Source organism: Pelobates fuscus, chromosome 12, assembly GCF_036172605.1.
Source record: "Pelobates fuscus isolate aPelFus1 chromosome 12, aPelFus1.pri, whole genome shotgun sequence".
NCBI lineage: Eukaryota > Metazoa > Chordata > Amphibia > Anura > Pelobatidae > Pelobates > Pelobates fuscus.
Genome location: NC_086328.1, coordinates 68544158 through 68688336, shown reverse-complemented (window position 1 = coordinate 68688336; position 144179 = coordinate 68544158). Strand labels below are relative to the sequence as shown.

Genomic DNA, 144179 nt, shown 5'->3' with positions numbered 1-144179 from the left:
TTTTAAGAGCTTGTTCCTGCTTCACCCTCTTGGAGGAAAGGTTCACCCACTGGAACTTGGAGCCTTGTCGTAGGTCCAGGGTGGGTAGGAGATGGCGAGACCCCAACCAAGCTGCGGCGGTTCATGGGGTCTGCGGAGCGCTTGGAGCCCTCTGTAAGCGCTAGGAGCATCCTTCAACGGAGGTAACCATTCAGGGTGCCAGGTGATCCGTTACAGGAAACACCATAACCACTGGGAATACAGAGGGCTCCTATTACAAGTATCACACTCACATTTTCTATAGTCTGTGTAAAAACTGGCTCAGGTAAGTACACTTTGAGTGTAAAATACAGAGTGATCTCCCACGGTATATCACGGAAGCTTTTACCATTCCATTTGACTTTGTGCCATAAAAGTCCACAGGTTTTGCAGAATGCATTTCAACGCAATCTGCATCTTCCTTAGGTGCTGGATACTTGGTACTATGACTATTCCCTTTTTAAATCTCCGAAATTGGCGCCAATACTTTGCCGGTTCCACATACTGTATATTCATGTCACTTCCGGTTCTGTTAACAAAACAGAAATGAAGTGGATTTTTGAATTGGAAACCCTCTCTCCACAAGGTTTAACCCCTTAGTGACCAGGCCGTTTTTCAATTTTCGTATCTGTTTTTACATTTCTGCTGTGTTTGTCTGTAATTTTCCTCTTAATCATTTACTGTACCCACACATATTCTATACCGTTTTTCTCGCCATTAAATGGTCTTTCTAAAGATACCATTATTTTCATTATATCACATAATTTACTATAAAATAGATTATAAAATGTGATGAAAAAAAACAAAACACTTATTCTAACTTTGACTTTCAAAATCTGTTACGCATCTACAACTGCAAAAAAACAACCATGCTAAATAGTTTCTAAATTTTTTCCTGAGTTTACAAATATCCAATGTTAACATGTTATTAGCTTGTTTTTGCAAGTTATAGTGCTAGTAGGACATTGCGGTTTCAAAATATATATTTTTTAAAATATATCAATAGTGACATTGTAACACTGTTATCGGTCATAAATCTCTGAATCACACCTCACATGTACATATTTTTTTTAAAGTAGTCAACCCAGGATATTCAATATCGCGTATGTCCAGTCTTTTTTAGTAGCCATGTAACAAACCCCCCCTGTTATTGCCTGGAAACCCTAACCCAACCACGTACACAGAAACCCCTGTTCAAGCCTTATATTTGCTTCATGGAGCTGAGAAACAAGACCATTTGTTTATTTGCATTCACTAAAAAGGATTGATCGTGTATTAGGCCATAAACATTTGTATACCGAATATTATGCCCAACGACCAACCACCCAGAGCAGGAGTGTGGCATCACTTAACCATCTTGACCTGTAAAAACCACAAACACCTTAACATTTAATGGATTAACAGTGTGTTCGGCGTTCGTCTGTGCGAACACGTGGCAGCGGCCATTTTGTTTAGTCAAATGCACTCAGCAGTGTTTGGTCATCGACCGTGTGTAACTGATTTTGGCTACCTTTTTCCACGAACACCGCTGAACTTCTACCTTCCGTGCATTCGACTAGAATCATACGAACAAGGCGTTAATTCGTGATTTTATTAATTCGAACAATCTGCATCCAATGATGGTAGGCACGAATGGTTCCTTTCATGCATTTTACACTTATTACAAAGGGAAAATAGACCGACCGCAGAGACTGAAAGTCTGAAAGTGTGGAACTGTTTTGAGTATAGAAATGTGTGAGCAGTCGGTCATCCACCTTTTTACTAACTCCCGAACCACTGGCCCAATTCGTGCCATTTTTGAAAATGTTGTTCCCCTGAATGTATTGATCATTAAAATGTAACTTTTGTTAAAATCCTATGCATAGTTTTAAAGTTATGAAAAATGTGTAAAAATATATTTTTTAGCTTGGAGATAATTGAGCTGATATAATGATTAACTCAATTATCTTCTAAGCAGAGGGGAGGAATGTATTGTTATTAATGGGTGTGCTTCTACTGTAACATTGTAACTGATTGGCTGCTGTATTTCCATTGTCCGTGCCCCACAAGGTCCACGTGGGTGGTAACCTTACTGTAAAACCTGCATAAAAGCAGCTGCTTGTGTGGTCAATAAATCAGTTGTACTTCACCCTTCAAAATGTAGCCTTGTCTCGTTATTGAAAGGGAACCTGCTCAGCATAATCACTAGCTCTTTTAAGAGCTCTGCTTCTCTCTCTACTAAGATCCAGCGGATGGTATATCGCAGCTCCACTACAGCACAGCATCTTGCTGGTAGGTCTCCAACGGCAGATATCCCTCTACAACCTGGGTAGCTGTTACAAGCCACTTAGTCACAAACACTGGCCAAAGTTAGCATTCATATTTCTTTGTGTGTTAAAAATGCAAACAAAAATATTATAAATGCTAACTTCAGTGTTTGTGGCTACTAAAAAAGACTGAACATACCCCATTTGCAATACCTTGGGTTGTCTTCTTTTGCAAATGGTATGCCATCATGGGGGTAATTCTCATTCCTGGGCTACCATTCGCTCTCAAAAGAAACATAACCTGGCAAATATTAATGTGAAAAAAAGGAAATTCAAGCCTTATATTTGACCCTGTAACTTTCAAAAACACTATAAAACCTGTACATGGGGGGTCCTGTTCTACTCGGGAGACTTTGCTGAACACAAATATTAGTTGTGTATGTTTCAAAACAGTAAAACGTATCACAACAATGATATCATCAGTGAAAGGGACGTTTTTGTGTAAAAAATGCAAAAAACATTAATTTTACTGACAATATCATCGTTGTGATATGTATAACTGTTTTGAATCACTAATATTTGTGTTCAGCGAAGTCTACCGAGTAAAACAGTACCCCCATGTACAGATTTTAGGGTGTCTTGGAAATTTACACGGTTAAATATAGTGCTAGCAAATTAAATTCTCTAGACTTTCGGCCTGGGTTGTCAGGAAGTTCCCCCAAATTGCAATCAATAACATTAATTATGTAAAAATATTACATAAATATGCATGTATAATTTAAATATATATACATATTTATATATTTGAAGTCTACGTGTATATTTATGAAATTAAATGAGAAAAAAATAAAAAAAGAGAACTGCCAGGAGAGAGTGAGAAATAATAACTGTATCGCTGGTGGAGTGGCAAATATAAACCAATTAGGCTAGGTATTTCTAAAAATAAAACTTAACTTTTAATATAGCGATTAAGAGGTGAAATAAGTCACCACAACAAAAAGAAAAGGAAAACAAAATTAAAACAGAAATAATAATGTACATATGTACAAAACATATGAAAATCTGGTCGTTTTACCCAATTATAGGGATAATCGATACAGAGTAAGGTAGTACAGGCTGTAGCTTTGTGAGTTCAGGATAATAATAAAAAAAAAAAAAACAGACCAGCAGTATAAGGAGAATAGAAAAAATCTAAATCTACACTCCAAACAAAGGGATATGGGGACGTCTCTCTCCCTTTTAGAAAGAAAAAAAGTAGTATTTCATAATGTGCAGTGCTGCAATAGGAATACTAAAATATCAGAAAATGCCTGGTCTTGCTAGAGATAGTGCAACTAAAAAAGTCGAGCAATGTAGTGGAAACAAAAAGCAACATTGTATTAGCCAATAGTGCTGCCAAACAATGAAGCCAATACATGTTTGTATTAATAGGGGTGATAGCAGGGAGAGGTAAAGTAAATACTAATTATGTGCCTTCTAGGGCACCCTGTAACGCAAAATGCTTGTTTCTCCTAAATGGATGTATAGGAAATGCCTCCCACCCCTAGAATCAATATAATGAAAGAAAGCTGGAGATTGTAATGATATAATTTTTTTCACCATTATATGGGGACAGGTATTAGTGAATTTCTGTAAACGCCATTATAAGCCAAACATGAGCTCAGTCGTGATACAGTGGCTATGAAGTGTGCTTGTTAGAACCCCTGACGCACGTTTCGCCAATCTGGTTTATCAGAGGGGAACCAGACAAGTGCTCAGTGTCTGGTTTATAAATGGTAGAAAAGGTTTGTAATTGGTCAGTTTGAATATTGGAGCACCAATGGGGTGTCAGGAAAGATAAAAAAAATGAAAGCCCATTAACCCTTTAAGGTATAACTAGGAAGAAAGAGGTTTGTTTTGTTTTATTAACCCCTGAAGGTATGGAACTATATAGAAGTTGATGCTCAGAAATAAGACTCCCAATTAGCATTGTGACAAGGGGTGTATTTTGTAGCAAGTGAATACTTTAATTAGATTAAGGTCTATATATAAATACACTTAGTAGTATGATGTTCTATATTATATAATATATATATATATCTTATATATACATATATATTTTATTTATTTATTTAATTAACTTTTTTTATTTTAAAACTTAGTTTTATTTGTTTTCCCAAGCAGGGCCCATTAGTTTAGCCCTATTTTGCTGAGGGGCGACTGTCTGGACTGTCAGACAGTTCCCCAGATGGAGAAGAAGACTGATCGGCCGGCGGCCTGGCAGTCAGGGGAGGTATTGCAGGATGCCTCGACATCGAGGCATCGCTGCAATACAGTTAGAGTGGCTGGAAGCGATCACAATCGCTCCCAGAGCTCAAATTTGCCGCGGACATATTAGGTACGTCCAAAGTCGTTAACAAAAATTTTTTGTCGGCTGTACCGGATACGTCCGCAGTCACTAAGGGGTTAAACATTGATTTTGAAATTTATAATTATAGTATTTAAGTTTAATTTTGGAGCGCTGTGATAGTCTGAATTTGATACATCTTAGAGTTGGTATGAATTGTTTCTAATGCTGCTAATACACTCAATGTGTTGTAACCCCTAACACATAAAACAAAACAAAAAAGAAAATATATAAGCAGAAGAGCAGTATAGTGGAATGCACGTTTAGGTGACAAACCCAAAACAAAGTAAATGTTGTAAAAAATTTAAAAATGTTGTAGTAATACTCAATGGTCAATAGATGGCCCCAGGTCGACATCTCACAGGACATATAGAAAGAAATGCATCAATACACATAATAGTGCAGACTGCTTTAGAAAAATAATGCTTTTAACATCATATATTAATGTACCAAGATGAGTTAAGGAAATCAGGTTCCAATTCAATAGTGAAAAAGCTCAGCTGTATTAACAAAGTGCAAACAAATGTATTAATTAGAAACTATGTGGTGGTAAAAGATAAACACACTGTCTCTTACAAGAGAACATAGTGAGTAGGCTCGGCATACACCGTTACTCACTGCAAAGCTTTGTCAAAATATATCAGGTGGTAATGCTGGAGATGCTGTCTCTAGATGGCTGTAGTGTCCGAGATGCAGTGATGCGGTTTCAGTTCAGCACCAACGGCATGAGAGTAATTTCTTCTAGGCTTCTGCAGTCTCCGCCCCCACCAATGACGTCAATGCATTTCTCCGGTCTGCCCCGGCTTACTCAGGACGTGATGCTGTCGCCGCCATTTTCTAGCAGGGTATTTAATGGTCTGGAGTGATGTAATCATTATTGCTGATAGGTGTATCAAGTAGACCTTATTTACTTACTTCCATGCGATTGTGATAGATCTTAGACAGCAATATATTCCTCATTTGAAAGACAAAGTACAACAGTAGGTCAGCGCTAATTTACAGACAATATGTAAGTGGGCAGCAGCCTTGAAGAAGGGAATCCCTCCAACCCTTCAAGGAAACAGAAAATAGTGTAAAAAGAGATAAGGCTGCTGTAACGGACCGTTTTGCTCACCAGAGGTTAAAAACCGTTTAGGCGATAATCCCCTTCCAGATAGACAAGCAGCTACTGCAATCACCTATCTCCCGAACTGTAAACTGCACGAATTCACCAACTCCCGAACAAGAGACACACGAACACTGGAAGCAGCCGAACAGGAAAAGCCCTATGAGCAGCTTACACTCCTGGCAATCAGCATACAATCAAATTCCCCCCCAAGAATGAGACGACACTTCACTTTAAGGGTTAAGCAGAATCTGACTGTACTGGCACATACAGTCTCTTTTATTCCCAATCCACAAACATAGTACAAACATAGTTTTACAGAACAACCAATCAATCCGTACAATACACACAGACACTCCCACACAAAATCCTCCCCTCTGCCTGTGATATGATTACTGAACACAATGGGTAATCTCATTATCACAGGCAGAGGAATACAGTTTTTACACAATATTTGTAATTTATAAAATATACATGCCACAAACATAAAACATACATTTTCAGCATCAGCTTGCTTAAAATATACACATACTCAAAAATCAGGGCAATCTGTTCAGGGGTTAAAAAGTTAAGGGAAAGTCCTATTTGACCAAATGAAGCATGGCTTTTCTGCCCAAAACCAGTTCCACAGAGTCTTCTATCCTCAAGATAATTGGGAAGTAATCCAAGGACAGAGGCAAAACGCCATTAGCCACATGGTAGCAACATATAATAAAATACACAAGGTTACATTTATTACATAAAATACAGACATTCTACCTATCCCCAGATAGCTTACATCTGGCACTCAGATAACATACATACAGTTCAATCGCTATGGAGCCAAAGTCTTTCATACAGTCTTTAAGTATACGGCTGGGCTCCATGGCATAGCTATCTGGGGTAGCATGGCTTTAACAGTCCACAGAAAGGCACAAACCAGCCTTTCTGCAGGGAAGAAGAACAGGGGCCATAGTCTTAAGGGAGCAGGCGAGCAACCAGGCTTCTCCAGTGCACAGTGGCGAGGTTGGTTTCGCCACAGCTGCACCAATAGAGTAAGAAGTAATTATTCAAAATTAAGTCTCACTAGAACAGCAGGGTAAGATGAAAGTGCTTGTAGAGACTTTTCCTCACGGGTGGGTCCGTCCAGATTGTTTAGGATTGTGACGAGACCAATCTCGCCACATTGCATTGAAGGAGCCTGGTCGCCCGCCTGCTGCCTTTGGATTATGGACCGGCAGCTAAAGCGTTAATTTTACTGTGCAGAAGGATTTATTTCTCCCTTTCTGCACAGCCGTTCGGTAGATTCTATCTACCGAACAAACAGCTTCTTTTCAGCCTCCCCAGAGCCGTGGGAAGCCGGCCGGCGCTGTTAATGGGCCACCCAGAAGCTGGAGTGCGCCCTCCATTTACCTCCCTGAAGCCGCAGTTAACCGCGGCTCAACAAGCGTGTGCCGGCAATTGACAACCCAGTAGCTGCGGTTAATCGCAGCTTAATTGATTGTTACTGGGTGGACGCGGTTACACTTAGCCGCCACACAATGGCGGTGTTCTGGAGCTCCCCGGGCAGCCAGCGCTTTTCTGCCCGGCTTTCATGCACCAAACCCGGACACTTTTTTTTTTTTTTTTCCAAATTGAAGTGTTTTTATTTTGTTGACATAATAATATGAGACATATTACATTGCAATGAAAAAGCATGAGATTGCCTACGCAGAGGCTGATTTCGCATGATAAGTGCACAACGATGAACAATAGATATATACATACTTCGCCAGATTATATAAGTCTAAGGCATTTCAAAACGCAAAAGTTACATTACACAATTTTGCCATGTGCAGTGCTATTGACTGTGTAGTGTTTGAGAACCATAATTATGGACCCCGAGAAAATGTTGGTGCGTAAAGTAGTGCAACATGTTGAAGAGGTATACATGGTAGACCTACAAGTCTCATCGTTATGTGGTACATGGAGTCGTGTTGGGGCGCGCAGGCCCCCGTGTTGTAGGTGTTGTTGGCAGTTCGGGGCATAGGTTCGGGCAGGACCTATATGTCCAGCTAATGGTATGCATCGTGTGAGGGCTCTCTCGCCCCTACTTTGCCCCTTTGCCCGTTGTGGGAGACCCTCAAATCTCCAGCATTCAGTGTGTCATGCCTCGTCTTGAGCCTGCAGGTCTTATTGTGCCTGTCTATGTGTCTTTACATATATCCGTGTATTGCAGTACGCTAGCCGTTGTTTGTCAGCTTTCAATTCGGTGCTAGGGTGAGCGAAGGTTCTTGTGTGACTCCGCTTATCAGTCAGTCAAGTGTCCGTCGGTGTAGGGTGGGGTGGGTGGGGGAAAGAAAGAGGGGGGGTTATCCTCCTGGGGGCCTGCTGTCGGGGTTCGGTAGTCAGGCTTGGCTTCCTAATGTGGGCTTCATTGGGGCTGTTAGTCTGTCTTTTCGGATGTCTGGGGTCCCAAGTTCTGTCGGTTTCCCCCTAGTGCGTCCAGGAATTTATCTCCTGACGTCGTCAGGATCCAGTGCGTCCAGGTGTCTAGGTATCGCTGTGCCCTATCCGTGGCCGTCAGGTATAAGTCTTCCGTCACCCTGAGGTCCTCCATTTTCGCAAACCATTCCCTAAGGGTAGGGGGCTCAGTGTCCCTCCAATGTGAAAAGGTCCGTGCTGTGTCTTGTGAGCCAGATGCCCAGATACCTGATTTTAGAGTCTGCCCATTGGAACGAGAAGCTCTGGCGGAGATGTGTTTCCCGCTGGTGGGGTAGGGATATGTTAAGGATATACGATTTGGCAAAGTTGATTTTCATATTTGAAATCTCTCCGTAATCACGGAAGGCTTTAATGATATTTGGGAGGGAGAGTTCAGGTCTAGAAACAAAGAAGAGAAGGTCGTCGGCGTAGGCCGCAACCTTGTGTTGTGTGGTGCCCCTATTTATCCCTGTGATGTCCCGGTTCGTTCTGATTGCTTGTAGGAAAGGCTCTAGTGCTAGGACGAAAAGGATTGGCGACAGGGGGTAGCCCTGCCTGGTGCCGTTTTGTATTGTGAAGTCTTCTGTGGGAATCCTGTTCACTAGTATCTGGGCTGTGGGTTGCCTATACAGTGTCTCAATCCAGCCTTGCATGTATGCTCCTATGCCGAGGTGTGTGAGGGCCTGGAATAGGTAAGTCCACCCAATCCTGTCGAAGGCCTTCTCCGCGTCTGTGGATAGCAGGAGAAGGCCCCCGACTCCCCCCGCCCCCCCGTGGGCTATTGACAGAGCCTGGATCGTGTTGTCCCTGGCATCCCGTCCCATCACGAACCCCACCTGGTCCGGGTGTACCAGGGTGGGCACGTGTGGCTGCAGGCGGGTCGCCAGGATTTTCGCTAAGAGCTTCGTGTCGCTATTTATGAGGGAAATGGGTCTATAGTTGTTACAGTAATCGCTATCCTTCCCTTCTTTTGGGATGAGCGTAACGTGCGCGCGTAGGGACTGCGGGGGCAGGTGGTGTCCCTCCCAGATCGCGTTGAAAGAGGACAGCATTGGCGCATATAGGGTCCCCGCAAAGCATTTGTAGTAGCGTAGTGGGAGGCCATCTGGGCCCGGGCTTTTGCCCAGTTTGGAGGCCTTGACTGCCCTCGCTATTTCCTCTATAGTGATGGGTTCGTCCAAGGTGTCTGCTTTATCTTGTTCCATTTTAGTGTGTGTGTTGGTGTGTAGGAAGTCAGTTATGCGGGTCATGAGGTTGGCTCGAGAGTGTGCGTCTTGCGGGCTCGGTAGGGAGTAGAGATCTTTGTAGTATGAGCGTATGATCCTGTGTATGTCGGTAGGCAGGCGGTGCGTTATTCCTTAATTCTGTCTATATATGTCAGCTGTCTACGCTTGGCCAGCATTCTTGCTAACAGTGTTCCACTTTTGTTACTATGCGCCTCAAAAAATGCTTTTTGTCTGGCAGCTTCTCTATAGTGGCTGGCGTTCAGGAGTGTGGACAGTTCCCTTCTCAACTGGAGTAGCTTAGCCTGGTGTGCGGGGAGGTTGTCCCTTTTGTTACATTCATCAGCTGACTGTATGTCATGTACTAGTGACGTGATCCATGCCTCTCTCTGTCTCTTGAGCAACGACCCCTTGCGCATAAAGTGGCCCCTAATCACGCATTTATGTGCCTCCCAAATGTATGTGGGCGACGTTTGGTCTGGGGTATTAGTCGCAAAGTAATCCTGCAGGATCTCATCCGTCTCTGTCCGGACGTCAGGCAGGGAGAGTAGATAATCATTCAGTCTCCATTTGGTCGCCCTCGGCCTATATAATGGTGAGGAGAGAGTGAGAGATACCGGTGCGTGGTCAGAGATACCATGTCGCCGTGCCCACCTCTGTTGTCTTCACCAGGGCTAGGTGATGGTGTGTCGTGAAGAAGTAGTCAAGTCGTGAATATGTGTTATGCGGCTGGGACAGGAATGTATAGTTCCTCTCGTCTGGGTGGTGTGCTCTCCAGCAATCTATCAGCTGTGAGCGTTTTAGTAGGGCTTTTATGTGGGCTAGGTGTTGCGTCGGGACCCTGGATGACCCGGAGGAAGAATCCCATTTAGGGTCCATTGTCAGGTTCCCGGGGTCAGTAGCCCCCTCCTTTCGGGGGTCGAGGGAGGTCACGAGTCTCGTGACAGCACCTGTGAGTGTGCGGACTGTTGTGGAACCAGTCCTTTTAGTCCTGGGGTACACTTCCCATGTCATCCCCTGTCAGCTCGTTGTGTGCAGTAGTAGCCTGTTTATTCCTCGCTGCCTAAAGCGTGGCCCTAGGCCATGTAGCTTTGTTGCGTGTCGAGTCTCTAGTGATTTAGAGTGTAGTCTGTATGGGTGCGTTCACAATAACCAGTTAACATTTAAACCCTTAAAACGTAATAGATGAAACAAGTAAACTTTGCAAGACCCTGGGGCTTGGCCTCAGCCCGACACCATGTGCCCATTGCCCCGCGGGCCCCCCCCCCCCGTCCGGCAGTCCCCCCCACAGCCAAAATCAACCTTTTGTGCCTGCCATCATCTCTCTCCCCGGAGGCCCGGGCCCCCCCCCCAGGCCAGGCCGGGCGCCCCCCCCCCCCGGCGCACTCTCCTGCACGGGTCGTCACGCGCCAGGGCGGGGGACCCCCCGACCCGGCCCGGCCGGGGGCACAGACCCCGTACATCTCCTTGCTCCTCATTGACTCCTCCCCGCCTCAGTGTCCCGGGTCCGCCCCAAAGTGGCCTCGTGGCCCCCCATAGTCCCTCCGGCCCCCTGCGGAATGGCCTAGGTCAGACCCCTGGATGGCAAAATGGGGCTCCGATGATCCGCCAGTGGTGTCAGTTCAGGGAGCTTAGGGTAGTGAGAGGGTAAGCCAGGCCAGACCAGACTCTCCGTCTTGTGCCCTGTTGGCATCGGGAGTGTCATATAAGTACTGTGGGTAGCATGGGGCCCGGTGTCTGGGTGTTAGTGGGCGGTGGTATCCGGGGTCGGGTGGTTCGCTATAGTGGGATGCGGGAGGGACCCGGACCCCAGCGGGGCTCGGGCGGCGTACCTGGTGAGCTATGCGGAGGCCCCGGACGGGCGCATCGCCTGTTGACGGCCCCTTTGTTGTCTCTGCGGTCTCTGCTGGGGTAGTTGGGCTGTAGGGGCTGGCAGGTAGAAAGCCAGCGGGTCCGGCCATGGCATCTGGATCGGGGAAAGTTGTAGCTCAGCTCTGGCAGGTCCCCTGCTTCCCGCACCAGGAAGGGGCCCGTCGGTGTAAAGATTTGCAAGCCGGTCGGGAAGGTCCAGCGGTAGTGATGCTTGTTGGACTGCAGGATCTTCGTGAGTGGGCGCATGGCCCTGCGGTAGGCCAGTGTCGCTGGGGAGAGGTCTGTTCAGCGGTATTCGATCCATCTCCCTGGCTCGTTGTAGAATTTCCTCCTTCAGTGGGTAGTGAGCTAGGCAACATACAATGTCTCTGGGGGGATCTTCTGGTGTCCCCCTAGGGCGGAGAGCCCTGTGAGCTCGTATGAACTCTATTGTAGAGGCCTCAGATCTTCCGAGGATTTTATTAAAGAGGCCTGTCAGGATCTCTTGTATCGGTTCCGGGTTTGCGGTGCTCTCAGGGACGCCCCGGACTCTGATGTTTTGTCTTCTGCCTCTGTTATCGAGGTCTTCGATATGGTGAGCCATCTGTCTAAGCTGGTTTGCTTGCTTGGCTATGGCGTCTGAGGTCGTCGTTTGTACTGACTGCACGTGGTCAGAGTCTGCCTCCAGTTGCGAGACTCTATGGTTGAGGCCTTGCAGGTCCTCCCTCATGGCGTGCAGTTCCTCCGTGATGGAGCGTTGCAGAGCTTGATTTGCCTCCTTCAAGTCCGCCTTTGTCGGGATGTTGCCGATCATCCGCATCCAGTCCGGAGGCATCGTTGGTGCCCCATGTGGGGCCGGCTCCCCCCCCCCCAGGTAGGTGTCTGGGTGAGGTCCGCGGCCTCGGGGTCGTTAGAGGCCTGTGAGGCTAGGTCCGCTGGTGTGGTGAGGTAGTGCCTTATGGATGGGGCTGGGGACACCCTCGGGGTGTCGGCGGGTTTGGCGGCATGTGTTACCCTGTGGGATTTCCCCATTATTGCACTCGACACGCTGCACAGCGAGGGTTAAAGCAGAGCCTGTGGGGAGCTCACCGTCTATGCTGCCATTTCTCTCGGTGTCCAGGCCACGCCCCCCCAAACCCGGACACTTTTACGTGCAGCCACCGCTGAACCTCCAGCCCCTGGTTCTAATTCGTACGGATTTAACGAATGCATGGAAATTTGGTATTTTATGTTGGAGGAATGTTTTAACCCAGATAGCCATGCCATAGAGCATATTAGTGTAATTAAAGACTTTGGCTCCATGGCAATTAAACTGTATTCGTGTGGTCTGAGTGTCATTCACCTAATAATGTGCACTCAGACCTGAGCTATCTGGGGATATGTTACATGTCTGTGTTTTATGTGCAAAAAGTAACTTTGTGTATTTTAAAGTGATAGTCTGTCTTTGTGTCCCCACGTGTGTAATGGAGTTTTGCCTTTGTCCTGGGAGATAATTGAATTACTTCTCCAGGGCAGATGGGAGGAAGCCATGATGCATTGTGGGGATGTTTTACTTCTGTATGTCCTGAAATGCTACATGTCTGTCTTTTGTTACAGTCTTCCATCTGGTCCCCTAGGGGAGTGTCCACCAGGTGGGAGACCTGCATAAATACAGGGGCAGGTAGCCCTCAATAAACAGACCACTGCTTGACCCTCAACACGGAGCCTTGTCTCGTTCTTGGGGGGATTCACTGTATGCTGATAGGGACTGACTGGGAGCTTTTCCTGTTCGTCTGCTAGCAGCTATTCGTGAGGTTCCAGTTCGGGAGTTTGGAGTGCTACCTTATTCCCTTGTATGCAGTTCGGGAGTTTGGTGCATTCACTTATATCCAATTCGTGAGTTTTGGTGATTTTACAGTAGCTGTGCCTGTCTGTGAAAAGCGGATTATCGCCTAAACGATTTTAACCCCTTGTCTGCTGAAACGGTCCGTTACAATTGGTGGCAAGCGACGGGATCGTTCCTACAGCCAGAAGGACAGCTACAGGAGACACCATTGCTTTGGATTTTACAATTTGAAGGCAACGCATGTCTGAGTACAGCGACCCTGACAGCACCAGGATGGAACCAGCAGTGGAGCATGAGGAGGGTGTCATGGATGACCGAGATGCAGCCTGCAAAAGCATCTGGTACCAGGCACTGGGTATTGTGGAGTACCAGCGGGGCGAGAGACTCCCCAAAGAAGACCAGCGATGCCCTTCCTGGGAGAGCAGCCCCTGGAGGAATGGGTAAAGGAATTGGAGCTCCGGGTATGGCAGGAGATGTGGCTGGAGGATGCCTACCAGGCGCTCTGGTGGTATGGGGCACAGTACCTGCCCTGGACAGCCGAGCATGACAAGCCCGAGGGAGAGGAGTTTGATGGTCCTGGCTTGTTATGGGAGTCTTTTTCAGAGCTCGAATTTGGGAGCCCTACACAAGCCCGTTTCAGTGATCTCTTGGAGTGGATGGAGAGCAGGTATGACTGGGACAACACTCACGAAATTGAGCAAGACCTGGTCCACCTGGTGACCCGGGAGATGGCGCTAGAACAGGGCTACCAGCAGCTGTTCCAATACAGTGAGAAGGCTCAGCAGGAGAACAGCAGGACAGACCCAGAGCCAGACCCATTCAGAGGGGACGAGATGGTAACGTTTTACTGGGAAGAACCACAGGTGGCCGGTGGAGATGGAACCGAGGTCTCTCCACCGGTCCTGCAGGGAATTGGGAGCCCGGTCTCCATTCCCCAGCGGCAGTGTGAAGTGCAGGGAGAGGAGAGCAGTGTCCTCCCTCCCCAGCAGCAGGCTGAGTTACAGGGGGCAGAGGTAGTTGTTCCTGCCCCCCAGCAGCAGAGTGATATGCCGGGAAGGCAGTGTGAAGTGCAGGGAGAGGAGAGCAGCGTCCTCCCCAGCTGCAGGCTGAGTTACAGGGGGCAGAGGTAGTTGTTCCTGCCCCCCAGCAGCAGAGTGAGATGCCGGGAAGGCAGTGTGAAGTCCAGGGAGAGGAGAGCAGTGTCCTCCCTCCCCAGCGGCAGCGGGATTTTTCGGGAATTGGGAGCCCAGTCTCCATTCCCCAGCGGCAGTGTGATGTGCCGGGAATTGGAGGCCAGTCTCCATTCTCCAGCGGCAGTATTATTTGTTGGGAATTTGGAGCCCAGTCTCCATTCCCCAGCGGGAGATACAGCAGGGAATTGGGAGCCCATTCTCCATTCCCCAGCGGCAGAGTATCCAGCAGGGAATAGAGAGCCCAGTCTCCTTTCCCCAACAGCAGGACTCTGTGTTGGGAGGAGAGACAGTTGTTCTCCCTCCGCAGAGACTGGAAGTATGTATGGGAGAGGAGCTTGTTACCACCTCTCCCCAGCTGCAGCTTAATGTACCAGGGGGAGACTGTAAGCCCCACAGCTGTGCAGATGGGACCGTGGTCTCTGCACTTACCCCCCCACGACAGGGCTGTTTAGCCAAAGGGGAGACAGTCGGTCTCCCCCTCCAGCAGCAGAGCTGTGTATCCAAAGGGGAGACAGTCGGTCTCCCCCTCCGGCAGCAGAGCTGTGTATCCAAAGGGGAGACAGTCAGTCTCCAGCAACCAGGCTCCAACCAGACTACTCCGGTGGTAGTACTGGCACCAGGACAGAGTACTGCTGGTCTCTGCCCACTCAGCAACCCACCAAGGCAGCCTACCAGTCCCCCACACAGCTGTGGTGAGGCACCTGGACATGGACAAGTTTCTCCTCTACCCAGGTGTAGTAACCATTTATTGTGGGTGGGCTGTACTGTTTTTTTCTTCTTTGTGGGTGGGCTGCTGGACTAACAAGGGCACTAACCGGCAGGCGGTCAGGTCCCCTGTTAGTCTGTTTGGAAAAGGGGAGAGATGTGACGAGACCAATCTCTCCACATTGCATTGGAGGAGCCTGGTCGCCCGCCTGCTGCCTTTGGATTATGGACCGGCAGCTGAAGGGTTAATTTTACTGTGCAGAAGGATTTATTTCTCCCTTTCTGCACAGCCGTTCGGTAGATTCTATCTACCGAACAAACAGCTTCTTTTCAGCCTCCCCAGAGCCGTGGGAAGCCGTCCAGCGCTGTTAATGGGCCACCCAGAAGCTGGAGTGCGCCCTCCATTTACCTCCCTAGCCACTAGTCACCTCAGACTCACTTGTATCATATGTAATGTAGTTCTGCTATAAATGGCTACACCCAACAAAGCAAGAGGCCTTTACATTGAAGTTGGTGTTTATACAAAGACTTCAGATCATGGTTCCTGTGAGAGAACCTGTAACTTACCTGCATGTCATCCTACCTGAATTGCTACCACCCCTACTTCTTACTAACTTGGATTACTATCAACTCTACTTCTCTGCAATATCCTACCTACATACATCTCTGCTTTAACCTGACTACCTGATTTATACAACCCTGCTTCATACCAACCTGGATAACATACAACCCTGCTTCATACTAACCTGGATAGCATACAACCCTGCTTCATACTAACCTGAATAACATACAACCCTGCTTCATACCAACCTGAATAACATACAACCCTGCTTCATACCAACCTGGATAACATACAACCCTGCTTCATACTAACCTGGATAACATACAACCCTGCTTCATACTAACCTGAATAACATACAACCCTGGTTCATACCAACATGGATAACATACAACCCTGCTTCATACTAACCTGGATAGTATACAACCCTGCTTCATACTAACCTGAATAACATACAACCCTGCTTCATACTAACCTGGATAACATACAACCCTGCTTCATACTAACCTGAATAACATACAACCCTGCTTCATACCAACCTGGATAACATACAACCCTGCTTCATACCAACCTGGATAACATACAACCCTGCTTCATACTAACCTGGATAGTATACAACCCTGCTTCATACCAACCTAAATAACATACATCTCTGCTTTAACCAACCTGCCTGATTTATACAACCCTGCAAAATCATTCTCTGGACATTGCTGAACGCAATTATTAACAAGGTGTTATTTTCTTTCTCTAACTCCTTATAGTTCCTATTACCTGTCTTATTCTTCCTATACTTTTATCCAGCTTTATTATTTGCACACTTGTTTGTTTTCTATTTAGGGCATCTTGCCTTAACGTTTATTTCTCCCTTTCCTTCTCCTTATTTATTCTACACATTACACTGCTGTAATGTCAAAAGCTGCAAATAAAGCCACTTCAGTTAACTCTGGCAATCATCTCCTACCTGACCTGATCAAGAGCATGACAGCCCCTCTAAAGACAATGTTGGGTTTATCTGATATAATATTATTAAGTATATTGTCTTGTTTTAACAGATGCCAATGTTTCTTAATTATTCTTTTCAGGATACCACTTTTATTGTTAAAATTAAAAATAACAGGTAGAGATATATCCTAAACCATCCGGACGGACCCACCCATGAGGAAAATTCTCTACAAGCACTTTAATCTTACCCTGTTCTAGTGAGTCTTTATTTTGAACAATTACTTCTTACTCTATTGGCGCAGCCTTATTTGTTTTTCCACTGAATAATCACAATTCAACTGTGAAGCTAGGGCAGAGAGGACACTTCAACATTTGCATCTCTAGGTTTTCTGTTAATAAAAAGTTTTATTATTTTAATTTTTAAATGCAATAGAAATAGTTATGGCTAGAACATGGAAGAAAACCGATCTAATATCATGGAGAGAGGTCAAAATTCAGATAGATTATCAAGCAGCAATGAAAAAATAATTTTTTATTGCCAACCATAAATTAAATACATTTTTGATATTTGGAAGTTTTGGCTGGATGAGACCCTTGGGATTCAGAGTGAATAATATATTTTGAATAAGAATAATTTTAATATTCAAATTAATGAGGAGTTTGGTTGGGGGGAGGCTGAGTGGGTTATAAACAGGGTGCTATAGGTTGACTGGAGTATGAATTAATGTACTTGTAAATATTTATCATTTTAAATGTTAAGATCAATTTCTTTCTGTGCTTATTTGTATGTGAAATAATATTAATAAACAATTTTAATAATAAAAAAATAATTTAAGTTATTATCAAGACTATTCTGCCTCAAATATGTGGTTGAAAAACTGTTTACATGGCTTGTATAAATGTAGTAGGAACTGTGTTTTATGCCCTTATATTCAAAATCTTTTTCTAATTTTGAGGATTCTGAAATTTTTCCAGGTGAGGGACTTTCGCCATTTCCTTTTTTTCAATCCACCGGGTTAATTTACCTGCTAACTTGTAGTTTCGGCTTGAAATTAGTAGTCAAGATCAGACTCTTTAAGTTAAGGATTGTGGCACATGTAAACTACACATGGTCTGCTATGTTGGAAATTCTAAATTCCACTGGTTCTTTGGCATTAAAACACATTAAACAAGGTATACAGCATATCTACAGTATCTGATAAAAGTATGTATTCAGGCAAATGACATTTTAACTTAGTGTTCCTATTATGTATGCACTACCTGAGGGCGTGTACCTACATATTACAGTATTTGATGCATATTAACTGGACAAAGGTTGAAAATGCCTTTGTAATGTGACACTTTGTTTGAAATACAAGTGTAACAAGTTTATCCTCTAACAAGAATACCACTTTTCACTTCACTACTTTTAAATGTGTGTCAGTATGTAAAGCATTTTGGTATGTATTTATGGGTAACAACCATCCTCCCCTCCTCTTCTTTACTTTTGAATATCAAAAGTTGTCGAAAACAAACTTTTTTTACATGCTGTATTAAAAGAGCCTTAGTCTCAATACGTTTGTATTGTATTGTTTTTAGGTTACACCGGTTGGCACACAGAGAAGCATTAGTCAGGGACATTGGTTATAGGTTGAAATCTTTTGGAGCTGTGTAGAAAAAGGTCTGCAGCTGAGCTGATGACTATAAAGTTACACCCGAGAATTGGGAAAGAATTTACCAACCACATTATTACATTATAGGTTATTCTAAGTCTTAGCATGACCCATTCCCAGAGGGACCCTTGCCTGTAGCATATGTGTAAATTATAGATAAATCAGAGCCATGAAAATAATAAATTATATGTAAACAATTGACATAATTATAATAAGTTTAAAAAATTGCTCAACTGCTAGTTACATGGTTTGTATTCTGAATTAAAATTTCAACGGCATCATTGGGGGCATACAGATCAGGACAGGGTGTGTCCCTGACAGGGGCGGACTGACCAGTCGGGCACTTCGGACATGGTCCGAGGGCCCGGCTGGGAGGGGGGCCCGCCGCCAGAGCCGCCATCAGGGGGCCCGGCGGCAGGGCCGGATTGCCCCACCGCGGCCTCGGCATCTGTGCATGTAAGTGCCACCGGGTGGCCGGTCCGGTGGCACACTGAAGGGGCCGGCCGCGGTACATGCTGGAGCCGCCGGGCCGGGTGGCAGCCTCGCCGGTCCGGGTGGCAGCCTCGCCGGTCCGGCGGCACTCCTGTCAGGCTGTCAGTAACGCTGAGGACGGAAGGAGGGGAGGAGCATGTCTCTCTCACATGCTCCTTTGCGGTTCCCACAATTCCCAGCACAGGATGTGGGAACCGCAAAGGAACATGTGAGAGAGACATGCTCCTCCCCTCCTTCCGTCCTCAGCGTTACTGACAGCCTGACAGGAGTGCCGCCGGACCGGCGAGGCTGCCACCCGGCCCGGCGGCTCCAGCATGTACCCGGCCCCATCAGTCTTCTCTTGGTAAATGGGAGGGGGGAAAATAAAACAGAGAGGGGGGAAAGATAGAGGCAGGGGAAGAAACAGACAGTGGGAAAATAGAGAGACAGGGGGAGGGGGAAGGAAAGAGAAGGGGGGGGGAGAGTGACACAGGGAAAGGAGGGAGAAATAGACAGGGGGGAGAGTGAGACACAGGGGGAGAAAGAAGGGCAATAGAGAGATAGTGGAGGGGGGAGAAAGAGACAGAGGGGAAGAGAGATGTGGGGTAGGATGAGACACAGGGAAAGGGGGGAGAAAGAGACAGAGGGGACGAGAGATGTGGGGTAGAGAGAGAGACACAGGGAAAGGGGGGAGAAAGAGACAGGGGACGAGAGATGTGGGGTAGAGAGAGACACAGGGAAAGGGGGGAGAAAAAGACAGGGGATGAGAGATGTGGGGTAGAGAGAGACACAGGGAAAGGGGGGAGAAAGAGACAGAGGGGAAGAGATATGTGGGGTAGAGAGAGAGACACAGGGAAAAGGGGGAGAAAGAGACAGGGGACGAGAGATGTGGGGTAGAGAGAGACACAGGGAAAGGGGGGAGAAAAAGACAGGGGATGAGAGATGTGGGGTAGAGAGAGACACAGGGAAAGGGGGGAGAAAGAGACAGAGGGGAAGAGATATGTGGGGTAGAGAGAGACACAGGGAAAGGGGGAGAAAGAGACAGGGGACGAGAGATGTGGGGTAGAGAGAGACACAGGGAAAGGGGGGAGAAAGAGACAGGGGATGAGAGATGTGGGGTAGAGAGAGACACAGGGAAAGGGGGGAGAAAGAGACAGAGGGGACGAGAGACACAGGAAGAAAGGAGAGAGACCCACAAGGGGAGGGGGAGAAAGAGGCAGAGGGGGAAGAGAGACTGGGAAGGAGAGGGGAGACATGGACACAGAGGAGCAGTGAGGGGGAGAAAGAAACATACAGAGGGACTGGGGGAGACAAAAAGGCACACAGTAGGGCTGTATATATAATTGGTGGATCGCCCCAGCCGATCTCTCTCCCCGGTCTGCAGGCACCGTGCGGGCAGCTGGCAGGGAGGGAAGAAGAGAGGACCCGGGAGCTTAGCCTGCAGCTTCTCTGGGTCCTTCTCACGCAAGCACAGAGCGTTGCCGCAGTTACCACGGCAACGCTCCGGCTCTCGCAAGAGTGAACTCTAGCCCTGGAGCTACGGGCTAGAGTTCACTCTCAACACTGCGACCACCAGGGATTCCTGGTGGTCGCAGTAGTGAGAGTGAACTCTAGCCCCATACACACACTGCCCCCCCACACACACCATACACATTCACTCACTGCCCCCCCATACACACACACTGTCCCCACACACACCCTACACATTTACACACATTGCCTCACACACACACATACACAGACCCCCATACACAGCCCCCCATACTAACATTGCCACACACACCCTATATGTTCACACACACACACACACACACACACTGAACCTTTCACACACACTGCACCCCTCACACATTGCACCACTGCTCCTATACCCTACTACAGCCCCATATCCCAGCAGACCCCAGGTAAGTTTTCAAACTGTTCTTAAACGGTTTGACTACTTACTCTGGGAGGGGGTCCTGGCCCTCCTGGCACCATAACCACTACACAGAGCAGCAGTGGTTATTGTGCATGGATTATTTCTTTAAATAATCTACAAGTGCCCCCGTAGCCAGCCCACAGGCCAGCCAGCCAGCCCACAAGCCAACCAAGCCGCCAGTTAGCCAGCCCACAGGCCAGCCAGGCCAGCAGCCAGCCACAGGCCAGTAGCCAGCCCACAGACTTACAACAAGCCACAGGCTTACAGCCAGCAAGCCCACAGCCTGCCGGCAGTAGCCAGCAAGCCCACAGCCTGCCGGCAGTAGCCAGCAAGCCCACAGCCTGCCGGCAGTAGCCAGCAAGCCCACAGCCTGCCGGGAAGCCACAGCCTGCCAGCCGCAGCCAGCAAGCCCACAGCCTTCCAGCAACAGTAATTAAGGTAGGAGGAGCCAACTTGGCCTAGGTATCAGCAAGCTATGTTGTGTTGCTATATTGTAAATAGGAACCAGAGTGTTGGAGAGACCCCCCCTCCAGGCCCCCATTAGACTCCATTGTAGTCTCTAATGGGGCTCGAGTAGATTCTTTCTAACACTCTCTAAATAACACTGAGATAGCCTCTGCTAGAAAGACCCCCCCTCCATGGCCCATTAGCCCTCAATTGTAGTCTCTACTGGGGCCTTGAGGGGATTATTGCACTTTTGTTCCTTGTGTCTAAAGATTGTGTAGGGTGTGGCTGGAGGCGGGACAAGGGTGGGGCTTGCTACGGAGCATGGGTGGGGCCTGTAAGGGGGCCCTTGATTTATTTTGCCCGTGGGCCCTGAGGGTTCTCAGTCCGCCCCTGGTCCCTGAGTCCCATTAATGGAACGTTTGCAGGTCCCAATGAAAGGGCATGACAGCCTGGCATTAATGCACGCCAGGCTGACTGACCTTCCCACCTTTACCTATGTTCCTCTTCTAAGATGACCCCAAAGCAACTCTCCTGTAATATGTCTGGTGCATGCCGTGGCCTCAGGGGCCTTATGGGAATTCAGGCCCTGGTTCTCTGCCTGATCACAGTGCTTGCTACACAGTGCAAGCACATTTTTATGATGCTCTCACTTTGCTGCCGGTGGACAGTTCCCTGGTTCCCACAGATGAAAGACACCAGGAAATAAAATTGGGATAAAATCCACAGAGATCCTCTTGATAAATTCTGATGGACCACTATACCAGGTGATAACATTTATCCATATGTCTCCAATCTAAGATAGAAAACAATTGGAATTGAGGGCACACACAGAACATGCATATCCAAGCAGTGGTGCTGCTGTAAAGACCAACACATATACAAAATACAGTTAAAGGAACAGCGCACACACTCAACAAAAATACATCTTTACATTTAACAATGCTACTTAAAATCACCTATGGAGAGCAAAAAACAAGTCGCAAGAGTGCACTGAGGACGGACAACAGCTGAAATAGCCTGCCCTTCGGTGGGTCCCCGCTCAGAACTCAAGCTGGTTTTAGCTCATCTTGTGCTGTTACAGAGAGAACATCTCTGAAGCATATCACCCACCGATACGGACAGTCCAGATCCGAAAAGCAAGTTCCCTCTGCACGAGAGATACAGCAACCCCAGACGATCGTTTCAACCTTGTTAGGCATCATCAGTGAGGCATAGCTAAAACCAGCTTGAGTTCTGAGCGGGGACGCACCGAAGGGCAGGCTATTTCAGTTGCTGTCCGTTCTCAGAATACTCTTGCAACCTGTTTTTTGCTCTCTTAAAATCACCTATGTTAGAAAATAAATATGGGGATTCAGTTCCACCGTATGGCCACATTGTGTTAAGCCCACCACTACATCACAGTACACCAATATCGGTGGGTCCTACACAAATTGTAACATGGGAGATTTACATGCTTACTTGCAGTATAAACTGCTTCAAGAGGTGGTAAATGCAAGAGAAGATTTAAAAAAAAAAAAAAATCACAGATTACTCCCAGAATATGAAGCATGTAAGGGTGCAAGTAATAGTCCATGCTGGCAGCTCCATGACTCTAGCCAACTAGGAGGGAAATTGGAATGATCGTTGTCTGCCATTTGTTGAAACGCTGCGTGCATTCCAACTGCTTCAGATGAGTTCACTGTCATAGCGATGAAAGGGTATTTTAGTAAAAGAATCAATGCCAGGTCATTAAAGTCTTCAAGTGGAGAGGCGTAGAATTAGCTTGTTTTAGGGATGTCCCTGTTTCTGTCCACATGGACCTTCCCATAACAACTTAATTCTACAGGTCTGTGAGTGTTAAATTGGTGAAGCAACAGACCCTGGCTGCCATGATTTTTTAAATTCTTCCATTTTGTTTATGTTTTATTGTTGGAGCAAGACAAGATTGCAGTTCATGATAATTTCTATAGGGGAGGAGAGGGAAGTAGTGTGCCTGCATGATGACAAAGCTACTTCTACCTTTTGTTGTAGGTTATGTTTTGTTGTAGATCATGTTATGTCAACAGTCTGGGACAGTTTTAGTAATTTGTCACTTCAGTATAATATATCACTACTATATTCACTTTAATTGGTAAGAAATTAGTTAGAACTAGTATGAACTAGCTTAAGTAACTAAAGAGCGATTGTTAACCTTACCTCTTTTGTTATTTTATCCTAAGCCCTTTTCATCATAAGCCTGTTTGAGCAGGACTTAGTTGCAACTATTTGTTCGTTTATAGGTGTACAAAACCGCAGAATTTGGAAAGAACTTTATAGAAATATAGACTCATTAGCGTAGTGGTAATGTCACTGCCTTTTCCCTGGGCAATGACATAAACTCAGCCCACCTCAATAATAGGAGAGTAGCATGAACCAAGAGAGTCATGCCGGCTTGGGCGTTGCCTGGATTAACAAGGTCTGTGTCAGATGTTCGGGAACCAGGGCAATCTGACAACAAACCATTCCTGGACATAAAGTGACAACCTAGACATGATCCCTCCTCCAACAGCAAGCACAGTGAGAGTGGCTACATAAAACTATGTGGGAATTCCGAATGAATAAGCCTTGATTTACCATAACAATGTTTGGACATGGTCAAGAGAATTAGATGGACTATACAAAACAGAAATTCCAATCATGTCAGGTCCTTTCTAGCACCTTTACTTTCTCGTGTTTGTTCTTATGTTCACCACTGCAGTCTTCTGTTCTTCTACTTGCTTGACTTTCTGGATCTGAAAGTTCCACAGGTCATTCTCATCTGCCATCTAGACTAAGCAGGTCCAGACCCTATTTTGTGCAGATATTTCAGTACACATTTCCAGAAGGTTGCTGTCCCTGCTAATGCCTTGCACCTCAATGCCATGTTCTGGATCTGGCACTGAGTGCCTGTTTCTCTGCTGCTTGGATTAGTATCGATATTCGGTCTTTCACTTCTGTTTTTTCCAAACACTGTTGGAATTTCATAATGTGGCAATTATACTATCTGCCTATCTTCATGCCTATCTGCCATAAACCTTTTCTACATTACTCTCCCCAAACAGCTATGTCATCTATGTAGAGTAGGCAACTGATGTTGACCCACTCTTGAACCTGTATCTGTATCCACTGAAGGGGAAGGCCTATGCAAAACAGCATTGGGTTAGTACATCACCTTGGTATATGCCACATTTGATATTAACTTGTGTACTTGTTCTTAAAATGGCTTCTAGAGTTGTTTTTCAATTGCCCATTGAGTTCCTGATAAAGGCCATGTATACAGTCAGCATTCCAGTATCAATTTCTAATTGTGTCATAGACTTTCTTGTAATCAATGCAAGTTGTGCACAGATTTGTCTGTGTGGTCTTGTAATTGCACAGGACTGCGTGGTCTACAGGTCAACCTGCAATTGGTGTTCTGAGCCTCAGGTGTTGTTTCCAATCTCATTTTGAGTATTTCTCATGTATTAACTTTGATAGTCAGATGGTGCTGTTCCCTTGTGAGGGTCCCTTATGACCTTATGACCAGTTTGGTTCTGCCTTGTGTTATGTGTTAACCGGTCAGTGTAGGAGCTGTTGCTAATTCCTGGTCAGGACTGGACTGGCAAAAAAATTCAGCCAGGGGATTTTTGAATCACAGTGGCACACTGATAAGCGTGCAGAGTTGGAGAGGGGGTGTTTTGTCATCACCAATGACAAGCACACCCCCTATCAAAGTGAGAGTGAGCATATTGGGTCAATTTGCAGAGCTCTGCTGAACAGCTCTCACATGAGAAAAAGGCCCTGTATTCGTTCTACGCAACACAAGCAAATGTATTAACATGTGTGCTTGTGACTTGTTTCTGACAAAAGTGCCAGGAAAGCATATTGTGCCTGCGTTTGTAGCATGCTTGTGGGATTGTGTGTGTAGAATGTGCAGATTTGGTTTGGTGTTTTGTGTAAATAGTTTGGTCTCACTTGTGTTGTGTCTAATCCCTTCCATAAGCCACCCCCACAAACACACATGCAGACAAACTTATACACATGCAGACACACACATAGACAGACACGCAGACAGACAGAAAACAACACGGGTTTGGCGCTCACTAAGATAACAAAATAGAAGGCAGCAGTAAACCAGCAAGTATTTCCAATCCTTGCTAATGATAACCAAAAAGTGACAAAGAAGAATATGGTAAACCGCACCAAAAGATTAACAATTCTAAAAGTGCCTACAAAAAAATAGTAATATATACATACACTGGAAGAAGTTAAATATTGTGGTGGTATATATAACCCTCAAAAAAATAAGAACAGGAAAAAATAATAGTGCAATAAGTCACATAAATATTAAAACATATGTGTATATAAAAACCCAATAAAAGACTAACTCACACTTTTTAGAGCTGTCCATGTATATCGTCCATGTATATCGCATGGACAGTATAATCTCAGTCTTAGGTTATGTGGATAGTAGCTGTAGTTGGTGTCCAGTTCTCAGCAACCGTATATAGGAAAAAGCAGAATAAAATCCAGAATAAAATCCAGTAGCACAGTATGTAGTAATATGCAAAAAAATAAAAGCAGGTATCCTACTTACAATTTACACATACAGACAGACACACATGAACACACACATACAGAGAAACATAGATACATACACACATACAAAATGTTTTAGTCACCCTCATGTTTCCTATCTTTTAGGTGCAAGAGGGTAACTTTTCTTGGGACCGAGGCTGATGGGAGTCAGAGTTCCCACTCAGACTCCCTCCTCCTCCCTTGCGGCATGGTGATTGCTGGGAGGAAGTGACCAGGCCAGTCACTTCCTCCCAGCTCTGACATCATGTTATTATTATTATGTTATTATTTATATAGCGCCAACAAATTCCACAGCGCTTTACTGTAGCTGGATGAACAAACATGTAGTTGTAACCAGACAAGTTGGGCACACAGAAACAGAGGGGTTTAGGGTCCTGTTCAATGAGCTTACATGCTAGAGGCAGTGGGTATAAAGTGACACAAAAGGTAAGGACAGAATTAGACTAATGACAGTTGCAAGAGAGGAATCAGTCGGGAGCTATTAATAATTTAGTTGATACGCTTTTATGAAGAAGTGGATTTTTAATGATTTTTTGAAGGAATGGAGACTGGGTGAGCATCTAATGGAGGAGGGAAGTGAGTTCCACAGGAACGATGCAGCCCTCGAGAAGTCTTGAAGGCGAGCATCAGAGGTGGGAGTAGTAGTTAAGGGCCTAGACAGGACATACTTGTGTATTAGGGAGGATAGATAGGTGGGAGTAGCATTATGTAGAGATTTGAAAGCAAGAACCAGAAGTTTAAATTGAGCCCTATATCTTACAGGAAGCCAATGTAGGAACTGACAGAAGGGTGAGGCGCGGGAGGTGCGGGCGGACAGGAAGATAAACCCTTGCCGCCGCATTTATTATGGACTGTAACGGCGCAAGTTGGGAGCACTTAAGACCACTAAGAAGCGGATTACAGTAGTCAATGCGAGAAAGGACAGTGGAATGGACCAGCACCTTAGTCGCATCTGGCATTAAGTTGGGTTGGATGCGCGCAATGTTTTTGAGACGGAAGCGACAGAACATGAGGTGTGAAGGAGAGGTTGGAGTCAAAGAGAACACCTAGGCAGCGAGCCTGCATGGTGGAGCTGATGGTAACAGACACAGAAGTAGCAACATTTGAGGGAGGAAAGACCACAATTTCAGTCTTGGTCAAGATGAGTTTAAGAAAGTGGGCAGCCATCCAGTTAGAAATAGCATGGAAGTGGGGGGCGGGGCCGGAGCGCTGACGGAATCAGACGCGCTCTGTCTGAGCTCCCACTTTGGGGCCGGGAAAACGATGCAAACTGGAGGCAAAACCCTCCTAGCCACCCGCACCAAAGATCACACTGATCCCCAAATCCTGGGGTACGAGGGGATACCCTTCAAGATGCTTACAATAACCTGATGAAGGCCCGAGGTGTGCAAGAGCTTGAGCTGGGACGAGACGTCCGCTCTCCCGGGTCTCCGGCTGGTGTCTGGCGTCCCCCCCCCCTGGACCGGGGGGGTCATCCCGGTCTGCACACACACATGCAACTACTGTCACGCCATGCAGGGCCGAAAACTAGCACCCTGCTATGGAACACACTCCGGTGGCATTCCCCAAGATGGCCACCACACGCCAGCCACATGTGCGACCTACTGCAGGAGAAACCATCCAACGCCATCGGATCACCACAGCAACCTGCCCCAGGGATGCGCCGGCGGATTACATTGAGCAGACTAAGGGGATGCTTACCACACATATATCGGAAAGAAACAAAACAAAAAACCTCCACACCTGTGGAGGACGCCATCACTCTCCTGGGGCCTATCTTATCTGCCCGGAGGACGACTACAATTGCTGCACCTGCACCCGGGTCTTTTCTGTGAGGCGCAATGCAACAATTCTTTCCCTGACTGATATGCATCCTTCAGGGCAAGCAGCCTGCCAGCACTGGGTATGGACTAAACAAACCCACGCAGGTCCTCTAACGCACAGTCCAATCTGAATATCAGGACTTTACAAGATTTCAACCAAAGGACTGACCCAGTAGCTATCTGGTACGACTTTATTCCACCTTGCAAGAAGCATTCCCATGTTTTCTGCTGCCCTGGTTAAGCTCCTCTCTGCTTCTCAAAACACACCTCTCATAACACTGATTCCAGCAGGTGTCCTATCAAAAAACCCTACCCCGTGAAAATTCCCTACCCTCGTCACTTCTGGTGATGCGGCCGCACCGGAAGTGACGTTTGGACAGGGGTGTGCGCCACCGCGCAAGCGCACACAAACTAGGTAGGGATTTTTCACGGGGTAGGGGAAATTAACGCAACAGTGCGCATGCGCGGCTCAGTACTCCCGTCGGAGGTACAGCGCGCTTGCGCACTAGTGGCCAGGGAGCACTCCACATACCGCGCATGCGCAGTATAGGGGTAGGGAAATTTGATGGGCATTTGTTCTGTAAAATCTCCCTACCCCTATACTGCACATGCGCGGACTCTGATCGTCGGATTAAAGCCTCTCCCTGCTCCCAACACTCTCAGCCATCCAAGGGGAGGGTGAAGTATGGTGGGGGTTTCTGTGAAGTATATGGGGGGTCTGCGCAGTATAATGGGGGGGTCTGCGCTGTATAATGGGGGGGCTACACTGTATAATGGGGGGTCTGCGCAGTATAATGGGGGGTCTGCGCTGTATAAGGGGGGGCTGCGCTGTATAATGGGGGGGCTGTGCTGTATAATGGGGGGGTCTTTGCTGTATAATGGGGGGCTGCGCTGTATAAGGGGGGGTCTGCGCAGTATAATGGGGGTCTGCGCTGTATAATGGGGGGTCTGCGCAGTATAATGGGGGGTCTGCGCAGTATAATGGTGGGTCTGCGCTTTATAATGGGGGGTCTGCGCAGTATAATGGGGGTCTGCGCAGTATAATGGGGGTGCTGCGCTGTATAATAGGGGGGCTGCACAGTATAATGGGGGGGTCTGCGCAGTATAATGGGTGCTGCGCTGTATAATGGGGGGGTCTGCGCTGTATAATGGGGGGGTCTGCACAGTATAATGGGGGGGTCTGTGCAGTATAATTGGGGGGTCTGCGCAGTAAAATGGGGGTTCTGCGCAGTATATGGGGGGCTGTCTGCGCATTATATGGGGGTCTGCGCAGTATATTGTGGGGGGTCTGCGCTGTATATGGGGGGTCTGCGCAGTATATGGGGGAGCTGTCTGCGCTGTATATGGGGGGTCTGCGCAGTATATTGTGCGGGGTCTGCGCAGTATATGGGGGGGCTGTCTGCGCTGTATATGGAGGGTCTGCGCAGTATATTGTGGGGGGTCTGCGCTGTATATGGGGGGCTGTCTGTGCAGTGTATGGGGGGCTGCCTGTGCAGTATATTGGGGGGGTCTGCGCTGTATATGGGGGGGGTCTGCCCAGTATATTGGGGGGGCCTGTGTGTTAGATGTGGGGGGCAGTGTGTTAGATGGAGGAGCTGTTCGTTACATGTGGGGGGACAGTGCATTATATTTGGGGGCTGTGTGTTAGATGTGTACATCCCTAGTTTCACAGAAAAATATTTATTTCCTAGACATCATATGCCATGGCATGCTTTTTGCAATGAAACCGCAGCCATCTAGTCACTCGCCAGAGAAGGATGAGAAACTGCACCCCAGCGAGAGGGACTGCCCCACATCTGCAACCAAATACGTCGGTCACCGAATTTAGCAATCTCTGTCTCTTTGTCCATTCTGTATGTATGGTACTCCCAATTCTAATATTTAATCCGGTGTCTCTCCCACAATCTTTGTGTCTGTCTGCTGTATGTATGTGGCACGCAAGTCTGCATGCACTGTGTCTGTTATGCCAGTCACTCTAACCAGTTTATTTCTATTTGTGTGTGTCACAGCTCTGACAAGCATTCTCCAATGGGACACGAAGTACATGAAGAGGAATGAAGAAGCCCATGTTTGATGCTCGTCTCCAGGGTGGAGTATTGAATTTATAAGTAATGAAGTGGCATCTGACACATGACAAGCTGCTCCTGTTTGCACAGGAACTTCAACATTGTGTACTGTGATCACGGCATAGTTCAAAGGTAGGTAACCTTGGGCAGTTCAGATGCTGTGAATTACATCTCCCATAATGCTGGCAAAGCATTATGGAAGGTGTAGTCCAAAAAATCTGGAATACCGAATGCGTATGAATGAAAAGTATGCTGTGTGTGAATGGTCAGTAACAAGGGTTGAAGCCTTGACGTGGCGTTACTGCTCACATGTGTATTCATGTGCCAATTCAACCAATGTGAGTCACTGTAATACTTATGAGGTAACCATAAATCCCGTGACTATGGAGAATGAAACGCCTGTATAACCTAAACATTGCTTATACTGTGACCGTATCACCTAAACACTGCTCACACTGTGACCGTGATATGGATTCTTTTAAGCAAACAAATAAGTTTGAATGACTATCTGTTCCTGTCCAAATTAGAGATGATTAAATTGCGTATACGCAGAAGTAAATTCACACTGACACACGGAGTTCAGGTTAAAAGAACTTCGAGAAAATTTAATGGCATCTGGTTAAAAAGCGGGTTCGCAGACCCTTTTAAAGGCATTATTACATCATTGAAGAAGATCAAGATATCAACAAATAAACATCATTAATTGGGTTAGGTGTTAAGTGGCTATGTCAATACCCACCCATCAATATTATTAATTGGCTTAAGTACTAAGTGGCCGGCTAAATGTCCTCCCACCGAGAGGTGGTGTCATCTTGGACACGGGAGTGGACACGATGGCTCAGACGCCATTTTGCTAGCACGAGGCTTTACTCGATGGGAGGGGGGCTTTAGGCGCCATTTTGAGTAGTTAGTGCTGTTAGATTCGAGGTCAGGTTCAAGGCTTTTTAGTGAATGGACATTTCATTAGTACAGTTCTCATGATCTAACTATGGCATACAATGTTTCATACTACAGGAACTTGACAATTCCGGTGTTGCTCATATCCTTCTAGAGAATACATTTTCTTTCCAATATTCTAAATGCTGTTAGGAAAATCTATCATATAAGAAGTTAATGAAGTTAATGGGAAATTTAATAAGGGTTTTAATTATTCTATAACAGTCCCCCCTATGAAATGTTAGGCACTAAAAAGATAAACTTTATTTGTTAATACCAGAAGACGTGTTAGCCCAAAGGCACAGAAACCCCATGACCGCTAGCTAGGTGTTATTGCAAAGTGCAATTCTGTCCCTTCCTGTCCCTAATAGGCTGCAGCTCATCCGTCAATACGGTCAGGAACTTTCTTCACTCCGCTGGTATCCCGCAGTGGCTTGCCCACCACATCTCCGCACGGCAGTCTATCCATAAAGACGGACGCTGTCCCTAAGCTGGTTCCCTACCTAAAACTCTTGCACTTTATCAGTAAAAGGGATAGTTTGCAGCGGTATACAGGGTGAAGTGAGATCTTGGTCATCAACTGTCAGATGTGCAAAAGTTGGTGCCGCTTGGTCTGCAGTCTTCTGTAGGAATTTTCTCAGGCAGGGGAGGACACAACAAATGAGAAGAGCGAGAATAAAAAGAAAAATTAGTAGAGCCATACCAATGTGAATTAAAGCTTTTTGCCACCCTGTCATCCAACCAAACCACCTTTCCCAGGGATCTTTTACCCCAGAATTCCTTTTTAACTCTTCAGAGAGCTTATTTAATTTCTCTATGGCCATAGTGACTTTACCATTAGGACCTGTGTTTTCTGGGATGTAGGTACAACAGGTCATGGTGTTGGGCAGTATTTTACATACGCCCCCCTTCTCAGCTAGAATCATATCTAAGGCCATTCTGTTCTGGAAGGACATCTGGGATGTGGCCTGCAATTGTTCAGCCAAACCCTGGAGGGCATCTCTGGTGTAGTTGACAAAGCGTTGTTGGTTGTAATAAATGTAATTAATCCAATTTAAATTCTTGTTTGCAGTAACTATGGTAAAAAGTGATTCAAACCCCGCAGCAACTTCATCTCTTGCTTTAAATTCATTAAACACCCCCCTAGGCACCCCAATGGCATCAATATAAATGTGGGGGTCAAAACTACCTCTTACTGGGGCTTTGCGCTTAACCTTGGCTGGTGTGTGTATGGACTCATGTATGTCAGGGTGTGTGTCAGAGATAATATGTATGGGCATGATGGCTTTAGCCAGAGTACACTCCCCCCACCATTCCTTGTCCATTCTGGATCTTAACTGTAAATCCCCACACAACCAGTAAATATCCCCTAATGACCTAGTATGGAATTGTAATAGGTACATAGGGACAGTTCTGTAGGTGGCACAATATCCTTCAGAAAAGTTACCCATGAACTTACCAATTCCGTCATAATTGGCATAACAGGTGTAATTTCCCTTATAGATCGTAACACCATCTGGGGGTTTGACATCCTTGATTAGGAGGGGGTATTCTACTGTCCATGCTTTGCAGAGGGACCTATTAAAATTGTAGTGGTAGGCAAAAAGACTTAAGATGCAATTTTCCATTTCTAATGGCAAAGTCAAGGGCACGGTGCCGAGATGAGGCAGGGCGCCACCACACACAAAGCATGCGGTTCTGTTATGTTTATTGGCATTATATTTCATCCATTCCAGCCATAAATTAACATCATTAAAACCTGTTTCAGCGGCCATGGTATCTTCAAAGGTGGGGTTAGCAATGGCCATCATGTCTTTAAAGGACTGGATGTGTGGTTTTAATGGGTTTGGGACCATGTGGGTAGCCCCTCGCCACTCTGGAATGTGGCACATATCTTTTAGGTAGAAGTGCCCCAATTTGTTATAGGAACCTTTCTTCCAATACATTCCCATTACATACTGGTCTGCATCCGTTGGGCTGGGATGCTCTATGTTTAGAATTAATTGTATGGGTGTACCTCCTCCAGGCTTCCTTAAAGTCATTCTTTGGAGGAGGGATCTACCATGGTCATCTACTTTAGATAAGGCACTTTTGGGTTTGTAACCCCAGGCAGGCCCAGCATTCCACCCTGCAGCCCCCCAATGGTTACAGTTATGCCCCCATTGTTTGTCAACTACACAAACATAGGGGTCTTTTACATGAGGTATATCTCTATAAATGGTTTGAATTTGTGACGTACGGAATGGGCAGTCTACAATGTCACAATAGTCAAAAGTATACGTAGCCACACGGGTACATGAGGAATTGTACCAGAAGGTGTACCCACTGGCATCTTTAGTAATGGCTACTTGTTGGGCCTTAATTAGGCTAATTAAGGAGATAATGTACCAGGGGTACATGGTTGTGCGGTGTCTGCTTCCTCTGGGGCAGGAGTCTTCTTGCAATGGGAAGCGTGGATCCAATGTGGCCTTCCAGCCAACTTGACGGAGGTTGAAGTGATCAGGAGAACTTGGAATGGTCCGTCAAATCTTGGTTCCAGGGTGTGTTTCCGCACAAATTTCTTGACCAGGACCCAATCTCCGGGAAGCAGGCTGTGGGTACCCGTATCAAAGTCGGGATCTGGAATTGAAGAGAAAACTTGGGTTGGTATTTTGTTCAAAGCACTTGCAAGTTCAGTTACATAATCTACCAATATATCAGTTTGAAGCTGTAGCTGTTGGGGGTAATAGCAACCTAGTCTGGGTGCAGTCCCAAATAAAATCTCATATGGGGATAGTGAATGCTTCCCTCTAGGTGTGTGTCTGACGCTGAATAAAGCTATTGACAAGCTTTCTGGCCAGGGCATCTTTGTTTCTTGTGACATCTTTAACATTCTAGCTTTTAGGCTACCATTCATGCGTTCCACTTTGCCACTGCTTTGTGGGTGGTAAGGGGTGTGGAAAGCTAGGGTCACCCCCAGAGCGGTCCAAATTTCTTTAGTCACTGTTGCTGTAAAGGCTGGGCCCTGGTCACTCTCAATAACTTCTGGGAGTCCAAATCTACATACAATGTCTACGAGTAGACGCTTTGCTGTTGTCTTGGCAGTGATATTGGCTACTGGATAGGCTTCTGGCCAGCCTGAAAACATATCCACTATCACTAGTGCATATTCATGGGGACCACTCTTTGGCATCTGTATGTGGTCAATCTGAATTCTCTGGAATGGGTACATAGGCTTGGCCAGGTGTTTCAAGGGCACTTTGGATGGTTTCCCTGGGTTGCACTTTGCGCAAATGACACAGGCCTTGCAAAAGTTGTTGACCAGTGTAGTAATTCCAGGTGCTTCATAATACTTCTGTATGAGGGCAGCCATTAGGTCTTTTGACAGATGTGCAGGTCCATGTGCCCATTGGACGACTGCTGGATATAAATTCTTAGGGAGGCAGAATCTAAGATTGTTGTAATATACTCCATCTTCTAGAACTGCTCCTTTCTTCTTCCATTTCTGTATTTCCTCAGGGGCAACTGCAGCTTGCTGTTCCCGTAGGATTCTTAGGTCAGTAGGAAGAGTCTGTAAAGTAAAAATAGGAATTTCTTCGTGTCCGGACGCTCCTTCATCCACTTCCTGCAATTCTCTTGCCGCTTGCTTAGCAGCTTGATCAGCTAAATGGTTGCCCTTTGCTTCGTCTGTATCCAATTTCCCGTGTGCCTTCACTTTCAAAATGGCTACTTCTTCTGGGAGTAAGAGGGCATCCATTAGTTCTTTGATTGCAGAACTGTGTTTGACTGGCGTACCGGCAGTGGTAAGAAATCCTCTTGTTTTCCAAATTAATCCGAAGTCATGAGCCACGCCCAGTGCATATCCTGAATCTGTGTAAATGTTGGCGCGCTTTCCTTCAGAGATTTTGCACGCTGAAGTCAGGGCTTGCAATTCGGCTTCTTGTGCAGACATTGTTGGTGGTAAAGATGATGACTTGATAATTTCATCTGTTGTGGTTACGGCATATCCTGTGTGGTATTTTCCTTCTTCATCAGCATACCTTGAACCGTCCACAAACAGAGTGAGATCAGGATCTACTAGTGGATCCTCATGCACGGTTGGTAGATGTGTTGTCTCCATTTTCATCTGTTCAAAACAGTCATGAGGTGTCTCTGGGTCATAGTCATTTACTATGACCAGATCTTGAAATTCATTTTCCAGGAAGTGGCGTGGCCATGCCTCTAGATGGTCAGTTGCTGGGTATTTGACAACGCCATTTTCCTGTAGCTATGATTCGTTCATGGTGGCCCATAATTTTGCCATGGGCCCAAGATCATTCCATGATTTTGTCTTTAACTTGGTAACAGGGACATGTGGAATGGCAATGTCCCAATGATGATACAAATGTTTGAGTTCTAGAGGTAGATGAATCAAGACCATACGGTTGCCTTCAGAGTCACAGTAGAAGTCTTGTGAAGTAAGTTTCACCTCGACCAGATGATAGAGCTCATCTTCATAGCAGGGTTCAGGAGTGATGTTTGGCTTGTACCACATGGTACAGAAGGCATATCCTGCTCCATCGCAAAGAGGTGCCTGTCCGTCATAAAAGGATAAATTGGGATGCATTTTCTTGATGGTGCCAGCAAGAAGGAAAATATAGGTTTCATCCATGATAAACCCATAGTATATCCCCCCCCTCAGGAAGTGGGAGAATAGTGGACGGATTGAGAACCTGACATCTTTGGAGAGTGATGTTGTCAGGTAACAGGAGATGACATTGAAGACGGAGGAGTCTGGCAGGAGAGACATGCTTGAGTTGGACTTGGTTGATTATGGCAGAAATGTCATGAGGGGCCAAAACAACCAGAGGGTGGCCAAGGACCAGGTCTGCAGTTCTTTCAATTAGTTCCCTGGCTGCAAAAACGGCCCGAAGGCAAGAGGGGGTTCCTCTGGCCACAATATCCAGTTGGCAGGAGAAAAATCCAATAGGCCTTTGTCGGCCTCTAGACTCATGTGCTTGGGTAAGAACTCCTGTAGCATGGCCCTGTCTTTCAGAGACAAATAACTTGAAGGGTTTGGTATAATCTGGTAGGCCAAGGGCAGGAGCAGAAGCAATAGCACGTTTTAGGGTACAGAAGTTGTCATGGGCTTCTATGGTCAAGCAGAATGGGTCTGACTTGAGGGCATCATAGAGTGGTTGCCTGAGCAGAGAAGCTTCTGGGATCCATGCTCGGCAATAAGAAATGAGGCCTAGGAAGGCATGTAGAGACTTTTAGGTCCTTGTGGGTGGAACATCCAGTACTGCTCTAACTCGGTCACGGGTGAGATGTCTAGTACTCTGAGATAGACAATGGCCAAGGAAGATAACAGTAGGTTGACAGAATTGAAGCTTGAGACGTGAAGCTTTACATCCTTGTTCTGCTAAATAGCAAAGGAGATTAATTGAGCATTCTTCTGTTTTGGGTAGGTCATCTCCACAGAGCAGCAAATCATCTACATATTGAAGCAAGACGACCTCAGGATGGTCAGATTGCCATGGATCAAGGATAGAGCACATGGCCTTTGCAAATTGACTTGGTGAATTTTGTGCCCCTTGGGGCATAACAGTCCAGGTGTACTGTTGTTTTTCATGTGCGAAGGCAAACAGGTATTGACAAGTTGGATCCAGAGGTACACTGAAGAAGGCATTGGCTAGATCAATGACTGTGAAGTACTTTGCAGAAGGTGGAACTCCAGAGAGAAGAGTGTGTGGGTTTGGCACAACAGGGGTGTCCAGGACTGTTGCTTCATTCACTGCACGGAGATCCTGGAACATTCTGTACTTCTCTGGTTCTCCTTTTGGTGTCTTTTTCTTCACAGGAAACAACGGGGTGTTGCATGGTGATTCACATTTGACAAGAGCACCCTTCTCCAGGAGTGCTTGGATTTGAATTGAAATAGCAGCAGCTTGTGCTGGTTTTAAGGGATATTGGGATTTTCTTGGTAATTTAGCTCCAGGAATGAGTTTCACCACCACAGGTGGTACTTTCAGGTGACCTATGTCTTCTGGGCCTGTGGACCACAGTTTCTTAGGAACATCTGTTTTTAGTGAGTCAGGGAAATTGTCTTTCAGAGCCTCTGCATCCCCGTGAGGTTGTTCTAAATGGAGCATCAGAGGCAGGGAGCACAAGGCTGAGGTGTCAGAAACAGAGAGTGGGGTAGATAATTCTACTTGTCCATCTGGAGTGAAGATGATAGATGCCTGCAGGCGTGAAAGAACATCAGCGCCTAACAGGTTAATGGGGCATGTGGAAGACACCACAAAGCGAGCAAGCAAGTTAGGGTAGTTGCCAACCCGTAAAGGAGTTGTTAAAGGACTTTGTCTTGGTAGGCCATCCACTCCTACACAAGAGACATCAATTTTTGACAGAAATGATGGGTCTGGCAGGTCTTGTTCTCGTAGAACACTTCGGGCTGCACCTGTGTCAACAAGAAATGTAGTAGGTTGTCCTTCAATGGGTAGAGTCACGGTGGCAAGTGGCCCCCCCTGATCCCCTGAAGACACTGCCATGACAGGGGTTAATGACACAGGCTTTCCAATTTCCTATTCATCTGAGGCTTGGGCAGGTGGTAGAGCTTTTAATGCTTTTGATGCAGGTGTAGACTTAGTCACTTTCTTGGGTTCAGGACATTCACTTCTGAAGTGGCCCCTAACGCCACAATTAAAGCAAACTCCATCTTCGGGCTTGGTGCCTTTTGGTATAGGTCCAGTGCGGGACACCATGAGAGGAGCTGAATTGGGTTTTCTAGGATTCTGTGCAGATTCTAGTCCTCTAGCCACCAGGAGTAATTTATCCAAAGGAACAACTCTATATTCAGGGCGTGCGGCAATGATCCCCTTGCGTATAGAGTCTTTGATGCCAAGGACAAAGGCACCGGACAGCATTTGAGAATGAATCTTATTAGTAAGATCAAATCCCAAATCGGAGAACACTTGAAACAGTCTTGCATTGAACCTTTCCACTGATTCTCCTTTTTCCTGCACTATAAAAGTAAGGCCAGCAGCCTGATCTGCAAGTTTGTCCTTAGCCCAGGCCTTTAGCTGGTTGCAGAATGCTATTCCAGAAGAGTAATCAGTATCAGTCTCAAGCAAATTTGTGCTGAGGTGGCGGGCTATGCTAGGCCAGTAAGCATCTCCGGCCTTAATGGCACAAATGCTTAGAAAATCTCGCCATGCGGCGGAATAGGTCTTTTGAATTTGAACTACCCCTCGGTAAAAAGGCATTGGTTGCTTTTCTGGGTCAGGGAGTGATTTCATCAAAGCACTAGCCTGAGTGGGATTAAAAGAAACATATTTAGGAGGAGCCAGTTCTCCCCGGCCCATATGTCCAAAAGGATCATTGAGGGAACAGCGAGGCTTGGGCTCTGTGGCATCTGGTGAGACATGGTAACCATGAGAGCTAACCTCTTCAAATTCATCTTCGTATGTGACCTGGACTCCTTTGGGAAGCGGAGCCGCTTGAGGCGTCAGGACCGGGGGATATGTGGGGATCCCGGATGCCGGGGAAGCCAGTGGGTCATGAGCTCGAGGTGAGAAATCATTAGGAAGTACTGGCATTAGGGGTGCTGGATTACTGGGGGCCGCCATATTGGGGGCATGGAAGGAAGCTGCGTTAGGGTTAAGAGAGGTAGTGGCGGCCATGTTGGATGTGGGCACATCCGGGGCAGACTGTATCGGGATAGGCATGAATGGGGCCTGGGGTGTGGCTAGGGAAGGGAAGTAGGGATTGTTTGGATAGGACAGGGCCACGGGATAGGGGTAGGGGTATGGCCAGGCCATCTGGGCAGGGGCTAGGGCGGAATCTGGGGAGGGCGAGATAGCTGGGTAGGGATTAGGAAGGGAGGTGGGATATCCGGGGTAGGGATATGAAGGTGGGGAGGCGGGAACTTGGGCTGCGGGAGGAGTAGGCGGAAGGGAGGACGGAGAGAGAATAGCAGAGGCAGGTGTAGTAGGAGGGACCCTATAAAAGGCGTTCCAGATATAGAGGAAGAGAGGGAAACAGAGTGTCTACAATGCTCGACTGCTACGTAAGGGTGGGTCCCTACGTACGTCTTCCCAAAACGTAGACTAGTCACTTATTCCGCCTACCCGAGGTAGCCACGGATTGGAGCGAGGTGAGAAGTGTGTGACCAATCACTTCTCTCACAAAGAGAAATAGGAGGGGGAAGTGTAAATAACACAGGAAGTAGAGTAAAAGTAAAAAGTGAAAGTAGAGATAGACACAGGAGTTTGTATGACTCCCAATTAAGACAACATTTCAATTAAAAATACAGTGCATGCATCACAGTTGAAATAAATTCAACAGTAATCCCTTTCCTTTACTCATGTGGCTAAAGCCACCTCCCTCAACCTCGTAGTGTCCCCGCTCGGAGAACGACTTTCGTAAGTCTCACTACCAGCGGCCACAGGAAACAGCAACCAACTCCGACCCGAATCCTGTGTAGCCTCCCTTGTTACAGTGGTCCGGACCCGTGACCACCACTTCCCTCACTCCCGTAGTGCCCCTACGGACCCACCCGTAAGTCTCACTACCACGTAGTGATGGAGACAGCAATGCCTGCCCGAATCCACATGCCACAAATAAAGAAAAATTGGAATGCCACCAGCCTCAGCGCTCGAGGCTGGAGGGTACCACCTCTCTGCAAGCAGAGTAATGTGCACAATGAAGCTAGCTAGGCTGTCAAAGTGACACCAGGGGAACCCCCAGGAAGCTATGAGTCTACACAAACCTCCACAGATCCCCCTCCCTTTTTTCCTTACTGCCACAGCCATGTGGCACCTAAAAAGGGCAAACAGGCAATAGAGGACCCCCAGGAAAACTTCCACAGGTCCACCCCCCTCTTTCCTTACAGCCACAGCCACGTGGCTCCTAAAAGGGGTAAACAGGCAAGCACTCTACCCGGGCACTAAGCTAAGGACAGACCAATACAAACACACCCAGGCAACAGATAGTCAAAATGCAGGTAAACAGGTGGGTATCAATAAAGCCCCGGGCAAGTTATTACCTGACTTTGATGTCCTCCCGGTAGCAGTCGCAGACACTGGGACGGGTCAATCAAAGGGTCTGGAACATACCGGCTAGGTGCTGCAGCAGTCTCTACCGTGTACTGGGAGGTGATCAGTCTCCTTTCCTTCCCCCAGGATTCCTCCGTCCAGCGTCTTCTGGGACGGCTGACCGGCCAAAGGCCATAACCCGGGGCCCCACGTTGGATGCGCCAAATTGATATGGATTATTTTAAGCAAACAAATAAGTTTGAATGACTATCTGTTCCTGTTCAAATTAGAGATGATTAAATTGCGTATACGCAGAAGTAAATTCACACTGACACACGGAGTTCAGGTTAAAAGAACTTCGAGAAAATTTAATGGCATCTGGTTAAAAAGCGGGTTCGCAGACCCTTTTAAAGGCATTATTACATCATTGAAGAAGATCAAGATATCAACAAATAAACATCATTAATTGGGTTAGGTGTTAAGTGGCTATGTCAATACCCACCCATCAATATTATTAATTGGCTTAAGTACTAAGTGGCCGGCTAAATGTCCTCCCACCGAGAGGTGGCGTCATCTTGGACACGGGAGTGGACACGATGGCTCAGACGCCATTTTGCTAGCATGAGGCTTTACTCGATGGGAGGGGGGCTTTAGGCGCCATTTTGAGTAGTTGGTGCTGTTAGATTCAAGGTCAGGTTCAAGGCTTTTTAGTGAATGGACATTTCATTAGTACAGTTCTCATGATCTAACTATGGCATACAATGTTTCATACTACAGGAACTTGACAATTCCGGTGTTGCTCATATCCTTCTAGAGAATACATTCTCTTTCCAATATTCTAAATGCTGTTAGGAAAATCTATCATATAAGAAGTTAATGAAGTTAATGGAAAATTTAATAAGGGTTTTAATTATTCTATAACAACCGTATCACATAAACATTGCCTTATAGTGTGACTGTATCACATAAACATTTACTTATACTGTGACCATATCACATAAACATTGACTTATACTGTGACCGTATCACAGAAACATTGACTTATACTGTGACCGTATCGCCTATATACTGCTTACACTGTGACCGTACCATCTACACTGCTCACACTGTGACCGTATCTCCTATACACTGCTCATACTGTGACCGTATCTCCTATACACTGCTTACACTGTGACCGTATCTCCTATACACTGCTCACACTGTGACCGTACCATCTAAACACTGCTCACACTGTGACCGTATCTCCTAAACACTGCTCATACTGTGACCGTATCTCCTATACACTGCTCACACTGTGACCGTATCTCCTATACACTGCTTACACTGTGACCGTACCATCTAAACACTGCTCACACTGTGACCGTACCATCTAAACACTGCTCACACTGTGACCGTATCTCCTAAACACTGCTCATACTGTGACCGTATCTCCTATACACTGCTCGCACTGTGACCGTATCTCCTATACACTGCTTACACTGTGAATGTTATTTTTTTCAAGTTAGTTTTAGTGTTTGCAGTTTCATTAAGTTGTTAACCACTATCCTCAATCTTCTGTTCTGAGTTTTCTTAGATTTGTGGGAACAACAAGGTGATCCTCTCAATTTTACACTCCTTTACTGATGGTTCCAGTGCCAGAGAAAAATCCACCACCATTAACCTAGACCTGCTGAAACAGAAGAGATTACCTTCTTCTACAGAAAACTTCCATATGACTGTTTCAGAACACATGCTGCAGACATGAAGTAACCTTCATCTTCCAGTGATTAATAATCCTGGACGGCCCAGATAGAGAGAGACTATTATATTATAAAGATACTGCCTTCCTAATGCCATACAGCCTTTCTGTACAGGTGATTGAACTTTATCCATGTTGGATTCGACACTCTGCTTTTTTTTTAAGCCAGTTTCCGCATTGACTTTTATATTTTTTTCACTATACATATAAAGTGTAAACTGCATATTAACTTTGAAGAAATAAAGTATATTGCTGACACCTTAACATGCTATTTGTGTTACTTAGCTATAAATAATAACAACACTTGCTGTGTCCCAATGTATGACATCGCTGCAATTCTACAGCAGGGTAATGAGATGGTGGATTTCAGAGGAGAAAACACAAAAAAACAAAGACTTTAGGTTCTATTGTTGAACACAGATTGGAGTGCCTTTTTGGCGTTATAGATGTTTTGGGAACCTATATAAATTAAGAAATGGGCTAAAGACTCTTTGTTTTAAAGGAAACCTATGGTGCTAGGAATATCAAACTGTATTTTTAACACCCTCTTCACCCTTTTTGTCAGTTACCTGATTGTCAGGCTTCGCCAACATCAGGTCCCTCCTGCGCACACATTTGGGCTTCCACATCGAAAAGCATTAACTCAAGGCTTTTGTATAGCGTTTTTAAAGACACTGGTTGTCCTCATGCAAAGCGTGAGGATGTCCAGTGTCATTTCACGTAGTTGGTCTCCGCTAAGGACCTGAAGCGCCTCTAGTGCCTGCCTGGTAGACTGCCAATAGAGGATGAGATAACCTTGCAAGGTAATTATTGCAGTTCCTCAGAACCTGCAATATTTCACATTGCAGGGTTAAGGGGACATAGGCACTGCACCCAAACCACTTCAGCGAGATGAAGTGGTCTTGGTGCCTATAGTTTCCCTTTAAAGAGTAACTTCTTAATCTGCTTATTGCTATCTTTTGAAAGTCATCACTGTTATAAGCAAAACTTTCCATAGGCACAGTGACAAGAGGACCTATGTGCACCATATATTATCATATTTTGATACAAAGCCATATTTCCGAACAGTCCTGGATTGTTTGATAGAGTACCAGTTTGGGGTTGCTCTCCATTGTCCCACAGTAATTAGCAGGTTAATGTTGATTACAGATACACATTTCACTGCACATTTCAAAATTATTTGGAGTTTTAATATTATTTTGTTGCAGGGAACAGCAGTAAACAAAAAGTCTAACAATATTTGTTAATTTCTAATGTAACAAAAAAGTGAAAAAATATGTTGTACATCAATTACATACATAATAATTGCACATGTGGCCTATTATCAGATATTGTTAGCCGTTCTTTACTCTTAAGAGGCCTCATATACTCCTGACTACGACTTGGATGATGCTGTGATGAGATCTCCCTTTAGTACAGCCTTCTGTATCCAATAGTCTCTTATGCAGGGACTCCTCAAGGCGGTTTGCTCCTTCCCTTGGGAACTGTAAAAATAGAAAATTAAGTTAAAATTCACCAGAACGTAACCAGAAAGCATATTACAATCTACATATTTTCTATTATTACAAACTACAATTTCCATGTTGAGGATTAGAGGCGTAGAAAAGAAAGAATGATAGAGCGCTTTCAATTTTGACTTAAAGCATCCCTGCGACGCCCACAAATTAAGAGCAAACAGGAACAACTTTATCTTAAGTATTTTTTCTACTTTTGACAAAAGACAGAGCTAATGCATACACTTGAGTAGAGCGCTTCCGTTGACTTCTGGCAGATTAACGCTCCAGGAGCTGAAGAGGACCTTGAGAAAGAAGATGCATACAAAGGACATTTTAAGTAAAATAAAAACTACCTTCACCTGCCCTTCATGGCCACTGGAATACAAGTGGAACAGTGACCATCTGGGGTCTTTGCACAACATTCAAAATACATAAATAAAATATCATAAAAATATTAAGTGCTTTAGGGTTCGGTCATAATCTCAGAATTGGGTCTAATGCAACAGAGGTTTCCATTTCATGAACCTGTTGAATTCCTGCTGAGCCGCCAGTCATAGATGATGCACAACTATCCTCTTGTTAAACAGAACGATGGTCTCTATCCCGTACTGGGACACCAGATCTAAAATACAGAAAATGCGCTTAGTGTATAATGCTTTAAACTGCCTCCCTCATGAAACTGAAACTTGATCTGGAATTGAGAAAACAGTATCACATATAATGATTTAAACCTGACCAAACTGGGGCACTATATCTGGAACACTTTATTATCCCCCCTGATTAAAGTGGCATGGAGTATATAACCCTAGATTCCACCTTTGATGGATCCCGATAAGTATAAGCAGTTTTTATGATACAGTCACAGTGTAAGTAGTGAAATATTGAGATTAACACCGTGGGATCAGTGTGATGAATCCAGGAGCTGGTCCATTAAAAAGGCTTTGGTTACATTTTTAGGATGGAGGGCGGTACTTGTATTTATGGGGTGTGTACCTTTAAATCTGCTATAGACAGAATCAATTTGATACACGTCAAATGCTATACTTTATATGGCAAAGATGTTGACCATTTCATGTATAGGACAACAGTATGAGAAACGGTTTCCTCAATTGTGCTGAAATTGGGTGTGAAAATTAGTGTATACTAACACGGTAATTTATGGTGTATACACCTTTAAATCCGTATGCACATAGTGAGTGGAGTGTATACCGAATAGCTTACTTTGTGATCCAAAGATCTTATAAGGTAGAAATGCAGTGTGATTAGCTGTATTCTATGATATAGTGCGATCAATAAAATCCAATATATTGAAAAATAACATCCATTATATTGAAAAAAGATAATAGATGAGAATTGCAAAAATACAACTTTTTATTTAGGCAAAAGTGACTGTGCCAAAGGTATACAAAGTACTAAGTACTAAAGGTATACACAGTCACTTTTGCCTAAATAAAAAGTTGTATTTTTGCAATTCTCATCTATTATCTTTTTTCAATATAATGGATGTTATTTTTCAATATATTGGATTTTATTGATCGCACTATATCATAGAATACAGCTAATCGCACTGCATTTCTACCTTATAAGATCTTTGGATCACAAAGTAAGCTATTCGGTATACACTCCACTCACTATGTGCATACGGATTTAAAGGTGTATACACCATAAATTACCGTGTTAGTATACACTAATTTTCACACCCAATTTCAGCACAATTGAGGAAACCGTTTCTCATACTGTTGTCCTATACATGAAATGGTCAACATCTTTGCCATATAAAGTATAGCATTTGACGTGTATCAAATTGATTCTGTCTATAGCAGATTTAAAGGTACACACCCCATAAATACAAGTACCGCCCTCCATCCTAAAAATTTAACCAAAGCCTTTTTAATGGACCAGCTCCTGGATTCATCACACTGATCCCACGGTGTTAATCTCAATATTTCACATTTTTAGACAGAGTTTTGGTGAAATCTCTGCCTACATCCAGTCTTGAGCGTCTCCATTTACCAGTCAGACTCCCTCATCCCTGTGTGTTGCATTAGGCATACCAGACTAACCTTACAGTGTAAGTAGTGTTTAAGAGATACGGTCACAGTGTAAGCAGTGTTTAGGAGATACGGTCACAGTATAAGCAGTGTTTAGGAGATACGGTCACAGTATAAGCAGTGTTTAGGTGATACAGGCGTTTAATTCTCCATAGTCACGGTATTTATGGTTACCTCATAACTATTACAGTGACTCACATTGGTTGAATTGGCACATGAATACACATGTGAGCAGTAACGCCACGTCAAGGCTTCAACCCTTGTTACTGACCATTCACACACAGCATACTTTTCATTCATACGCATTCGGTATTCCAGATTTTTTGGACTACACCTTCCATAATGGTTTGCCAGCATTATGGGAGATGTAATTCACAGCATCTGGACTGCCCAAGGTTACCTACCTCTGAACTAGGTCGTGATCACAGAACACAATGTTGAAGTTGCTGTGCAAACAGGAGCAGCTTGTCATGTGTCAGATGCCACTTCATTGTTTATAAATTAAATACTCCACCCTGGAGACAAGCATCAAACATGGGATTCTTCATTCCTCTTCATGTACTTCGTGTCCCATAGGAGAATGCTTGTCAGAGCTGTGACACACACACAAAAAGAAATAAACTGGTTAGAGTGACTGGCATAACAGACACAGTGCATGCAGACTTGCGTGCCACATACATACAGCAGACAGACACAAAGATTGTGGGAGACACACCTGATTAAATATAAGAATTGGGAGTACCATACATACACAATGCACAAAGAGACGGAGATTACTGAATTCGGTGACCGGCGGATTTGGTTGCAGATGTGGGGCAGTCCCTCTCGCTGGGGTGCAGTTTCTCATCCTTCTCTGGCGAGTGACTAGATGGCTACGGTTTCGTAGCAAAAAGCATGCCATGGCATATGATATCTAGGAAATAAATATTTTTCTGTGAAACTAGGGTTGTACACATCTAACGCACAGCCCCCAAATATAATACACTGCGACCCCCACATGTAACGAACAGCCCCTCCATCTAACACACAGGCCCCCCAATATACTGCGCAGCCCCCCAATATACTGCGCAGCCCCCCCAAATACTGCGCAGACCCCCCCATTTACAGCGCAGACCCCCCCAATATACTGCACAGGCAGCCCCCCATATACTGCACAGACAGCCCCCCATATACAGCGCAGACCCCCACAATATACTGTGCAGACCCCCCATATACAGCGCAGACAGCCCCCCATATACTGCGCAGACCCTCCATATACAGCGCAGACCCCCCACAATATACTCCGCAGACCCCAATATAATGCGCAGACAGCCCCCATATACTGCGCAGAACCCCCATTATACTGCGCAGACCCCCCAATTATACTGCGCAGACCCCCCCATTATACTGTGCAGACCTCCCCATTATACTGCGCAGACCCTCCCATTATACAGCGCAGCCCCCCATTATACAGCGCAGCCCCCCATTATACAGCGCAGCCCCCCCATTATACAGTGCAGACCCCCATTATACAGCGCAGACCCCCCATTATACAGCGCAGCCCCCCCATTATACAGCACAGACCCTCCATTATACTGCGCAGACCCCCATCATACAGCGTAGCCCCCCATTATACAGCGCAGACCCCCTATTATTCTGCGCAGACCCCCCAATTATACAGCGCAGACCCCCCATTATACAGCGCAGACCCCATTATACTGCGCAGACCCCCCATTATACAGTGCAGCTTCCCATTATACAGCGCAGCCCCCCATTATACAGCGCAGACCCCCATTATACAGCGCAGACCCCCCCATTATACTGCGCAGGCCCCCCATTATACAGCGTAGCCCCCCCATTATACAGCGCAGACCCCCCCATTATACTGCGCAGACCCCCCCATTATACAGCGTAGCCCCCCATTATACAGCGCAGACCCCCCATTATACTGCGCAGACCCCCCCATTATACAGCGCAGACCCCCATTATACAGCGCAGACACCCCCATTATACATCACAGCCCCCCATTATACAGCGCAGCCCCCATTATACAGTGCAGCCCCCCATTATACTGCGCAGACCCCCTATTATACAGCGCAGCCCCCCATTATACAGCGCAGACCCCCCCATTATACAGCGCAGCCCCCCCTATTATACTGCACAGACCCCCCATTATACAGCGCAGCCCCCCCATTATACAGCGCAGACCCCCCCATTATACTGCGCAGACCCCCATTATACAGCGTAGCCCCCCATTATACAGCGCAGACCCCCCATATACTTCACAGAAACCCCCACCATACTTCACCCTCCTCTTGGATGGCTGAGAGTGTTGGGAGCAGGGAGAGGCTTTAATCCGACGATCAGAGTCCGCGCATGCGCAGTATAAGGGTAGGGAGATTTCACAGAACAAATGGCCATCAAATGTCCCTACCCCTATACTGCGCATGCGCGGTGTGTGGAGTGCTCCCTGGCCACTAGTGCGCACGCGCGCTGTACCTCCGATGGGAGTACTGAGCCGCGCGTGCGCACTGTTGTGTTAATTTCCCCTACCCCGTGAAAAATCCCTACCTAGTTGGTGTGCGCTTGCGCGGTGGCGCACACCCCCTGTCCAAACGTCACTTCCGGTGCGGCCGCGTCACTGGAAGTGGCGAGGGTAGGGAATTTTCACGGGGTAGGGTTTTTTGATAGAACACAGGCTCTGATGGTATCTTTGTTGTAGAATTATTAGACCTCTTATAAACCTATAACCATTATTAGGCCCTTTATAAACTATAATCCTTACTGGGCCCCTTTAATACTATATTCTCATATTCAGTTCTCAGGCCTCATAGTTTAAGCTTTACAAGATTTCTTTGTTCGTAGAAACAGCATGTCAGCAGAAAATGCTAGAATCTTCTGATTAAATGAAACACTGTAGCAGATAGTCTTGATAGAATGTATAATTGCTAAAAAGGCCTTGAGATGCTAACCTTGAAACGACTAAGGTACCAACTACTCATTATGGATAGCTGCCAAGTCCCCCTCCCATCGAGTAAAGCTCCCTCGTGCCCAGCAAGATGGAGCCGAAACCTGTATGAGCTCGTCATGACGTCAGTTATGACGTAAGGATGTAACACCCAACAAGGAGGGCATTTGACTAACCACTTTGCACCTTAGCCAATTGACAATGTTTTCTTGCTCATATCTTGATTTTTACAATGATGTAATTTTGCCTTTAAAAGGGTCTGCGAGCCCGCTTTTTAACAGATGCCAATAAATTTCCTCGAAGTTCTTTTAACCTGAACTCCTGGGCTAAGGATAAGCTTGCAGATTTAGCAGCAGGCCTTAACGACATTATTCAGGAAAAAGGTGAATCTGTAGAAAGATTTCATGCTAGACTTTTCCAAGTGTTCACTGACCTAGGGTTTGAACTCAGTAATAAAATACACGCTCAGATGCTTTCCGGTGCCTTTGTCCAAGGCATCAAGGACTCTATACGTAAGGGTATTATTGCTTCCCGCCCAGAGTATAGGGTGGTTCCCCTTGATAAGCTGCTCTTAGTTGCTAGAGGCTTAGAAGCCGCACAGGTTCCAAGGAGACCCCATCCCACTCCCCTTATGGTATCACGTCCACCAATCCCCAAAGGCACTAAGCCTGCAGATGGAATCTGCTTCAACTGTGGAGAAAAAGGCCATTTTAGGAGTGACTGCCCTGCACCTCTTAAACCCCAAAGATCAAACAGGCCTAAATCTGTCACAAAGGCCCCAGCACCTCCTTCACCTGATTCAGCCCAAGAAGACTAGGATATTGGCAAGCCTGTATCATTAACCCCTGTTATGGCAGTTTCTGCAGGGGAACAAGGGGGGCCACTAGCCACTGTTACTTTACCCATTGAAGGCCACCCCACCACATTCCTTGTTGATACAGGTGCAGCCCGAAGTGCCTGATTCTTCCTTTCTGTCCAATATTGATGTCTCCTGTGTGGGAGTGGATGGTCTTCCAAGACAAAGTCCATTAACTACTCCTTTGCGGGTTGGCAGCTGCCCTAGTCTGCTTGCCCGTTTTGTGGTGTCATCCACATGTCCCATTAACCTGTTAGGTGCTGATGTACTTTCCCGCCTACAGGCATCAATCACTTTCACACCTGATGGCCAAGTGGAATTATCTTCAGCCCTCTCTGATTCAGACACCTCAGCCTTGTGTTCCTTACCTCTGATGCTTCATCTAGAGACTCCCCATGGTTATGCAGAGGGTATGAGGGACAATTTTCCTGCATCTCTAATGAACAGTGTCCCTAAGACTTTGTGGTCCTCAGGCCCAGAGGACATAGGCCATCTGAAAGTCCCACCAGTGATGGTCAAACTCATTCCAGGGGCAAAGCTACCGAGAAAGTCCCAATATCCATTGAAACCTGCCCAAGCGGCAGCCATTACCAAGCAAGTCCAAGCACTGCTGGAGAAAGGGGCTCTTGTTAAATGTGAATCTCCATGTAATACTCCTTTATTTCCTGTGAAAAAGAGGGTGAACCAGAGAAATACCGAATGGTCCAGGACCTCTGAGCAGTAAATGAGGCAACAGTCCTGGACACCCCAATTGTGCCAAATCCGCACACACTCCTCTCTGGCGTTCCACCCTCTGCCAGGTACTTCACAGTGATTGACCTGGCCAATGCATTCTTCAGTGTTCCGCTGGAACCAAGCTGTCAATACCTGTTTGCCTTCACACATGAAAAACAACAATATACATGGACTGTTATGCCCCAAGGGGCACAGAATTCCCCAAGCCAGTTTGCAAAAGCAATGAGTATTATCCTTGACCCCTGGCAGTCTGACCATCCAGAAGTTGTCCTGCTCCAATATGTAGATGACTTGCTCCTTTGTGGAGATGATGTTCCCACAATAGAAAAATGCTCTCTGGATCTCCTCTGTTATCTTGCAGATCAAGGATGTAAGGCGTCTCTCATCAAACTTCAATTCTGTCAGCCTACTGTGATCTTCCTAGGCCACTGCCTGTCACATGGCACCAGACACCTCACACGTGACCGTGTCAGAGCAGTGTTGGCCATTCCACCTCCAAAGAGCACAAAGTCCCTACATGCTTTCCTAGGCCTCATCTCATACTGCAGAGCCTGGATTCCTGAGGCCTCTCTGCTCATGCAACCCTTGTATGACGCTCTCAAATCAGACCCCTTCTGCCTGTCACCAGAGGCACTTGACAACTTCTATACTCTTTAGCGAGCAATTGCCTCTGCCCCTGCTCTTGGCCTACCAAATTATGACAAGCCTTTCAAATTGTTTGTGTCTGAAAGACAAGGCCATGCTACAGGCGTCCTCACTCAACCACATGGTCCTGGCGGACGTCAGAGGCCTATTGGATTCTTCTCCTGTCAACTGGATATCGTAGCCAGAGGCACCCCTTCCTGCCTTCGTGCTGTCTTTGCAGCTCAAGAACTTATTGACTGTACTGGAGACCTGGTTCTTGGTCACCCTCTTACTGTTTTGGCGCCTCATGACATTTCTGCAATAATTAACCAAGTCCAAATCAAACATGTCACAGCTGCCAGACACCTTCGACTCCAGTGTCGTCTTCTCCTACCTGACAACGTCATCCTCCAAAGATGCCAGGTTTTGAACCCGTCCACTCTTCTGCCACTCCCTGAGGGGGGTACCTATTATGGATTCATCATGGATGAAGGATATGTCCTACTCCTTACACACACCCTGGCGAAACTGCTACCCAACTTGCCTCCCTGTGACGGGCCTGAAAATGCTTTTTGCACCATGTGGTACAAGCCAACCATCAGCCCTGACCCTCGCTATGAAGATGAACTTTTCCAGTTGGTTGAGATAACATTCACCTTACAGGACTTCTACTATGATACTGAAGGTAACAGCATGGCCTTAGTCCAACTGCCACATGAACTTGAACATCTGTACCACCATTGGGACACAGCCATTCCACATGTCCCTGTAACCAAGTCAAAGACTAAGTCATGGGGTGATCTTGGGTCTATGGCGAAATTATGGGCCACCATGGATACTTCACAGCTTCAAGAAAGAGGCGTTGCCAACTATCCATCAACTGAACGTGAACATATAAGAGCATGGCCACGTTACTTTCTGGAAGAAGAATTTGAAGACCTGGTCATACAGCATGACTATGATCCAGAAACCCCCCATGACTGCTTTGAACAGATGAAAGTGGAAACCACACACCTACCAACCGTGCATGAGGATCCACTAACAGACCCTGACATCACCCTGTTTGTGGACGGCTCCAGATATGCTGATGAAGAAGGAAAATATCATACAGGATATGCCGTCACCACAACAGATGAAATTATTGCGTCATCATCACTACCATCAACAAAGTCTGCACAAGAAGCTGAATTACAAGCTCTAACTTCAGCATGCAAGATTTCTGAAGGAAAGCGCGCCAATATCTATACAGACTCAAGATATGCACTGGGCGTGGCTCATGACTTCGGAGTGATTTGGAAAACAAGAGGATTTCTTACTACTGCCGGTACACCAGTCAAGCACAGTTTTGCAATCAAGGAGCTGATGGATGCCCTCCTACTTCCAGAAGAAGTGGCTGTTTTGAAGATAAAAGCACATGGGAAGTTGGACTCGGATGAAGCAAAGGGCAACCATCTAGCTGATCAAGCTGCAAAGCAAGCTGCAAGAGGACCACAGGAAGTGGAAAGAAGAGTGTCCGGAAATGAAGAAACTCCAAGAAATGAAGAAATTCCAAGAAAAGAAGAAATTCCAAGAAAAGAAGAAATTCAAATATTCACTTTGCAGACTCTCCCAAACAACCTGAAGATCTTACGAGAACAACAGGCTACAGTAGCCCCTGAGGAAAAACAGAAATGGAAACAGAAAGGGGCTGTTCTAAAAGATGGAGTGTATTACAACAACCTCAGATTCTGTCTCCCTAAAAGTTTGTACCCAGCAGTTGTTCAATGGGCGCATGGCCCTGCACACTTATCAAAAGATCTGATGAATGCTCTCGTACAGAAGTACTATGAAGCTCCTGGAATTACCACGCTGATCAATGACTACTGCAAAGCTTGTGTCATCTGTGCTAAATGTAATCCTGGGAAAACAGCTAAAGTCCCCTCGAAGCACTTGGCTAAGCCCATGTATCCATTCCAAAGAATCCAGATAGATCATATCCAGATGCCAAAGAGCGGCAATTATGAATATGCACTAGTGATAGTGGACATGTTCTCAGGCTGGCCAGAAGCCTACCCAGTGATTAACATTACCGCCAAAACAACAGCACAACGTCTACTTACAGAAATTGTGTGTAGATTTGGATTGCCGGAAGTCATTGAAAGTGACCAAGGTCCGGCCTTCACAGCATCAGTTGCCAAAGAAATTTGGACTGCTCTAGGAGTGACTCTTGCTTTTCACACCCCTTACCACCCACAGAGTAGTGGTAAGGTGGAGCGTATGAATGGTACCTTGAAAACTAGAATGTTAAAAATGTCACAAGAGACAAAAATGCCCAGGCCAGAAAGCTTGTCAATAGCCCTGTTCAGTGTCAGACATACACCCAGGGGAAAGCCCTCATTGTCCCCGTATGAGATTCTATTTGGGACTGCACCCAGACTAGGTTGCTATTTTCCCCAACAACTGCAGCTTCAGACTGATGTTTTAGTAGATTATGTGACTGAACTTGCAAGTGCCTTAAACAAAATCCATGCCCAAGTTTTCTCTTCAATTCCAGATCCTGATTCTGACACAGGCAACCACAGTCTGCTTCCTGGTGATTGGGTCCTAGTCAAGAAATTTGTGCGAAAACACACTCTGGAACCAAGATTTGAGGGGCCATTCCAAGTTCTCCTGATCACCGCTACCTCTGTCAAGCTGGCTGGTAGGCCACATTGGATCCACGCCTCCCATTGCAAAAAGACACCCGCTCCAGAGGAAGCTAATTCCGCACAACCATGTACTTCTGGTACCTAATCCCCTTGATTGGCCTCCTTAAAGCCCAGCAAGTGGCCATTACTAAAGATGCTAGTGGGTACACCTTCTGGTATAACTCATCATGTACCCGTGTAGCCACCTTTACTTTTGATTACTGTGATATTGTAGATTGCCCATTCCCTAAATCACAGATTCAAGCCATTTATAAAGACATACCACAAGCAAAATACCCCTACATTTGTGTAGTTGACAAACAGTGGGGGCACAATTGTAACCATTGGGGGGCGGCGGGATGGAATGCCGGGCCTGCCTGGGGTTACAAACCAAAAAGTGCTTTATCAAAAGTAGATGATCATGGCAGATCCCTCCTCCAAAGAATGACTTTAAGAAAGCCTGGAGGAAGTACACCTATGAAATTAATGTTAAATATTGAACATCCTGGCCCAGAGGATGCTGGTCAATATGTAATGGGAATGTACTGGAGAAGGGGTTCCTACAATAAACTAGGACATTTCTACCTCAATGATATGTGTCACTCTCCAGAGTGGCAAGGAGCTGTACATATGGTCCCAAATCCGCTGAAACCACATATCCAGTCCTTTAAGGACATGATGGCCATTGCTAACCCTACCTTTGAAGACACCATGGCCGCTGAAACTGGATTTAATTACATTAATTTGTGGTTAGAGTGGATGAGATATAATGCCAACAAGCATAATAGAACCGCATGTTATGTGTGTGGTGGTGCCCGACCTCATCTTGGCAGCGTTCCCCTAATCCTCCCTTTAGAAATAGAAGAGTGTTTCTTGAGTCTTTTTGCCTACCGCTATGATTTTAATAGATCCCTCTGCGAAGCATGGACAGCAGAGTACCCTCTCATAGTAGGAAGTGTCAAACCCCCCGATGGAATTACAATCTATAAAGGTAATAATACTTGTTACACCATGTATGATGGGATCGGTAAATTTATGGGTAACTTTTCCAAGGGTTATTGTGCCACCTACAGAACTGTTCCTGTGCACCTGTTACAACACCATACTAGGTCACTAGGAGATATTTACTGGTTATGTGGGGATTTACAGTTAAGGTCTAGACTGGAGTCTGAGTGGTGGGGAGAGTGTACCTTAGTTAAAGTCATCATGCCCATCCATATTATTTCTGATAATCATCCTGACACTCATGATCCAACACACACATCAGCCAGAGCCAAACGGGAAACCCCAGTAAAAGGCAGTTTTGACCCACATGTTTACATAGATGCCATTGGGGTACCTAGGGGGGTACCTAATGAATTTAAAGCTAGAGATGAAGTTGCAGTGGGGTTTGAATCACTGTTCACTATAGTCACTGCCAATAAGAACCTTAACTGGATAAATTATATCTATTACAACCAACAGCGCTTTGTTAACTATACCAGGGATGCCCTCCAGGGTTTAGCCGAACAATTACAAGCCACATCCCAAATGACCTTCCAGAACAGACTGGCCTTAGACATGATTTTAGCCGAGAAGGGGGTGTATGTAAAATACTACCCGACACCATGACTTGTTGCACCTACATTCCTGAAAACACAGGCCCTAATGGTAAGGTCACTCTGGCCATAGAGAAATTAAATAAACTCTCAGAAGAGTTGAAAAAGAATTCTGGGGTGACAGATCCCTGGGAAAAATGGTTTGGTTGGATGACTGGTTGGCAAAAAGCTTTGATTCATATTGGTATGGCTCTACTAATTTTTCTTTTTATTCTTGCTCTTCTCGTTTGTTGTGTCCTCCCATGCCTCAGAAAATTCCTACAGAAGACTGTAGACCAGACGACACCAACCTTTACTCATCTGGAAATTGGTGATCAAGATCTCACATCGCCCTGCATTCCGCTACAAACTCTTCCCTATGACGACGAAGTGCAGAAATTCTAGGGAGGGACAGCTAAGGGACAGCTTCCGTCTGTATGGGTTAGCCTACCGTGTGGAGAAGTGGTGGGCAAGCCACCGTGGGATACCCATGGGAGTGAAGTGTTCGAGAGCCGTACTGACGGATGAGCTGCAGCCTACTAGGGTCAGATTAGGGATAGACTTGCACTTTGCACTAACACCAAAGTAGCGGACATGGGGGTTTTATGTGTCCCCTTTTTTTGCTCCAATTACCTCGGTGGGGGGCCCACACCGAGGCAGGTACTTTTATTATTGTGCTACAATGTTTTTACAGATTTGTTTATTTTTATAGTGTTTATTACTGTGTTCTGTGACAGTTTCATTTCTTGGGCAGCTGTTTAGATTTTATTTTTATTTTGCAATATAGAGTCGATTGACTTATCATTTACTCTCCACTCTATATTGTATATCTGCTATAGAGAGCTTATTGGTATATCTATGATCATAGTGGGTCCAGGCAGTTATTGTGATTTTTTATGCATGTAGTGTTTGTCTTTATTTATCTCATATATATTGACAGTATATCTAATGTATAGGAGTTATACCCCAATAAATTTAAATATAGTTATCATATTTTTCCATATTTGTCTCTGAGCGCACATACTGTTCTATACCTTGTTGAGCTACCACTCAATTTTAGACGCTTGTGTCTGTATGTAGCTGCCAGCCCTTAGTTTTTGTTATTTAATACACCTTGTTTTTATATATTTTTTATGTGTCTTTGGGCTAACAAATCTTCTGATATTAACAAATAAAGTTTATCCTTTTTAGTAATTAACACTCTATAGGGGGGACTGTTGTAGAATTATTAGACCTCTTATAAACCTATAACCATTATTAGGCCCTTTATAAACTATAATCCTTACTGGGCCCCTTTAATACTATATTCTCATATTCAGTTCTCAGGCCTCATAGTTTAAGCTTTACAAGATTTCTTTGTTCGTAGAAACAGCATGTCAGCAGAAAATCCTAGAATCTTCTGATTAAATGAAACACTGTAGCAGATAGTCTTGATAGAATGTATAATTGCTAAGGCCTTGAGATGCTAACCTTGAAACGACTAAGGTACCAACTACTCATTATGGATAGCTGCCAAGCTCCCCTCCCATCGAGTAAAGCTCCCTCGTGCCCAGCAAGATGGAGCCGAAACCTGTATGAGCTCGTCATGACGTCAGTTATGACGTAAGGATGTAACACCCAACAAGGAGGGCATTTGACTAACCACTTTGCACCTTAGCCAATTGACAATGTTTTCTTGCTCATATCTTGATTTTTACAATGATGTAATTTTGCCTTTAAAAGGGTCTGCGAGCCCGCTTTTTAACAGATGCCAATAAATTTCCTCGAAGTTCTTTTAACCTGAACTCCGTGTGTCAGTGTGAATTTACTTCTGCGTATACGCAATTTATACATCTCTAATTTGGTCAGGAACAGATAGTCATTCAAACTTATTGGTTTGCCTAAAAGATTCCCTTATCATCTTTATGTCTTGAGTTTATGCACAGTGCTATATATGTCTGCTTAACCCTTGATAGATGCAGATAGCATGACAAAGAGCCAATAGGTACTAACAGGGAAAACGTATAATGCATGTTGAGTGTGTTGCAATATCATTCTACAGACATAGCTACACTAGCATAATGGTCTGCTAAGCCACATAACACCATACTGTTAGATCAATAGCAATTGCCTGTCTACCTGACTAACGATGTATACCTGTAGATGTATGCCTGTATTAATCATGAGAAACTAACCTAACTCAAGCTCTGACCAAGCATTTATGTAGTATAGGTGTTTACGTACAGTCAAAACTACGATGCTGAAACTGCTTATACTCTTAGACCATATTTACAAACTACTACGGTATTCGTATGCTTAAACCTGTTTAAAATGTGCATGTTACTCTTGTGCCCCGCATGTTCCGCGTGGGAAAAAGCTGGAGGACTGCCTTTGGGGCACCTCTCGCCTGTTTGTGTCACATCTATGCACTACAAAAATAAAAAAATAAAAAAACTAAGAAATAGCAGGGAAACAGTCAGAGACACTAGTCAAGAGGGACGGGGAGAGATCAGGAGAGGACAGGTAGATTTGCGTGTCATCCGTATATAAATGATATTGGAAGCCAAAGGAGCTAATTAGTTTACCAAGCGAGGCAGTATAGATAGAGAACAGTAGGGGACCAAGGACTGAACCTTGGGGGACACCAACAGAGAGGAGTTGGGCAGAAGAAGCAGAGCCAGAGAAAGAAACACTGGAAGAGGTAGGAGGAGCACCAGGAGAGAGCAGTATCTTGTAGACCGATATTGCGGAGGATGAGAAGAAACTGTTTATGATCAACAGATTTAAAAGCCGCAGACAGGTCAAGTAGAATTAGGATAGAGTAGTATTACAAACTGCCGTTTATAACAGTTTCTTTAAGTGACAAATTGCCCTGTTCCCCTGGATTATGGAGAAGCCTCATTGCCAGCCTTCTGCCCCATGACTATGTACCTAGTGTGTATGGCCCTTTAAGAACCGTCTGTGGGCACATTGTGACTTTGGTGAACAATGCCCCTTTAAGACTATGTCCCCAGACCTGTAAAATAACTTGTTTGTGCCTTTTTCCCACTTGGTTCAGTAAATGGGGCTTACTGAACCAGGTACCACACAGGCGGGCCACCCAGAAGTGGAAATGTGCCGTCAATTTACCTCCCAGTCTGGAAGGCTGCTGTAGGTAAATTACCGACCACGGGTGGCCACCGTTCGTACAACTGAACACGTGGCGGCGGCCATCTTTATTCAAGCGAACGCGGTCAGAGGTGTGTGCAGCCAAATCTATGCTACTGAAATCGGCTACACATTTCAACGAACACCGCGGACCCTTAACTTTTCCTCCACTCAGTTTTCAGCCGCAGCATCTAAGTCTCGTTTGGCGATTTCAACACACAGTGAGACTAAGCTATTTGCATGAACGGAGGGATTTGTATGATTTTTGAGAGTGTTCATATATGAAGTATGCTGAGTAAGAATGTGTGATTTTTTTATGGAGATTGGATGTATAGTTTTAAAGTTACAGTACATGTGTAAAACGTATATTTTTCCTGCCTGTGATAATTATATTAACCCATTGTGTACAGGCAGAGGGGAGGATTTTGTGTGAATGTATGGGAGTGTTTTGCTGTAAATTACGTGTGTTATTGGTTGTTTTACAAAACCCTGTGGGTGGTACTATGTGTAAAACCTGCATAAAAGAAGGCCCTTTGGTGCCAATTAAAGAGAACTTCTTGACCCTCTAACTCGCAGCCTTGACTCGTGTAGGGGACAGCTATAATAACTACAGGGATTGCTATGCGCTGCATACTCCCTTAGCTACTGAGCTCTTGTTCCTGATCCTGCTTCGCTCTACAGAAGGAAGAGGGTCACCCACTGGAACCTGGAGCCTGGTCATAGGTCCAGGGCGAGATCCCTCCCCAGCAGCGGCGGTTCGTGGAGTCTGCAGTGTTTATGGTGTCTACGGTGCTGATGGTCCTTTGGTGAGCGCTAGGAGCATCCTTTTCTACGGTCCAACTTTCAGCTAACCTGGACGCAACCATAACAAGTAGTGACCACGAGATTTTGCAGCAAGTAGATCATTGGATACTTTGGTTAGTGCCGTTTCCACAGAGTGCTTAGGGCGGAAACCAGACTGAAGTGGGTCTAGCAGAGAGTTGGACTCGAAGTCTGTAAATCTCGCATACACAACTTTTAGTTTGAAAGGCAATGGGAATATACCAGAGTATAGAGAGAGATTAAGAATTTTAGTGAGAGGTAGAGAAATGGAAGAAGACAGAGTACGGATGAGATGCAAGGGAATTGGATCTAGGTAGAAGGTGATGGGGCGGGAGGACTGGAGCAGAGTAGAAACCTCTTTTGCTGTAGCGGGTGCGAATGAACATAGAACAGCAAAGGGAGTGAGGTTAGGGGAAGTATTGTAAGGGGAAGAAGAAAGATAAGAGATCTCTTCCCTGATTGTAGAGATCTTGTCAGTGAAGTGAGTTGCAAAGTCTGAGGCGGTCAAGTTAGCAGGTGGAGGAGGAACAATAGGGTGAAGAAGAGAGTTAAATGTGTGAAATAGTCGTTTGGGTTCACAGAAGAGTGTGGTTATGAGGGTATTGAAGTAATTTACTTTTGCAGAGGAAAGAGCGAAGCTGTACGAGCATAGCATAAATTTATAGTGGAGAAAGTCAGACGCACAGTGAGACTTTCTCCAACAGCGTTGAGCAGTTCTGGCGCATTTTTGGAGGTATCGAGTCATCTTGGTGTGCCATGGTTGTTGTTGGGGGCGCATTCAGTGTTTAAATGTAGTAGGCGCCATGATGTCTAGTTAATAGGAGAGGGTTAAATTGTAGAAGGAGGTTGCAGAGCTAGGACAGGTGAGGTTTGAAATAGGTAAAAGAAGAGTTTGGAGATTAGTGGAGAAATGCTCTAGGTCAAGACATTGGAGGTTTCTGTGAGATTGTGTTAAAGCGCCACAGTGCTGACCGGGTTGGTCCTCCATCGGCACTTAGTCGCGATTCTATGGAACTGTTTTGGGCATGAAATCCCGGGTTTGCCTGGGCAAAAATATGACTTCAATAACATTTCTGAACCCTGGGATATGTTGTTCACCTAGATCAGGGCTATCAGGGATATGTTATGTTTTGGGGTACTTATGGGACTTTATAAAAATGTGTGTTTTTTTCTGCCTGTGGATAATTAAGTTAATGCATTAACTACCTTAATTATATCACAGACAGGGGGGGGGGGGGTATTGTTTACTGTATGTGGGAGTGTCGTACTGTTAATTACTGTTTTGATTGGTTTGTACATCTTGTAATTCGGTGCTACATTAGGTCCAGGGGCTGTTCCCCTGGCCTGAGGAATTGTATAAAAATCCAGCCTGTGCCATTAAACTGTCAGACCTTCTCCCTCAACTCGCAGCCTCATCTTGTGTTGTAGGGAACTGCTATAATCACACTGTGGATTGCTATACTCTGTATACTCCCCTGGGTTCTAATCACTAGCTCTTCTAAGAGCTGTTCCTGCTTCGCTCTCTGACGGAAGAAAGGTTCACCCACTGGAGCCGGGAACCTTGTCGTAGGTCCATGGTGGGTCGGAGACGGCGAGACCCCAACCAAGCTGCGGCAGTTCGTGGGGTCTGCAGTTCTTATGGTGTTTGGTGTGGTGCTGATGGTCCTTGGTAAGCACTAGGAGCATCAATTGATGGAGGGTCCTTCACACATATATATATAATTTTTTTTAAATTAACCTTACCTTTGCCCAGGGAGGGGACATTGCCAGCAAGCCCTGGTGGTTCTAGTGGTGGTCCTAGCCTGCAGCTCCTAATAACGCAGTAACGCTTCGACCTTGTGAGAGGAAGAACCTGGTGTAGTTGCAGGCTTAAGCTCTCAGGTGCTCTTGCCCTCCCCTGTCGGCTGCCGGATTTCAGTGCAAGTGTGCTGGTGACAGGGCTGCCACCAGAAATTTTGGGGCCACTGACACAAGCCAAGGACTGGGCCCCCAGGGCCCACCCCCGAACCCGCTCTCATGACCTGCCCCCAAGTCCACCCACAGGGCCCATCCGGAGTCCAACCACAAGGATGAAGTGTGTGTTTATTGAATTTGGGTTGTGTATAGTGGCTGTAGAATGTGTGCAGTGGATTCAGTGTTTATAGTGGATGCAGATTGTATGTTTGTGGGTGTTAGATGTAGAGTGCGTTTGTGTAGTGGATAGAGTGCGTGTATAGTGGATGTATTGTGTGTATAGTGAATGCATTGTGTGTTTGTGTAGTGAATGTAGTGTGTGTATAGTGAAAGCAGAGTGTTTGTGTAGTGGATGTAGTGTGTATAGTGAATGCAGAATGATTGTGTAGTGAATGCAGTGTGTGTGTATAGTGAATACAGTGTGTTTGTGTAGTGGATGTAGTGTGTGTATAGTGAATGTAGATTGTGTAATAAATGCAAAGTGTGTGTGTTTGTGTAGTGGATACAGTGGTGTACCCTGGTTTTGTGCTGCCCTAGACATGACAAAACTCAGGCACTCCCCCCCCACCCAGCCTTCTAATTACACATACACACTCACTGACAGACACATATACACTCCGTGTCAAACACACACATTCACTGACAGACACTCACTGACAGACACACACACATACTTACTCACTAACAGACAACATACACACTCAGTAACAGATACACACACACACACACTCTCACTAACAGACACACACTCACTAACAGACACATATAGTCACTGACAGACACACTCACTAACAGACAGGCAAACACTCTCACTAACAGACACGCATACACACTCACTAACAGACACACACGCACTCACATTTTTTTTTTTTTTTTTTTAAATGCAATCCCCCCAGCCTCCCTACCTTTGGGAGTGCTGGGTCCAGTGGGCCTGCTGGGTGGCTGGCTGGTCACTGCAGTCGGTGAGGTAGCACTGATGCGTAGTGATTGCGGGGCCGGAGTGACATCATATTCCAGCTCCGGCATCACTGCGGTGCACGCGAGGGAGTTGAACAGGAGGATCAGTGCTCCCTCTCCGCCCTCCCGTAAAGTGCTGCCGCTGCCAGCCTCGGAGGGCTCTGAGGTGGCCAGCTCCTGGGCGACCCAAGACAAGAGGCTACCAATTGGGGGGCGGCTTTTCTTGCTGCCCCCAAGAAAGTGTCGCCCAAGGCAAATGCCTTGTCAGCCTTGCGGTAAATACACTCCTGAGTGTATATAGTGTGTATATAGTGACTGCACAGAGTGTGTGTAGTGGATATAGTGTGTGTATAGTGAATGCATAGTGCGTGTTTGTGTAGTAGATATAGTGTGTGTATAGTGAATACAGTGTGTTTCTGATATGAATGTAGTGTTTGTGTGTATAGTGAATGCAGATTGTGTAATAAATGCAGAGTGTGTGTGTTTGTATAGTGTGTATATAGTGACTGCACAGAGTGTGTGTAATGGATATAGTGTGTGTATAGTGAATGCAGAGTGCCTGTTTGTGTAGTGGATGTAGTGTGTGTGTCTGTGTAGTGGAGTGGATGCAGGGTGTGTGTTTGTGTAGTGGAGTGGATGCAGGGTGTGTGTTTGTGTGGTGGATGCAGTTTTTGTGTTTGATGATGATTATGTGTGTGTGTGTAGTGGATGTGTCTTTATGTTGGACAAATGTTGCTCGGGGTGATTTTTGTTGTAGAATTTTTATTAATAATAAATAAAAAAAATCTATTCTTCCCCCCTCCCTGCCTCCTACCTGTAGAAGGGGGACACTAGTTTCCCTGGTGCTCCAGTGGCTCAGCTGGTTGGGCCAGCAAAGAGGGGCCCAGCAGTATCCATCTTGCTCTTCTGGGCTCTACTTCTGTTGCGAGCCTGGCATGCATTGCGTGCCGCGTAGCGTTGTCGTGGCAGCCGGCAGCAACGCTTTACGGCCGCAGCTCGCAAGAGTGCCGGAGGATGTGGTCAGCGTGTCCTTGGCCCGTCTTGGAAGCCAGCAGGGCACGCAGAAGCATACAGCATGACCGGCATTTGGATAGCTCATGCTCTGTATAGGCCGACAGGAGAGATCCTCTGATCTCCCCTGTCTCCCCGGACCCATGGCCACTGCAGCCCAACGGGCATTCGCCTGGTTTGCCCGATGGCCAGTCCGGGCCTGCTTTCAGTATATTGCTGCTACCCACCACTGACTGGTGATCAAGCTAGTTGAGAAAGAGAGAGCAGTGATACACAAATGTAATTCTTGTGAAACTCTCAGGCAAGGATGATCGAATTCAAACATCCTAATATCCCATCCCATTCATCAAGGGATGTTACATGAATGGTTCATGTAACATCCCTTCATGTAACATCCCTAGGACTGCTTAACCACTTAGTGGATATGCCCCCATACATAGTGTGTTGAGTGGGCGTTAAGAGAAGTCATTGTTCTCCTGCATGTAATATGGTGTTTTATTGAAACCTGCATGCTTTTTCAACATTTAGTTGTGGTAGGTGGCAAGTTATAGGTAAATTTAGTTTTTCGTTTCTTACCCATTAGTTGCAGAAGGCAAATAGTTGGATTTTAAACAGATTTATCTACAAAATAACTGTGCCTCTGCTTATGATTTTTACAAGATCTTCAGCATCCAGACTTTATTCAGAGTTTAGTAAATAACCCTTCCGGACTGACTCCTACTCTGGCATGAGCATCAGCAATGGGAAAGGAGGACATTCACACTTCGAATTTACTCTATAAAGACTAGACCCATTCTTTCATTTAAAGGACAAATAAAGTTATCCTGACAACTTTATCTCAATTAAGTGGACTGGGTGCAGCAGTCCTGTTATTTTAACCCTGCAATAAAAAATACTGTAGTTTCTTCCAGAAATAGTCATTTTATGTGGTTACTGAAATCTGGTTTAAGTTAAAAAAAAAAAAAAAAAAAACACAGCCAGAAAAATGCTAAATCAATTTAGCTACATCACGGTGAATAGCTAAATTTTGAGTTATGGTTCTAAATATACATTTGAGTCTTTGATTTGGCAGTTTATACAATGCTTACACTCATACTTGCCGAGTCATGCAGTAGAGGAGGAGACTAGGGTGTTTAAATTGAAGGCACTCTTCACTTGCTAAGTATAAGGCAGCTTGCATTTTTGTTGTATCAGACATCCTTCAGAAAGAGAATATGGCTCCTCAGAGTATTCTAATTACAGGGTGTAATAGAGGAATTGGGCTGGAGATTGTTCGTCAGCTTGCAGAGCAAACAGATCCTCCTAAACTAATCTTTGCAACATGCCGCAATCCTCACTCTCCAGAAAATCAGGTAAATGACTGTTTTTGATTGTCTATTTTTTGTAATATACTGCTTTAAAGGTGTGACTCCATAATGTTCTGCCATAATTTTCTTCATTGAACTATGAGTATTAATATAATTAATTATACTTACATGTATCTCCTTTTTATTTACACCAAAAATTACATCTTTTATATAGTGGAATTATTTTTACTGCAGCATTGTCATCTCAAAGGGACATTAAAGCGTGAATTCATTTTTAGTTTAATTTAAACAGAATGCGTATGTTAAAAGGCTTAAAGATACATAAGTATGTATAAATACAGACATATGTAAAAATGCACATTATAAACTTGGTGGGACATCGATTTTAAATTCTGTGTTTTCAGGAAAGCTGCATTCAAATAGTGAGCCTTAAAGGGAATCTCCAGTGAGAGGAAAACAATCTGTTTTCCTGGCACTGGAGGGTCCCTCTCCCTCCCACCCCCCAATACCCGGTTACTGAAGGGGTAAAAACCCCTTCAGTGACTTACCTGAGGCAGCGGCGATGTCCCTCGCCGCTGTCTCCGCCTCTGCGACGCTCCTCCTATCCATTGCGTTGGCCGGTGGGCGAGACTGATCTCGCCCACCGGCCGAGGGGACCTAATGCGCATGCGCGGCAATGCCGCGCATGCGCATTACGTCTCCCCATAGGAAAGCATTGAAAAATAATTTCAATGATTGCTGAGGGGACCTAATGCCGCGCATGCGCATTACGTCTCCCCATAGGAAAGCATTGAAAAATCATTTCAATTATTTCCTATGGGGTTTTGAGCAACGCTGGAGGTCCTCACACAGCGTGAGGACGTCCAGCGACGCTCTAGCACAGGTTTCCTATGCTAGAAACAAGGAAGTTCCCTCTAGTGGCTGTCAAATAGACAGCCACTAGAGGTGGAGTTAACCCTGCAAGGTAATTATTGCAGTTTATAAAAAACTGCAATAATTACACTTGCAGGGTTAGGAGTAGTGGGAGTTGGCACCCAGACCACTCCAATGAGCAGAAGTGGTCTGGGTGCCTAGAGTGTCCCTTTAACCCCTTAAGGACCAAACTTCTGGAATAAAAGGGAAAAATGACATGTCACACACGTCATGTGTCCTTAAGGGGTTAAGCAACTAACGACTTCAAATTCCAACAACTCTCTGGGAGTGCTTGCTATATTGTTACATAACAAATGGTCATTGCAGTTTACAGCTTTCTAACCATTCCTTATTTCAGTGATGAAATGTAACAATCCTAAATATGTAGAGATGATAGGCCCCAGTGTGAAACCAATTTTTTAAATGACTGCTGGGATCCTAAAGGAACCATGGTCACTAACTGATTTTACACCCGGAACATGTGATTTCTTACTGCTACAAAAGCTTTCAAGCAGTGCCTAACAACCTACAGAATCATTATTTTGTAATGAGAGAAAAAAAAAAAAGATACCAGATGCCATGGTGGCAGATTATTATGTGTTAAATCCCTTTATCTCACGTGCAATCCACACATTACATGCTTCAAACACAGGACGTGTACAGATTGTTTTTCAGGGATGGCAACAATTAGCATTTGTTGATAGTAACTTGCGTGTAAAATCCATTTTGAATTTTCTGTATGATGATGGGAACAAATTAAAGTATTCAGATGTATTCAATATCCCTACTCGTACAATCCTACATAAAGAATCAGTTTACATTGTGCAGAATCAAAACTATTTTTTTTTTAAATATGCTGTGGTAGGTTTGGTGTAAAAGCTGTAAAAATATTCACTATTCAATACAGATTTCCAAGAGAGTTAATGTTTGTTATATCTTTAACCATTTATAGCAAGCTAAAGTGGAGAATTCTTCACAATATACTGTATTCAAAGTTTAGATTTAAATGGGAACAGTGCCTTCTCTGGAATCTACACAATTGAAGTTAGCACTAAGAAAAAATCAACTATAACTTGTTTTAACCAGTTTCTCATGAGATGTTTACAGTAATGATTTAGCAAATGACAAATAATCCAGTTCAGACAAAGCAAAACCAGGACAAAATATGTGGAGAAAAGCTTTTTAATGTTGAATTCATGTTTTTCTATCCACATTTAGGTGTGGATTTCTGCATTACATTTTAATTTTCTTATCTCACAAGTACATATTTGGTGAACATAGAAATATTTAGACATATTAAAGGAACACTATAGTCACCTAAATTACTTTAGCTAAATAAAGCAGTTTTAGTGTATAGATCATTCCACTGCTCAATTCACTGTCATTTAGGAGTTAAATCACTTTGTTTCTGTTTATGCAGCCCTAGCCACACCTCCCCTGGCTATGAAAACTGGTTTCACTTTCAAATAGATGTAATTTACCTTTAACCCCTTAAGACCGCAGGACGTTCTATGCCGTCCTTATTTAGATGGATCTAAAATCTGCAGGGCGGCATAGAACGTCCTGCGATCTTATAAACTTACCCGGTCGCCGGCGATCGCACGCCGGCGATCGCGGTATGGGGGACTTACCTGGGAGCCCAGGGAGTCCCCCTCCATCCTCTTTGGCCCCCCAGGGCCATGTGATCGTGAGGTCCTTGCGAGGCATAGCCGTCCATGTCAATGCCAGCAGGGGGAGTGCCTGTAATGACAGGTACTCCCCCTGCTGTCTGAAAAAACAATAAAAGATGTTAAATCAGTGTAAAAATAACATTATATATACTTAGATCATATATATATATATATATATATATATATATATATATATATATATTTGTGTAAGGGGCAAAGTACTTGTATAAGAAGTGAGACTTCAGTAAGAAATGGGAATAGTATAAAAGAGCAAGTCGGTTGTGGTGTGCCGATACCGACGATACGGTAGGCCTGTAAATAAAGAGGGCAAAAATGAATAACAAAAGATTTATTACAGTCAACAATATATACAATTATCCAGATATGGCTTTAAAAGCATTCCTTAATTCTTGTGTTGGCTTGGGGATATATGTAGTATAGGCAGATGATTTCCAACGTCCCAATGCCTTGATGACGTGTACTGGTACGTTAGCGCTGGATGCGGTGGAGGCTGCTCCTATGCGAAACGAGTGACCAGAGTAGTGGGAAGGTTTGAGACCCAGCATTGTTAGCAGGGATCGTATATATCTCATGAATGCCGTGGTGGTGAGTACTGTGTGTTGTAGTTGGAATAATGGTTGTGAGGGTAGTGCTGTGGTGTTGAGAAGATAGGAGTCTAAGGCTGCTACTGGACACCATTTGTTTAGGGTAGGATAATATGTGATTTCTACTGGGGGGCGCATGTTGGCTTGTCTTTGATTGGGGTAAAGAGAGTATGTAGTGATCGCCATGTTTTATAAGGTGTTTGTGTAGCAGGCACCTCTCTTTTTGGTCAGTTGTGACAGTGGTGAACTCCCTTGGCCTGAGAAATCCGTAGAAGGCTGTATACATGGCTGTTTTAATGACTGTGTTTGCGGTAGTGTGGAAAGGTCTGGAATCTAATAGGTCGGATAATGACTGGAAAAGTTCTTTGTCAATGGGTAAGCGTTGTGGTGGTCGTGGAGGTACGGATTTCTGTATACCTCTGAGTATAATTTTTACCTGGTATGATGACATGAAGCTCTGTGTGTTAGGTTTTATGGTTAGTATGTGGTGTTGTATGCCGGTAAGATATAGTTTAATTGTGTTATATGATAAGTGTAATTTGAGGTGGCAAAAGGAAGCGAAAGCTATGACGGATGTCATGATAAAAGGTTGTGATATGTTGTGATCTGCCAGAAATCTATTATACAGTGTGAAGGCTCTGTTGTATGTCGCTTGAGTGTTGTGTGATAGTGCTAATGTGGCTAGATCCCTGCTATGCTCCATTATAATGTCTAGTCCATGATTAGTTGTGAGAACGGGGGTGCTACTGTGGCTGCTTGAGCTGCTGACGGGTGTGCTTGACGAAAGTCCTGAAATTTAAAACGAGACAGGCTGTCAGCTGCTACATTACTAATACCTGGTACATGAAAGCAAACCAAGTAGAAGTTGTGACCTGCTGCCAACCACGTGAGCCTTCTAAGAAACCTCATAATTGTAAGGGATGATGAACGGCCTTTGTTTATTATGTGACATGTGGCTTGGTTATCTGAGTGACAGCGAACAGACAAGCCTGACCATTGATGTCCCCATGCCACCGCAGCTGCCACGATAGGGTAGATCTCAAAGAGGGCTGAGGTTGTGAAAAACCCTTCAACGTCACGGACTTCTTCTGGCCATGCGCCCCAAAGCCATTTGGTACCGAAGATGGCTGAAAAACCTTTGTTAGATGCTGCGTCTGACCATACGGTTGGTGACGTCTCTGATAAGGCGGGGAGAAACAGACTTTTACCGTTCCAGCTGGTCAAGAACCTCCTCCACATCTGTAGGTCTGCTGTGGCTTGTGGGTCCATGGACAGTCTGTGGTTCTCGTGTTGAAAGTGGGGAAAAAGACAAAGTAGTCTGGATATGAAGGCCCTTCCTTGAGGGATGATGCGCATGGCGAAGTTTAATGAACCTATAAGGGACTGGAGTTCCTTACGGTTGCATGTACCCAGAAAAATGTAGTGGTTTATGCTATTGATGATGTTGTCGATTTTGTCGGGTGGTAAGCTTGCTTGCATGGATGCCGAATCCAGTTGTTTACCCAGAAATGTTATGATGGTGTCAGGACCTTCGGTTTTCTTGAGGGATACCGGGACACCCAAGTGGTGAAATAGATTAAGGGCTTCTTTGAGGCTGCTGGGCGGAAGTTCGTTCCCTTCTATCATTAGGAAGTCGTCGAGGTAATGGATGACCATGGGGCATCTTGAGATGTTCAGAAGTAACCAGCAAAGGGTTTCAGCGAAAGTGTCAAAAATCTTTGGGCTGCTTTTTGACCCAAAGGTTAAGCGGGAGAAGAAATAGTACTTGTCTGCCCATTTAATACCATGTAGGTGCCAGAGTGTAGGGTGGATAGGTAGTAGTTTGAAGGCATTCGTAATGTCTGTTTTACTTAACCAAGCTCCAACCCCAGTCTGTGTGATGGCTGTAATGGCGTGATCGATGGTGGCGTATTGAAGGGAAAATTCCTCGGAGGGAATGAGGGAGTTTAGACTTGGGGTAGGGGAGGTATGAGGGGCTGAAAGATCAATAATGAGTCTTTGCTTGAGGGAAGTTTTACCCGTGACAATACCGATGGGGTTTGTACGCCATGATGTAAATGGTGGGGTTAAGAATGGACCGAACACGAACCCGTCTGCCAATTCTTGGGCTATTAGGGTATCCACTGCTGTTGGGTTCTGGTTTGCCGACTGTAAATTTGGGCATTCTAGGTGGCCCGTGGGCATGTGTAGGATGCCTGTGTGGAACCCTTCGTTGAATCCTGTAACAAGAAAATCTACCAGGTGTCTGGATGGGTGGTTGGCTAGTAGTGCTGCTAGAACATCAATGTTAACAGACGTTAGGTAGGGTTTAGGATACATTTTATTAGGGCACATGGATTTGGCATGTGCCCTGAAACATTGAGAACAAATGTGTAACAATCTACATGCACTGAAACTACATGTGCCACCATTAAAGTTATTGCAAATTTGTGATTTGCCGAAGAAAATTATAGGACGGCCCAGCTTGTCTCTGGCGTTCCTTCCTGTTTTCCCGGCGTAGCCAGTGTTGGGAGCTTGGCTGTGGTCGTCTGCAGTGCTGGAACAAAAATTTGTGGTGTGTGTCGTAGAAGAACATGAAACACAAGCCGGTGTCTTGAGCCCGGCAAAGTGTCTGCAGAAGATTTCTGTGTCTAGCCTGCTCCAATTGATACGGGTACCATACTGGGAAAACGCGCCAGCTACTTCGGTGGAAAATGACCTGTGAAAATCGTAAAAGGCCGACCCGCCGTATTTGTTACCAAGGTCCACCAGCTTGTGCATGTAACGGTCGAATTCCTCTCTTCTAGCAGGGTACACCTCACACATAACATCTCTGAAAATACCAAATGCTAATACAAATTCCGGGATGGTCAGTTTACGGTTCAACCTGGAGTCTTTAGATCTGACCACCACCGATACCTCATCATACATGTAGGTTTTGTTTTCTACCACATCCTGGGAGGCAATTAGTAAGGATGCTAAGTTGACATCTTTGCCCTCCAGGATGTCTTTCTTGATGTGGGCTGGGATAGTGTGTGCGGGGTCGACGTCATGGGTATCTGAAGAGTTACCGTTTCCCGTGGCCACTGGTACGACTGGTGTTGTTTGAGCGGTGTCGGGAAGGCCTGCCTTGGTAAGGGCTGTGGTCACCGCCTCGAGGTTAGCCAGTCTGTCGTTGACCTTGCCCATGGAGCTCATGAGTGAGGTCAGCATAGCCTGGATGTCTCCCGATCTGGTGGTGCTGGGGCCTTCCCCTGCTTCCATGTTGTTGGTTGTCGTGCTAAGGAGTCGAAATAATTCCGCTTTCCTTGCCGTAGCAGGGTAGGGAATTTGCCGTCTCCTTAACTCGGTGGTGATGCGTGGTATTGTCCAGGATCTGATTGACGTTGGACTGGTCATATCTCCCCTGTGAGAAGGTGTCTCGCCCCCAGCTGGGGAACTGGGGAGCGATAGCCCTTCACCACTGGCATGAGACATGTTTAACTAAAATAAAAAGTGAAATTATTATTTGAACCGGGTGTTTTAGTACTGGCTTGCTAGCTATGCCATCAGGTGAAACCATTATGCTTGAGTTGGTGACGGGTGAGGCCCTGCTAGTGCCAAGTGGCTTGAGAGGCTCTATCTATGCGTTGGCGCGATGGGATTTTTTGTGGCCACTGTTCGTGGTGGCCGATTGATGGCCTCTCGGTGATATTACTCAGAAAAAGGGGAAGGGAGTGACTGGTGAGGCCCTCTCTATGAAACATGCGAGGCGGCTAGCTCACGAGTGGCCCGAGGGGTATATGCCTCCGAGTATGAGGCGGGGTGTTGGCCTCGCGGGACCGCTAATCCGAAGCAAAGATGCTGAGAAGGAAATATTACCGTTTATCGGCCCCTATGACCCTAACTGCCAGTACTTATCTATTTAATGGGAACCTATGGATATACTGTGAGCAGGTGTACGTACCTGGTAGTATGATTAAAGATTCTAGTCAATCCGTTTTAGGTGGTAGTAGATACCTGCAACTAAAATAAATGGAACCGTATGAAATTAAATACACAGCATGTTCATTCTTATTAATGTATATCCGGTTTCCCCGGGGAGATCCGTGGGGGTGATGTTTGTAGGGTGTATGATATATCAACTATCTTTATGTACAGTGGTATCTACGTAATGATTGGTTATGTATGTCTTAGTATGTGTTCATTGATTTATCCTTGCAATTTGTTTTAGGGTCAGGTTAAGTACAGACCTGTAATGTCCTGCTGCATGTATGCTATATTTCAGGAAAAATTATATGATCGTGTTCTATTTTATACATATGTATCTTTCCCAGTTTAATATAATAATGTATGTATTTATTTTGTTATGGGATATAACATGCATGGTGGGTTGGAATAGGCCTATATGCCATAATTAATGTAGTGATCAATAATGATCAATCGGCTATTGTCAGGGTACCTGAGGCCTCTACCTCTAAGGGAGGTAGAGACTTGGTGGTGTATCCGTCCAGGCGAGCTGTTTCCTCCGTTCCTCGCGGTTCATCCAGTCACTTAAACACCGGCCGCGAGGAATCCACGTCCTTTTCTAGCAGGACGCTCAATACGTGACGTCATGACGCTATCACGAGCAATCTGTCACTCAAGTGTCCGATATCCAATCGGTACTTGTCAGAGGCGTGATTTCCATCCAGAGCCAGGGTATTTAAGCTTACTCCTTACTTCAGCTCATTGCCCTGTCGTGGTTCTAGCTTGTCTAGTCACTCAGTGCTCTGGTATTCTAGTTTGCTCTTTTGGTTTTGACTCGGCTCGTTGTACTACCCTGTCTCTCTGTTATCCCTTGACCCGGCTTGTCTCTCGCTTATCTGTCTTCTCGTTCCCTCGACCTCGGCTTGTCTCTGACTATTCTTTACTCTCGGTACGTTAGTCCGGCCATTCTAAGGCCCGGTATACGTACCTTTCCACTCTTTGTACTCTGCGTGTTGGATCCCTGTCCCGATCCTGACATTACGACAGGGCCAATGGATCCTGCAGGTACAAACAGTCAGCTTGGTTCTTCGGATCCCAGGTTTGACGCCATGGAACATAGGATGGATCAGATGGCTTTGGCACTACAGGCACTTTTGTCCCGTGCTAGTAATCCACCTGAGGAGACACGTACTCCTTCTATCTCTCCTGCAGTCTCAGGTCTAGAGGTAGCCACTGTAGGGGCTTCTTCCCGTATTACCCCACCAGTACGTTATGGCGGGTCACCGGAGAAGTGTCGTGGCTTTCTAAACCAGATTAGCATCCATTTCGAATTACAACCCCGCTCTTATCCTACAGATAGAGCAAAGGTTGGATTTATTATTACTCTGCTCATTGAAAAAGCTTTGAGATGGGCCAATCCTTTATGGGAGAATGATAATCCACTAGTCTATAATTATAATGCCTTTGTAGCTGCGTTTAGAAGAACTTTTGACCCTCCTGGCAGAAAGGTCAATGCAGCTAGATTAATGTTGCGCCTTAAACAGGAGAATCGAACACTTGTGGATTATGCACTAGAGTTCAGATCCTTGGCGGCAGAAGTTAAGTGGAACGAACAGGCTTATATAGATGTGTTTCTGAATGGGTTATCAGATGTAATTCTTGACGAGGTCGCTACTAGAGAACTCCCTGAAAATTTGGAGGATTTAATTTCTTTTATATCTCGTATTGATGAACGCTTAAGAGAGAGGCAGAACACTCGAGATAGGACCCGTAGACCCTCCTTTAAACTAGCACCTACCTTTCAAATCTCTGAGTTCGAAGACTTACGTATTCCTGAACCTATGCAGATAGGCAGTACTCATCTCACTGAAAGGGAGAGACAGTACAGGAGAAGGGAGGGTTTATGTATGTATTGTGGAGTCAGGGGTCATTTACGCCTAAATTGTCCCAATCGTTCGGGAAACGCTCGCACCTAAGTTCCTCTAGAGGACAGGCCTTGGGTGTTTCTACTTTGTCCTCTATTCACAACTACAAGGAGCTCAGGCTTGTGTTACCCGTTTCTTTAAAGTGGGAGAAGGGAGTAGTTAAGACTATGGCACTAATCGATTCTGGAGCTGCTGAGAGCTTTATAGATCAGGGTTTTGCTGCCAAGCATGCTATTCCATCTCAGTTAAAAGAGACACCTTTGGCTGTCGAGGCCATCGATGGTAGACCGTTACTTGAACCTGTTATTTTCCATGAGACCATACCGATTAACTTGACTGTTGGCATCCTGCATAAAGAGGATATATCCTTAATGCTCATTTCTTCTCCGTCTATTCCCATAGTCCTGGGGTACTCCTGGCTGAGGAGACACAACCCTATTATTAATTGAGAATCAGGGGAGATAGTTTCGTGGGGAGAGAATTGTCAAGAAAAATGCTTGCGGAAGGTCTTACCTCTTGGATTAACTAATACATCGAATACCTCTGACAATCCTACAGAGACACAAATTCCGCCTCAGTATCTAGATTTAAAGGCAGTATTTGACAAAAAGAAAGCCGATACCTTACCCCCACACAGGTCCTTTGATTGCAAAATTAACCTACTCCCTGGTACCATGCCTCCCAGAGGTCATGTATACCCATTATCTATAAAGGAGAACTCAGTCCTAGAGGAATATATTCACGAGAATTTAGACAAGGGATTCATCAGGAGGTCCTCCTCCCCTGCCGGGGCTGGATTTTTTTTTGTTAAAAAGAAAGATGGTTCTTTGAGACCTTGTATTGATTATCGAGGCTTGAATAAGATAACCATTAAAAATGCCTACCCGATTCCCTTGATCACCGAACTCTTCGATCGTTTGAAGGGCTCTACAATTTTCACCAAGTTAGACCTCAGAGGGGCATATAACTTGGTGAGAATCCAGCAGGGACATGAGTGGATGACGGCATTCAATACTCGATATGGCCACTATGAATATACTGTCATGCCTTTTGGGTTATGCAATGCGCCAGCGGTATTCCAAGATCTGATAAACGAGGTTCTTAGGGAATTTCAGCAAGAGTGCGTCATTGTATACCTGGATGATATACTCATTCATTCTAGTGAGATTGAGATTCATCACAAGCAAGTCAGGAGGGTTTTGCACAAGCTTCTCCAGCATGGCTTGTACTGCAAGTTGGAGAAATGTAGCTTTGATCAAACTCAGGTAACCTTTCTCGGCTATGTGATCTCTGGGGAGGGTTTTAAGATGGATCCGGATAAACTCCAATCCATTCTAGAGTGGCCTTTACCCACAGGTCTTAAAGCCATACAGAGATTTATTGGTTTTTCCAATTATTATAGGCGCTTTATTAAGGGCTATTCTTCCATTATTGCACCTATCACTAACATGACCAAACAGGGGGCCGATACTAAGAATTGGACTACTGAAGCTCTCCTTGCGTTCAAGACTCTCAAGGAGCTTTTCGCTTCCGCTCCAATTTTAGTTCACCCTGACACTTCTCTGCCTTTTTTGCTCGAGGTAGACGCATCAGAGACTGGTTTAGGTGCTGTTCTATCTCAAAGGTTGGGTGTTGATAAACCATTACATCCATGTGGATTTTTCTCTAAAAAATTGACCGGTACTGAAAGCAGGTATGACATTGGTGACAGAGAATTACTAGCAGTTATCAAGGCTTTGAAAGAATGGAGACATTTATTGGAAGGTACATTACATCCTGTTACCATTCTGACAGACCACAAAAACTTGTCCTGTATCGGAGAGGCCAAGCGTCTGTCCTCCAGGCAGGCTCGTTGGTCGTTGTTTCTTACCCATTTCAATTACGTTCTGACTTACAGACCTGGGTCAAAGAATTCTAAAGCCGATGCGCTATCTCGCCAATATGAACCCTCTGCTTCAGTTGAACCACTTTTGTCTTCCATTGTACCCAAATGCAATATTATTGCTAATACCAGTCTCAAAATTCATTCTCCGCTACTTGACCAGATCTTGAAGTCACAACATCTAGCTCCCGGAAACACTCCTGAGGGAAGAAACTTTGTTCCTCCTGAACTTCATCTGGAGCTCTTACAATGTTTTCATGAAAGTAAAATAGCTGGTCATCCTGGTATTCGCAAGACATACTCTCTGATATCCAAGGATTTCTGGTGGCCTTCACTTCGAAAAGATATTGAGGAGTTCGTCGCAGCTTGTGAGACTTGTGCCAAGACTAAACTACCTCATGCATCCCCATGTGGCCTGTTACACCCCTTGGACATTCCTGAGAAACCTTGGTCCTGTTTGTCCATAGACTTTATCGTTGATTTGCCTGCTTCCAAAAGACAGACTGTTATTCTCACGGTGGTGGATAGATTTACTAAGATGGCCCATTTCGTGCCATTACCTAAACTTCCGACTTCTCCTGAATTGGCGGAGATTTTTGCGAGAGAAGTTTTTCGCCTACATGGGATTCCGTCAGAGATTGTTTCTGATAGAGGTTCTCAATTTGTCTCACGTTTCTGGAGATCCTTTTGTTCTCAAATGGGCATCAAATTGAACTTCTCCTCTGCCTATCACCCTCAGTCTAACGGAGCTGCTGAACGTACTAATCAAAAGATCGAACAGTATCTGCGTTGCTTTGTTTCCGAACACCAGGACGATTGGGTCGGTCTGATTCCTTGGGCGGAGTTCGCACACAATAACCTTGTTTGCGATTCAACTCGCTCTAGCCCTTTCTTCATGAACTATGGCTTTCATCCTTCAATTTTTCCTTCGGTTTCCTCTTCTCAGGGGATACCGTCGGTTGATGATCATGTCGCCAACCTGAAGAAATTATGGGATCAGACTCGGCAAATTCTATTACATAGTTCCTCGCTGTTCAAGAAACACGCTGACAAACATAGAAGAGCGGCTCCTGTTTTTGTTCCTGGGGATAGGGTGTGGTTGAGTACTAAGAATATTCGCCTAAAAGTTCCATCCATGAAATTTGCTCCTCGCTACATAGGCCCTTACAGGGTTCTCACTCGTATCAATCCGGTTGCGTATCGCCTTGCTCTGCCACCTGCCTTACGCATTCCTAACTCTTTTCATGTCTCCTTGTTGAAACCCCTCATTTGCAACAAATTCTCCTCTAAGGTCTCCTCACCTCGTCCTGTTCAGGTGGAGGGTCGGGAGGAGTACGAGGTCAGCTCCATCATTGACTCCAGAATTTCAAGGGGAAAACTGCAATATCTGGTCAACTGGAGGGGATATGGTCCTGAGGAGAGGAGTTGGGTACCTCAGGAGGACGTCCATGCTTCTCGCCTTCGCAGAGCATTTCACCTCCGCTTCCCATCTCGCCCCGGTTCATTCCGCCCGGTGGGCGTATCTGAGAGGGGGGGTACTGTCAGGGTACCTGAGGCCTCTACCTCTAAGGGAGGTAGAGACTTGGTGGTGTATCCGTCCAGGCGAGCTGTTTCCTCCGTTCCTCGCGGTTCATCCAGTCACTTAAACACCGGCCGCGAGGAATCCACGTCCTTTTCTAGCAGGACGCTCAATACGTGACGTCATGACGCTATCACGAGCAATCTGTCACTCAAGTGTCCGATATCCAATCGGTACTTGTCAGAGGCGTGATTTCCATCCAGAGCCAGGGTATTTAAGCTTACTCCTTACTTCAGCTCATTGCCCTGTCGTGGTTCTAGCTTGTCTAGTCACTCAGTGCTCTGGTATTCTAGTTTGCTCTTTTGGTTTTGACTCGGCTCGTTGTACTACCCTGTCTCTCTGTTATCCCTTGACCCGGCTTGTCTCTCGCTTATCTGTCTTCTCGTTCCCTCGACCTCGGCTTGTCTCTGACTATTCTTTACTCTCGGTACGTTAGTCCGGCCATTCTAAGGCCCGGTATACGTACCTTTCCACTCTTTGTACTCTGCGTGTTGGATCCCTGTCCCGATCCTGACAGCTATATAGCCCGTCTGTAGTGTTTTTATAGGATGTTCCTGACGTATGTAAAAAAAGTGAGCTTGGTGTCAGGATTTGTATTTGGTAAAATATGAGTACTGTAGTATGGTATTATATGACCTATGTGGCATTTGTATGCTATTCTGTGGAGTAACCTGTAGGTGGCACTGTAGGATCTGTACAGAATGTATCTGTGACAATATAACAAAGTTGGGGTTGATTGATCGTGAAGTGGATCAAGCGTGAAGTAACCGCAACGTTACACAATTTAGAAATAGGTTTGGGGTAAGTCAATTATGTGGCCACTATACACATGTGATATGAATAACCAGCTGGTTTGAAAGCTATGTAGTGGGAAGAAATTGCAGTCACGTGACCGGCGCGCTTGGCGTTAAGCCCCCACTTGCTGGCGTGAGCTTTAGCATAATTTTAACAGAGAAATAGTGATTGGGTGTTTTGTGTGGAGGAATCATGGGGAATGTAGTCCCGGCGCGGAAGTAGTTCCGGCCGCTGTGAGTGAGTGCTGGCCTATGATGTATCTGCTAAAAGGTATAGGGGAAATATGTATAACATTTAAGTATGGATTTAATGATTTATGTGAACGTGAAGACTAGCTGTCAGGTGTTTGTATGTAGAGGGCAGCTTTATTTAGTGTAAAATGCAAAACGGGCTACCTTAGTATGTAGGTTTTTATTAAAATGCTTGTGTTTATTGTGAGCCCGGTTGTGACGAAAGCCTTTATGTGTTTTGCATGCACGGACCGGAATGGGTTTTAAATGGGCCTGGTGTTTTAACTTCCGTGCGTTTAACCGCGTGGACTGTACGCTATATATATATATATATATATATATCAGGGTTTGCCCTGATTATGGCTATCAGGCAGATAGTTATATGTAGTGAATTTGTTGTTCGTACCAATGTGACCGTGTGAACCGGCATAACCGGATCCATAAATCAATAATAACGGTTGACAAATAGTTTGTTCGTCCGCACGGACGTATGACTGTGTGCACCAATGCTTTGGTAAAATAGCAGTACTGTATGTTAGTAACAAAACGTGTGGTACATGTGCAGAGGAAGCTGTGTACACGTTTGAAAACCGGCAATTTAATCGAGTGAATACAGTAAAGTGAGGACCTAGACCGTAATTGATGCCGTGGGCCTTGTTGCCTGGCGTAATGGTTAGGTCTACTTACTGTTTCACAGTCACTAGGACGCGATCCGCGGCGATAGTAAAGGCAGAAGCTGATCCAACGGAAATCTGCAGAAGGATTCTTGGAACCAGCTCAGCTATGGACACCTCGTGGGAAACAGAAGAAATCCAAAATGGCGACTGGATGAACCGGAAGTGCATTCAGACGCTGACCTTGATCGGTAAGGAGTCAGGTAAGGGGTGTAGCTTATATAGGGGGTTGAGTTAACTTAAGCCCCTCCCACAAATACAGGCCAAACGGCCTTACTACATATATATATATATATATATATATATATATATATATATATATGATCTAAGTGTGTGTGTGTATATATATATATATATACACATAAATATACATACACTGTCTACGTGTATTTTAATATTAATATATACATAATTATATATATATATATATATATATATATATATATAATTTTTATTATATTTATATATAATAAAAATATATAAATACGTTAAAAAATAAAAAAATAATACAAAATAAATAGATAAATATATAAACATGCGTAATTTCGTTCTAACTGTATTTTAAAATGAATATATAGATATCAAAATACATGTAGAACGAAATAATATATATATCTATATACATAAGTATATATCACTAAATATATCACCTATATCATATATATATATATATATATATATATATATATATATATATATATATATATATATATAATAAAAAAAAATTATATATATAATAATTAATTCTACACATATATTTATGTAATAATTTTACATAATTAGGTCATTTTATTAATTACAATTAGCGGGACCTGCCTGACAACCCATGCTGAAACTATAGGGAATTTAATTTGCTAGCACTATATTTAACCCTGTAACTTTCCAAGACACCATAAAACCTGTACATGGGGGGTACTGTTTTACTCGGAAGACTTCGCTGAACACAAATATTAGTGTTTCAAAACAGTAAAATATATATTACAACGACGATATCGTCAGTGACAGTGAAATTTTTTTGATTTTTCTCACACAAATGGCACTTACACTGACGATATAATTGTTGTGATACGTTTTACTGTTTTGAAACACTAATATTTGTGTTCAGCGAAGTCTCCTGAGTATAACAGTACCCCTCATGTACAGGTTTTATGGTGTTTTCAAAAGTTACAGAGTCAAATATAAGGTTTGTGTTTCAGTTTTTTCACATTAAAATTCGCCAGGTTGCCTTTGAGACCGTATGGTAGCCCAGGAATGAAAATTATCCCCATGATGGCATACTATTTGCAATAGTAGACAACCCAGGGTATTGCAAATAGGGTATGTTCGTTTTTTTTAGTAGCCACTTAGTCACAAACACTGGCCAAAATTTGCGTTCAAATTAGTTTTTTTGCATTTTCAAATATTAACACTAACTTTGGCCAGTGTTTGTGACCAAGTGGCTACTAAAAAAGACTGGACATACTCCATTTGCAATACCTTGGGTTGTCTACTTTTGCAAATGGTATGCCATCATGGGGGTAATTCTTATTTCTGGGCTACCATATGGTCTCAAAGGCAACGTAACCAATCTGGCGAATTTCAATGTGAAAAAACTGAAATATGTAACACGCTATATTTGACCCTGTAACTTCCCAAAACACCATAAAACCTGTACATAGGGGGTACTGTTTTACACGTGAGACATCGCTGAATACAAATATGTGTATGTTACTGCAGTAAAAGCAAACAGTATTATGACATTCACAGTTAGAATGTCACGTAGAACTAAAAAAATTCTTATTTTCTCCCATTTTTGTAATATTTTTTTCATATTAAATTATGTTCCATACCTAAATATTTGATGTTAAACGAAAGCCCTGTTTCCCCTGAATAAAATGATATATAATAAGTGTGGGTGCATTTAATATGAAAGAGGTGAATTATGGTTGGACAGACATATAGCGCAAATGCCAGGTTTTGTTTACGTTTTTTTTTGGATCACAACTTGTACATTTGGCTGCGGTCTTAAGGGGTTAAATAATTGTATCTCAATCTCTAAATTGAACTTTAATCACATACAGGAGGCTCTTGCAGGGTCTATCAAGCTATTAACATAGCAGGGGATGAGAAAATCCTAATTAAACAGAACTTGCAATACAGAAAGCTTAAATAGGGCTCTCATTACAGGAAGTGTTTATGGAAGGCTGTGCAAGTCACATGCAGGGAGGTGTGACTAGGGTTCATAAACAAAGGGATTTAGATCCTAAATGGCAGAGGATTGAGCAGTGAGGCTGCAGGGGCATGTTCTATACACCAAAACTGCTTCATTAAGCTAAAGTTGTTCAGGTGACTATAGTGTCCCTTTAAAAATCCTAGGAAGACATGACAATTTTTGGAGTTTACCTAAATCATTTGCCGTTTGGCTTATCCCTCCTGGAACATCAACCCTGTTACATATCTAAGTATCATCAGAAAAAAGATATACCTTTCCATCAAGACCTTCTGCAATATCACTAATAAAAATATTAAAGAGAGTGGGTCCAAGTACAGATCTCTGAGGTACCCTGCTGGAAACAAGACCATGCTTCCATTATATACTCCATTGACTACTAGCATAATTGGAAGTAGTGAAAGAGGAGCAGCATGAATAGAGTACATGACTCAGAAAGTGCATTACTTTTCATTACCAAATTCTATAACCAACACAAATAGGCAACATATGTGTAGCGATTGGCAAGACACTTAACCACGTATATATCACCTACAGATCTGTGAATTGAATCCAAGCTAGCTCCCAGAGACCGCTTGATAGCTAGCGTAGCAAGAGAAACCCCCAAATCTCCAACCCCTCAAGCTAGTTAGCATGCTTTACAAGTACATACAGGGCCGCCATCAGGGGGTGACAACCATGACGGTTGTCACGGGCCCGGTGGCCCTGGGGGGCCTGGACTGCTCTGGCAGTCCTGGGCCCCACTTTCCCTCTCTGCACACATAGATAGCGAATATCGCAATCTATGTGTGCAGACGCGGGCCCCCGGCTCCCTGTTACCGCAGAGGGGGCCCAGGCAGCACACAGCCTCTTCTCTTCTCGTCTCTGCTAATAACTCTCGCGAGACCCGGTTGCCATGGGAACGCTCCGCGGGTCTCGCGAGAGTTATTGGAGGAGAGAAGAGGCAGTGTGCTGCCTGGGCCCCCTCTGCGGTAACAGGGAAGCCGGGGGGCCCCACCATGCCACCGGACCACCAGGGATGGAATCTCCCCCCTCCCTAGACACAGGTAAGCAGGGAGGGAGAAACAATGTAATTCATTTTTTTAATTTTTTTTTAATCATGTTAAAATGACTCCCCTCACCCCAGATTGCACATTTACACACACACTGCATACACTGACACAACACACACACACTGCATACACTGACACAACACACACACACACACTGCATACACTGACACAACACACACACACACACTACATACACTGACACAACACACACACACTATATACACTTACACAACACACACACACTACATACACTGACACTACATACACTGACACAACACACACACACACTATATACACTGACACAACACACACTACATACACTGACACAACACACACACTACATACACTGACACAACACACACACACTACATACACTGACACAACACACACACTACATACACTGACACAACACACATACACTGACACAACACACATACACTGCATACACTAACACAACATACACTGACACAACACACACACTCCGCATACACTGACACAACACACACACTCCGCATACACTGACACAACACACACACTCCATACACTGGCACAACACACACACACTACATACACTGACACAACACACACACACTGACACAACACACACACTACATACACTAACACACACACTGAATACACTAACACACTAATACCATACACACACTGCATTCTCTAATACAACATGCACTCTGCATACACTACACACTAACACACTCACTGCATTCGCTACACATTAACACACTCTGCATTCGCTACACATTAACACACTCTGCATTCGCTACACATTAACACACTCTGCATTCGCTACACATTAACACACTCTGCATTCGCTACACATTAACACACTCTGCATTCGCTACACATTAACACACTCTGCATTCGCTACACATTAACACACTCTGCATTCGCTACACATTAACACACTCTGCATCCGCTACACACTAACACACTCTCTGCATTCACTACACACTAACACACTCTCTGCATTCACTACACACTAACACACTCTCTGCATTCACTACACACTAACACACTCTCTGCATTCACTACACACTAACACACTCTCTGCATCCGCTACACACTAACACTCTCTGCATCCGCTACACACTAACACTCTCTGCATCCGCTACACACTAACACTCTCTGCATCCGCTACACACTAACACTCTCTGCATTCACTACACTTTAACACACACTCTGCATTCACTACACATTAACACCTAACATTCATTACACTGACACACTCTGCATTCACTACACTGACACACTCTGCATTCACTACACTGACACACTCTGCATTCACTACACTGACACACTCTGCATTCACTACACTGACACACTCTGCATTCACTACACTGACACACTCTGCATTCACTACACATTAACACACACTGCATTCATTACACTGACACACTCTGCATTCACTACACCCTAACACACTCTGCATTTATTACACACTAACACACACTCTGCATTCACTAAACTATGCACACACTCTGCATTCACTACACTAACATACACTCTGCATCAACTGTACACACAGCATCCACTACACAAACATCCTGTATTCACAGTACACACACTACATCCACCACAAATTGAAACACTCTGTATTCACTATACACAGACACTGCGTCTAATACACACACTACATCCACTACAGACACTGCATCCACTAAACACATTTCATCTAGTACATACAAACACTACATTCACTACACAAACACACACTACATCACTGTACACGCACTGCATTCACTACACATTAACACTCTGCATTCACTATACACAGACACTGTGTCTAATACACACACTGCATCCACTAAACACATTTCATCTAGTACATACAAACACTACATTCACTACACAAACACACACTACATCACTGTACACACACTACATCCACTACTCAAACACTCTGCATTCACTACACTAACACACTCTGCATCTGCTACACACTAACACACACTCTGCATCCGCTACACACTAACTCTCTGCATTCACTACACATTAACACACACTCTGCATTCACTACACATTAACACACACTCTGCATTCACTACACATTTACACACACTGCATTCACTGCACTAACACACACTACATTCATTACACTGACACACTCTGCATTCACTACACACTAACACACACTCTGCATTCATTACACACTAACGCACACTCTGGATTCACTAAACTATGCACACTCTGGATTCACTATACTGACACACACTCTGCATTCACTACACATTAACACACACTCTGCATTCACTACACATTGACACACACTCTGCATTCACTACACATTTACACACACTCTGCATTCACTACACATTTACACACACTGCATTCACTGCACTAACACACACTACATTCATTACACTGACACACTCTGCATTCACTACACACTAACACACACTCTGCATTCATTACACACTAACGCACACTCTGCATTCACTAAACTATGCACACACTCTGCATTCACTATACTGACACACACTCTGGATTCACTATACTGACACACACTCTGGATTCACTATACTGACACACACTCTGGATTCACTATACTGACACACACTCTGCATTAACTGTACACACAGCATCCACTACACAAACATCCTGTATTCACAGTACACACACTACATCCACCACAAATTGAAACACTCTGTATTCACTATACACAGACACTGTGTCTAATACACACACTACAGACACTGCATCCACTAAACACATTTCATCTAGTACATACAAACACTACATCCACTACACAAACACACACTACATCCACTACTCAAACACACTCTGCGTTCACTATACACACTGCATCCACTACACAAACACACACTCTGCATTCACTGCACAAACAGTATCGAATACACACAAACACTACATCCATTACACACATTCTAATTCACTTCCACTATACACACCACATTCAGTCCCGCATCATTGTCAGCGGACTAGGTAGGGTGTGGGCGGGCCCGGGAGGAAGGGGGTGGGGGAGGGGGGGCCCAGACCTTGTGCTTTGTCAGGGGCCCCAAAATTTCTGATGGCAGCCCTGAGTACATATGTGCACATTTGATGATAATCAATAACATCGGCAACATCATCAAAATTAGTGGGACGAAAAGTACTCTTTTACAGGTCTGGGACCAGGGTTATCCCAAACCTAAAATGTAGTCAATGTTTCCTAAACATTAAAGGGATGCTATAAGTGCCAGGGATAATATTGACCACCCTTGTGGTGGTCAATAAAGGGTTAAAAACCCTTTATTTACTTACCTGATCCCTGCATCGATGTCCTTTGGCGCTGGGTGATGGCTCCGCCTCCTCCTCTGTCCCGCAACGAGCGGGTGATAAAGCTGCCGTGCATTTTACATAGCCATAGGAAAGCATTGATTTAATGCTTTTCTGGAGGAAAATCTGACGCTGGATGTCTTCATCCAGTGAAGGCTGGAGGCAATGTAATGTTTCTCTGGAACTGCAACGTTTAACATTGGAGCACTAAGTGCAATAGGGACTTGCACCAACACCACTTCAATGAGCTGAAGTGGGCTGGGTGCCTAAATGGTCCTTTTAACACAACTTTTTATTTTTATTTTTTTGATGTGTATAAAATCTTATATTTCATTCAAATACTTTGGAATATTACAGTCCAGTACAACAGATGTGTCAAATTTGATTAATGCTATAGATTAATGCTATCATCAGTTTGTATATTCTGAGGGTTCTGCAATGGTCCTCCTGAAAGAAGACTGGGTATATCACCAATTTATATTCCATGCAATGTAAAATATATACAAGCAGGGCAATACAATACAAGGGCAATTCCCAACATGCTACCTGGAAGACTCATTGCCATATATAATTTGAGCATAGCTGTATCAATGGTAACGGGTACTATATTGCATTTTTGCAAGATGATATCCTCACAAGTTTTATCTAAAGTGAGAATTCATAGTAGCTGAATGCAAAGCATAGCCGACAGTACAGAGAATTTTTACATTTCAGCTATTTTGACTTTACATTTAAAATTCACTTTAAATTCACCTTGAATTCTCACTTAAGTGAATAACTCTGCCTGTGTTTGTCAGAGCAGAATATTTGACTTATCATTCTTTTTTATTCACAGAAACTTAATGAACTGGCCACAAAGCATTCCAGTGTGGTGGTGATAAAACTAGGTAAGTGGAAATATTTTTTGATTACATGATAATATTATTGATACTTACAAACATTCATAATGGCCCCTAAAATACAACCGCAATGCAGCTATCAACAGCGCCTTCCTTATTCACTCACTCCAATGCATACTTGTTAGTTGAATTTGATTCTGTATGAATTTTTTTTTCTTCCCCCTTTTGAAATACAACATAGGAAACAATATGCAAAATGTATTTATCGTGAACAAATGATAATTAAAGGAACACTTCAGTTTGCTTGATATTTGATTGATGCCGGTTGATTGTTGCGCATGCACTGTAGTCTCTAAATGCTTATCTATGAGATTTGTTTATAATTGAGTTTTATGGATTTCAAAGTTAGCAAAGACCATCCGTCGCTGCAGAGTTTAGACCAAGACATTAATATTCATTTTCATTGAAAATAGTGAAAGATTATAGAATTCTCTATAACGAAACAATGAGGATTGATAAGGGGTACTATATGGATAGCTCATCATTGTTCCTATGTTTTCTAAACCATATGGGGCCTCTGGGTTCCTTTGGCACCATCAAACTCTAGTTTCCCATTTCTGGACATTCCCTGTACTCATTGTACAGTTTTGTTTTATTGATTTACAGGCTTTGATTTATTGAGTATTCTGTGACAGGGTTAAATTACAAGAATAAGAGTCGGAACTAGGGGTGGGTCTGCAGCAGTTGTATGAGAAGCTTTGTATTGGATAAAAATATGATTGAATGCTATGATCTCCTTGTGGGAAAGGGAACAGAGAGTCTACTAACTAAAAATAATGTATTTAAATATAGAGACCCTAAATCTAAAACAAAATAACCCACTGTGACAAAGTGCAGTTCGCCACTTGGTCCAGGAGAGGCCTGCTTGCCAGCCTCCTGCCCTGCGACTATGGCCCCTCGGAGATTGTACCTGTTTAAACCAGCATTTGGGCTTATGGACTTTTATTGTATGGTGCTGGCCCTTTAAAAACAGTGTATGAACATATTGAAACTTGTTCGACACTTTTTTTTCCCCCTTTGAATCCCTGGGAAGGTGTGGCTCTTCCCCTCCCCCAGCTCCATTGTTCTCTAGCAGGTCGTTGTTCCAGGGACACTGCCAGACCAGAACTGGTTTGGGCAGGAAAAGCCATGCTTGCAAGTGATAACAGGGACTTCGACCTAACTTTTAAACCCCTGAACCTATTCAAGTGAATTTTTAATATGTTTGTCCCCAAGTTACACTGGTTAAAATAATATAAGTTTTATGTATGTATGATGTAAACTCACAAAGTTATAAAAAGTGTAACTTTTCAGCTTGGAGATAATTGAGTAGATACAGTAAATTACTAAATTATCTCCTAAGCAGAGGGGAGGAATATGATGGGTGTGTTTCTATTGTCCCATTGTGTCTGATTGGCTGCTGTACTTGCATTGTATGTGTTGTAATGTGTTTATTGGTTGTTCTGAAAAACCCTGTGGGTGGTACTATGTGTGGAAAACCTGCATAAAAGAAGGCCCTTTTGGGGCCAAGTAATACAGTTCTTCTTCACCCTCAATCTAGAGTCCTGTCTCTTATTGGGGGAATTGCTATATCACTACAAGGACTCCAGCCGACACCATAACCACCGTAGACTCCTTCCGAGAGCAAGGCAGGAATAAACTCTTAAAAGAACTTAGAAGTGATTATCCAAGGGAGCATGCAGCATGCTCTTAAAAGAGCTCTGCATGCTCCCTTGGATAATCACTTCTAAGCTCTTTTAAGAGCTTGCTCTCGGAAGGAGTCTACGGTGGTTATGGTGTCGGCTGGAGTGCTTGGAGCCCTCAGAAAGCGCTAGGAGCATCCTTCAACAGAGGTACCCAGTCGGGGTGCCAGGTGATCCGTTACACACATATTTAATTGAATGTATTTATTTTTTAGTGTTCCTTTAACCCCTTAAGGACACATGACATGTGTGACATGTCATGATTCCCTTTTATTCCAGAAGTTTGGTCCTTAAGGGGTTAAAGGAAAGAAGAAAAAAAAATCCCACTAATTTTGGTTATTGGTCACAATATGTATTCATCAGCCTGGTTTGAATCATTAAAGGGGAAACTGTAGATCCTTTAAATCCCTCAGGGCAAACTGTAGGGCTTTTAAATCCCTTAGGATGATATGGAACATCCTTTCATTTTGGTGCAATCAGGGTTAAATCCCTTCTTACACCAGGAAGACAATCGATCCGTCATCTTGGGCCAAATGTAGAGAACCCAGATTGATAGATAAGCTAAATGCAGCGCTCAAAGTAAGCGCTACATATAGCTCTTTTAGACATCTCTGTACTAGACATGTGCACTCCTCTTCCAAATTACTTCAAAATGACTGATACTTTTCAGTCATTTAGTTGGAAAATCTATACAAACCTTCCATATACCGAATAACCCACTGATCGAATGTCATTCGGTAATCTCACGTGATGCTGCTGTCAATGGCAGTGCACCAACTATGTCTTTTAAATGTTTTCTAACCAGTCCTATGGCCCTCACCAATCACAGGCCAGTCATCATGCAGTGCTATTAGATATTGATTGTGACAATCCGCTCAAATTCAATAGTGGCCTTATGTTGTATTGGGTATACATATGTTCTAAGTAAAGAACAATATGCAGTATAATATGTATGGGTGCATTTGAAGATAAACCCTTCAAATACAATGGAACAAACACATAGCACAAATTCTAGGTTTTCAGAAAAAATATACACCTTTTACACAATGTACCAGTGGATAAAACACAAGTGGGTATATATATACAAATAAGAATAAATTACCCAAACAATATGTGGGAGTATGAAGATTCCTCTATATCTTCAAGAAAAACACAAAGTATAATAGAATATCTCCCCATATATGCGCGTTTTGAATGTAGACGGGAGGATCAATATGCTCTTCTTTATCCCAGAGATTTAACTTAAAGGGAAAAAAAGATAAAAGAACATAGTGTACCACTTTAAGGATATGATAAACACTTTATTGTCTGCACTTACAACCCCCCCCCCCCGTGCCCAAATCCGCAAAGGGAGTGCTGGCGGGAAACTTGTTGCTGGCCCGGCTCCTAAGTGGCACTGAAGTCAGTCTGATCTGTCACCACCCACTTCCTCACATCTCACACTCCCACATGTAGCATATAGCCAATCATGCATCATCCATCCCACACTCATACATGTGCCCCTGTCCGCTACGCTGCGCACTCTCCCTGGGGCCTTATTAGCCCAGGCAGCCCAGAGTGGATGGGCTACTGCTAAGTGAATTAGCATTAAAACATAAAAAATTTGCTGTTTATGTTAATATGATATGACATTGTAATCATCCTCACTAATTTTTCTTATTTAATTATTTTAGAGGCAACAGATGGTTCAAGTATCAGAGAAGCAGCTAAAGAGGTGGAAAGGCATTTGAATGGAGCTGGGCTAAATGTTTTGATTAACAATGCAGGGATTATGCCACCCAGCACACTGGAATCGGCAAATGCTGAGGACTTCCTGAATGTTTACAACACAAATGTGGTTGGACCATTACAATTGACCCAGGTAAATATAATACATTCACTTATTTTTTTTCTCTCAAAGGTAAGAACCATATAACACATCTGAATAAACAAAATAACACACACTAATGTAACTTGGCAAGTACAGTTTCACTTTACATTTGTAAGCACAGAGCAATGTTACTTTGAGTGATGACTATATCTCTGCACACTATGAACATTACACTCTCTGCTCCCCTGGATGAGGAGACTGAGGTTGCAATACACATCAAGTAGAGCACGGACGACAGTACCACCTTCAGTAGCATATATCTATAGGGGAATACGCTGCTAACATTTATTTATAATATTTCATATTTACTCCTCTTCAGTTCATATGACTGATCTAAAAACTAACCGTGCCTCCTGATCCAGGACTTATTTTCTCTACTGCCCTATCATGTACCAATCTGACAACTTTTTCCTGCCAATATTTTGAACTTTTTTTTCTATAAGATATCCAAGATTTTCAAACTAGGTTAAATGTTGGCTCCATTATTTAGAATCTTTGATTAAGAGACATACACAATTGTTATGACTTTTTGCTTATTTCTTATCCCATTTCTGACCTCTAGAGATTTTAGGTAGAACTTACAACCAGTTTTAAATATTTACAAATTGAATTACTTTGTATTCCTACGAATAGAGAGAACCTGTATTATGAATTTGTAATACCGGTAAGTGTAATTAAGTAAGTGAACTGCTTTTCTATTTTCCAGCTTCTTCTGTTTTGGAGTTATCCTCCACAAACCCTTGCGTGTCCAGAGTTCTTATAAGAACTGTTTGATTTTCTGATTTTATACTTGCCTAAGCATGAATAGTGTACCATTTTTTTTCTCCCCAACCCTCCATCTGCTATAAGCTATAAGCAGTGTTACCAGTATGTAATGGGGAAGTGGGTCACCCCAGTCATTTCTAAAATATTTTAAGGACGTTTCATGTTATTTAAAACGGAATCCTTTACCACTATCACATGTCTTGCCTTTGTCTTTATGCCACGCTGTGCAGAAGAGACTACTTGATTGATATATTTTAATGGACTTCCCTAGCACCTTCCAACTTGTCTGCATACTGGGATGTTCACCCAAAGTATTTATAATGGTAGACTGTCTCCTCATAGAATATACCTTCTTAAACTCCTTTCCTCCTAGCTTAAACTAACTAAGTCTGTTTACTAATCAGTAATCTCATTTTAATGTTATAAATGTGTCTTTGTGATACCATCTGTTTACTTATACTTATTTAAACCTATAACCGCAATATTTGTCTTGGCCTTAGCTTCTATTTTAGATCAGATCCTTATAAACTTACTCACATTCTTTGAGTGTTGTATTAATTATTAATTTCCTTTTTGTTCAACTCTTTTCATATACCCATCATACTGGACTTACCCTGCCTCTAACATTGTAATCCCAAGATAAGTTAGAACATCAGTGAAACACTGTCCTGTGTCGATTAGGGCTAGGTACGTAGTTACACAGGCTGAAAAGAGACTTGTGTCCATCAAGTTCAGCCTTCCTCACATTTGTTTTTTTGCTGTTGATCCAAAAGAAGGAAAAAAAAAAACCAACCCAGTTTGAAGCACTTCCAATTTTGCAACAAACTAGGTGGACCCTTGTCGCACCTTTTGTTGGTTAATATTACCCTCCTTCCTAAGGCGGATAATGACCTCACTTTGTGCTCCAGCTATTGGTCCATATCTAACCTCAATATGGATCTTAAAATGTTTTTGAAGATCCTGGCTCAGACGATTCATCCGGGTTTATCCCCAAACACAAAGTGAGGGACAGGGCCATATGACCTTATCCATACTTCCGGGTCCCAGTTTTGCTTCGGTCTACAGATGCTGAGAAGGAATTTGTCAGGGTAGACAGTCTTCTTACATGCAACATTGCAGTCATATGGCTTTGGCCCCTATTTTCGGTCATGGATTGCGGCTCTGCAGTATTCCCCCTCAGATACCTTCAGATCGACAGGACCCTAACAGACCCATTCAACATTAAGAACTGCACATTCCTACTTGCTCTCACTTTAGAGCCTTTTTTATGCAGGCTTAGTTTGAATGATGTTGTGCTTGACATTCAGATGGTTCTTTTAATTGCAACATAATTCCCTGTGCAGATGACCTTTTTGTCATCACCTATCCTCTCCTTATCTGCATGAAGAAGTTACAGGAATTTGACATGTTATCTAACCTGAATAACAAATTTACAGGATTGAAAATTCTTGATGTTATGGTTCCAAACTCCAACAATCCTTTTTGTTTTTCTCATTGGTGCTACAAATGCTAGAATGCCACAGATATCCAAATTACACTCATCAGACATACCATTAAAACCACCTCTCTAACATTGTGTATGTCCCCCTTGTGCTGCCAAAACAACTCTTATGCTTTTGAGTCATGGACTCCACAAGACCTCTGTGTCTTGTGGTGTCTGGCACCAAGACATTAGCAACAGATCCTTTAAGTCATGCAAGTTTTGAAATTGGGCCTCCATGGATTGTATTTGTTGTTCCAGCACATCCCACAGATGCTTAATCGGATTGAGATCTGGGGAATTTGGAGGCCAAGGCAATACCTTGAACTCTTTGTCATGTTCCTCAAACCATTCCTGAACATTTTTTGCAGGGTGCATTATCCTGCTGAAAGAGGCCACAACCAGGCCTTTTCTTAGGCCATTAGGGTCCCTGTGCAAAAAAATCTCCACTTTTGGTATGTACACACCACTGCATGCTGGGAACAACCCACAACACTTGACATTTTTAAGATTATCTGACCCAGTCATCTAATTATTACTATTTGGTCCTTTTTAAAGTCACTCCTCTTTTCACCTGCACACTTTTTCTGCTTCCAACACATGTAATTCAAGAGCTGGTACATTGCTGTCCAATGTATCCCACTCCCAGATAGGTGCAATTGTAATGATATAATCAATGATATTAACTTTACTTGTCACGGTTTTCATGTTGTAGCTGATCTATGTATATTGGATGTGTTCCCAACACACAGGCAGTATGCTGCACATCTGGTGGGAATGCCCCGGTGTCCCCCCATTTTACAAGTACCTAAATGCCTCAAAATGAAGGGCTCTGAAAATACTACAATGCTAATGCAATGTTCTGCACAGTGAATCTACCTGGTTTTACCATGGTAACGGTGCTTTCTGACCTTGACAGTGGCAATTATTTCTTACATGCAGACATTTTTATGTTCTGGCAGCATTAATCCTGGTTAGGGCCAACGCTAAGTGCTAGGTTGGCACTTTAGAGAGCACTAGCTCGGGGGCACAAAGTTGTCCTGGTAATCGATGTGAGCACAGAGAACCCGTGTCCCGCCAGTCACCATCTGTAGCCAAGTCGAGTGGATAAATTAACCTGCTGTTGTACTCTGGTGCCGGCCAAGTGAGGGCAGTCTGACAGTCGATGAGAGCAGTGAAGAGCGGTCGTTATGAGCTAAAGGCTGCTGGGATACATTACGTCTTATAACGGTGGCCGAGTGTTCTGGAGAGTGCAGCAATACCTGGTGGGATCCTTATTTAACAATGATAAGAAACCGTATTTGTGTGTGTTAGAGTCAGTGTGTTTGTATATACCTAATATATTAGGTAAGATGGACGAAAGGGGGGTTAATAGACACACAGGTGTAGATACATTTTGGGTGCGGCAAACTTTGTCTACATCTGCGTAGACAAAAATCTTTGCACCTGCCCTGATCTTGGTATACAAATATAAAATGTAATGCTCTAATAATGCTTAAAATTGCTACAAGTGTACCCTGTTCAAATCTCTTTTGGTTTTGTGTTTGATATTTTTGGTAATGGGAACATTGGATTTTTTTTACATTTTTATTTTTGAAAGGCTGTTCTGCCTATGTTTCTTGAGTTTCTCTCTCCATGAATTTAATGCAAACACAGAGTTATATACTAAAGTAAGTAATATAAAGTAAATTTCAAATTCTAAAAAAAAAGGCCTCCTCAATGTCAGTGTACCGCGTGGTGTCCGCCATGCTTGAGGAGGCGTTAGGTGTCCTTGCAGCTTCAGTGGCCTCACCTCCTGCTCAGTGGCGAATCCAGAGCCTGATCTCGGGAGGGGCACTTGTAGATTATTTAAAGAAATAATCCAGACACAATAACCACTACAGCTTAGTGTAGTGGTTATGGTGTTAATAGTGCCGGGACCCCCTCCCAGAGTAAGTAGTCAAACCGTTTAAGAACAGTTTGACAACTTACCTGAGGTCTGCTGGGAAATGGGGCTGTAGTAGGGTATAGGAGCAGTGGTGCAATGTGTAAGGGGTGCAGTGTGTGTGTGTGAGGGGGACAGTGTGTGAGCTGTGTGTGTGTGTGAAGGTTGTAGTGTGCGAGTGAGGGCAGCAGTGTATGTCAGGGATGCAATGTATGTGTGTGTAACAGTTACTGTGTGTGTGTGTATTGCAGTGTGGGCAATGTGTGTGTTTGGGGAGCAGTGTGTGTATGGGGGTAGTGTGTGTGTGTGTGTGTGTGTGTGTATGGGGGTTGTGTGTGTATGGGGGTAGTGTGTGTATGTGTGTGTGTGTGTATGTATGGGGAGCAGTGTGTGTGTGTGTATGTATGGGGAGCAGTGTGTGTGTGTGTATGTATGGGGAGCAGTGTGTGTGTGTGTGTGTGTGTATGGGGAGCAGTGTGTGTGTGTGTATGGGGAGCAGTGTGTGTGTGTGTGTGTGTATGGGGAGCAGTGTGTGTATGGGGAGCAGTGTGTGTATGGGGGGGCAGTGTATGTGTATGGGGTAGCTGTGTATGGGGGGCAGTGTGTGTGTATGGGGGCAGTGTGTGTGTGTGTGTGTGTGTGTGTGTAGAGTGTGTGATCAGGGTAGGGGGGCTTTTGTTTTAATAAAATATATATAATTTACCTCCCTAATTGCTTGTTCCATTCCCTTGAACGCACGAACACTCTGCTGTATTTCCTGGGTGGCCGTTATTTCGGCAGCCGAACACGTGGCGGCGGCCATCCGCTACACACACACACGTGCGCACTTACGCTGACAACAGGCTTGCACGCACACACTGACAGGCTCACACACACACATACACACTCTGAGAGGCTTACACACACACACTGACAGGTCCACACACACACACACACACACACTGACATGCACACTCTGGCAGACACACACACACACACATATTTTTGTTTTACTTGAAACCCACTCAGCCTCCCTACCTTTGGGAGAGCTAAGAATGGTCTCTACCTGGGGTCCAGTGGGGCTGCACTCTTCCTGTGTGCGAGGGAGCAGTACTCTGCCTGCACCTGCTCTCTGCTCCCTCGCGTTTTGTAATGGGGCCAGAATGACGTCATACCCCGGCTCCCGACATCATTACACAGCGCGAGGGAGCAGAGAGAAGCTGAAGGCAGAGTACTGCTCCCTCGCGCGCCGGCCGCAATGCTCCCGTGGACGGCCGCCTCCTCCATGCTCCTCAGGGCGGGCGGCCATCTCATCCATGCTCCTCAGGGCGGCTGCCCGCCTCCATGCTCCTCAGGCACATATATCTGGCACATATGAGCTGGCACATCCCAGGCACCAGGGCGAATTTTTTTTGTCGCCATGGCGCCTGGGATTTGTCGAGCCCTGTCTTAGACCAATATAACTATCTAACTAAATGCAAAATTACACTTCATGCCCAAATTGTGGTAACCAAATTATTTGAACTCTATCTATCTTATAGGCTTTCCAGCCACTATTGAAAAAGGCTGCAGAAGCAAATAAAGAGAAAGCCATGAGCTGGAACAAAGCTGCAGTAATAAATGTTTCCACTCTTCTTGGATCCATTGAGAAAACTCCAGAGTCATTTTTATATTTTCCAATGCTTTCATACCGCTGCAGCAAGGTAAGTTTTTTTTTTTTTTGTTTCTTTTTGTTTAAATACAAATAAAATATACACTGTTCTCCATTTCTTAAATTTTACTGATACATTTATAACAGTCATAGATGAAAGAAAGCAGGAAATTCTTAAATTTGGACTAGAGTTACATCAATGGATTCCATATGCAGCATACTTTTGTTTCTGCACATGGAATATGCTAATCATTAAACTGACAATTAAGAGCTATTACAAGCTCTGTATGGTATGTATCAGTGTTATAATCCCTGATTGAACATATATTATGTAAGTTGACTTTTCTATCATGTTCTCCTTATGGTATATATTTTAATAGCACTACAACTCTTTGTTGGAATAACAAAAATACTTTTCTAGCATTACTAAAGTTTTAAACAAATATAAAAAAACCCTACTGAAAAAGTAGAAGTTACTTAACAATAGTATATTTCACCTTTAGAGGCCTCCAAAAGTGAAGTATGTTAGCGTTGTAAATGCTGTGTCCCCTTGTATTTTCTCTTTATACTGCCTCTCTTGGCAAACTTATTGCCCTCATTTGGATTCCAATACCACATGTACACTGACACCCAGTTATATCTCTCCTCCCCGGACCTCTCCTCTGCCATCCTGCAACGTAACACTGCTTGCCTTTCCTGCATCTCTGACTGTTTGTCCTCCCGCTTTCTAAAACTAAATCTCTCTAAAACTGAGCTCCTTGTCTTTCCTCCTCTTAATACTGATCCTCCTCTTTCGCTCTCCCTTGAAGTCAGTGGTATCTACATCAGTTCATCCTTGCAAGGGCGGTTGTAGAATATTGCATATTCTAGATGTTCCTATTAAAATACACATTAAGGTGTGGCTGTCTAATGGGTTAAAAAGAACAGATGGTGTTTGCTATTCTGTACCATGGATTCTGTAATGCTGTATTTGGGGATGGTCTTGTATGGGGAATTTCCTTATATGGCAGAGTCTAAATTATACGTTATGATGTATTTTGTGCTATAAAGGGCAGAGGACAAAGGACCACGTTCTCTCTTCACTCTCTTCCTTCCACACTCTGCTTTCCTGATGTCCTGAGTAGTGATGTCGCGAACACGAAATTTTCGGTACGGGAACTTACGCAAACGTTCGCGACCCGGCGAACCGCCATTGACCTCAATGGGCAGGTGAATTTTAAAACCCACAGGGACTCTTTCTGGCCACAAAAGTGATGGAAAAGTTGTTTTAAGGGGACTAACACCTGGACTGTGGCATGCCGGAGGGGGATCCATGGCAAAACTCCCATGGAAAATTACACAGTTGATGCAGAGTCTGGTTTTTCAATCCATAAAGGGCAGAAATCACCTAACATTCCTAAATCACAATGGATATGGATTGACACCTGACATATGGATTGACACCTGTCCTCAGAGACCCTGATACACACTGACACAGAGCAGAATAGAGACTGTTCCCCCTACATAGGGTCACTTGGCAGATATGGATTGACACCTGTTCTCAGAGACCCAATTGTGTAATAATGGTAATACTATTACCTATTATATAATATTGGCAGGGGCAAGGAAATTCCCTCTAAATAGATAAGTATAGGCAGAGTATGGAGATCGGAGTGATAAAGTGTCAATAAGGTGATATAAAGTTAAATGTATCACAGACACAGAGCCACCCTTTCTCTTAGCTAGTTTCCAGAAATGCTGGATAGGTAGAAGGACTATAAAGACCCAGAGAGGTCTAAGAAGAATCCTCTAAACTAGCCCTAATCTCCTTAAACACCTTCAAGGGTGTTCTAAGCTAAAGCTCAATATAAACGTTTAGATGACTGCCTGATTTCCCATCACAGATGCTGGCTAGGAATAACAGTGTGCAAGACAAAGAGTGGGTCTAAGTGCCCATAGTGCAGTAAAGTGTCCCTAGTGAAGTGAAAAAGAGAATAACGAGCTGGCGCCCTATCAGGGGACGTGTATATGGCATCGATTTTAGGAACCAGGAGATGGGAAAAAGATGCTTGGTCGGTCCTCCTACTTCAAATTTGGGGCATCTAATATTCCACCAGATATGAGTGGTGTATTAAGTAGTAATATTCCTATCAGTTTAATCCCTGTTATGTGCCTTTTTTTTTGGTTTGGTTTTTGAAGCCACAGTGCAGCACCAGAAGGCTGAAAAATTAGGTATTGTTGCAGCCGCTGCTGTAGCAGCGGCCATAAAAATTGATGTTTGTTTCCCAGGCAGAAAGTGCCCTAAAACATTGCGGCTTGAACCCTAGTTGGTGGCGGATAAGTCACGCAAGTCAACCGGCATTCAGAGCTAAAATACAGCAGCGTGTGGACCATTTTTAGCCCAAGGCAGCTCATCTCATCAGGCCTTTTTTAGTCGAATGTATTGCCCACTGTTAGTCCCTTCGGGATCCATCCCTCATTCATCTTAATAAAGGTGAGGTAATCTAGACTTTTTTGACCTAGGCGACTTCTCTTCTCAGTGACAATACCTCCTGCTGCACTGAAGGTCCTTTCTGACAGGACACTTGAAGCGGGGCATGCCAGAAGTTCTATCGCAAATTGGGATAGCTCAGGCCACAGGTCAAGCCTGCACACCCAGTAGTCAAGGGGTTCATCGCTCCTCAGAGTGTCGATATCTGCAGTTAAGGCGAGGTAGTCTGCTACCTGTCGGTCGAGTCACTCTCTGAGGGTGGATCCCGAAGGGCTGTGGCGATGCATAGGACATAAAAAGGTCCGCATGTCCTCCATCAACAACACATCTTTAAAGCGTCCTGTCCTTGCTGGTGTGGTCGTGGGAGGAGGAGGATGACTTTCACCTCTTCCCCTGTTAGATTCCCGTTGTGCTGTGACATCACCCTTATACGCTGTCTAAAGCATACTTTTTAATTTATTTTGCAAATTCTGCATCCTTTCCGACTTGTTGTTATTCGGTAACATTTCCACCACTTTCTGCTTATACCGGGGGTCTAGTAGCATGGACACCCAGTACAGGTTGTTCTCCTTCAGCCTTTTTATACAAGGGGTCCCTCAACAGGCACGACAGCATGAAAGACCCCATTTGCACAAGGTTGGATGCCGAGCTACTCATTTCCCGTTCCTCCTCCCCAGTGATCTCAATGAAGGTATGTTCTTCCCCACAGCCACGTACAATACCACGGGTACCAGATAGGTGACAATGAGCACCCTGGGATGCCTGCTGTGGTTGGTCTTCCTCCTCCTCCTCAAAGCCACATTTCTCCTCTGACTCCTCTTCCTCACAATCCTCTTCCAGCGTTGCCGCAGGTCCAGCAAGTGATGCTGATAAGGCTGTTTCTGGTGGTGATGGTGACCACAACTCTTCCTCTTCCTCTTCACGCTCATCTACGGCCTGATCCAGCACTCTTCGCAGGGCACGCTCGAGGAAGAAAACAAATGGTATGATGTCGCTGATGGTGCCTTCGGTGCGACTGACTAGGTTTGTCACCTCCTCAAAAGGACGCATGAGCCTACAGGCATTGCGCATGAGCGTCCAGTAATGTGGCAAAAAAATTCCCAGCTCCCCAGAGGCTGTCCTAGCACCCCGGTCATACAAATATTCATTAACAGCTTTTTCTTGTTGGAGCAGGCGGTCGAACATTAGCAGTGTTGAATTCCAACGTGTCGGGCTGTCGCAAATCAAGTGCCTAACTGGCATGTTGTTTCGCTGCTGGATATCTGCAAAGTGCGCCATGGCCGTGTAGGAATGCCTGAAATGGCCACACACCTTCCTGGCCTGCTGCAGGACGTCCTGTGAGCCTGTGTACTTATGCACAAAGCGTTGTACAATCAGATTACACACATGTGCCATGCACGGCACGTGTCAACTTGCCCAACTTCAATGCCGCCAACAAATTTGTTCCGTTGTCACAAACTACTTTGCTGATGTCCAGTTGCTGCGGAGTCAGCCACTTTTCCTCCTGTGCGTTCAGGGCGGACAGGAGTGCTTGTCCGGTGTGACTCTGCTTTTCAAGCAAGTCAAACCCAAGACGGCGTGACACTGCCGTATCTGGGATGTGGAATAGTACCTGGGGAGCTGGGGGGGTGCCGTTGATGTGGAGCAAGACACAGCAGCAGAAGAGGACTCAGCCGAGGAGGTTATGGAAGAGGATGGAGTAGGAGGAGTAGAGGAGGTGGCAGCAGGCCTGCCTGCAAGTTGTGGCAGTGTCACCAACTCCTCTGCAGGGCCACGCATTCCATGCTTGACAGCCGTCAGCAGGTTTACCCAATGCGCAGTGTAGGTGATATACCTGCCCTGACCATGCTTTGCAGACCAGGTATCAGTGGTCAGATGGACCCTCTCCCCAACACTGTGTGCCAGACATGCCATTAATTCCTTTTGCACAATCGAGTTCAGGTTGGGGATTGCCTTTTGTGCACAGAAATTTCGTCCTGGTACCTTCCACTGCGGTATCCCAATAGCCACAAATGATTTTAACGCCTCAAACTCCACCAGCTTGTATGGTAAAAGCTGGCGTGCTAATAGTTAAGTGTTCTTGCATAGCAAGACCACTTAATGTTATCTCACATATATATTATTAAGTGTTCTTGCATAGCAAGACCACTTAATATTATCTCACATATATATTCTTAAGTGTTCTTGCAATGCAAGACCACTTACTGTTATCTCACATATATATTATTATTATTATTATAGCCAAATTTGCCACCCTAACTCCTCCCACAGTTTTTACACTACATAGACATAAATATACCAAAACGTGCAGATCGTTCCCGATCGGATTGCTATTACTTTGTGGAACGTTTCGCCGAATGGTTCTCGGAATATCGTCGTTCTTGTGGCGAAATTTGTCCCATAGGAATGAATGGCAAAGCTAGAATGGCAAAAGCTGAAAAATCAGGACATGATTTCTAAACTGCCACCACTCCCTCATTTTCAGGCCCACCTACACAAATCTTATATCAAAACGTTCAGCTATCCCTGCTGCCACTAAAAATGTCCACAGCTAAGCCATAGTCCTTATAGTTTTCACAATATGACCATTTGTTTGCAACTCACGCAGTCCATTGACATTCATTGAAACTCCACTCTGCAAAGCTCACATTTGAAGGGCACTTTCTAAACTGCGACTGTGCCTTCATTGTTAATATCTCAGAGACATACTATACATCAAAATGTAGGCCTGGGTCTTGTGATTTTTACAGTATAAAGCTCTTCACTGTAGGTTTTTAAGATACGACCGTTTGAAGGTGGCAACCGCAAAAATACTCTGACCTGTGCAAGGCTGCAGCAGCAAGTGATGTCATAGACAAAGCCTTTTACACCTGCTAATGTTTTTATAACTGTATGGTTTAATGTAACTGTGCAACAACATTGCAATTAAATGTGCTATGTAAATGATAACAGTTACTCCGCCCACTCCAGTTGTAGACTAATGGTGGAGGCAAGAACACTTCACACAATTTCCCCAGAAATTGTACCTTTTCTAGTTATTATTATTATAGCCAAATTTGCCACCCTAACAACTCCCACAGTTTTTACACTACATAGACAGAAATATACCGAAACGTGCGGATTGTTCCCGATCGGATTGCTATTACTTTGTGGAACGTTTCGCCGAATGGTTCTCGGAATATCGTCGTTCTTGTGGCGAAATTTGTCCCATAGGAATGAATTTCAAAGCTAGAGTGGGAGCTGGCAAAAGCTGATTTTTTTTTTTTTTTTGTTTTTAAATGCAATCTTAAGCTATTGTGACACCATATATGAGTGGTGGCACTGGGCAAGTGTGCACAGTATCCACTGTGAGCCTGACACAGAAGCTGACAGGCGGGCAACTGCCATTACATTACACAGCAAAAAAAAAAAAGCAGCCTGATGTTCTAGCCCTAAAAAGGGCTTTGTGGGGTGCTGTTCTTACAGCAGAGATCAGATGAGTCCTTCAGGACTGTAGTGGACACTGAATACCCTAGCCTAGCTATCAATTTCCCTATCAAATGAGCAGCAACTTTCCCTCCTCTATCTAAGAATGCAGCTTCAGAATGAATCTAAAATGGATGCTGTACAGGAGGTGGGAGGGTCTGCTGCTAATTTGCTGGAATATGTCTGCTGACCGTGAGGCACAGGATGAAAGTTTGCTCAATGATGACGAATAGGGGGCGGATCGAACCGCGCATGTGTTCGCCCACCGTAGCGAACGCGAACACTCTATGTTCGCCAGGAACTATTCGCCGGCGAACAGTTCGGTACATCACTAGTCCTGAGTTGCTGATACAAAGACCACTACTTAAGAGCTAACAATCTCTGTAACGTCATTAAGAAATACCATCTGTTAAGTATATTATTGTTTGCTATTGAAGTAGAATAAATGCGTATTTTTTTATAAAGAACGTCAGATTGTGTATTAGTAATTTTCATTAATATAGACAAAACATTAATGTCGTGTGCCTTTGACCCAAGAAGAAATATCTATATATAAAAGAATTATTCAACTAAGTAAACACACAGCCAGATATAACAGCTGTATTGGACTCTGGCCTCACCTTTGAGCCTCACATCCAGTATGTTACAAAATCCTGTAGATTCCATTTAAAAACATAGCTCGCATCCACCCTTTTCTTAAGCAAGATGCTACTAAAGAGCTTGTCCATGCTCTAGTAATTTCCCGCATGGATTATTGTTACCCTCTCCTAATTGGTCTTCCCAAAAACCATATTGCCCCGCTACAGTCTGTAATGAATTCTGCTGCCAGACTGCTTTTCCTCTCTAGTCAGTCCTCTCACAGCTCACCCTTCTGTCAGTCTTTACATTGGCTTCCTGTATCCTATAGGAGTCAATTCAAACTGCTAACCCATACCTCCAAAGCATTGACCAATTCTAGCCCCTCTTATATCTCCAGATCCATAGGTATGTCCCTTCTCAGTCTCTCCGCTCTGCCCGTGACCACCTCCTGTCCGCTGCTTGCACCCGTACGGCCAACTCACGCTTGCAGGACTTTTCACGGGTGGCTCCCTTTCTATGGAATAGTCTATCTACTGCCATCAGATGCTCCCCTAGTCTTCAATCGTTTAAGAAGTGCCTTAAAACCCATCTCTTTAGGAAAGCTTATGGCCTCCCAGAGTAACCTCTACCTCTGTCTCTTGCTCTCTCCTAAAGGGCAGCACTCTACTCTCTCCTCCAGCTCTGCTTCACTCCAACCTATTTTGATGTCTCTCTCCTGTCTGATTGTGTTTTATACCCCACCTTCTATAGACTGTAAGCTCATTTGAGCAGGTTCCTCTTCAATCTATCGTTCCTGTAAGTTTTCTTGTAATTGTCCTATTTATAGCTAAATCCTCCCTCTTATAATATTGTAAAGCGCTACGGAATCTGTTGGCACTATATAAATTGCAATAATAACTTGCCTTCTATTGTTGCTCATGTTGCTTGTTCCCCGCAAAAATGTATGTAACTAAATGTCTTATCTAGAAAATAGTTTTTCTTTTTGTTGTTTTTTTTAACACTACTGTTGAATCTAAATACCCTATACAACCATGCCCACCTGGAATATTCAATCCACCTACTAAGTAAAAAATGCATCCTCCATTTTCTCCACTTTTAGGACATCTAGTAATGACTTGCAAAGTTTCCAGGTTGTGTTGGCTGCTTTTCCTTAGACTCCCAGCATTTTTCCACCCCACCTAGGGCAGACTGTTTCTTTTTATGTGCCATCTTGGTATAAGGGATGCAATAAATACTTAATGATTCAGCTTTCTAGAGGCCCCAGAATAGAAATGCTGTAAACTGTATGTTACTAGTAACTCTGAAATAAATAGAATGTCCATTGTCACTTTGTACCCTCTTCACTTAATTAATGTTAATTCCCTTCTAAGTCATGTCACCTACACCTTCACTTCCATGCATGTTGCCTTCAACACTGACACATTCCCTCCAGCCAAGTCACTTACCTCATCTTTTGGGTAATTTGCCAAATAAACTAATGTATTTTGCCCCTGTATTTCATCTTAATGTTGCCAATGTATTCTCTATACAATATACCCTAGTGTGTCTTTCCTAATTTCAAATCTATGGATGCATCACCCATTCCTCTTCACTCATCCTGTTCAAAAGAAGGGTATTATGGCAGTAGAAGTAGTGCAGAGACAGCCTACACAATTAATGAGGAGAATGGCAGAGAACCATTGCTTATTCATAGTTTTCCTTTCAGATTAGAGGCAGTGCTTATACCACAGGGATATCCAATCTGGAGGGAAAAAACAGGCAGGCAAATCTCCAAACATTTTAATCCCTCCCCTAATTACCTCCTTTCCCATAAGTAGCAGCTCCTCCTGATCATCCCCAGTTCTTTGCCTGCCTTCGGCAGGGGAGGTTAGACAGGAAGGTTCTCCAGGAAGTAGGTGAGAAGGGCTGAGGCTCTGGAGGCTCTGCTTCCTTGATGTCCGGTAAGTAGCGTGCAACACGCCGGCCGGCGTGGTCACTCGAAATTTATGTTTCCGTCTTTTGCCGTGCCAGGTGCCGGTATGACGAAGGACGCAGGCGTGCGTCGGCTGGGAGGTCCTGTCGGTGGAACGCACACACAGGTTGCGTTGCGTTCCACCAGGGAGTCGCATAGCGCTATGCACATGCGCAATGCGAACCTGGATTCAGGCGCCAAATTCGAACTGGACGTTTCCGTTTGGTTACAGGACTTATATGAGCATGTACCAGCAGCAACCTCTGTTTGCCAGGAGCTCTCAGATCGGTTGTGAAGTGTGTTTCTCACCTGCCCTCCAACACACTCTCAGGCCATTTAAGGTAAGACTGTTAAGTTTTCATTTTAAATGGTTCTTAGCCTGAATCCGTAAGGAGAAAATTTTGATTATTTTCCCCTTTCTTGTTTTCTTGTTTTCCAGTATGTCTAATCCGGAAAGTATGGATAAAGTTGCTGAGAAGGGGAAATGTGCATCTAAAACCAAGCATTTAATGTGTTCTGTGTGTGGCCAACCTATGCCTGATGGTTGTAAAAAGAAACTTTGCTCAGTGTGTTCAAAAGAAGCTTCAGAGGAAGCAAAGAGAACAGAAATGTCCACTTTTCTCAGCTGGTTGCAGCAAAGTATGCAGCAAACATTTGTGGATGTGCAGTCAGCTGCTTTACAGTCAGTCCAGGCTTCTGTTGCCCAGGATTCTCAGATGGTAAAGCATGCTAAGAAAAGACTGAGATCTTGGGAAACATCTGATACTAGTTCGGGAACTAGTGGTTCTGAGTATGAAGATAATTCAGGCAGTGATTCCTCAGATGAGGAATTTGCTTTCCCAGATGAAGCCATTGGGAAATTGATTAAAGAAGTGCAGTGCATCTTTGATTTTGGGGTAACGGGGAAAAAGTCCAAAGTGTTTCCTTTTCACCCACAGACTAAGGAATTGATTTTGAAAGAATGGAAGTTCCCTAGTCACAAGCCGTTTATGTCTAAGCATTTTAAAACTCTTTTTTCCATAGAATCAGAGTAAGACTGCAAGCTGGATACGGTCCCTGTAGTGGACGTCCCTATTGCTCAAATAGGTAAAAAGACTACTTTACCAATTGGAGATTCAAGCGGGCTCAAGGATGTCATGGATAAACGCATGGACTCCTCTTTAAAGAAGTTGTTCATCTCTTCTGCAGCCCAAGCTAAAGCCTTGATTACGGGGTCATCCGTTGCCAAGGCCCAGAAACTTTGGTTGGAAGAACTAGAAAAAGTATATACGGGAGAAGCTAAGGAAGACCCGTTAAAGCTATTAAAAAATATCAAGATGGCGTCTGATTTTTTTAGTGGATGCTTCTTCAGAAAGCCTGAAATTGTCGGCCAAGAATATTGGTATCTCAACAGTCGCCAGGAGAGCGCTTTGGCTTAGAAATTGGTCTGCAGATGCGGCATCTAAAAATTCTCTGTGTGAACTACCTTTTGAACCAGGAAGACTTTTCGGTTCTAAGCTGGATGAGCTGTTGAAACAGATGAAGGAAGGAAGGAAAGCTTTACCAGTATCATATAGGAAGCAGTCTAGAAGCCGTCACGCAGAGACTCGTCCTTCATTCAGAAGTTCCTTTCGTAGAAACTATTTCAGGGGTCAACAGCAAAGAGCCTTTGATTATAGGAAGAAGGAAAGGTTTACTGCCAAGAGAAATAAAAAATTATGACGCCAGGCCGGTGGGTGGAAGGTTGAGTCACTTCCTAGAGCACTGGAAAGAGACAACGTCAGATCGCTGGGTCCTTACAGTGATAGAGCACGGATACGCTCTAGAATTATCACAAGCCCCTATAAACATGTTTCTATGTTCCAGGGTTCAGTCTCTAGATATGGAACTCTCTCTGATGCGAGAAGTGTCAACTCTGTTACTAAAAAGAGTGGTGGAAGAAGTTCCTATGAAGGAAAGACATCAAGGCACCTATTCAAGACTTTTCTTGGTGCCAAAACCAGATGGTTCGTTCAGACCTATTCTAGATCTAAAAGCCGTAAACAAGCGGATTATAAAAAAGAAATTCCTCATGGAATCAGTAAAATCAGCGGCTCTGCTTATTCACCCAAAGAGTTGGTTTGCGTCCCTGGATTTGAAAGATGCCTATCTTCATGTACCCATAGCGGAATCCAGCAAAAGTTTTCTACGGTTTGCGGTGTGCTGCCAATCGGTAACCAAACATTACCAATTCAGAGCACTGCCTTTCGGCCTATCATCAGCGCCCAGAGTTTTCACAAAGCTTCTAGTAGTCGTTTCAGCCTTTCTAAGAGGTTTGGGCATCGCTGTCATTCCATATTTGGACGACTGGCTGTTGATTGCAGAGTCCCAGGTTCAACTACAGTTAGATCTGAGGACAGCCATCAAATCGCTGGAAAAGCATGGCTGGCTAATAAATTTCAACAAATCGGAACTAGTGCCAGTTCAAAGGATCCAGTTCTTGGGTCTAATTTTGGATTCTATCGCAATGAAGTTATTTCTGCCGGAAGAAAAGAAACTAAAGATCAAGCGGTTAATCCGGAATCTCAGAGTAAAAAGAGTGTTTTCAATCAGAGAAGCCATGTGCTTGCTGGGTCTGTTTACAGCCGCAATTCCGGCCGTCGGTTGGGCAAAAGCCAGAATGAGACCTCTACAAAGAAACATTCTGCTAGTCTGGAATCGACAGGAACTCGGCCTGGATGGGCTGATGAGGTTCAACAATCTAACTTTAAAAAGTCTGCAGTGGTGGACATCTTCTCGTTTCCTCCACGAGGGTCTGTCATTCCGGATGAAGTCCTTCACTATCATAACAACAGATGCTTCTGCGCTGGGCTGGGGGGCCCATCTGGGAGACATAAAGAAGCAGGGGTCCTGGCAAGTGAAGGATATGAGAAGTTCCTTGAACTTCAGGGAATTAAAGGCCGTATGGATGGCACTCTTGGCGTTTCAGTTTCTCATCATAAAGCGACATATTCAAATTCGTTCAGACAATCGTACGACAGTGGCATATTTGAACAAACAGGGAGGTACGAGATCAACAAGATTAGAAAGCCTGTGTTCAATGATCATGCTGTGGGCGGAAGTGCACCTTATGTCCATCTCTGCAGTTCACATTTTAGGAAAATTCAATGTGGTGGCAGATGCCCTGAGCAGGCATCATTTGAAACAAGCAGATTGGTCCCTGTCATGCAGAACTTTCAATTTCATCACAGACCGCTTCGGTGTTCCAGAGATAGACCTGATGGCATCCAGAATGAACAGGAAGACAAGACGGTTTGCGTCCCTAAATCCAGCGGACAGGCCGGATTTCATAGATGCCCTGTCAGTTCCATGGAAGTTCAACCTGGCTTATATCTTTCCGCCAGTAGTGCTTATTCCCAGAATACGTCAAAAAGTAAGGCTGGAAAATGTAAGAATTATCCTAATCCTTCCATGGTGGCCGAGGAGAAGTTGGTTCTCAGTTCTCCTGAACTTTCCGGGGGCCACCTTTTGGAAGTTGCCGCTTTCAGGAGAAATTCTAGAGGACGCCATGGTGCCTCTTCCGACCCTTCGGAAATTCCAGTTGACGGCTTGGTTTCTGAATTCCAGATTTTAGAGAGCAAAGGTCTGGATCCTGAAGTGATTAAGATCCTGTTGGCAACTAACAAGGAATCGACGTCTAAGATCTACACTAGAATTTGGAAGATATTTTGTCAGTGGTGTTGTAGGTTTAAAGTCAACCCGGTTTCCGCGTGCTTTCAGAAGATCCTAAGCTTCCTTCAGATGGGATTTGCAAAAGGCCTTAAACCTGCATCGTTGAAATTACAAGTTTCTGCTATCAGTTTCTTCTCCCTCAGATGCCTGGCCTCAAATGTTCTGATTTCTAGGTTCTTCAGAGCTCTGACTCGTTTGGTGCCCTATGTTAGGGAAACCTGTCCTCCCTGGGATCTAAACTTAGTCCTTTCCGCGCTTTGTGAGCCGCCCTTTGAACCATTGGAGGAAGCTTCCCTAAAGCTCATTTCATTGAAAACTGTTTTTTTGGTGGCTATTACATCTGCTAAAAGAGTATGTGAGATCCAAGCTCTTCGGGCAAATTTTCCTTTTTTTAGTTTTCATCAGGACAAGGTGGTTCTAAAGCTCGATCCTTCGTTCAGCCCGAAAGTTTGTTCTGTTTCAAATGTTAACCAGGAAGTGGTCTTACCAACTTTTTGTCAGAATCCATCTAATGCCTTGGAACGCAAATTTCACTGCCTAGATGTAAAGAGATGTCTTTTGCAATATCTAAAAGCAACAGAATCCTTCAGGAAGGATAACAGTCTTTTTGTATTATTCAAGGGCCCAAGAAAAGGCATGAAGGTTTCGAAAACTTCTCTGGCTAGATGGCTGAAGGATTGTATTCAGTTGGCGTATTCCAGGAATGGCATGGATCATGCAGGCCCGTTAAAGGCCCATTCTACTAGATCTGTTTCGACGTCCTGGGCTCTGCGAGCAGCTGCTTCTCCTTCTCAGATTTGTTCAGCGGCTACGTGGTCCTCGCTCCATACTTTCGCAAAACACTACAAGTTGGACATACTGGCCTCGGAGGATGCAGCTTTTGGGCGCAAGGTGCTTCAAGCAGTGGTGAAATGAACCCGCCCTCTGGATCTGCTTTATTATATCCCTGTGGTATAAGCACTGCCTCTAATCTGAAAGGAAAAACATAAATTTTACTTACCGAAAATTTCTTTTTCCTTAAGATTAGAGGCAGTGCTACAATTCCCGCCCCTTTTTTCCAATAAACTAATTTTGCAGCTATTTGGCTTATGTATTGTCTGGGGATGATCAGGAGGAGCTGCTACTTATGGGAAAGGAGGTAATTAGGGGAGGGATTAAAATGTTTGGAGATTTGCCTGCCTGTTTTTTCCCTCCAGATTGGATATCCCTGTGGTATAAGCACTGCCTCTAATCTTAAGGAAAAAGAAATTTTCGGTAAGTAAAATTTATGTTTTCTTGGCACACTACTTTGTATAGATTCCAATATTGTTGAATGGGTAAGGCAGTGGCTGAGTGACAGGCAACAGAGGGTTGTAGTCAAAGGATTATATTCAAAGCATGGTCTTGTCACCAGTGGGGTACCTCAGGGATCTGTACTTGGACCCATTCTCTTTTAATATTTTTGGCAGTGAAAAAGCACAACTATATGAATTCAAAATGTGATGACAACCACGTATTGTCATTTTTCTTTGTTTTGTTTTTTATACAGTTAATACATATCTCTGTCTCTATGAAATAAATATCCCACATTTCATGCACAATATCTGTTTCTATGCAATTTACTAATCCATTATATTTCCTGCAGGCTGCCCTAAATATGCTCACTCAGTGTCAGTCAGTGGGATACAAGAATGATGGAATTCTGTTTACTGCTCTCCACCCAGGATGGGTGCAAACAGATCTTGGAGGAAAGGATGTGAGTATACCATGATTAGTGAAATCTGTGTATATGTATTTGTAAAGGATCCTGCTATCCGTGCAGCGCTGATCCTTGTAGCGTCTCCCAAAATCCAAGCTGAAAAGAGTGAAGTAGTGATTATAGTTCCCAATCCCCCAAACATGAGTCGAGACTTCATGAAGGGGTAAAACGATGTGTTTATTGATGGCCAAACTCAGCCCTTTTATGATGGTCTCCCAGCAAGGGCACTCCCACATGGGACCTTGTGGTAGACTGTAACAAAATATACAGAACCAATCAATGTACAGTACAATTATTATACACACCCACAGGAAGACTGTAACCCCTCCTCTCTATCCTGGAGATAATTAACTTAAGTGGTTGAAGAGAACCTAATTATCTCCGTGCAGAGAGAAACATATTCTTTTTATTTTATAACAAAACCGTATTAAAATATATAACTTATATTTAACCGAACGTAATCCCCATATTCCACATACCCCCAGACAGCTTGGATCTGAGCGCATATTATAGGCGAATAGCGCTCAGATCCCACGAACACAGTTCTCAATAACGTCGAGCAAAGTCTAAGTTCACCAGTTGTTCATGCAATTCAATCCGAAGAGAGTTCCATAACTGTAGCTACCTGGGGTCGGTAGGTCTTGGGTGAAAATAAAGTCCTGAACGGCAAGGTGATTACTATGTTCGGGAGATATTACCGGTATGGACGAGGACTCGGTATTTATCAGCGGTGGGTGGCGGAATAAGTGTCCGAAAATAGTTCCAGAGGATTGTTGCCTTTCCACCGCTGAGCGTTCGACGGTTTTAAAATGGCGACCGCCACGTGTTCGTCAAACGAACGAGGGCCACCATGCCTTTCATCAATTAACTTGCGGTTAACCGCAAGATCTGGGAGGTAAATGAGGGGCACACGACCTCAGTGGGAGGTCGGGTGCTTCGGTAGTTTTATTCGGTTCTTTAGTATTCTACGAATTAAGCATAATACGCATGGTCAAACGAAATGCTGTTTCTCTGAGGCTTGTTAAACAGGGATTTCGTTACAGTATTTATAACAATACTAAAAGTGGTCTACAGTAATTACTTATTTTTTCATCTCAAGATGCTTTATTCACTGAATCATGTTGAGTTTAAAGTAGTGACATCTTATACAAATCATGATTTAGCAAACCAAAATAGTTGCATTGGGAAAATAGAATATCATATTCTACTGAAATTGTAGACAAAGACTTCCGTCATGTGATAAATGTTTGAGTTTGGTTCTCAAGAAATGTTTTACTTGCTGTTTATTAATTTGGACTATAAGCTTGCTTGAGCATGGACTGCACCACCTCCAACTTTATCGTTGGTCTTGTTCACCCATCTGTACAGCTCTACATACTATTCAAAGCACAAAAAACTAAGCCCTAAGGATTCTAGAGGACAAAGACACGTAACACATCTTAAAAGCAGATCCCACTAATGCATTTTTAAACGAATTCTGGACATGGGCAGAAGGAGAGGGGTGCTGTCCAAGGAGGAGAATGAATTTATCCTAACTAGAAACCCAAGGACAGCAAATTTCTACTGTCTGCCCAAGATCCACAAAGACCAACAAGATCCCCCTGGATGCCCAATAGTCTCAGGAATAGACAACCTGACACAAAATGGAAGCATCTATATAGACCGAATCCTACGTCCACATGTGGAATCTCTACCATCCATCATACAGGATACAAAGCAAACTCTAGTTTTACTTTCCAATCTGACTTTACCAGAACCAGTGGTGCTCTGCAGTTTAGATGTGGAATCCTTGTACTCCTCCATACCCCATGTGGGAGGCATTAAACTTGTCACACACTATCTTGAAACAGAGGAGTAAATCATAAACCACATTCTGACTTCACGTTGGAACTGCTTAAATTCATTCTCTCCCACAGCTACTTTTGCTAAATGTTAAACAGCTAAATGTCTTAAGAGAGCCTACAAGAGAGCTTTGGAGGCAGATCGAGATACTGAACTTGGTAACAACCCAACTAAAAACACTCATTCCTCCAGTGTCCCTGTCGTCCACAGTTAAAACAATGTATCCTTCTATTAATACATGGTTGGGACCTATTTCCTCCACGTCCTCTATCCCTTGGACCGCTAAATCCTCTTTGGTTTAATCTCCTATCACCTCCAAAACCTCTCTCTCTCTTGCCTGATTAGGGTCACAATGCTGTAAACCCTGTGACTGATGATACTCTTCATCTTTACCTATAGAAAAACAACCTGCTGCTTCTCTCTCATGTATTTTCTGCAAGAATTTAACTGGAGTTAAAGTTGACCACTCTGAAATCAGCTGTTTAACTAGCAGTGAATATGCTGGAAGCATATTCCCAATGCAAGTCTGTATTTTTTACATACCACTCTCCTCTGCACCAAGTCCAACTTCATCTTTCCAACATTTATAAAACCTTTTAGTGAAATCTGTCACTGTCTCCTTTGTGCCCCGTTTACAGGACAAAGCAGTGGAGATGGACTGCTTGTCTTTCCACAATCTTATCATCTCGTTTTCACTTCATCCCACATAATGTCTCTCCCTTTTTCCGTGGCTAATGGATAAGTACTCACTGTGGGACACTCACAGTGGGCACCCTACTCCATTTCCACCCAGATTCTGAGTCATAATCTAAAAATCAGTCAATAATTAACTTTGTCAATCTGTGTCATATTTTGTCCTTGGCACATTCTCTTCAAATACATAATACATTCAGAGGGATTCGTTCTAGGATTTGGAGCTCCCTTAATTATGTCCTTTAATTATCCTGGAGTTAAAGGTTTCAAAATGAATTGATCTCCTACAGTCAGAAAAGGATATGTCTGCTGTGTGTCTAACTCATCAAGTTCTTCTTCCTGTTCTTCCTCATCATCATCCTTATCTGTTCTTTTAACACCCAGTCCCATCCTTTTCTTATACCTAGTTTTGATACCCTTAGGGGACCTTCGCTGGGTTTGTTTAATCTTCTCATCTTGGGGAGAGGTAGAAAGGGAGCTTAATGGGGCAGTGGCTACACCAATCCCTTGCAAAGTTATATAAAAAAAAGCACAAAAGCCAACAGATATATCGCAAGCAAAATAGAGGTTGCAGGACAGCCAAAATACCCATCAAGTACAGAGTTAAAACAAATCTGTCTTATTATTATTATTTTTTTCTAAGCCATTTTAGCCCGCAAAATTTACATGTACTTTATATTACAATGCAGTCTGCCAAAGACTGAAAATCAGTTTTACAACCTGCCAAAGGCAACCTCTTCCAAAGAGGGATCTAGGGACGTCTCCCATAGACAATTATGTACAAAGGCTCTCATCCTACCCAAGGAGTGATACCATACAAAAACCTCAAAAGTGAAGTTCCCCTTTAAATAAAAACGTAGATATGCAATGTATGAAGGCTGGAAACAGAAAAGTAAAAGAATAAAGGCCAAATAGACACCCAATCCTCTTAACTTATCCTATCAGTTCCGTTCAATTGCAACCCAAAACTTCTGACACCAATTTGTTGGGGATAAAATCAGCTATACACGAAACCCTCTTTGTTAGATGGATATTTTGTCGGAGCCACACCCTCTTTGTTAGACAGGATCCTGGGAATCAGTCAAGAAGACTAGAGATGTGTTCTATAACCAATTCAAATTGTATTATACGTCAGTTATATTTATACCCCATTTTCATGTCGGTAGGGGCCATGAGCATTAATTAACAAAAACATTTCGAAATCAGTACTTTTCCCGTAACTAGCATTTTAGATACATTTTATTTCCGAGAGTCGGAGATACAATTCCAAATTTATTCTTGGTTCAAATTAACCCTTATATGAACAGCTAGTATAGATAGCAAAATGGATATTCGTATCCTACACCATCAACCCCCCACGTATGATTGCAACATACGATGCAGGGTGGGACAGAGTCAAAACGGATATCCAAAAATTCTGGCCAATATTAACGGATGACATACATCTGAAAAAAATACTTGGTCCAAAAGTTGAGATGACTGCACAGAGGGAAAAGAACCTGAGGGACCTTCTAGTCCCTAGCCATTTTCAACCTCAGCGCCCCAACATACACACTTGGCTCAACACCCCCATCATGGGGGTCCTTTTAAATGCGGACATTGTGTCACTTGTAAATTCATTAAACTGAACTAGAAAAAAGTCACTGACAGGGAATGGAAACAGACCTTCAAAATCACCTCATTCTTCAATTGCAACACTGCTGGCCTGGTCTATCTCCTCACTTGTGAATGCAACCTAAAATATGTGGGAAAAACCTTTTTTTTGTCCTTTTTAAAGAAAGGATAAAAGAACATGTAAGATGCCCGAAACTCACAATAGAGACACCCATCGCTGGAAACTTGAAAGAATACCACTCGGGCGACTCAAAAGGTCTCCGGTTGGGGGGGCGTGGCTACCCACGGAGCTGCATGGATGCACACTGACTCTGCTCCAGTAGACCCGGGACTTAATCCACTGTAATCAGAGGCTATCAACCAACATGGGCAACCCTAAGAAGCTGCACCAGGGACAAGGAGGGAAAACATCCACCACTAAATCGGGCTCTCTAACCCGTTAATTTAAAGACAATACCGACCGCGAGGAGGAGGCCGGTGCGGCAAACCACAATGGCGGGAACAGATTCCACCTCATCCTCCCAGCCTCAAAGCCCTGCTATATCAGAAGGCTCGCAGGCTACGTCTGACTCGACACACTAAGCTGACATAAGAGATTTAATAAAAAACCTGCCTTCCAAAAATGACCTCCAAACACTGCTGGGCATACTCGAAGCCATGTTCCTATCTAAAATGGACGCAATGGGCTCGGACATCCACCAACTGAATTTACGGGTCACTGACCTAGAAGAAGAAAGGGAAGTGTTACAGGCGCAAATCACAAATATCTCGACAATAGATTCTCATTTAACTCATTACTCCTATACACAAGGACACATTGACGACATGGACGCAGGAATAACCTGCGCATAAGAGGTCTCCCAGAATCCCAGGGAGAGAATCTACCATCAACACTCTCCGAGCTTTTTAACCGAATACTGGGCGAACCAAGAGCTAATACTATACTGCTAGTCAGAGCTCACCACTCTCTGCGCCAGAGAGTCCTGTCAGCAGATGCCCCAAGGGATGTTGTATGTCGTCTACATTATTTCTCTATTAAGGATACCATCCTCAAACTCTTAAGAAAAACCTCACAACCGCTATTATTTCATAACCATCCTATACAGATATAACCTGACTTATCCTGGTACACACTGCAAGCTAGGAGAGCCTTAAAACCAATTACCGAACTGCTGAGAAACCGAAATATTAAATACCATTGGGGATTCCCTTTCGCGCTAATAGTCTCTAACAAAGGCAACACACTCACGATCACCTCCCCAACTGACGTCCCAGCCTTCCTCCAACCCCTGAACTACCGGCAACCAGCATCATAGATTGGAACTCCCCTCCGCCAAACCAGGACAAACTTAGCCTTCCACAACGTTAGCGCTGGCTCACCCCTGCTAAAAAACGCAGGAATGAACAAAGATTCCAGTCACCGCACCTGCGAACGGGAGATTCCCGTGACGATCCCCGAGGCCCACGTCAAGATTACTTGACACAGTAAGCATTCTCCCATCCACAAAAGCGCTAACATCTTCCTCAGCCTAATTATGGACTGTCCGGCTCTCCCCCCAAAGATGTATATTCATGCTGCTGTAAATCGTACCATATAGCCTATATATTTGTAACAAGCGTACCTACACATATCACATGCGTATATACGGGACGCATGTCTGCTTACTTACATCACAGCACTTAGCGAGGGCAATTGTATAAAATTAGTAATCGATAAATGTATTGAAGCGGGCACGGCTTATAAGCTGAAGCCTTTTACCACCCACAAACCCAGGAATATAGCATATTTAAAGTTCATAGCATATACCTTCGCCCAATTCTCTGATAGACAAGTCAATATTTAGCAACAATTGTCTAGATATACATAATACTTACCTACAAAGTGGTTACGTTACTGCAATCCTTACTATCGACAAATATTCACCATCTGTCCCTCAAATTATGATATGTGTACTCTAAGATTCACGCCTGCCTGACTATTTCAATACAACTAGACAGTGGGGAAATGTTTATCAATATGTCTGTGTGCGGAATTTAAACTCCTGCCTACGCTGTCTGACAAATGCATTATAAGAGAACTAATACAGCCCTCGAAAGGAAGCATCTCACCGTTGACGACACTGTTGTATGGCCAATTCGTCACCGGAGAGACCGCTCACTCATCTCCCTCACCTTTCCCACCTTACCACCTTCCTGCCCTCTTCCACCTCCCATCCCCCTCCCCAGCCCTCCACTCTTACCGGACCATAGCCCTACTAGCGTAAATCCAGATTACAACCCTCACACCCCATTCAGCTATATATGTCTCCAAAAGAAATAATAAATGACTGGGATAGCATAGTCCCGGGGACGAACCCTACAGCCACACCCCCCCAGCTCACACAGGGTTCTGTCTTGGCGTCCAGACAGATCTCCTCTTTGATTCTTTACATTTCCACTTCTTACACTTTTCTTCTTTACTCTTTCGTTCTACAATATCACCAACATTTAACTACCCCAGATCTTCACTGAGTGGAGATCTCCCAAACTCATCACCTAGACAGCCTGATACCGAGACCTCCCCATATAGCGGGACGATCCTGTAGTTGGCACACTGATCCAGCACACAAAAACTAAACACTGACCACAATCCTACAGTATCTATCCATAAGTAGTGTTCTTATTGTACAAAGTTGTTTACTACTTACCCTGTTTTTCTTTTTATCTAATACTGTATATATTGCCTGCAGGTGCCTTTTGTGGTGTATTACCAAACTCTCTAAATTATTATGTATGCATACACATATAAACTCTGGTCCATCTACTTTAACAAATATTTATTCAAAGACAAAACAACAACAACATACAAATAATGACACACAATCTAACTCAACAACAGCAACAACAACCTAACTAACAATAACAACTAAATCTTATAAAATCACCAGATCCCACTCACAGTTCACCTTGATAAAAATTAGCCCATATCTGCTTAATGGTCTGCTCAGCAGCACAGCCAAGAAGGAACAGGGAAGGAAGAGGGAATGGGGATAGGGGTAAGTGGTTATCTCTTTCCTGAAAAGGTATTGAATTACCCAATTACCATATCAAAGGCTAAAGCTTATCCCACTGTAAGAAAGGCATACCTGAGTTTGGTCACCATATTAGTTTGATGACAGAATGTCCCCACACCTTTTACAGTCCTTTTCGCTGTGGTTCAATGCAGTTACTCACACGTGTAAGGTCAGGTTAACACTCATCCACAAGAGGTTAACACCCCGCTGCGCGTAGTAGGTACAAGTCCACATGGCCCAAATAAAAGGTAGGGCCTCTCTCAGACACAGGGAAAATGGCAGGGCCTCACCTCTTACGGGATAGTCCTTATCTTCTCCTATCAGTACCCATTGGCAAGCAGCTCTACTACACGGGATATTCAATGGGCATCTAAGTTTTGCATAGTTAAAACATATATATGTTTCCTCCCTCGCCACAGCATGCTACAAGAAATAGCTCCAGGTAACGTACTATCTTTAATAAACACTAACCCTGGCATCTCAAGTCCTCCGCAGTATCCCCCTGCCCTAGCCACTCCTGAAGTCGGACCTAGCTTAAACGTAACGATCGAGCAAAAAGAACATTCAGTCCAGAAATCCTCTGCAGGTCAAAAAGGTCTAATCATGCCTTAAGTTAGAGTTTTTACGCAGGTAAGATTTGTCTACTAATACTAAGCAAACATACTCTACAGCTTACGATATGTGTAAGTATTGTATATGATTCAGGATAATAAATGCGTTCCAATTATAAATGGCTGCTTGTACAATTTTTGCCACATCTCTTTGAAACTAGCCTACAATACTATTGAAACTATACTTACAGGAATTTTAACATTACATGTAGACAATATACTCCAACAGCTCCCATTTTCTTTCTTATTCAGTAAAGGCGCTGACAGTTGTCAGAGATCAAAACTCCACAAATCATCCAATTCACTCCCTTTCAACAGTACAATCTATGGGGGAGTTTTCAAGTTAGCCATTAAGCCTCCCTTTAATAACCTACTAATATAGTAATTTAAGTCAGCAGCTTACTTGGCATTCTATGATTTCTTGAGTACAAAGAAAGAATCCTGCTGTCGGAAAACATTCGACCTTCACCCATGCGTCAAGAATTCAGAAAGCAACAATCATTATATTATCTACTCCTTATACCAAAACTCATCAGTCGGGCTATTTAAATTGTGCCCGGTTCCAAAATTTATCAAACTAGGTTAGCCAGGTCCCTAACTATCTTTAGTAACTGTGATATTTGTTACTTTAATACTCCACCTAGGCCTTAATCCTCATTTTCCATGTCAATACAACAACAGCCTCTAATGGGCGTGTTACGACACACGTAAGTAGAAATATGGGAAGTAGGTTTACAATAGGAACATTCCTAACCCAGGATAGAATCAGACTGTCTTTTCGATAATGTGACTAAATGATTACTAATTGTAGAATTAATCTTGGCTTTTATTTTTGCCCTCTTTTGCAGGCCTGACCTCTCGTCGGTTTCGGCACACCTCAACCGACTTTGGTCCTTATCGAACTACATACTTTTAATTGTACGTCCTCGAATTACCCCGTACACAAGCGGAAGGCAGAATGCCTGAATTTGTGGGAGGGGTTATTTTCCTATTTAAATCCCCAGTCATCCCAGCTTACCTATCGTCGCCGTTTTGAAGTTCCCCTCCCACCTCACCCTTTATTATTTACATCAATATACCAGGTGGGCCCTCTTTTGCAGGCCTGACCTCTCGTCGGTTTCGGCACACCTCAACCGACTTTGGTCCTTTTTAATACACTTTTAATTGTACGTCCTCTAATTACCCAGTACACAAATATCTATATATATATATATATATATATATATTTACTTTTTTTCGGTTAATCCTAGAGTATAATGTTGGGGCTCTTGATACCCTAAATAATACATAGTTATCGATTCCGTCTTTAAAACTACAAACGTTTCCTCTAAATACATTCATAACACCGTCTTAATGACTCATGTCCCTTTGGGACCTAAAAAGTCTTCCAACTGAAACTGTATACTTATCATTCTCAGAATTCATGACATTAAGCAGGATGATTAAAATACCTGTTTTTCGTAATCCTGATAATAAAAGATGTTGCCAGATATATAAACAGTGAGATATATCATAGATACATTCTGGAGACAAAAGATATGGGTAATATTTCCATCTAATTGATAACCATATCTTTCAACCTTATCTATATTCTGACAACCCCTTAAAAATGATATCAACAATATAAATACCAAGATCTGTCTCAGATATTTTGATGATATCAGGTACCACCAATATAATATTCTATTTTTAATGACACTGCTCTATTCTAGCGATCACCACAGTATTCTTAACTATATTGTTAACTTTAACAAAACAACCATAACATAACCCCAACTAGGGATCCACAAGAACTGTCCCTTAACAGGGACTAATTACAAATTGAACATTCTGGGACTAAAGGAGTTAATATTAAATCTCCTCTCCCTGTGTCCATTCACACACGCCACTCATAGTGAATACCGCACCCTCCGACGGACGTTATTGGCAGAACGATGTCATACAATCGAGGGGCGTATCACTACAGTTATAAGAGCCAGCGTTTCCAGTCTACATTCAACTCTTGACAAAGGCGCATCTTAGCTCCGAAATGCGCGTTGAGGTAGACTCCACACATCGTAGATATTTTAACTTAGGACCACTCTAAAAGCTTTTTTCAGCCTTAGGCTCTCTCTCTATTTAGCTTGGTTACTTAGATGTAGGACTAGCTAGCAACTATACCTTTAGCTAAAATTTAGAGCACAAGCAAGTGCTAGGGATTTTACCTAAAGAAACACATTAACCTTTATGTATCTGAAACCAGCAGGACTCGATCTAGCTATCACTCTCCTTATACTCTGGGAACTAATCCCGTTGCACTTATGAGTAATATGTTTGGGGATTATTCTATGTTCCTTGCTGGCTGAGCATCATAACCATAGGAGTACCTGGTGTTTTTAGCGGTACGCCACTGAACGAGATTTCCTATCTCACTAGTACTTAAGACCATAGCTATCTTTATGAGTAGGTTCCTTATGGGATATTTGATTTAAAATTATCATCAAGGCTGACTTATATGGTGACCTATACGTGCAGGACTAATATATTACCTACAGGAACTCACTCTCTTATACGCCAACAGATGAGCTCTTACTAAAATCCTGTGTAATATCACCATAACAACCTATAATACAGTGAACAAGGGCGATACTATAATAGGGGATTTACAAGCTTTTCTCTTATTTCCACTGTCATTTTTCTGACCGTTGTTTAACTATGTCTGGGGTATGCTCTGGACCTCCCCATGTATTCCCTGATGTCACTACTCATTTATACCCATATCCCTATCTCAGAGGGTTATATATAATGTTGCCTCAAGTTTGCATACAGACCTAGTGATACCCATGCTGTCATGCCACTTGGAAATTGCACTTACAGGGTTACTTAATCATATTACGTTAACTTGTAATACACATTATATATTCTCCTGAGAATACCTGATCTCTATTTTGTTTAGATCGGTATATTTTTTGGCAACATTGTACTAGGAATACTACAACCTGTACTAATAAGCTTCAGTAGCTGGTCCTATTTTAACTAGTCAATATTTTGATTTATTATTTGCACTATTTACTCACAATGTTTTCTTTTTACGTTCTAGATGTGTATACCTAGTTAGGGAAATAATGTTATTTAATAGTTTTTTGTGCTTTGAATAAATAAGGCATATTAAGCCAATTACTTGATTCAATAAGCCTCCATCAGGGAAGAAGGATTGACATTAGGCTTGCTCAGGGCCGGACACACAAATAAGATGTATCTTTAGCGGTGTCCCGTATCCAGCCTTTTGAAATCCCCATTTAGTGTATTGTATATATTAGTGTGTCTTACACCCCCTTGTATGTCTCTTTCAACCCCATGTGTATCTCTCTCCCCCCCCACCCCCTCTGTGTGTCTTTCTTTCCCACAGCCCTTTTCTGTGGGTCTCTCCCCTCATTCTGTTTTTTGTGTGTCCCTCTTCCCCTCAGGGCCCTTTGTGTAACTTTTCTCTCCCAAGCCATATAGACATAGATATATAGCTACACACACATACAGGCACATATTAACAGAAATGAATACAATCAACACATACAGGTACACAGACATACAGTCATACAGACACACACATATAGATAAATAAAGACACAGACATACAGAGACATGAAGATGCAGGCATACAGATGCATACAGGCATGCAGAGACATACTTACACAGGCATATTATTTTATTATATTTCTAGCTCTACATATTATGTTACAGTTGTATAAATAAACCAATACTTTGAGTGGTCATTAACCACTTCCCAACCTTAGTCTGTGCTATGCCGTCCTACAAAAAATGACGCACTAACGACTAGGCAGCATAGCATCCCTCCACCCCGATACTTATCATCCTCGCCGGATCCTATCAGGGGACTGTCTGACAACCAAAGTGATTGCTTTGCCGGTAACAATAAAAATAATCTAAAAACCGACATGGGTATATCATAATAAGGAAGTACTCCCATATTACTGCTAAAGAATATGCATGTCAACTGCCAGACTTTCTTCTTAAAGGAACACTATAGCGTTGGGAATACAAATGTGTGCCCTGGTGGCTGTTCATGGTAGTTTGAATTTACATTTTTTTGGAATCTTTATGAAAGTTTGCGTCTAGCCATGGCTTCATCCTGAGAAAAAAAAAGAAAGAGGTACTTTTTGTATAATATATCTTATTGGGGGAGGGGAAATCACTAATTTGAAAACTAACTCTAAATCTGTGACTAATGGTACTATACTCACCATCCCACCCAATCTGCCTTCGGGTAGTAGTAGTAGTAGAAGCAACAACCCTGATGGTAGGTTGTGCCAACAGAATCAGATATTACACCAGGGGACATGCAGATTACCATATTGTTTTCTTCTTCTGTTTCTTTCCTTAGTAATACAGAATTGTGGTATCTTTGCAGATGTTGTTTCATACAGCACTAGTGAAATGACTTAACTCTTCCTCCCCACTCACTTTTTGCCACACAATTTGCAAGTTGGCCTACTAAGAGATGCCCAGAGTGATTCCAAACTCTGCTTATTTGCTGAATACATTAACCGCCACCTTGTGCCTTGCATCTGCTGACCGTGAAATGTCACTAGCCTGTACACTAGCACTAGGTTGATTAACAGTGGTGAAAATGTTGATTGCGCCAGTACAGGTGATGTTAGTGGTCGGGGTAGTATTAGTGCTGGAAATGTTAACATTGACAGTGGGTGAGCTACTTGTAGCAGATGCAGCTGATGTTTCAACAATCTCCGCTGGATAAGACTATTCTTCAATTGATACAGATAGACTTTGAGATGATGGACAAGCTGTAAGAGGCCAGTGCACAGTAGCTGTCAGATAAGAAAAAAAAACTGAGCTGCTGCCTCTCCTCTATCAACTCCTCTGGATCATATTATTCATTGTTATAGTAGCTCCTGGGCCAGACATAACAGTTCTATGTGGGGCAAACTATGTAAACCACTTTCCTATGCTCTTATTCAGAAAAAAGTGGGAGAATCCAAAAGAAATGGTGTGCCTCCCTGCACATCCATATTGCAGACAGCGATTGGGCATATATCTTTGGTAGGATCATGTTGGCCCCCGTGAGCCTGTTGAGACATCAAACTTACTATTAAAAGGAACATTTGAATGCTAGATGATCATCTCTACAAGTCTGTATAGTGTTGTTGTACAGAAAGTGATATCTCAGAAACTAATACCCCCATCCACACAGATTCCTGAATTAATCATTACTTTTATAAAATGTATTACCTTATAGTGACTAAATCTAAACATTAACCTTGAACATGCTTGCTCAGCTGTCACATACGCATATCTCCCCAAATGTGGGAGAAATACCTGCTGTGAGCCAACACGCTATTTACTAATGTTGACTTGTACCTACTAAGCATTGATCATAACTGTTTAACAGATTATCTATGTAGATGCTAGTGTTTTCTTCGTAATTATACAGTGCCTAGCACATTATGAGAGTTAGCCCTTTTTCTATTATAGACTTGGAATGTTCTAGGAAATCTTAATCTTTAATATGTATTAACTTACAAGAGCAAAATATTTAAACTATGATGAGAGGTATACTACTCTAGCCGAGTTGTTCTGTATGGCCAGCTTTGGACAATAGCTGGAGAGAGAGTTTTTACATATGTGGGTGTCATGCAAAACTCTTCAACTTTTTATCACCAAAATTCTTGGCAAGACTACTCCCTCATATCTCTTATCCAAATATGCTGAATGACTGACAACCTCAGAGCACAAATATGCTAAAATAAACCAGCAGTACTCATCTGTGCTTATACGGGCACACCTGTACACGTGTGCATGATAGTGGTAGTTGGTAACAGGTGGCATTATCCTGGTGGTCCCCTTTCCTATCTAACATACATATACACACTAGATAACTAGTTCATACTAATTAGATACCAGGCCTGCCAATACACCTCATAGTATTCTATGGAGCCTAAATGGGGTAATCGCTCAAAACTTGCAACATTTGATGTAGATCTCTATATTTATTTGTTAGAATAAAGATCACTTTTCCTATTCTTATAAATTTTTGGCTGAGTGATGCTGTACTGTAAAATTGTTTTTGCATTGACTTGGCCAGTTATGTGTTATTTCATTTTATAATTGGGCATATAATAACCCCATGGAACCCGGGGCAGAGCTCTTAATAATAAACAAGGTAGGGGGCACAGATAGTTGCCTTTGAAATATTCCTTGAGTTACAAGAAGTGCATGAGCTTCAGGTGAGGAATTTTATTATTCCCAACTTAAATAATTTATCCACTACATAGCTATTAACCTCATTACGTTGAGCTATGGGAATATGTTAAAATGTTTTGTATATGACATCTGTCAACCCTTGCTAACAATGACTCCTCCCTCGTGAACGGCATGTATAGATGCAATGTCTGAATGGCAGAAATTGATGATTAAAAAAAAAAAAAAGGATTAGGAGCAATATATGGATTTTTTTTTTTTTTAAACAAGTTTAAAGGAGTAACTTTTTTTTCCCCAACAATGGTGCACATCTCTTCTCCTGAAAATTAATTTTGGATTATTTTTGGTCCCTCTGACTCCCTTGGACTTTATTTGAGGTCACTCCTATATTGTCAAAGGTGTGCAAGTGTCATTGTTCTAGTGTAGCGAATAAAAGCAATGGTAAATTAATCGCGCATGTTTAATGAGGAAATGTTGGGTGAAGTAGAACAGGATTTTAGGCTCTAACATCAGCGTTTATCGCCCTTCTGACCTACAGATTCTTGATTCTAAACAAGGAACTATATTTGCATTAGTCACATACACATGTACTATAAATATACTTCGGCATGTTTGGTAAATCTATTTTTCAAATTTTGTTTTTTTACATTTTTAAACAAACTCCTATTAAAAGTGAAAATGCAATCACTAAACAAATAAGTGTTTTTTTGACTCCTGTCATGTGGTAAAATTTACAGTTATACTTTGCTATGATTTTGCAATAATGGGCAATAACAAATGTATATATTTGTAATTGGTGCTAAAAAATATTGCTATACACATAATGTTCTTAAGGTAAAAACAAATATGTATGTTTTATAACACCATGGTCAAATATGTGGAGATTACATACATACAGAGACACAGAGAGAAAATATAAAATTGAATAATTTATCATCATCTCTCACAATGTGTTTGGCAGGGCAGTCCTTGTTTCAAGGTCCTATCCCACCTTCAAAGTTTTGACACCAGGGAACTTTCTCAAGGCAGCACAGTGCGACAAACTCGCATTTGTGGCAAGCACTAAGACCATGCAAAGAGGACTTTGTGTCCTGGGCCTGGATGTTGGCAGGCACACACCTTCAGTTGGTGTATCCTCCCCCTTTCCAGAAGGGCTCACCAATTAAGTGCAACACCAGTGACACAAATTATGTCACTTGTGACACAGCCCAACACTGTTCCAGTCCCATACCTCCAAATGTAGGGAGCTATTCATTTTTTTTTTTTTATCTTTTTTTTTCACAATTTACAAGTGGCCAATAAATGTTTACATTTTCAACAACAAAGTAAAATGAAAACACACTATATTCACTGCCTCGCCCAAAAAAAGTCACCACCCAAAAAAAAGTCACCACCAAAAAAAAAAAAAGTCACACTCTAATATTTCATTGGACCGCCTTTAGCTTTCATTTTGGCACGCATTCGCCATGTCACAAGATAGATTTCCGTCCAGTGTTGCATTCATTTTTCACCAAGATCTTGTATTGATGATGGGAGAAAGCCTAGGGTTAAGGTCGTGACTCTGTGGTGGCCAATCCATGTGTGAAAATGATGTCTCATGATCCCTGAACCACTCTTTCACAATTTGAGCCCAATGAATCCTGGCATTGTCATATTGGAATATGCCTGTGCCATCAGGGAAGAAAAAAACTATTTATGGAATAACCTGGTCATTCTGTATATTCAGGTAGTCAGCTGACCTTATTATTTGGGCACATAAGATTGCTGAACCTAGACCTGACAAACTGCAGCAACCCCAGATCATAGCACTGCCCCCACAGGCTTGAACAATAGGCGCTAGGCATGATGGGTGCATCGCTTCATTTGCCTCTTTTCTTACCCTGATGCGCCCATCACTCTGGAACAGGGTCAATCTGGACTCAGACCACATGATCTTTTTCCATTGCTCCAGAGTCCAATCTTTATGCTCCCTAGCAAACTGAAGCCTTTTTTTTTCCCCGATTAGCCTCAAAGATCAGTGGTTTTCTTAAGGATACACAGCTGTTCAGTCCCAATCCCTTGAGTTCCCTTCGCATTGTGCATGTGGAAAAGCTCTTAATTTCACTATTAAACATAGCCCTGAGTTCTACAGTTTTTCTACGATTTCATTTCACCAAACATTTAAGTGATCGCCGATCACAATCAATCAGGATTTGTTTCCGACAACATTTCTTCCTCGAAGATGATGGTTCCCCACTATCCTTCCAGTTTTTAATAATGCATTGGACAATTCTTAACTAAATGTTTGTAGTTTCTGCAATCTCCTTAGATGCTTTCTCTGCTTGATGCATGCCAATGATTTGACCCTTCTCAAACAGACTAACATCTTTTCCACGGGATGCGTCTTTTAACAGGGTTGTTTAAGAAATGAGAAGCTACTCATTGCATCATTTGGGGTTAAATAACTGGTTTCCAGCTGAATGATAATCGCCCATGCAGTAACTATCCAATAGGAGGCTCTTACCTATTTGCTTAGTTAAATCCAGGTGGAGACTTTTCTTTGGCCAGGCAGTGTATAAACAAAAAAAAAAACAAAAAAAACCCATCTAATATATACTTTGATATGAAAAAGAAAAGCATCCGAAATAACTGCTTATGTCATTAATTTCGTCAATGCCAAAAGTTCTTTATTTTTCATCTCCTAATAAATTACATTGCTTATCTATTTACAGTCATCTCCACTAGCCGCCAACCCCTCCCCTGAGGGGTGAGAGCAGCCATCAGGGAGGGTGAAAATGGCAACCACCACCTACAATCATTATCCCCCTCCCTCTGAATACTTGTTTGTTGCCATTTTTACTCACTGCCAGCCCCTCCCTGAAAAAAGGGGAAGGAAGGCAAGGAGAGCAAAGGGAGCATTCAGGGAGGAAAAAAATAAAATAAAGTGTATAAATTCTCTCCCTCCCCCCCATTGAATCAGAGCTTTTTCCACCACCGTAGTTACAAAACTTCACAAAACCTCCCCTTGGATCGAATTTATAGTACCCAAACAATTCCTATTATGGGAACTATTCTAAGACTTTTCCAAAGGTTCCCATCTCTTCCTGTGTTTTGTCCCCCTGTAAATTAAGGTTTCTATTTTTTTTAAAAATATTATTCATTTTACCATACCATTCTTTAACTGTGGGTATTTTTTATCTGTTACCAATGAAGTGGAATAAGTTATTTTGCTGCTTTTATTAATAAGATTCCCAAAGAAATCCTAACCCCATGTACTTCTTTATTTATATGCCACAACAACACTAACTCCAGCGTTAATTGAAATTGGAGGTCCACTACCACCTTTAGTTTATTTTCTACCTTTTTCTAGAAAGATTGCATTTTCGGGCATAGCCACCATAAATCTAGCAGGTCTCCCACTGAATTTAAACACCACAAATCTGTAATGTTGGCTATGTTATGTATACGGACAGCCATAGGTAAAGCCAAACAAGATATTATATAGGTTTAAGTTTCTTCATGTACTGATATATACTTTTGTTTTTCAGGCAACCCTAACTGTTGAACAGAGTGTTAAAGGAATACTCAAAGTTTTGCCCAATCTTTCAGAAAAATCCATTGGCATTCTAATTGACTGGGAGGGAAATATCATCCCCTGGTGAAATGGGACAGAGGCAACACTTCCCGATTTCAATAACATTACACTAATTAAAGTCCAGTGTTTTAAGTTACATCTTTGAGCACCGGTTAAGAAAAAAGTGACTTTATAGTTTCATTTGCTTATTTGTTTATTCATTTATATCTAAAAAAAAAAAAGCTTGTAATTTTTTAAACCTCAAATCAAACTATAAACTCCATAAATAAATTGGTTAATAAATGGTTTTTACTCTTCCTTGTATACTGCTTGTTCTGGTTAAATAGTTTTATAAATATAAGTTGTATATGTTTTTTTTAACAAAATGTAAGCCAAAGTTTTACAATTGATCTTTAACCCTCTTTAAAGTACCACTATTATTCAGCTCATTATACTGGTTATACGAATTGCCAAGTGCAAATTTAGTTAGCTCTTGCGCTTATTACACATATATTGTCCTCAATACAGGGAAGGATGAGTGAGTAGCACAGCATTGGTTGTCTGTCTGTGCAATACAGAAAGATTGCGCTGGATTTTAATTTTTACTGTACGTATTGGCCCCCAGCAGCACCCTATTTAAGCGTGTTTAGGTGAGTGCAGCCAACCCATTGTTTTCCAATACAGAAATATTAACATGAGTAATATGTGACAAGAAAATGCACAATATATAGTACATAGTGCGCTTCCATATAATTTTCTTTGTGTCTGGTTCTCCTTTGGAATACATTGTGCGTTCCACCTATTTTAGTGTTAAGAATTCTTACTAATAGACTAGGTGGAATGCGCAATGCATTCCAAAGAAGAACCAGGCAAAAAGGAAATGGCATGACGAGTTGGCGATGCCAGAAGGAAAGGCTGCAGCGAGTGGAATGCAACTTGCATCCCAAAAGTGCAAGGGGCAGTCCGGAACCACATTTTTTTTAATTCTCCCAATACTAGATATTGTAAACTAGTGCTTTAGATTTTTTTTAAACTTATTTTTAAAAAGTTTTTTTTATGGTTACCTGTGAAATATATCTTCCTTCTATATACCTATGTATATGGTATGAAATTGCTGTATTGTATTCAGAACCACCACCTGCCAAAGCTGCAATCTACCATTTAGGTGTCAGGACAGTACAGTGGCCCAACATGCAGTATTAAGTCAAACTCTGTGTAACAGATCACTGGGTACCTCTGTTAACGGATGCTTCTAAGCTGACGCCAATGACTATAAGCACCGCACACTAAAGCACTGCAGACTTCACAACTGCCGTAGCTTAACCGGAATCTCGACATCTTCCTTTCACCCTGGATCAACCTCTGACATCCAAGACCGTGTGGGAGAGACCTCTCCTTCAGGAGAACTTAACAGGAACAGCTCTTAAAAGAGCTAAGTGATTGATTAGAGCCCAGGGGAGTATACAAAGTATAGTAATCCCAAGTGTGATTATAGCAGTTCCCCTCCAATCACAAGACAACACTACGTGTTGAGGGTCAAACAGGAACACAAAGCTTAATGGCACACACTGGTCTTTTATACAAGTTATACAGCAAAGGTGACGCCCAGGTGGACCTGGTTGGGCACCAAATACAAAACATACAAGCCAAAAAAAAACAGAGGTTTACATGCAGACACTCCCATACAGTGTACACAATTCCTCCCATCTGCCTGTGATACAATTAACGAAGACAATGAACTAACTCAATTAACTTTAAGCAGAAAATAAACATACATTTTTACAAAGTCTGGAAAACACTTAAAAACATACCCCCTGATTACAACCCTGATAGCCCTGATCTTGGTGAACAACATATCCAAAAATCACCCAGATCAGAGCAGGGGTTCAGGAAATTCCTGGAAGTCTCTTTTGACCGACCACACACACATTTTCATACCCAAAACAGTTGCAGAGAATTAGGCTGTGCGGCTGGTCTATTTTCAATGTTAACAGTGCACTATAGTACAAGGAAGGGTGGGGTCAGACAATAGCAAGGGCTGATGGGAGATTGAGGAGGGACAAAGCAGACAGTTTAAACTGGTCTGGCAGTGTCCCTGGGACAACACCCTGCTGAAGAAACAATAGGACAGGAAAAAGGGGGAGGGGAAGAGGCACATTTTCCCATGGAAGTCCTCTCCAAAAACCAGTGGCAAAATCGCTTTTGTCACACACGCTAAATAAAGAAACCAAGGAAAAACATATTACCAGGCCTTAGAATGGCTGGAATAAACGTAAATCGAATAACCAGTGTGACAAAACGCCTTTTGTCCCTAGATGGTTAGGCAGGGCCGGACTGGGGATATGAAGCAGCCCTGGAAAAAAATCTTTGCCAGCCCCATAAGTCATTATGCTATGTAGGGTGTGTGTATCTATCTATCTATCTATCTATATATATATATATATATATATATATATATACAATTGAAATAGTTGGCTGCACTCTCGGATTTCCTTAAAACTTAACTTTTATTTAAATATTTAAGAGAAGATCAACGTTTCAGTCCTTCTTGTGGACTTTCATCATGATCCTGATGAAAGTCCACAAGAGGGACTAAAACATCAGGATCATGATGAAAGTCCACAAGAAGGACTGAAACGTTGATCTTCTCTTAAATATTTAAATAAAAGTTAAGTTTTAAGGAAATCTGAGAGTGCAGCCAACTGTTTCAATTGCCGGGATACTGGAGCCCTGGTGATGCACCCGGTCACACAACTTTGAAGCCTGAGTGCAAGGTACAACAGTATATATATATATATATATATATATATATAATACACAGGGCTTCCATCAGAAATCAGAACCCCCCCCCCCCCCCCCCCTCCCCCGAGTCAGCCCACAGGGATGCAGTGTGTATTGATTCTGGTGTGTGTATAGTGGATGTAGAATGTGTGTAGTAGATGCAGAGTTCATGTGTTAAGTGGATGCGGTGTGTGTTTAACGGATGCAGTGTGTATAATGTATGCATGAGGTTTATATTAGATGCAGAGTGTGTGTTTGTGTAGTTGATGTAGTGTGTGTTTATAGTGAATGCAGAGTGTATGTTTGTGTAAGAATGTAGTGTGTGTAAATTTTAGTGAATAGTGTGTGTAAATTTTATTGAATAGTGTGTGTAAATTTTAGTGAATAGTGTGTGTATATGTTAGTGAATAGTGTGTGTATATGTTAGTGAATAGTGTGTGTATATGTTAGTGAATAGTGTGTGTATATGTTAGTGTATAGTGTGTGTATATGTTAGTGTATAGTGTGTGTAAATGTTAGTGAATTGTGTGTGTAAATGTTAGTGTATAGTGTGTGCAAATGTTAGTGAATAGTGTGTGTAAATGTATGGGGCTGCAAAACGTGGGGGGAAAAGCCTACAGTTTTTTTTTTCCATCCATTAATAGTAATGTTTTATTCCCCCCTCCCTGTATCTCACCTGTGGCCATGGGGGGAGATCACATTGGCTGGAGCCCTGGAGCCAGAGGTCCTGAGGCATGGTGCAGCCCCCCGCTACCTGTATTCTGTAGGGGGGCCAGCACACTTGAAATATACTGCCCAGCTACTCTGCTCTGTAGAAGTCTCGCGAGCCGTGCGGAGCGTTGCCATGGTAACCCGTGGAAATGCTCTGACGATCGCGTAGCTCGCGAGACTTCAAGAGAGCAGAGTAGCTGGGCAGTATATTTCAAGTGTGCTGGGCCCCCTGCAGAATACAGGCCCGCAGTGCACACATATATAGCGTTTATCACTATATATGTGTGCACATAGCTAATGTATGGCCCGGGACGACCTGAGCAGTCCGGACCCCCCAGGACCGCTGGGCCCATGACAACCGTTATGGTTGTCATGCCCTGAATATATATATATATATATATATATATATATATATATATATATATTATTGATACATTTTTTCTTCTAATTCAAAATATTAGTTCTTTCAGGGTAATTAAATTATACAGTAAAGTATACTCACTCACAGACACAGACAATCTTACTGATGCACACAAATAGGCTCATTGACAGACAATCTCAATGACACACAGACAAGGTTACTGGCACACACACACATTTAGTACAGACAAACTCTGATACACACACAAGCTTACTACAGACAAGCTCACTGTCACACACACGCTCACTACAGACAAGCTCACTGATGCGCACACACTCTCCCTACAGACAAGCCCATTGACACACACATGCTACCTACAGAAGAGCTCACTAACACACAGATTCACTACAGACAAGCTCACTGACACACACAAACTCACTAGCAGGCGCGCACACACAGAGGCTCCCTCGCTAGCAGATGCACGCGCACGCACACACAGAAGCTCACTCGCTAACTTACTAGCAGATGCACACACACAAAGGCAGACAGTCACTGACACCGAGGTGAACATCCACACATACAGAGACAGGCAGACAGCCACACACACAGGCAGACCGTCACACACACACAGGCAGACAGTCACACACATGCAGATACACACACACAGGCAGTCACAAACACAGGGGGTCACACACACACACAGGCAGTCACACACACACAGGCAGTCACACACACACAGGCAGACAGTCACACACACAGGCAGACAGTCACACACACAGACAGTCACACACACAAGCAGACAGTCACACACACACACACATGCCGACAGTTACACACACAGTCACACACACACACACACATGCAGACAGTCACACACACACACAGTCACACACACACACACACATGCAGACAGTCACACACACACACAGTCACACACACACACACAGGCAGACAGTCACACACACACACAGTCACACACACAGGCAGACAGTCACACACACACACACACATGCAGACAGTCATACACACAGTCACACACACACAGACAGTCGCAGTCACACACACACACACACACAGAGGCAGACAGTCACACACACACAGTCACACACTCACAGGCAGTCACACACAGACACACTGACCTGCTTCTTACCTCCTGCTTGTAGCTTCTGGAGTCTGGGTGTTTGGGAAGCAGGGACTCCCTCCTGCTTCCCATGCTGCAGTTGGCCAGGGCTCCCGCCGCACCGCAAGCTCTGCCCCCGCCACGCGCTAAGCCCCGCCCCCGGCGCACACTAGGCTCAGCCCCGCCGCATTTTTTTTTTTTTTTTATGATCCCGGTTGGCCATGTGTGAGGTGTGCCGGCCGCCTGGCTCCCCCTGCTCCCATGGAGCTCTGTGCAGCCGCACACCTTGCAAATGGCCGGCCGGGATCGCAGGAGCCTAATCACTGATAAAGGCTGTCAGGAAATTTCCCGGTATCCCGGTGGGCCAGTCCGGCCCTGTGGTTAGGTGACAAGCGACCCTTTTCCCATGGCTGTTGGAGGAGCCTGAGTGCCAGCCTCCTGCCTCATGACTATGGCCCTCTCATCAGCCCATGCTTGACGTAAACCCCATGGCGATTTGACTGTGTTTGTGGCATCTGAGCGCTGTTCGGATATATTGAGCGCTCAGATCCAAGCCATCTGGGGCTATTCAGTATGATAGGAGTTATGTATTTTTGTGTCTTTTTGTGTCTTTTGCTAACATGTGCTCAATGGAGTCTGCCTTTAACCCTGGATATAATTGGATTACCTCTCCATTGTCTCCAGGATAGAGGACTCTTGTGAAACTGGTTTGGGCCGGAAAGCCATGCTGGCAGTGGGTTTTAAAAAAATACTTTTGCTAACTTTTAAACCCCTGGTCTGATTCGTGCCATTTTTAAATATGTTGTTCCCCTGAATGAATTGATTGTGAATATGTAATGTTTATGTGAATGCATATTTTTACAGTTATAGTATATGTAGAAAAAGTGTATTTTGCCTGTCTGTGATAAATTACATTAACCCATTGTGTTCGGTAATTATATCACAGGCAGAGGGGAGGATTTTATGTGTTTGTGCTGGGTGTTTTTTATGTTTAACTGTACGGGATTGGTTACATGTTGTCCCTCCCTGTGGGATGTCCCCTTGCATGGGGACTTGCATAAAAGTCTGTGAGTGTTAATTAAAGTCAGATCATCTTGGACCTTCATGAAGTTTCGGCTCATGTTTGGGGGATTGGAGAACTATAATCACTATACTCCCCAGGGTATAATCACTAAGCTCTGCTAAGAGCTGGTTCTTGTTCCTGCTCTCTGGAATTCGGAGAGGTTGACCTACTGGAGTGGGTGAAGACAGCGAGACCCCAACCAAGCTGCGGCGGTTCGTGGGGTCTGCAGTGGTTATAGTGTCTGGCGGAGTGCTTGGAGTCCTCGGGAAGCACTAGGAGCATCCATCAACGGAAGGTATCCAGTCGGGGTGCCAGTGGTTCCGTTACAACCAGTAACTAGCCAAGGTCAGGAGTACAGACAAGAGCAAACACGGGAAGTCAAAAGCCAAAGGGTCAGAAAGCCAGAAGTAAGAATAGTCAGGACAAGCCAATATAAAAAAACAGAATGTCAAATACAGGAATGCGCTCTCGCATAACCAAACAGTAATGGAAACCAGGGCAAAGAGGAGATACAAAAATGGGTTTAAATAGTCCATTCCCAACGGTCATTGGTTTGCAGGGATCAGCTGATTCTAGAGCGTACGTGTGTGCCATGCACTCACGTCCACGTGATCTCCGACCCCGCCAGAGGCAGGGCTACATATTGTCATGGTTCTCACCGCAACATCCAGACTGCCAGACAAGGTCGCCCCAGAAGTGCCCAATAAGGGATTTGAACCTGGGTACTTTTTAGTCCTGAGCCTGCTGTTTCTCCTCTGAGCCACCATTCAGCCTGAAGTTTGTATATTGCCTTGTATCCAGCACTGGGGGCTGGACGTTATTCTGTGGCTGTTCCAACATTCTCAGCACACCTGTAGCTGATGGCCTCATTAGCCAGGTATAAAACACTGCCTCTCCCAGAAGGCAGTGTCAGTTCCTTGGCTCTGGTTATTGGTTTGCTGTTTCCTGTTCTCCAGTTTGCTCTTGACTCCAGCTTGTGTTTTCGTTTATTCTGACTTCTGGCTTCCTCTGACCTTTGGCTTCCCACGACTATTCTCCTGGTTTATCCATTCCTGCACCGCGACTCAGAATTATCCTGCACAGCCCCCGTGCACCGACTCACAGGCCAGGTGAATTCTTGCCTGACCACCTCGGCCTGTGTTTTCTTGTAAGGGTGAGCATACATCTCTGCCTGCCGGACTCCCAACCCAGGTAAGCCCTGACACATATGTGGCCAATATCACAGAAGTCGGCGTCCATAGGAACACTGTGCTCCCTGGGGATGGACACCCCCGGCAGATCTGGCTGTGATCTGCCGCGACTTATGTAAGTGCCTGCCTTTATTCAATTGACCGCACCCAGTCACATGTGGCTGTGAGCTGGAGACCGTGACATTAGGAAAGGGTCTAGGATTATCCATAGCATCCCTATTATGCCATACTGTTGAGCCAAGTGGATATTCTGGCTCTAATCTTGTAAGTGTTAGATTCAGGCTTACAGATCTCTCTCATTGGTACTCCTACACTATTGTGTTCCTTTATTCTTTCATTCTCTATAGGAAATTGTTAAATCCAGTCAAGTATTATAGTTCCAACTATTGTGTTTTTTTGCTAGTGGTTTGTTTCTCCACTGAAATGAAGGTGAATTAATTTGGCACTGTGTAATCTGGGTCACCAAAATATTAAAGAGTGCGTTGCCACAAAATTGCAGATAGTGGAACGAAGATTTTGCATCACCAGCAATGCCATTGGAGTGTCAAGATTGCCAGTGGATACATCATATGGACGTGACCCTGGAAGTCATCAGAATATGCACTCTTGGCAGCGAGCAGCATCAGAGACCACACCGGAACAGAGCTTGAGAGCCCCTTCAATCGCGACAAATTAGCTCAAAGTGATGCATGTCCCTTAACCCCTTAAGGACCAAACTTCTGGAATAAAAGGGAATCATGATATGTCACACATGTCATGTGTCCTTAAGGGGTTAAACACAAAATAGTTGATCCAGAGAAATTACTATTTAACCCCTTAAGGACACATGACATGTGTGACATGTCATGATTCCCTTTTATTCCAGAGGTTTGGTCCTTAACCCCTTAAGGACCAAACTTCTGGAATAAAATGGAATCATGACGTGTCACACATGTCATGTGTCCTTAAGGGGTTAAGGGGTTAATTATTTTAACATTTTCTTAGTCAAAAATTGTTGGTTTGTTTTTCACTTTTAGCAGCACAATAGAACTTTACTTAATGTGCCACTGTCTTTTTTACCATTCAGTTTTTATTTCCTTAAGTCACTTTTTCAAAATATTATACTCCCTACCGCTTGCCTTTATTTACATTTAACATATATTTTTTTACCTTTTCATTTGGACACTTACATTTTTTCTCCTCTATCCATGAGTTTTGTATGTTTTGTTTCTGTGGGATTCTTTTGACGTGTGTATCATGGGTAAATTAGACTAGCCGTGCTGCATTCAATGGGCTTTAAAGGCATAGAACGCCATAACGGCTTTGAGCCCAGGAGCAGACTTCTCTTCCTATCGCTCCACTTCTTGAGGACTGCCTGACAGCCCAGGCAGTCCCCCTCCTGCAATTTAGGCCCCTGCAGGCCAAGGGCCAGATTAAGAGCCAAGTGGGCCTGGTGCTGACAATTATGATGGGCCTAATGACAAAATATTATCGACCAAAAACACAAACAGTTCTACCTCCCAAGCGTCATGTATCTGTTGGAGATGGTGCTTGAGGGAACTCATAGGATGCAGCTATGAGACAACACATACCCTATGCTAATCTCACACTTTTATCTTTCAAGTAAATCCATACCCCCTAACATCAGTGTCCAGTTAAGACAGGGTAAAAGGGTGAGCCACTGACACAAACGTAACCAAAACTGCCAAAAGGAGTGAACATACCCAAAAAGAAGGCATGTCTGCCCAAAGTATTTGAAGGAGAGCCTGGCATGAATGCATGTCAGGCTGCCTGCCAGTCATGTAGGCTGGCCAACTAAGGGCATACTATGCAGACAGCACCTTGAGCTTGGCATAAATACGTCTAATGCACTCGCTCCACTCTTTCTAAGTACTGTCCCCTAGCAGTCACATGTACACTTGTCTCCTTACCTTCTTACCAGCAGGCAGAAGCTCCTGGTATATAGTTTGGGACAGAAAAAAGGTGTATGTAGCGAGTGTAGAAGAAAGGGAACATGCTGCAGTGTGAGAGACAGCAAAGTCAGCATTACCTAAACTAATTTCATTGTAAGCCATTCCACACAGTCCTCTACATCCCTCTTAAGTTTCCATACTTAATCAAGAGTATGTGAACAGTATTTAGGGTTGCCACCTTTCTTGGGAAAAAAAAACAGCCTAACTAATTTGCATAATACATTTTGTATGCGTGACAAAACATGATGTAAATCACAAGGAGTGACATAAGATAATTCTGTAATTTCAACAAAAAACTACTTACAGTTTAATTCTACTGTATATATGGATTGCTCCCAGTGTCTCCCTGTCTCAGTCTCCAAGTGTCCCTGTGTATTACAGTGTCTCCCAGTTTCCCCATAAAATCGCTGCTTCACAGGAGAAATAGTCTCCAGAGAGCTATAACCACTGCGGAGGACTATAACCACTGCAGCCTGGCATATCTGCAAAGAGATGCGAGTCAAGATGTGGCAACTGAATCTCCAGGGTTCCTGATTGCAGCTAGGAAGCTAATTTGACAGAGGTACACAGTCTGAGTACAGGAGCTCCATCACAATTTGTTTAAAAGCTTGCGGGTTTAAAAAAATAAAGTCAAGCAATGCATGTCCTTTCAACGATGGTAGCAACATGGGTTTAAATTCTAACACTTTTTGTAAAGCTGAGGCAGTGTTGTGGTGACGAATTGTGGTACCACTGTATTTAATTAACATGCATTGAAAAAGATGGTCCTTCAAATAAACTGTATGTAGCACTCTTTGTGCACATTTGGCATCTAGTTGTGCTGCCTTGATTTCTTAATTGTCTGTACTTGGAATAAAAGGCAAATCATGTAACATATGTAAGGATTCTCTAGGCCAAATGTTTTTCCATTTGGACTATCGTGTTGTAAAACTTGCATATGTCCCATAATCTTAAATCAAAAAAAAATCTATTCTTAGGTATATAATAGGAGATCAATGGACTAGGGGACATACATCTGCTCGTTAATACCAATTATTTACTCTAGTTATCTTGTTCTTCAATGAACAGTGTACTTACTTAAAATATTGAATACTGTAGTCAAGGACAGTTTGCCAAAAGCAGTTTTGTACCAGATTTTTAAACTTTAAAAACTTTGCTCATACTCTAGGACATCATTTCCATGCACTACATGTTATTTAGATAATGCAATAAAACAACAAATAAGGTAAGTTTCCTTAAATGTCAGGGGAATGTCAAGATATGTTATGCATTATCCGAACTCTACAAAAGAAGGCACCTACATGCAGGTGTGGTGGACATATACAAAAGTTGTCTCCTTCTGACACAAAATACAACTACTTTCTAAAATATTTTTCTTTACTTTCGACTTAGATCAGTGTCATTTTACTTCAGAAGTCAGTACCAATTTTAGACACTGTGCAAGTGAACATTCTTCATATTAAATGTATGTATAAGTTGACCACAATGATTTGTTGCACCATCATAATGTAAAGTTTGGAACCCATAGGATAAGTTTAAAACTCCCCACAATGGGCCCGCTTTATCTCATATTTTTATTTTGCTGTATTTAGTTAAGTGTATTTTCTTTATATATAGATTTTTACCCTGTTATCCCCAGGATTATCCTTTTTTTTTTTAAATTAAAATTGTGTTAACATGATGAACCCAAGCTCTGCTATCACTGGACCACTATACTCTGCTTGCTGTGAAAAAAAAAAAAGCAATGTTGATCTTTCGATATTGAGTACAGATATGAAAATCAATAAGGAGCTATAATGAAGAACGAAGGGAAGAATACCAAACGATCCCCACAAATAGGGGATATGTTGTATAATTCCACAGACACCCACCTATTATCCTCTAGTGTGGGAATAACGCACTGCAAAATTATTAGAAAAAGAGACAGACGGACAAGGGTCCAGAGAGGAGGATAATAGTAAAAAAGGAAGCCCTACCTTTAATAATACTAAGGAAAAAATTAAATAAAATAAAAAGATGTATATACCAAATTAGTGGAAGGGGGTAGCCCCAAACCAGGAGGCTGCTATTAGCCAGTGAATTAGACTGCTAATGAGGCTACAGCGGTACTGGAGATATGTCAGCCGGCTCTCAGTTAAAAAAGGCTAACTGGGAAAAAAGGAAAAAATCCTGATAGGCAAAAAGACGGAGAAAATCCCAATTCCTCCCTTTCTGCACCAAACCCCACACAGCCACCCATAAGCTGAGAAGCTAGGCTGACCCTAAAATACCTCGGCACAGTGGGACATCCACTAGTGCCTACAAGAGCCCCTGTCCCTTTCTCCACTAAAAAGAATCACACACTAAACTAACTAAAATACGTGCATAGTGCTACCTAGTGAGTAAAGTGAAAATAAACAAATAACTCAACGCGCGTTTCGGCGTGTAAGCACGCCGTCGTCAGGAGCATTCAATGTGGTCTGGAAAGACCGGAAAATATATACCCCTCCTTGATTACAAAATTCAGCGCTGCTGTGTATGGTAAAGGGTTGAGTGATTCAACCTCCCTGTCAGGGGGCGTGTAACTGATAGTGAGTAGATGGAACTAGGAGGAGCCTTATCGTAAGAATAGACCTTAGCTAGGGAGGTAATGGTAAGTACCTTCATCTATGATGTACTGCCCACGACATGTCCATGATGGGGCTGCCGGAATCTGTGTTGATCCGGCAATTGCTCAAATACGATCCGGATTCAATACCTGTCACCATGAGGACAGGGGGCGGGGGTAGCCGATGTAAACAAAGACATCGGTTATCCCAATTGGTCAGGGGGCGGTGTTATAACACTCCTCCACTCCGGATTTGATGCCGAAACAGAGGGTGGGGATGGCCGACGTAAATAGAGGCATCGGCTATTCCTATTGGACACAGGGTAGTTACATTACATACCGCAATTGACATGGTGTCACCATATGAAAAAAATGATAAATGGTGATCGTGCTGAGAATACTGGTAGTGGTTAACCCATATTTAGACATAGTGTCATGTGTCCAATAAATGAAGATCTATTATGAGTAAGGTAAAGACCCCTATAGTTGCACTTAACTCTGCCTAAAAGGCCTTTGGAAATTATTACAAACTCCACGGGTCATCTGAATGCACTCATACCTAATAGACTAAAATGACTTGGGTAATAAATGTCCCACGTTCCCTAAATTCTGCAGCGCACCATAAGTCAATGGATCTATTATAATCGAGTGTAATGTGAAAATTAAGAAAATGTATCAAAAGGCCACTCATTAATGCTTTACGTCACCTGTAAAACTGAAAATTATTGCAATTACTGCAAATCCTTTTTTTGTACACTTAGTAAAGTAAATAATGAATGCCGTACTACTTTGTAAGCGTCAGTTATGTAATACTGACACACCAATGGGTTCCCTTTAGGGAACTTAACATTACACTGACTTTAAGCCCTTCTGGTGGAGAACATAATCCACCAAATGTTAGATCCTCACTAATTATACACATTTAGACCTTTATGTAGGTCGTCACTAAGTCATCCTAAAAAGCAGGTAAGAAAAATGAGGGGAAGAAAAAAAAAAAAAAAAAAATATATATATATATATATATATATATATATATATATATATATATGTATGTAAATTCATAAGTTAATGAACCATCACATGATAACTAAAGTATATACAATTATTTACAATCCATAGTAAGGAAAAAGGGGATATGAAAGATATGAAAATCATGCAATACTGTTAATTAGCTTATGCAAAATCCATTTAAGTTTATAGAGAAATTCAAATTAGAAAGATTTACAAGATTATAGGTATGCGAACTTGAATCCACTTAAATGAAGAGGAAACAACATATAAGCACATTTCCTAGCCACCTTGTTTTAGATTTCAAGAATCAACCAGGACTTAAGATATGGTATAGTGTTAGCATGGAATAAGGCAGAAAAAATAAAAAATAAGATTATTATGGATATTGTAGCAGATATTGGTATGACCTGCCTCCCCCTGATCTGTTATGATGGCTATGCCTATATATATATATATATATATATATATATATATATATATATATATATATATTAGTGTTTCTCCCCACATGTGCCTTTCCTATCACCCCTCCCCTCCCCCCCCCCCCCCACACTTGCTGATGGGTGTCAAATACTATTTTACATTATGTGAGTAGAAATTATTCCTGCTTCTGCACTCAACAATGCAAGTAAAGTAGACCATATATCTGCAGCACTGAAAAAAAAAAATCAAAAAATCTATATAGTAACTGTTGTGGACAAAAATATTAACCCAACCCTATTTACTCAGCATAACCATATTCAGCATTATTCAGCATTATACATGATTTACCTAAATTGGCCAGTGACATCACACCCGGTAGGAAGAGCAATAGATGAACCACTTAACACCTAACCAATTATTGATGTATTATTCTCTGTTATCTCTGACAATGCATATGATGTAATACTGCTTTATAAGGGGCATGCCGTCCCCCTGGAATAAACTCTTGCTCAAGTATTTTCATTAACCTGAAACTTGTGTCTGGTGTGAATTAGTTCAGAAGCATCCACGCATACTTCAATTTGGCCAGGGGCAGATATGCAAGATCATCAATTATTTGATTGATTCCACAACAGTAACTTTAGCAAATGGCCATAGAGTCAAAAAATTATGTTTTGCCATCACCACCAATAGGTAAGCTTGAAAAAAATATGTAGGTATTGTATGCGGTATTCCTTAGTGCTTACACGCTCGCCGCCGTTCCCCTGCTGGTGATCGTTGTTGTTCCTGGTCTGGGGGGACTGCCTGACAGGCCAGACAGTCCCCCCCTTGGCAAATTAAGCCCCCCGCGTGCCGCGTCCATATGGTTCCTGCAAGGGGACTCCCTGCATCTGTAAAATAAAAATATATATATATATTAGTACATATATAAAAAATAAATATAAATATATATATATATATATATATATATATATATATATATATATATAGCACTCAGTAGCACCCTGTAATAAATGCATGTTTAGGTGAGTGCAGCCCTCCTGACTTTGTTTATATATATATATATATATATATATATATATATACACATATATTATATCTATATAATACATATCTATAATTGTCATACTAAGTGTATTTTTATATTTTTATATATATATATATATATATATATATATATATATATATATATATATATAGCTGCAAAAAACTGCCGCTCACCGGACTTGTAAAAATCCAAATTTTATTGAAAAAAGAGTTAAAAAAAGAGACCAACGTTTCAGTCCCCGCTCGGGACTTTCCTCAGGGTAACAGAACAATAAATACAATGACAACATACCAACAATATATAGGTAAATCTGATTGGTAAAACTCACCCAGGTGCATTGAAAACGTGTGGACCGTGTACTATAGCCCTTCTATAGGGCTATAGTACACGGTCCACACGTTTTCAATGCACCTGGGTGAGTTTTACCAATCAGATTTACCTATATATTGTTGGTATGTTGTCATTGTATTTATTGTTCTGTTACCCTGAGGAAAGTCCCGAGCGGGGACTGAAACGTTGGTCTCTTTTTTAACTCTTTTTTCAATAAAATTTGGATTTTTACAAGTCCGGTGAGCGGCAGTTTTTTGCAGCAATATTTCCATTGGAGTTCATGCCTGGCACCCGGCGCAGTGGATACATAATTAAGCGTGAGTGCGGGGGATTATCAAATGTGTTATATATATATATATATATATATATATATATATATATATATATATATATATATATATATATAAATACACCTATAATTAAATTACACACTTATATATAATAACTATATATATTGTATATATTATAAAATATAAATACGGTAAGTAAATAAAAATATATATGTAATTTTATTCTAACTGTATTTTGATATTATATATATATATATATATATATATATATATATATATATATATATAACGAAATATATCTATCCATATACATAATAACATAAATAATTTCATAAATATACACGTAGACTTCAAATATATAAATATGTATATATATATTTAAATTCTATATGCATATTATTGTAATATTTTTACATAATTAAGTAATTCTATTGATTCTAATTTGAGGGACCTGTCTGACAACCCAGGCCGAACATTGGGTATTTCTAAACTCAGGACAACTATTTAGCACTGGGTTTTTTTAATGAAAATAATGGTATTTTTAGAAAGACCATTTAATGGTGAGAAACTGTATATAATATGTGTGGGTACAGTAAATGAGTAAGAGGAAAAATACAGCTAAACACAGCAGAAATGTTAAAACAGCCCTGGTCCTTAACAGTAAGAAAATTTAAAAATGGTCTGGTAACTAAGGGGTTAAATGCATGGATGGTTTAAACTTTGTAACCCAACCCATTTTCCTTATTCCTAGCTAATTCAGATAATAAGCGTGTGTAATGTCCATGCTAAACATCTGATGGGAGGGATATAAAACAAGCAACAACAAATGTTTGCAAAATCAGAAATCTGTTAAAAGGAAAGACAACCTCTGTATTGTAGCATTTAGACCTAATAGCAATGGTCGCGCGCGCATTAGACCTCCCCATAGGAAAGCATTTTTCAATGCTTTCCTATGGGGATTCCGGCGACGTTGGCGGTGCTCATGCATAGCGTGAGGACGTCCAGCGTAGTTTAAAAACTGCTGATTCTCCTGACACTGCTCATGGCGATGACTGGGTACCCCTTAATGATTTCACACCTGACATCTGACATCCCTGAGTTCACTGCCATTCTTGGAATTTAGGCTGACTTTTCTTACAATAGTTTGCTGGATTTTATGCAGCTATTCTTTGAAGATGATATTTTAGGGGAGGTTGTCAACAATAATTTATGCCTAACAGTATCTGGCACAAAACCAAGAGAGTCTCATTGCTAGAAAAGGAAGTTGGTAACCCACCAGTGTCCTTGAATTGAAGATTATGCTAGCATTAGTGTACTTATAATCTAAATTTTAATAATGACAGGAGGCGAGTATTTTGCATTAAACTCTCTTTACGAACTCCACAGCAGCAAAGAAAAGTGAAAACAAGAACCAATCAAAATGCAATAGGAAGTATAGTATCCACAGTGAATAGGCTTCTCCTCCTCTTTCAGAAGTGACATCACAGACTGATAAAGTTCAAAACCATAACATCCGGAAACGAGTTCCAACTGGTGACAATTAGTGATGTACTGAACTGTTCGCCGGCGAATAGTTCCTGGCGAACATAGCGTGTTCGCGTTCGCCACCGCGGGCGAACACATGGGCGGTTCGATCCGCCCCTTATTCGTCATCATTGAGCAAACTTTGACCCTGTGCCTCACGGTCAGCAGACACATTCCAGAAAATTAGCAGCAGACCCTCCCACCTCCCTCCCAGCATCCATTTTAGATTCATTCTGAAGCTGCATGCTTAGTGAGAGGAGGGAAAGTGTAGCTGCTGTTCATTAGATAGGGAAATTGATAGCTAGGCTAGGGTATTCAGTGTCCACTACAATCCTGAAGGACTCATTTGATCTCTGCTGTAAGAACAGCACCCCAAAAAGCCCTTTTTAGGGCTAGAACATCAGGCTGCTTTTTTTTTTTTTGTGTGTAATGTAATTGCAGTTGCCTGCCTGCCAGCTTCTGTGTCAGGCTCAGTGGATACTGTGCCCATTTGCCCAGTGCCACCACTCATATCTGGTTTCACAATAGCTTATGCTTGACATTTAAAAAGAAAAAAAATGTTTTCACTGTAATAGATTGAATAGCAGTTAGTTGCCTGCCAGCTTCTGTCTCAGGCTCACAGTGGATACTCTGCCCATTTGCCCAGTCAGTGCCACCACTCATATCTGGTGTCTCTATAACGTGCTTTTACAAAGAAAAAAAGTTTTTCAGTGTAAGCTAATAGCAGTCAGTGTCCTTAAAGCGGGTGTCAGGCCTTCAGCGTGTGCTCTGCAGACCTCTGCCAGTGTACTTTGACAGTTGCCACTCATATCTGGTGTCTGTATAGCGTGCTTTTACAAAGAAAAAAAGTTTTTCAATGTAAGCTAATAGCAGTCAGTGTCCTTAAAGCGGGTGTGTCAGGCCTTCAGCGTGTGCTCTGCAGACCCCTGCCAGTGTACTTTGACAGTTGCCACTCCTATCTGGTGTCTCTATAGCGTGCTTTTACAAAGAAAAAAAGTTTTTCAATGTAAGCTAATAGCAGTCAGTGTCCTTAAAGCGGGTGTGTCAGGCCTTCAGCGTGTGCTCTGCAGACCCCTGCCAGTGTACTTTGACAGTTGCCACTCCTATCTGGTGTCTCTATAGCGTGATTTTACAAAGAAAAAAGGTTTCCAGTGTAAGCTAATAGCAGTCAGGGTCCTTAAAGCGGGTGTCAGGCCTTCAGCGTGTGCTCTGCCAGCTTGCACGCATAGTACCACTAATCCCCCAAAAAATGACAGGCAGAGGCAGGCCACCCCACAGGGGCCATCATGGTCGTGGTGCTGTGATTCCCTTTGGCCCTAGAATAATGCCCAGTTTTCAGAGGCCACGTACCCTAAACTTGAAAAGTTCTGAGGACATAGTTGACTGGCTAACACAGGAAACCCAATCTTCTACAGCTTCCGCTCGGAACCTTGATGCACCATCCTCCTCCAGCTTAGCTTCAGGCACCTCTCAAGATACCACTCACCCGCCTGCCGCCACCACCAAAACTAGCACCACAGATGCTTTACTTGGTATGTCAGAGGAGTTATTCACACATCCGTTTGAAGAAATGAGTGATGCGCAACCATTATTGCCAGAGGATGTAGATAACAGGGATATGTCTCAGTTAGGCAGCATTACACACATGGACGTACGGTGTGATTATGATGATGTTGTACCCGCTGCTGCTTCCTTTGCTGAGTTGTGAGATACAAGTGAAGCGGTTGATGATGACGATGCGTCCATGGATGTCACGTGGGTGCCCGCTCGGCAAGAAGAAGAACAGGATGAAAGTTCAGATGGGGAGACAGAGAGGAGGAGGAGACGAGTTGGAAGCAGGGGGAAGTCGTCGCAAGGAGCTAGTGGCACAGTCAGACAGCATGCATCGGCACCCGGGGTCAGCCAGACAGCACGCCAATCAACGCATGCTGTTGCCACCACCAGAATGCCGTCATTGCAGAGCTCAGCAGTGTGGAATTTTTTTGTGTGTGTCTGCCTCTGACAACAGCGATGCCATTTGCAACCTGTGCCAAAAGAAACTGCGTCGTGGGAAGTCCAACACCCACCTAG

General features: G+C 43.5%; 1 protein-coding gene across 1 annotated transcript; it reads left to right on the top strand.

Annotated features, from left to right (window-relative positions):
* Positions 1 to 63062: 63062 nt before the first annotated feature.
* LOC134578686 (C-signal-like) lies at positions 63063 to 125902 on the top strand. Its single transcript, XM_063437674.1, has 6 exons — positions 63063 to 63287; positions 84832 to 84883; positions 88251 to 88438; positions 94137 to 94298; positions 108026 to 108136; positions 125693 to 125902. The coding sequence occupies exons 1-6, from the start codon at positions 63150 to 63152 to the stop codon at positions 125804 to 125806; spliced, it is 765 nt and encodes a 254-aa protein (XP_063293744.1). The 5' UTR covers positions 63063 to 63149; the 3' UTR covers positions 125807 to 125902.
* Positions 125903 to 144179: the final 18277 nt, after the last annotated feature.

Bases quoted from the DNA above. Each gene is read 5' to 3' on its own strand.
- LOC134578686 (XM_063437674.1), top strand. From the start codon at position 63,150: ATGGCTCCTCAGAGTATTCTAATTACAGGGTGTAATAGAGGAATTGGG. The intron at 94,299-108,025 runs GTAAGTTTTTTT...TATTTCCTGCAG, and splicing joins TTTCATACCGCTGCAGCAAG to GCTGCCCTAAATATGCTCAC. The intron at 108,137-125,692 runs GTGAGTATACCA...TTTGTTTTTCAG, and splicing joins CAGATCTTGGAGGAAAGGAT to GCAACCCTAACTGTTGAACA.